This window comes from Talpa europaea (genome assembly GCF_964194135.1).
Source record: "Talpa europaea genome assembly, chromosome: 8".
NCBI lineage: Eukaryota > Metazoa > Chordata > Mammalia > Eulipotyphla > Talpidae > Talpa > Talpa europaea.
Genome location: NC_140075.1, coordinates 83,608,962 through 83,749,519, shown reverse-complemented (window position 1 = coordinate 83,749,519; position 140,558 = coordinate 83,608,962). Strand labels below are relative to the sequence as shown.

At 38.8% G+C, this 140,558-nt stretch overlaps 1 protein-coding gene across 7 annotated transcripts; it reads left to right on the top strand.

Annotated features, from left to right (window-relative positions):
• Nucleotides 1-54,185: 54,185 nt before the first annotated feature.
• FERMT2 (FERM domain containing kindlin 2) lies at nt 54,186-131,075 on the top strand (the record flags this gene model as incomplete). Of its 7 annotated transcripts, XM_084239934.1 has the most annotated exons (16): nt 54,186-54,342; nt 93,359-93,592; nt 106,453-106,587; nt 111,365-111,397; nt 111,723-111,948; nt 112,058-112,160; nt 113,581-113,688; nt 117,469-117,603; nt 118,268-118,317; nt 119,466-119,590; nt 125,943-126,049; nt 126,159-126,380; nt 128,763-128,783; nt 129,350-129,474; nt 129,752-129,893; nt 130,902-131,075. In XM_084239934.1, 16 exons carry the CDS (start codon nt 54,186-54,188, stop codon nt 131,073-131,075), a joined length of 2,097 nt encoding a protein of 698 aa, XP_084096060.1. The 7 variants fall into 7 exon arrangements, with proteins under 7 accessions (XP_084096060.1, XP_084096063.1, XP_084096062.1 ...); XM_084239937.1 differs by lacking the exon at nt 111,365-111,397; XM_084239936.1 differs by lacking the exons at nt 111,365-111,397; nt 128,763-128,783 and adding an exon at nt 128,238-128,261.
• Nucleotides 131,076-140,558: the final 9,483 nt, after the last annotated feature.

Here is a 140,558-nt window from a genome sequence, read left to right as displayed (position 1 = left end):
AAGGTGAACAGCAGGGCCTCCCCGGTGGCGCAGCGGTTGAGCGCTGGGTTGCGAAGCTGCCCGCAGCCTCTGCTGCGCCGGTTCGATCCGCGGCTGCTCCCCGGCCACCGGAGGAGGGTCCCACATGGTGCGCAGACCTCTCCTGCCGCCCGCTGCTCCCCTCAGCAGTGTACTTCGGTCCTTCTGCCTGCTCTGCTCCCCGCTCTGGCTCTGGTGAATTCTCTCACCCTCCCGCGCTTCTGACTGTACCCAGTGCATGTATAAACAAAAAACAAACAAACAAATATAATAAATAAATAAACATGCCTCTAAAAAAAAAAAAAAAATCTAAAAAAAAAAAAAAAAAAAAAAAGAAAGGTGAACAGCAGCATATTAGTTCAAACCAAAGCCTCAGTGAAAGACTGCACAATGACAGAGTGATGGGGTCTCTAAGGACGAATATTATTAACAGTAGTGGAATTCTAAAGCTGGAACAGGTGTACAGATCATTTTCCAAAGCAAGTTCTGCAGAAGTTAACAAATTATCATCTCAAAAAATGTTTGGGAAGTGCTAAATTTAAGATTTCTTTATAGCCAACTTTGGGAGCCTTTGATATACTAAATGCAGTGTGAATCTCGCTAGTGCAATGGGAGGTGGGGGAGTGGGGGTTCTTCCCACAAATTAGCCAAACTTGTTTTTTTAATAGTATATTAGAAAAAATGCTGATTATGTTTAATTCCTTTATTTATTCCTTTATACGGGCCATCCCTTCATGTGATTCTTTCACTTTACAAGTGACTACCTTTACCCTATAAGGCTCACTTGACCAGCTAGTAACAGAATTAGAATATAGTATTCTGATTCCTAACTCTATTTTATACCTGACCCTAATAGAAAGAGAACTCCTAAAAGACAGAAACTGCCTCTCATTTTACTTTATCGCATGTGTGTGCTCCTCCTCCCCAGCTCACCCGTCATCCTATGTAACCTGACACCCTGCATGATGCAAGCACTTGACAGGGGCCTCTGGGCTTGAATCCCTAGTTGTCTCCCCTGTTCCTAGGCCCTTTTGAAAGAGAGTTCCACCAGGTCTGGACCAACTTCCTGTCATGTCTCAGATTCAAAATACCCAGGGAAAAAAAAAGCAGAAGAAAAATTAAGAGAAACAAAATAACCCTGTAAGCATCTTATTACTTTTACATTTTGGTGACATGGAAACTTGGTAGGGAAACAAATTCCCCAGTGTTAAATAATGTTTAATGTTCCTTTCATTCCATAGCGTTGACATGTTGGCCTTTCATAAATTCTTAACAAGTAGGTAACTTTGGAAACGGTTCTAACAAGTTAAATAGTGATTTGAAATTGAAGTTTTTGGACAATTGAAGGTCTTTGCTGCTGGTGTGTGTCTGCCCAAAATAGTCTCTGGGCAGATAGTTAACTTGAACTTTTCCTTTGCCTTTGTGTTTGAATAGGAGTGGGAGCATGCTTAGTATTGTCTGTTACCTTATGGTTTTTCATTTATGCATGGCAGGGTACAACCTGTTTCCTCCCCACCCTACAGTTGCCAGGATATGTTAGGGAATAATTCTTTATGAAGATTGTAACTGGTCTTCTGTTGGAGTAAGATAGAAAAACAAGTATATTAATACGTCACCATTAAGCTTCCTCCTGGAAGACACTAAATATCGATGAGGGTCATTTATTTCCTTTGACTCTACTATGCACTAACATCTCTCCTTGACTCTGATAATATTTCATTGTGTGAAAAGTATAGCCATTTTCTGATTTGACTATCATGATTAATCCCAACTCTGCCAGAGTCTGGCAGTTTTTTGCCTCTTGCTCATAGGTACATTTCTATCTTTCAGCTTCTATGACTTACGTTTGCCATAACATTACAAAGTACTGTCAGTGACCAGTCTTAGAAGCAGCCTTTTCCCTTTGTTATACATCCTTTTCAATAGTCAAGGCAAATTGCTTTTCTCAGAACCTCCCATTTACTGAAGCGTTATTCTTGGTTGGTTGGGTGGGTGGTTGGTTGGGTGGGTTTCTGCAGTAATCAGCTTGGATGGCAAGAAAAAAATAATTACAACTTTCACATTAACATTATCCAGTTTTTATTCTCTGTTGGAATTGGTGCATGCATACTTAATAACTTTAAGAACTGAGAGGTAAATATAGTTTTCTATAGCTAAATTGTTTCTCTAGCCGAATTGACCCCTTATCTCATTTATCAGGAGGAAATAATTATGCCCTACATAAACTTCAAAGTAGGCTATTCTAAGCATTCTTGGGAACATAATCCTCCTGATCCTATGCAGTTTATGGTGATTTTCCCAAAAGTTTATGAAGAGTAAAAGACATTAAAATCTACCTATGTATGAGCTATAGCAACCACACCACTTCCTGTTAGGGTTGGTGGCCACAATGGCACACTGTCAGAGGATAAAGGACACATATAGGAAAAGATTGATACATTCTGATTTTGTAGAGATCTATCTACTTCTCAGTCCAAAAGTGTTCCAAAGATCTTAACTCTCAAACTTTCAGGCTAATTTGAATTTGTGATAACATAGAAAACTTTAAGAACCCATGTAGATTGAAACCAACTACTACTACGTTTCTACTTCTCATCCTCCCACCCTTTGGTTGGTGCCAGAGTGACTGGTTTTAGATGTAAGTGGTAAGAATCCAGAAATTTCACTGTTAAAAAAAAGTAATTTCCTGACGTGTTACTGGCCGTAGGTTGGGAAATAAATGGCGATGGTATAGAAACTACATATAGAATTGAGGCAGGACAGTATGGGGAGAAAGAAAAGGCAAATAGGGAAGGAAAGAGACTTGCTGCATGGTCATGCTGGCCTGGTGGCTTAGACATTCCAGAGAAGTTAGCCCAGAGGCTGTGTTTCTAAGAAAGGGAAAGTAGGGTCACCTAGGTTTGATCATAAAATTCCTAGTGACACAGCATGATATGAGTATGGAGTCATCTGTGGTCAAACCCCACCCCTTTCTCCTGTGACGTGAAAGTACGTCCATCTGCTAGGGGAGAGAAGAATGTATATATATATATGTGAGCAGGGCTGAGCCAACCCTGCCCTACTTTTCCCAGTTACACTTTCCTTTTATTAAGCTATTTTGGGATGAGTTTTTGAGTTCAAATTAATAGTCATTTGACCAAATACAACCTCCACATTACTAATGGAAATTTTGTCTTTAAGGCAAGATCTGGCAAAGCTTATCTTTAGTCCTCCTGTTGAAATTAATTACTGTTTGTGAGTACCCCATGATAGCCCATTCAGGCTGCTATAAGCAGAAATACCATACACTAGGTGATTTATAACCAGTTCCAACCATTCAAGAGACTGGGAATTCCAGGGTCTTGGCCACAGTAGATTCAGTATGTGATGAGAACCAGCTTCCTCATCAACTACCGCTTCTCACTATAACCTCACATGGCAAAAGGGACAAGGGACCCCTCTAGGGTCTTTTCTATAAAGGCACCAATCTCTTCATGAGAACTCCAGCCTCATGACCTCACTTCCCAAGGGCCCCACCACCAAACACTATCACATAGGGAATTATGTCTCAACATAGTTGGGGGAGACACTCAACCCATAGGACCTTCCATTAACAATGTGTACCTCAGTAATTACACCAGTTTCACCATGTCTGAATCTAGGGGTTGGATGACATGTCTCTCAACACTCGTTTGCAAGCTCTCTGAAGGTAGGAAGCATGTCTTGCCATTGGGCCACAGGCACCAGATCATAGATGCTTAAGTCATTGAATTATATCTAGACTAGTACTATGTACCAGGTTCTATTCTAAGTGTTAGGAATAAGCATGAATTGAAAATATGTAAAAATCTTTTGTTGTAGTTTAATATTCTAGTAGGAAAATTATGTGGCCAAATTTCATGAAAATTGTGAAGACAACATGAGAATGGGTCTCAGAAAAAGGGACCTTAAACTTTTTACAACCAAAAAAAAAACCAAATTGAGATCTTAGGATGCAGCAGAAAAGTGGGATGTATCAGGACTAAGGTAAATGTATCAGTTGGGGGTATGACCTTAAATATAACAACACGCTCTCCAGTGGTGTGCCCCATGGTATCTCAGATGCAGTTTCCCCCTCACAGAGACCTCATAGTATCTCCTTTCAGATGCTGTTCCCTAAACATAACTGTATGTTCACCTCTCTACCTTTGCACTTGCTGTCTCCTCACCCTAGATTATGTTATATTTTTTCCCATTTATTGAACTTTATTTTGAAGTCAGCAATCACTGCCTTGGTGAAATGGGGTGGGGGAGCCAGTGATTTCCCCCTGCCTTCTGCTGCAGATTATTTTGTCTCCATACCAGATGTTCATTTGTGATTCACTCTCTGCAAGTGAAGCAATGGAAGGGAGGAGAGCAAAGAAAAAAAATGGGACTCATGGGATATGATAGTTGGTCAATTTGTTTTGTGGGACACACTAACATTTTGTGTTTTTTTCTAAAGAAGGGACAGTTCCAAATCTCAAGTAAATAGCTAATTTTGGTATTGCAACTGTTTTGAAGGTTAAGAATCACAGTTTACACACACACACACACACACACACACACACACATATATATATACATCATTAAATATATGTATACACAAAGTATAGCCATGTTCTGATGCTTAGACTGTCATGATTAATCCCAACTCTGCCAGTTAATGCATCCCAAGGTAAGTCCCTACATAAAACTTTTGTCTGTGATGGTTGGCTGACCCTGTTGTACCAAAGACGACTTCAGATACCACAGCACAGTGAGGGAAGGGCTAGCCTGGAAGAGAAAGTGTTTCCACAGGTGGTGACAGTGGTAAGTTGCTTAGGCAGTGAAAACAACTAGGGTGTCTGGTGGAGACTGAGTGAGTCTGGCTCATCATACTAATGCCAATTTGCAGACAGAACACGCAAACATTAAATCCTGTAAATTTTTCTCAACTAGATTTGTGATTGTAAAGATTTGCTCCCACCACCCATTTCAAAGGAATATCTGCTTATTTTCTCCTCTCTCTACTGTAAAAAGAATTAAGGACATGCACACATACATACATAAATACACACACACACACAGTGTATAAGCTTACTAGTTTGTCAAGTTTATTAAAAATGTTCAATCATGTGACTTTCATTAAAATCATTATTTACCTATTTGCTAGCTACCCCACACTGTTCTAGATGCTTTAAATGTATTTCCTCATTTCATATTCAAAATACTCCTGGGAGGTAGGTACTTTTGTTAGACCTTACTTCTAAACAAGGAAACAAAGACACAGAAAAGTATGGATAATCAGTCCCAGGTCCCACAGCAACGAGGTGATGGTGGAGTCCGTTGTGTGTGCTTAGACCAGCGCCCCACTGCCTCTTCCAGTGTGTCGTGTGGGGATGCATTCTCCATGGGTCACAGGACCAGGCTCCACATAAATCTATATTTAGTGGCCTGAGACTTATAACTCAGAATTAGTCTGTGGCCTTGGTTGCTGGTAAAAATAACCACAGTGCTTGCAAGTGGATACAAGTGAGCATTTCATGAGGAAGAATAAACCAACATGATCACATCCTGCTATGCCTCCATCAGGGCTGTGAGCTGAAAGGCTAATGTTTTGATAAATGAGTTGCCCAGTAAGTATATTCTTACCTGTATTTCTTTCAGTGTATATAGCAGCTAAATATTCTTACCCACGAATAAAATAATCATGGGAGTGGTCAATACACATTCCCTTGGTTTGAAAGGAACTGAAAATATCCTATATTATAATATCCTATATTATAATCTGTCATAATCCTGTTTTAATAACCCATTAAATTTAATGATTTAATAATCCATTAAAGCCACAGTTTTAATGATAAGTTTTTTGCCCAGAATTCAGAATTGAAGTCATTCAACAATTCTTAATTATATGTTAAACGAAAGAGAGAGAGTGTTTCACTAGGGTTCTTGACTGTATAGAGGTCCCTAAAGAGTGTATAAATCTTAAATTTAAAAATTGCCATCAAAAGGAGCTGGAATCCCCTTTAGTATTTAGATTTAGTAAATATTTTTTTTTTACATTTCTCTAAGAGACTTGTAAGACTCAGATTTCCAGGGCCTCCCCGGTGGCGCAGCGGTTGAGCTCTGGGTTGCAGGCTGCCCGCGGCCTCTGGAGCGCCGGTTCGATCCCCGGTTGCTCCCCAGCCACCGGAGGAGGGTTCCACATGGCGCGCAGACCTCCTGCCGCCCGCTGCTCCCCTCGGCAGTGTACTTTGTCGGTCTGCCTGTTCTGCTCCCCACTCTGGCTCTGGTGAATTCTCTCGCCCTCCCGCGCTTCTGACTGTACCCAGTGCTTGTATAAATAGATAAATCTTAAAAAAAAAAAAAAAGACTCAGATTTCCACTTATCTGAGGTTTGTTGAGCCCTATAACCACAAAATTTAACAATATTTAAGGCAAGACTCAGAAGTACTGTGACATTTGTAGAAAGTATTCCTCATGATATTCTTGAGACAAATAATATAAGAAAAATCAAATTTATTTTGTGTCATTTTCCCAGACTTAAAAAAAATGCTGTCCTAACTTTATATCATATGCTTAATTTATTGTAACAGGTTTCTTTTGTTACCCATTTTGCCTTAACTTTCATTAATTTCTTGCTTATAAATAAATCCCTAATATTTGTAGTCTACTGTGTTGCCATTTATAGTAGAAATAAAAGCCAAATGTCATATAAAAACTTCCACCTTCATCATTCTCTATTCAGAGAATCTAATTTATGATTTTGGCAACACTGCTCAGCAAACCAGTGAGATCATTGAATTAACAGCTATCCTATTCACAGCTCATCTTTATCTTTTACTAACTAGATTGTATAACCCGGTCTTTGCCCTGATAATTAAATATTTCATCACCCATGTGCCTTCAACTTCATTGCTTAAAACTTGCCCCACATTTTGCTTTTAGCCTTTGTCCTACTTTTTGGTATGTCACTAAAACAGGCTAAGCATTCAATAAACTATGCTATTCAGATTCTTGCATAACATTCTAGTTGAGAACACAGTAGCCTTTTTGTTGCAAGCTAAAGAATGTTCTCATTTATGAGGTGGCAGAAACCTCAGACATCACCTAGGTGTGTATACTGTACTACATTTTAAAAATTATTCTGCATAAATCAGCTCTTAATTACACATGGCATTGAAAAAGAAAAGTGTTGATGAAAACAAAATGATGGAAAATAGTAATTATTTTGGAAATGTAATCCAAAAATACACTCAGAAGTATGTCAACACATTCTTCTGTCCTAAGTAATTAAATAACTAATACAGGCGCGCGCTTAGCGCCCCAGTGTTAACTAGGGTTATGGTAGGAAGTGCACAGGTTTCTGTAGATACTCAACTGTTTAAATCAAATCTTGGCTGACCTTTAGTGAGTGCCCATTTGTCAAAGGCAGGCTTAAAGATAGCTTTTTTAATCTATTAGATATTTATTTAAAGACTTGAAGATTATCCAGCTGGAACTCCAGTGTGCCCAGGTATGAAATCCAATATCCACAAGTGAACATTCTCTTTCAAGACCTTTGCCATCCATAATCAATTCACAAACTGCCCTTCCCATTTGCACCCTTGGGCCAGGCTTCCTGAGCACCAGTTAAGAACTTATTTTCAATATGTTTAAACTTATTTGCAGTATGTCTAAAATTTTTAGTATAAAAACCCAGGGGCAGATAAATGCCATTGATCCCAATGTGACATTCAAAAAGTCACCGATCTGAGCACCATATTCAGCAAATTCCTAGGCATGACCAAACTTGCTGCAAAACCAAAAAGGGAAAATCTGGGAACTAGGCCAAGATCCAGGGTTTCATTGTACAGCATTCAAGCCAACTCTGGTTTCAAAATACTTTTCAGATTGTTACTCCATGATTGGAATGTATTCCACATTGCTTGGCCACAGATCATCATGAAGAAATACACTGCGGAATTGTGCTTGCATGTTGCTAGCTTTTTACAATAGGACTTTTTAATCCTTGGTAGGAAAATTTGTGTCGTTTTTGAATTTTTGTAAAATCTTCTAGTGAAAATACCATACAGTAGACATAAAGTTGATTAGAACTTTCCATTAAGTATAATCTTGAGCTAATCCCTTATCTTCTATCTTCCCTGCCTGTTTCTAAGGATGCTATGAAGAACTAATAAGGAGATATTTTATTTAAGGCATTGTTGTTATAAGCACAAGGAAGACATGACTCAAAAGATTTGGCTAAGAATGATAAGCATTCAATGATAAACTTTTATAGGTGAGTATTCCTAAATAACCTTTTCATGTGATGCAATGGCAATAAAAATGCAAAAGGACTTTTTCAAAGCCAAACCATTTTTCAAGTTCATACAGAAACAAACAAAAATAGTCAGGAAAGTTCTTCGGGAAATAGAAGAAGGGTAATTAGACTTACTCTAGAATAAAACACACTGTAAAGTTACTGTGATCAAAACACCTTAGTTATACTCTTTAAGGAGATAAGAAAGACCAATTGAATGAATTAATAAGTCCAGAAGTATATCAAATAGATAAATTTAGTGTATGATAAAGATGACATTTCAAATCACTTAGAGGGAAGAATCCAAATTAAAGGTGTGTGATAACACTTTTCGACTATGTGACTGACAAAGTTCAAAAGCTTAACAATATGCTAGGAAACAGGTACTCTCAAATGGAAACAGGTATTACTGATAGAAATATACACAGGTACAACATATTTGGAGGGCAATTGGATAAAATCTATGAAAACTGAATCTGCACTTTCCCTTTAAGTCAGCAATTCTGCTTCTACAAATTTACTCATTAAATAGTCTCACACATGCAAAATGACCCACATATAAAGTATTTACTGCAGAATTGTTGGTGGCAGCAAAAGATTAGAAGCAATATAAACATCCATTGATTGGCATTGGTTAAAGTGAATGATGGTACCTCCATAAAGAAGAATGATATGCAACTTAAAGTAAAGATAAGAGTTCTGTATGAAAAAATATGGAGCATTACCAAGGCCTATGGATAAATAAGAACCAAAATGCAGACCTCTGTGTATAGTGTAGTGTGTGTAGAATGCATGGTATGGGACGAGGGGATTGTGTAAAAATTTCTCCTCTGAAGGAGAAATAAGAAACTAGTCCTAGTGGTTTCCTCTACAAAAGAGGTGACTGAGGGACAGCTGTGAGAGGAAGAATCACCTTTTGCTAATAGTCTTTTGAATTTTTAATTGTACACATGAATTGCCTATCTTAAAGTGTGTTTTTGTTTTTTTGGTTTTTTTTTAATAGTTGCACAGTATGAGGAACTTGAGCAGAGAGTTAACTATCTTGCCCTGATTTATCAAGTGGCAGAGACAAGTTTTATTTTATTTTATTTTATTTTATTTTATTTTTTTATTTTTTATTTTTTTAATAGAGGCATGCTTTATTTATTTGTTTGCTGGTTTGTTTGCTTGTTTTGTTTATACATGCACTGGGTACAGTCAGAAGTGCGGGAGGGAGGGTGAGAGAATTCACCAGAGCCAGAGTGGGGAGCAGAGCAGGCAGAAGGACCGAAGTACACTGCTGAGGGGAGCAGCGGGCGGCAGGAGAGGTCTGCGCGCCATGTGGGACCCTCCTCCGGTGGCCGGGGAGCAGCCGGGGATTGAACCGGCGCCGCAGAGGCCGCGCGCAGTTTCGCAACCCAGCGCTCAACCGCTGCGCCACCGGGGAGGCCCTTATTTTATTTTATTATTTTGTTTTGTTTTGTTTTGTTTTGTTTTGTTTGTTTGTTTTAAAGAATATTTTTTATAGAGGCATGTTTTTATTTATTTGTTTGTTTGTTTGTTTTGTTTATGCATGCACTGGGTACAGTCAGAAGCGCAGGAGGGTGAGAGAATTCACCAGAGCCAGAGCGGGGAGCAGAGCAGGCAGAAGGACCGAAGTACACTGCTGAGGGGAGCAGCGGGTGGCAGGAGAGGTCTGCACGCCATGCGGGACCCTCCTCCGGTGGCCGGGATGCAGCCGGGGATCGAACCAGCGCCGCAGAGACTGCGGGCAGCTTCACAACCCAGCGCTCAACCGCTGCACCACCAGAGAGGCCCAAGTGTGTTATTTTTTAAGACAACAGGAATAAAATAATATGAGGAAGATCTGATAAGTTTATGCAACACTAAATACCATGGAATATAAATGTTCTTTATTTTCAGAGTATTGAGCAATATAAATATGACTACAGGCAGACATTGGGAAACTGTAGAGTGTTGGAAACAAAGGAAAAAAGTGTCTTACCAAGACAGAGACTAATACAGGATCAAAATCTTTAAAAGTAGCAGGATTTAACTGTCCCAGCAGTCAGAAAGAACTTGAGCTACTAAAGTGTTCATCCAGACATGATACTAAGTCAAACCAATAACCTGAATAACTTAAAACCATAACACTTGTCCATGAGCCCTACCACTGAGAAGTCCAAAGATTTTAGGAACTAGTACTTAAATATATTCAACAGGATTTAAATAAAGCACTCTCACAGGACCTAGAAACTCCATAATGAATTTGTTGTTGTGTTTTACCTTTGAAATACTTCTCTTTTTTGTAATTTTATTGAGATATGGTTGACTTACAGCGCTGTGTACATTTTAGGTGTGCAGCACAAAGATTTGACTTGCATGTACTATGAAATGATTACCATAAATTTAGTTAACCACTATCATCTTATATAGAGACTGAAAAATAAAAAGAAGAAATAAAAGAAATACGTTTTTCTTTATAAAAACTCTTAGAATCTTTCAGCACTTTCAAATAGAGGACAAAGCAGTGTTAGCTATAGTCATGTTCTACTTTACATCCTCAGTGCTTATTTATCTTATAATTGGAAGTTTATATACCTTTTGACTACATTCCAATTCCTTCCAACTCTGATAACCCCAAATCTGATCTTTTTTTCTCATTTTGTTTTGTATTTTAGCTTCCACATGTAAGTGAAGTCATGCAGCATTCATCTTTTTCTGTCTTGGTTCAATTAGCATAGTGCTCTCAAGGTCCAATTGTTGGTTGTAAATGACAGGATTTCTTTCTTTTGTCAGGCTAAATAATATTCCTCTGTGTGTGTGTGTGTGTGTGTGTGTGTGTGGTCCTCAGAAAAGTCATGACACATTTTTGCATAAACAACAGAGAAAACATGTCATGACTTTTCCAACAACCCAATCACTATATCTCCACTTATCCATCAATGGACATGTTTCCATGTTTTGGTTATTGAAAATAATGCTGCCATGAATGTGAGGATCAAGCTATCTCTTCAACATAGTGTTTTTGTTTTCTTTGGATGCATTCCCAGAAATGGGATAGCTGGATCAAATAGTAGTTCGATTTTTAATTTTTTGAGGACCCTCCATTCTGTTCTTCTTAGTGTCTGTCCCAATATACAGTCCTACCAACCACAGGATCGCCTTTCCTCCACATCCTCACCAGCTCTTGTTATCTTCTGTCTTTCTGATGACAGCCACTCTAACAGGAGTGACATCTCATTGTGAGTTTGATTTGCATTTCCCTAATGATTAGTGATGTTGAGCACATTTTCATGGACATGCTGGCCAGTCATACATCTCTTTTAGGAAAATGTCTATTCAGATACTTTGCCCAATTTTTTCTTGATTATTTTTATTTAGAAAAAGTCTACCTTATTAGAATATATGAAATATTAAAACCAAAATAAGACTTCATAGCAAAAGAAATATCATTAATCATATAGTGTATATTAAAAATTCTATTTGACATTGAATCCAAGAGCACAGCCCCACCACCACCACACCCTCCGCCCCCTGCTGCTCTACACTGGCACCAGCTCACCATGGTTGATCTCGCCATGAGTGATGGCACAGCCACTCTCACTCTGCTCCACAAGGTCCAGAATGTGCAAGGTCTACTTCATGGTCATCGATGCCCCCAGGCCATCTTTCCTTCCTTCATGGGAGCCTTTGCTCATTTTTAAATTAGATTATGTATTTTTACTATTTAGTTGTATGAGCTCTTCATGTATTTTGGATATTAACCCCTTCTCGGATATATGATTTACAGATACTTTTTATCAGTCCATAAGTTGTCTGTTCATTTTGTGATCATACATTTTTCTGTACAAAAGCTTTTTAATTTAATATAATCCCACTTTTTTTGTTCGTTTCATTGCCAAGAACCGTGTCAAGGAACATTTTCCCTATGTTTTCTTCTAGGTTGCTGTCCTTACATTTAAGTCTTTGATCCATTTCAAGTTAATTTTTTGAGAGGTATAAGGGTCTAGTTTTATAACTTTGCATAAGAATTGCCAGGTTTCCCAGAATCATTTACTGAAAAGTGTTTCCTTCATTGAAAAGACATTGAGGGCCTCAATGTGGCACAGCGGTTGGGTGCTGGGTTGCGAAGCTGCCCACAGCCTCTGCAGCGCCAGCTCCATCCTGGCCGCTGGGCGAGGGTCCCACGTGGCACGCAGACCTCTCCTGCCACCCGCTGCTCCCCTCAGGAGTGCACTTCATCAGTCTGCCTGTTCTGTTCCCCGCTCTGGCTCTGGTGAATTCTCTCACCCTCCTGCGCTTCTGACTGTACCCAGTGCTTGTATAAATGAATAATAAATAACTCTTAAAAAAAAAAAAGGAAAAGACATTGAAATTGACTCTCATATCAAGTATTAGTTTACCACATATGCAATGCTTTATTTCTGGACTCTCAATTTGTTCCATTGACACAGGTCTATGTGTCTGCTTTTATTCCAGTACCATCCTATCTTGAGTAATTTAACTTTATAAAATTAAAATTAACTTTTAATTTTATAAAATTAAAATTAACTTTTAATTTTATAAAATTAAAATTAACTTATAATGTTATAACATTATAAAATTTTATAACATTATAAAATTAAAAATGAACCAGGAAGTGGGGTACCTCCATGTTAATCTTCTTTGTCAGGATTGCTTTGGTTATTCAGGATCCTTTGTGTCCCATATAAATTTTGGGATTGGTTTTTCTATTTCTATTTTTAAAAATAGCCTTGGAATCCTGATAGGGATTCCATTGAATTTATGGCTTTGAGTAGTATGGGCATCTTAACAACATTACTTCTACTCAATGAACACAAGATACTCTTCCCATTTATTTGGCTCTTCTTTTATTTCTTAAATCAAAGTCATATAGGTTTCTTTTTTTAAATATATATTTTTTATAGTTTTCAGTGTAGATATCTTTTACTTCCTTGCTTATGCTTATTCCTAAGTATTACAAGCTGAAATAATCACGAGTGTGAAGCAAATTCAAAGTTTAGTAAAAGAGAACTTTATTGAAGAGGTTATTCAGAGCCAAACTGAGGACTGTGGCCCAGCGGATCTATATCAGATTTTCTGAGTGACTGGTCTCAGTTTTTGGCCTTAGTTATATAGGTAAGTTGTATGCACAGGAAGAATACATAAGTGTTTTTTTTTTTCCTAACAAAGGAAAGAGGACATCTAGTTAATTTCTAACATTTTTAGTTAACTAACTAGTTAACTAAAGGAGATTGGTTTCTAACAGATTTAGTTCATTGATAAAAGAGAATCACTGTTCATAACTTCAAAGCAATCCTTTGATCTTACAGAGTTGATTTACTGAGCATTGTCTGTGCTCAGGGAGTTGTAAGGACCAGAGATTATTTGAATCTTTTATTCTAAAATTACTCCTCTTGATATAAGGGTGGAGTCATGCTTCTTCTAGCAATTTATAAACATGACGGGGGCAGGCTCAGACCGTGGATTCTCCAGAAGTTTCCATTGCTTTTCACCAAAGGGTTCTTAACAGCAAGACAAATCCATTGTCTTATCGACTCCTACAGGCTCTGAGGTGTCCCTGCCAAGAAGGAGAAGACCTTTTCCATATGTAGAATTTTATTTTTGGCTCTCAGTGTTTTCTAGTTTTTGGTGCTGTTATAATTGAGATTTTTTTTTTCCTTTTTCAGATAATTCATTGTTAGTGTATAGAAATGCCACTGATTTTTGTATGCTAATTTTGTCTTGCAACTTTACTCAATATTTTTATCAGAGCTAACATTTTTTTGTGGAATTTTAGGATTTTTCTATATCTAAATTCATGTCATCTACAAATAGAGACAATTCTTCCTTAAAGTTCAGATTCCATTTATTTCTTTTTCTGAAATATTTCTTGTTTCTTTTATGTAGTGAAAAATGTTAGGCAAAGGGGAAAATCTACCCCTAGTGGCTGTGAAATCTGGTTCTTCCAATGATGAAGAAGCAGCGCATATGTAAGATTACAACTGATTATAGCCACTTCTGCCTTCTAAAGACAATACAGTAACTCCTACCAGGGAAATATCTTCTCCAGTATTTACATGGCAAAGAAAAATTTTTGTCAGTAATTTCCTTTGGAGCTCAAGGTCCACATCCCTTAGATGATCCATTGTTTTACAAAGCATACTAATAAATTTTGGGATATGCAAACATAGGCCTAGAAAAGATCAAAACAGTTCTGTGTATGAAGAGAAATAAGTTGATAAGCAGAGAACCCTAAAACCTAAGTTTAAGGCAGGAAGAAAAAAGGATGTCAAAGGGAAAGGAAAACCAAGCCACCTAATTCAATAGTTTGCTCCATACACAAATGCCTTCTGTGAATAATTTAAGAAGGACTGAAAGGGCAAGAGCTAACATTCCTCATCTGGGACAAAGCAATGCAGAGCAGCAACAGCTCATGGTGAAGCAGAACAGTTGATAGCTGAAATTAATTCTCCAAATCCTGAGGAATATGCATAAATTACCCAAATTTCCTTGAGGTGAGCCACAAGTGGACAAGTGAATGTTCTTTGAATTTCAAAGGAGAAGGTAACCCTGTGACATGTGGACTATAGGTCATTCCACTCAGGACCTGCAGATTGTGAAATAGCCATTGCATTTGTATTTCAACAGCAGTTAGCAGGCACAAAGGGAGTGTTTGGAATTCTCCACTCCTTCCTCTAAGAGTAAACTTTCAGAGCTTTAAACTAACCTAGTCTTCAATTCTTGGTCAGGAAATCAGATTTCCTAAGACCTCTAATTTCTCTGCGATTTGTAAAAATACATGTTTACTCCAAAGAACTTCTTAAATTCACTTTCCAAAAAAAAAAGAAAAATCCCATGCATGTACTCATAAAAATCTTTCCGCATTATGTTCTAATCCTTTCATGAATTAGTTTACATTTAAGTCTGTTGGTCTAACTCAACTATATTTTGGCATTAGAATGAAGTTGGTTTTTTTCCCCACAAGGTCACTCTTCCTTTTAAATTTTATATATATTTTTATATCATTCTTCATTTTTGTAAAATGTATGCTTTCTCATCTCAGTTATAGTCCCCATTTAATTCCCACCACCAATTCACCTGTGTACCATCACCATAGTCCTTTGTGCTCTTTCCACCCCTGTTTTGATCCTACTCCCCTCTCTCCCCACTGTAGAATGTCACTGGTTTATAGGTGCCTGTTGATTCTGATGTTTACTTTATTATAATTACTTTTTCCCCCAGATCACTTATTTAGATCCTCTACATTCCTCCTAAAAGTGTAACCATCTGGTATTTTTCTTTTTTTTTTTTTTCTGGTTTATTTCACTGATCATGATCCCTTCCAACTCCATCCATGTTGCTGCAAATGGCATGAGTTGATCTTTTTTGATTGCTGAGTAATATTCCATTGTGTATATGTACCACATCTTGATTGAGTCATCTATTTTTGGGCATTTGGATGGTTTCCATAGCTTACCTATTGTGAATAGTGCTGTAATAAACATAGGAATGTTTCCTTTTGGGTAAGTATATATTTACCTGTCTTATGGTTTACTTTGCAATTGTTAATTCATTTTTCCTGAGCACAGCAATAGAAATTTAAAATGCCAGTTTTAACTGGTTTCCTTTAAAATGGCATTTCTCTGTTCCCTTAATTCCCAATAAATTATTATATAATGATTCAGCTATTATATGAAGATCAAGTAAGAATCTCCCTGCTAAAATAGTTGTTTTATCTATTAATTTATTTTCTAAATACCTAGCAAATATTTCCTGTTTGTGTGGGTCAGTTAGTTCCATTCCTTTTAGTTCAATTCAACCATCATTAACCAGATGCTTGCACTGTCCTAGGTGCTGGAGAGAAGAAAAAAACATGCCAGGCCTCTTCTCCACAGCTGCTCACCCCTATCCCAAGGACATCACAGCCTGTTCTACTGGTACATACTGCTCTTCTAGCCTCAATCAGACTTTGCATAAATATGTGTCACAAGACACGATAGAGAGAAGGAGGGATGGCTCAGTCCCAGATCATTTGCCTTAAGTAAAAAAACCATAAACAAAAGTTAAACTGGTTAATATGCATGCTTAAGAGTCAGAAGGATTCCTACAGTGCTGTTACTTGTAGCAACCCTCATGAGCTTGAATGAAGCTCTTGTTTGACTCTCTAAATCCTGCCATTATTGAATCCCCAGATTCTATTTCCCAGAGAGAAGCCTTAGTTCTGAGTGCTTTGCCAAGAACTAAAAATGGGGAGGCTTCAATTTCCCCACAATTCTCACTGCCAGTGAATCCTGGGAGTGGTAAAACCCTTTTACAGACAAGCTAGTAAATGAGTTGAATTACTTTCAGAGATTTTGATTTCTTACAAATGCAAAATATCTTCAATTATTTCAGTTCTACATTCCCTGTAGAAGTTGGAAGAAATGTGCAAATAACATATGCATGCATAATACGATTTTTTCTTTCTTGTAATTGTGTTAATTCAAAATACCCATACATTATCTTACAGGATTCTCTGATGATGGAAATTGTCTTAGACTTATTATGAATTTGCAAGGAAAAAATAGGTCTTTGGGCTTATAACTCATTTGAACACATTGAAACCAGAAGGAAAAGTAATAATATAGAATACCTTTGGGATATTTCACTAAAGTTAGTTCTTGTATTTCTCCTAGGATGGAATAGGTAAGTCATCTAGAGTCTCTGGAACTGTTAGTTTCTGAACACTGTTCGGAGAAGAGGGTAGCGGTACCCCACAAATAAGAGCCCCAAGAGAAAAGTGTTTACTAAGTCTGCTTGGAGCCCAGGAAGTGGTCCCTACAGACTCATGCTAATAATAGAAGTTAGTGTCCCTGAAAATCACATTTCTCAATCTACTTCCATTTGGAAAGTCTCAGTTCTTACTTTCTCTCACTTTTGTGATATCCACACAGAACACAGGACTTGTGTGTATGTATGTCAGGGGGTTAATTTTTTAGGCCATTTAGTATCTGTCTTTCTATCATTACCTTTTCATGAAATTAGCTCAGTGGTAATTAACAGAATAGTAGACTATCACTCCTAAGTCTTTTCTAAGTCAAATTTCCCTGACTCCTCATATAAAGACTCAGTGCTTTCCAAGTCATTCTCCCACTAGACATATTTAAATTTGTCCCTGTCTGCCTTAAAACATGTTGAACAGGAAGATATATTCTAGTCGTAGCTAGCAAGAGATGGAGAATGAAGCCATAAGCCTCTGACCTTCCTTGCCCTCTCTACTCCCCTCCCCCCTTCTAATACAACTCATCAGCACTGATCACACATCCTATTGCACTAAGATAAGATCCCTCCATCTTTTTCACACACATTGCTACGTATCCAGTTCTTCTCAGTTGATGTTTGGATTCTGAACTCAGATATATTGTACTTGTCAAGGATCTTTTTTTTTTTTTTAAGATTTATTTAATTATACAAGCACTGGGTACAGTCAGAAGCGCAGGAGGGTGAGAGAATTCACCAGAGCCAGATCAGGGAGCAGAGCAGGCAGAATGACAAAGTACACCACTGAGGGGAGCAGCGGGAGGCAGAGAGGTCTGAGCACCCTGTGGGACCCTCGTTCAGTGGCTGGGGATCGAAGCAGCGCTGCAGAGGCTGCAGGCAGCTTCACAACCCAGCGCTCAACTGCTGCGCCACCAGGGAGGCCCAAGGATCTTAATTATAAATAACAGAAGCCAACTATACAGTTCCTTAAGTAAAAATGAAATGTATTATATGGGTATCTGGTAGCACCAAAAATCAAAGAAAGGTGGGAATGGCTCAGATAGAACCAGTTGTGCCACTCAACAACAGAGCACTCACCACCACAAGGCTGGCACTGCCATATGGGTCAAGCACCATCCTTGTGCTGTCACTGGACATGCACCTCACCCTTCCAGGCTCTCCTTCCTGTAGAGTCACCCTGAAGCATCCCTAATAGACCTAGTCTTGTCATCAGCCCCTCAGGATGTAAAGTCCCAAGTGGCAGCATTTGATTGACTGTGCTTGGATCTGGTCCTTGTTCAGGCTCCTAGGGGGAGAACTGCCCTTTTGGTCTCCGTTGTGGAGGACAGGGTAGCTTCCTGTAGGGTAAGGTAAAAGTATCAGGCTTTTCTGCCCTCCCACCATTAGGATAGATGACGGATCTGTGGTCCTGAATGCATGCCTGATGGCGGGCACCTGGAGTAGGGTGTGGGCATATGTAGATGGGATTCATCTGGGCTAAGACTGGGCTTATAAGGGCGGTATCACGGAGATGCCAGCAGGAACAGAGAAGCCGAGAGAGAGACAGAGCCATGAGAAGAGCAGAGCGAACGTGAGAGAAGGCCGGAGAGCCCAGGGTGAAGACTTGCTGGGGGCTGGGAGGCCTGCCAGCCTCCCGGCCCCCCAGCGCCCCTGCCTGCCAAGTACCTGGTAATCCCAATAAAAGCCACTGAGGGCTCTGGAACTCTGACTCCTCCCTTACCCCCGTCTGCTGGGATCATAGAAAACCTGCTCAGTGTCCCTCCTGCCCTTAGACTTCCCTAATATTGTTTTAGGATTCCTCCCAAATACGCCCCAAAAAGCTTTAGGATTCTGAACAACCCACTTTGTAAATAGCTACAATCTATAAATTTTCATCTTGTTAATCTGGGTTCATCCCTTGAGAACAGTATTTTTCAAGTCATGAGTCAAGCCATCCAGTTAGTTTTCATTCCGAGGTTTCTGCTGCTACACACCCTCTAAATGAGTCTTTGTCTTTCTCTAGCCTCAGTCAAAAGATAGGATAAGATAGGGTCTGATGGATGCACTGTGATCAGGTTTCCCTGATCACATTAATCTTTGAGAAATGATTGTTCAGCCAGCTATGGTTCTCCTAGTTACCTAATCACCCAGTAGACACAACTCCACCCTCCCACACAAATAACAGATATTAGGAGGGGTTTTATCAGATGCCTTGCAAAAATTGAGATATATCAGGTCTCCACCTGTATTCTTATCTATTAATCTATTTAACCTTTCAATTAGCTAAGCGGTAGCCACCAAAACCATGGACATAATAAGGTCAGACAAGAAGGATTTAAAACTTTTTTTCTATTCTTTATATCCCAAAGGTAATAGGACTTAAGATAAATGATTGAACTTTGGGAGATAAATATTAACTTTGTAGTATTTTTAATTATGTTTTTCTTTTTATTTTTTACTCAATAGATCAACTATAATTAAAGATGAAATTGATTTTCCTCTCATCTTAGAAGAAGACTGTTTAAGGGAAATCTTCCTTATCACATCAAAGTAGTAAGTTCTGTGACAGTTTTCTTTCATATGACTTAAAGTTTTTCTTGCCATTTTTCTGTAAGTTTGAATTCATTAATATGATATTTATCTTTAGCATTAAAAAAATAGAGGCTATTAGAGACATCCAGGTATCAAGATACCCCAATGCCTAATGAAATGAACACCTAGCTTTTTTAAGTAGTAAAACAAATATTTGCCTGTGATATCAATTATCAAACAAAGAAAAGGGACTTCATGAAATACCGTGAATTTCAATAACTAATTATTAAGTAAGGCTCTTGAGCCATATCTATTACTAATTATAAATCCCAGCTAATCCTGATTGTCAAATAATCTGAAACAAAAATTTCCTCCCCCATCCCCACCCCATGAAAAGCTTACAGCCTCCAACTGAGTGAAATAAAACTGGTACAGGATATTAACAAGATTTCGGAATAGCAGAGCAAAATATTCTAAGACTACATATTACCCAGTTCATGTCTATCTCCTCCACTGTCTGCCATCACCTCAGGTCACAGAAAAGCATGAAGACACAAAATTTCTAATCTTTAAACTATAGCAAAGAGAAGAAAACAAACTAGAATAAACTGGTTTCATACATTTTAGAGGGGAAAAAAGTCCTGGTTCAAAGCAAATAGAAAGTTGAAAATACAGAATCAAAAAAATTATAAAGCAATTTTACAAATATACCTTTTTTTAAACATTTCAAAGAAAAGGGCATAGCATGATAAATAAAGGGTTCAACTTAGACTAACCCAAGAAACAAAGGGATTGCCTATAAGTGCTTTATACTACAAAATAATTTAAGATCATGAATTAAATAAAACAAGCACTAAAATACCCTATGTTAAAAAAAAAGAAGAAGAAAGCAGAATTAACTGAAAGAAAATAAGGGCAAGATACCCTAACTACAAAACTAGTTAATAAGGAATGTTACAAGTTTGTCAATATAAAATAATATAAATTTTGGGGAGAGGAGATATGAAAATGGAAGTATGTGTGAGAATGTTATTATCCTCATCTTTTATAGAAGGGGATCAATTAATGCATTGAAATGTGATTCAAAAACACATAATGACCTTCAAAATCTGTCTTCATCTTAAAGAGATCTCCTAGCAGCCAATATGTCTCATAAAAAGGAAAAATTTGTTGGAAATCTAGCAGTTCTTTCCATTACATTTTTATTTGTTTTCTGTTAAATCCATGTTGTTTTCTTCTATGAAGTACAAGTAAAACTAAATTGAATATTATAATTTATTTGCTAGTAAAAGATCCTTAACAGATGATAATACTATGTCTATCAGGTTAGGACAATATGGGTGAATGCTAAATACTGTTGACCCTCTGAAGAAAAATAATACAGTTATTTCATTGGATTCATATCTACTAAGCCAATAGTTTTATGCTTTGCATAATATATATACCAAAAGTCATCACACTGATTACTTAAAATGAGTATCTTTTATTTTATGTAAATTTACCTTGATAAAGTTTATTTAAAAGAATATTTTAAATGATGCGCCATTGGAGTCTGCAAGAGGAGCAGGGAAGAAATAAAGGTGGAGATGAGTAAGCAAGGCTTTGTCCTCCCCCACCTCCCACTTGGGCAGTTTCATGGTTAGTTCTTTTGCATAAAAACTTCAACATGGGGTTCCATGGTTTTAAGAAAGAAAGAATCCCAAAGAAGGTACATGAAAAACCAACAGTAGGAAATGATGCTCTTGTTTCTAGTCATTAGGGAAATGCAATTAAGGCCACAAAAAAGATGTCACCTGACACATATTAGGATGGCAAGCTTCAAAGAGACCAAGAGGTAACAAATGTTGGAGAAGATGTGGGGAAAAGGGAGCCACTGTGAACTGTTAGGGAATGTAATTGGTACAGCCAATTACTGTATGGAGGATCCTCAGATTAAAAAAGAAAAAGAACTGCCACATGATCCAACAATTCTACTTCTGGGCACATATCCAAAGGAAATGAAAAACTGTGTCCAAGAGGTAGCCCCACCCTGTGTTCATAGCAGCGTTGTTTACAAAGGCTGGACATAGAAACAACCCATATGTCCACCGATGAATGAAGAAAGAAATTGTGGTGTTTGTACCTACGGTGGAATATTATTCAGTCATATAAAAGGGAATCCTACCATTTGTGACACCCTGAATGGAACTTGAAGGCATTATGTTAAGTGAAATAAGTCAGACAGAAAGAAAATATCCTCTCACTTATATGTAGAATATAGAAAAAATCATGGAAAAAGATCATACTTGTGATTATCAGAGGTGAAGTTGAGGAGGAAGAGGACTAGAGGAAGATGGTCAAAAGGTACAAATTTCCAGTGTAAGATAAATAAGTGCCGGGGATGTGATATACAATATGATAACTGTACCTAACGCTGCTGTATGATACATGGAAAAGGTGTTAGGAAAGTAGATCCTAAGAGTTCTCGTCACATGGAGAAATTTTTTGCTTTGTTATTTTCTTCTCTTTTTTTGTATCTCTATGAGAAGATTAGCTGAAGATATTAGCTGAAACTATTATACTAATAGTTTCACAATATATAAAAATCAATCCATCATGCTTTATATCTTAAACTTATACAGTGAGGATAATCAATTATTTCACAATAAAACTCAAACAAAAAATTTAGTCTGAAAGGAAAAAACAGTACTGTTTTAAAAGTAGATGTCAGTTGACCTGACTGTAAACTTAAATTGTATACAGCTGCAGTGGTGGGAAGGCAGGATAAGCTAATAAAAGATCCTTCCAGTGAATGAAAGGTAAGCTAATATTTGAAACAAACAACATTTCTGGATGAGACACACACTTCTGCTTTCCAGAGCAGCTTCAACCCAGTCCCTCCCAGACAGATGGAGGTGGTGTCCAGATGGTGTGTGGTGCTTCTGGATGTGTGAATGGGCCTCACTGGGACTTGGACAAGCCCCTAACTTGGCCTCCACAGCACCCCCCAACCCTGCTCAAGTTACCAAGCAGGCCCAGGCCTGGTAGCGGCTGGCTCGGTCCACACAAAACCTCTTCAGTTTTCCTAACAGTTTTCCTCTCATCCTGAAAATATTTTGGCAGCTGTGGGGCCTCTTTGTCTTCAATTTGCCTAGTGCTTTGAGCCACAGGGGAGTCCCAAAACCCGGCAGAACATCCAGGAATGCAAAGCATTTGCTATGAGTCACAGCTGCAGAGATGCCAGAAAGGGCTGTTCAGACATAGAGAGGGAAGGAGGGAGGGGGTCAGTCAAGGCAGCTGCAGAGCTTGAGTCACAGGCTGGACTCAGGGAAGAGGAGCAGCAGCCTGGCTGGAATGGGGCAAGGAAATAATGAGGAAAAGACTCTTTCTCTGAAGCTCCTCCACCTGCTTTGCATGGCACCGTCAGCTCTCCCTAAACATTTCACAGGGAAAACAACCTTCAAATGTAGTGGATAGCAAGTTGGTTTTTGGGAAATGATTCATGACCGTCCTCTAACCAATAATCATAAAGGGCTGTGTCCTCTAGGCTTTGCAATACACTATTTTAAGATACATGTTAAAAAATGCAGTGGATGGTCTCTTAATTTATGCCAACAGAGAGGGCATTCACCAACTCTTTCTCTCTGCCAGAAAGTACAGCTTCCTTTTAAGTCCTGGAGAGAGCATTTGGGTGTTAAAATATTACCTCTTTTTAATTTTTATTAAAAATAACTACAACTAGATGATACATTCAGGGAATTCATCCAAAATATTTTTAAAACAACATCTGCCCTCCCCAGCCACCTCACTCTCCAACCTGAAAGCAAGCACTGTTAACTTTATCCTTGTGTAATTTTCCAGAAGAGTTCTTTGCATGGACAAGCATGTCTGATATATGTAAATTTTTGCACTAATAGTATACATTACACAACATCCTATTCTTTGTTTAGAACAGCCTTGGAAACTTACCTATCAGTGCAAACAGAGCACTACTGCTTATTTGTTCATTTTAACCAGGTATTTAAACAGTAACTTATAAATCCACAGGCTGGTTATTTCCCATCCTTCCCAACTGCAAACTGTGATTCAGTGAATACCTTTGAACAGATATCACAGGCAGATAATTTCTACTGCTAGAAATACTATGTGATATTTTGACAGTTATTTTGTAAAATTGCCCTCCATATAAATTACTAATTAATACTCACATGCATGAAAGTATCTGTTTCCCCTATTCCTTAGTACAGGATTATCCAACTATTTTTAAACTTGCAAATTGAGAGGTTAGAAGATGGTATCTCATTGTAATTTTAATTTGGTTTCTTCTTAATTCAAGTGAAGTTGAGTATCTTTACCTGGGTTTAAGAGCCACTGGTATTTTCTGTTCTGTAAACTCTGTTCTCTGATAATTCTCTTTCGAATTGTTTGTTTTGATTCATTGAATACTATTAAGAATAATAGCCTTTTGTCAGTGTATAGATAGGAAATTTTTTTTTTAAGATAGGAAATTTTTTTCTGGTTTGTTTTTTCTTCCCTCCATACTCATGATGGTTATTTCATACAGAACTCTTCAATTTTATGCTGTTGAGTTAATTTTTGCAGCCTGGCATCTGGAAAGTTTGGTAATTTAGATAGTATTTCCCCTGAAATTAGGAAAATTTCCCCATATATTCTACTCTAAGACTTATTATTTTGTTTAGCATTTAAATCTGTGATCCAGGGCCTCCCCTGGTGGTGCAGCGGTTGAGCGCTGGGCTGCGAGGCTGCCCGCAGCCTCTGCAGCACTGGTTTGTTCCCCAGCCGGCCGCGAGGGTCCCACAAAAAAAAAAATCTGTGACCCAGCTGGAATTTATTGTAGTGTGGGATGAGCAGGGCTCCATCTTTCTCCAGATGGCTATCCAGTTGTTCCAGTGTCCTTTATTGAATAATCTAATCCTCACCTATTGAGCTGCAATGCTACCTTAATCCAAAATTGTTTCCATATATAATTGTATAGTAGCTAGTTATTGCTACATAACAAGTCACCACAAATTTAGTGAATTAAAACCTCACAGTTTTTTGTGGGTCAGGAATCTAGTCACAGGCTAGTTGGGTCCTCTGCTCCAGGACCTTCACAATACTGCAATCCCAGTGTCAGCCAGGCTGGTCCTACCTGAGTCTCAGCTAGAGATGGATTTGCTTCCATGTTCATGTGACTGTTGTAAGTCAGTTTACTGTAGGTTGTCAGATTGATGGTCTTAGCTCTCTGACCTCCATGTCTGTCTCCGATAAAGAATTGGTGAGGGCTGCCTGAGTCTCTAGGAGTGAGTTTGCCCATTGCGCTGTAGACCACTCTGAACAGTTCCTGAGCTAGCCCAGATGAAATTATCTGAATGAGTGACTGGAGGCCCAGCACTGGGCTGGACCTGCAGCAGTGAGCAGAATGGGCAACCTCAACAATGTCAAGGGAATCTTGTTTCATCTCATGGTTTGTTGATGTTTGCATCTTAAGGATCCTTTCCCCCACACATAGGTCACAGTGATCTTTATCATTTTTTCTATAGGCTTCATGACAGTTTTGAAAAGAGGTCTTAACCCAATTGGAACCAACATTTGTCTATGCAATTTGTGGAAATTCAGTTTTTTTTTTCTCAATATAATGAGCCGATTAGTACATAGAGTAAATAGTCCATCCTTTCCCACACTAATATGTGGGACCAGCTTCTGATCTAAATTCTGTTCTGTCTCTGAGTCATCTGTTATTTTGTCTCAATTGTCCATTTTGTCTATTCTTGAACCAGTACCATGGTGTTTGAATTATCATGGCTTAGTAGTAGGTCTTAAATAGCTCCTGTTTGCCTTTCTTTTTCAAAATAAAAACTTGTTTTTCCAAATAAATTTTATAATAAGTTTTCAGTGTTTCTCAAAAAACAAATTAATAATGAGAATAAAGCTGTCAGAAGTTGACAGAATTTTGACAGAAGTTGGATTTAGTTTATAGATTTGGAGAGAATCTGCATTTACATAATATTAAGGGTTTCTATTCATGAGCATGAAATACCTTTCCATTTATTCAAATCTAGTTTTCTGTCCTCTATTAGAGTTTAAAGTTTTTCCATATGGAGCACTCATGTATTGTTTATTTCTGTATGTTTTAATAGCTTGTTTTGCTACTACAAAATTTGTCTTATTTTTCTATTATATTATTTCTAGATGTATATTGTTAGTATAAAGAAATGATATTGATTTTTTTCTCCTATTACTTATTCATATCTTACTGAGAACAGGTTCTATAGATTCTTCCCTGGGAAGAGATTTTTCATAGGGAGAAAAGGAAAAAGGAAAAGATCATGAAGTTATAGGCATTCCAAGAAGTCAAAAGCACAGCTAGATGGGTCTTCTGCTCCAGGGTCTTTGGCAATGCTGCAATCCAAGTGTCAGCCAGGGCTGGGGCCATCCGAGGCTCAGCTAGGGAGGATTTGCTTCCATGTTCTCAAGAGAGTTGCTGGGTGCTTTAGAAACCAAATTTATTGCTTCATCTTTTTCCCTGTATTATTGTAGAATTATCCTACTCTAGCCCACAGGCCAGCCTCCTCAGAAAGCTGCCATCCTGTAACTAGTTACACCATCAGAATATCTCTACACCAATTAGTAGTTAGCAGAAGGGGATGGAAGAAGGGTAGGTAAACCAGGCCAGAGGGGATAATTGTATAGTGAAGGATAGAACTGAATTTTTACAGTTGAACTTAATGTAATATATAATACACATGTTGGTTTTCAACGATGCACATTTGAAAGTTCTATGTTATAGTGCAATGATCCTTCAAAAAAAAATCCTAATAAAAAAGATCTGAAGTCCAGTCACCTCTCAGCACCAACACCACTGTCTTCCTAACCCAAGCTCTCTTCTGTTATCATGGCCACCAACTTCTCTCCCACAGTCAACACTGCTCCATGGACGGCAGTCTGTCCTATCAAGTCCAACCTTTGATCATGTTCCTCCTCACTCATGCCTCTTCCATCCTTACCTCATGCTGAATAGAAGCAGAGTATCCTTGGTCAGAAGACCCTACAAATAGCACCCCCCCATTTGCTCTCTGAGCTCCTCACATTCCAAACTCTGGTGTTACCAGCAGAATGGTATTATTGTGGGGAGGCAGGATCTGGAAGTTTTTGGTCAAAGGGTAGATATTTTCATGTATGAAGATGAACAAGTCCTACAGATCCAATCCATAGAATGGTTAACAAGATTGTGCTATGTACTTCAAAGCTGAAGAGGATACATCTTATGTTAAATGTTCTTTTCATGAAAGTAACAGGGGAAAGGTGACAGTTACCTTTATGACATTGTTTATGGCAATGGATACATAGGTATGTATTTACATTCAAACTTATTAGGATGTATACATTAAAGATACACAGATTTTGTATGTCAATCATACCTCATTAAAAAAAACAAGGGAAAATACAACAGTTATATTACTCACAATCATTTGGCAAATTGTGAGATTTTGGTGCTTCATTTATTGCTACTACTGAATCTGTTTGCAAATCAAGTTTATTTTCCTCCACTTATTTAATTTCTTTGTTATAACTTTGGATTCTTAGGGTATGTTTGTACTTTTCTTAATATGGTTGAATAAAAATGAGAGTATGCTGGAATCACTGTTAAAGATACATTTTCTTTTGGAAAAAAAAAGACAGTGACCTCAAAACACTGTTTTTGGTATTTTTACAAATAGTAAGGTGAAATAGGCTTAAGTGTAAATTTAAAATTTAAGCACATTAAATATTTGATCTGTTGATAAGTATTTTTGGAGACTCAAAATTAAACTACACTCATTAATATTCATTTATTCTTTCTATCATTCAACTGTATTGCCTGCCTGGATCTTGTAATATGGTAGAAGCTAAGGATAAAGCAAGAAGGCAGGCAATGTGCTCTCAGCTGGTGACAGAATTGTTACTGAGTGTGTGGGATTCACTGTGATGGGCACAGTAATAGCCCACAGCAGCCCACATATAAGGCGTGAATAGCCATATTGGGGACCACTGGGGAGCTTCAAGAGGACAGCTTAGACAGTCTTAAAGATGATTAATTTTGATAATGGATTCAAGAAATACTTTATAGCAATACTGTAATTGCAGTACCAGTCATCTAAACAGAATCATTATTCCGCTAACTTTATCAAATTCTGCGATTTTTGGCAGTGTCTATTCTTCATCTACTTTTAACGGCTTCAAAGACCTGACCGGACTCATTCTCAAATTCTGTGGGAAGATGATGATCACTGAACAAAAGGTAAATATTGGAAGCAGTGAGAGGTTTCCCTGTAAGGAAAGTAGAATAAGAAGCTGTAAATTTGAAATTGACAATCTTGGTTAACTCACATAGTGGTTTGGTTCATGCACTGCACTTACTTTGCAATTTTCACTGTTGAGAGCTGGACGTAGACTTCATAAAAGCATTTAGAGTCATTAAGAATTTTATTAAGAATTTAACTCTATTAAGAAATTAATCTATTACTTAGTACACACTCAATTCACTCCTATCCTGCAGTGGGGCTCTTTCCCAGATACCTACACCCAAACAGCACCTGTCTTGACCCAGGCACAGACCTCTGTTCCCAGTCTGAAGTAGGCGTTCCTCCACCCTCTGTCACATCACTCCTATTTATGTCACCCCGCATTACCACCCTCCCCTGGATCCTGGATTGTGATCTTCTTAAGGATTAGAATTGACTATTATCCCCATTAGAAAGTACTTAATGAATGTTTGTTGAATGCCTAAGTCTCCAATGATTTTAAGCTTTTATTAAAAACTGGATGTGCACTGAAATTCCTGTAGGGGACTTCAATAAAGTTGGGATGAGAATAAGGGAATGCTTCTCTTTTCCATTTACTTCTCTTTAAGAACTGAAGACTCAGTACTTCCCTGGTAGCACAAGGGGTTAAGTCTCAGCATGATGAAGCTATTGGCAGCCATTGCAGCACAAGTTTGATCCCCGACCAGGGAGCTAACCCACATGGCACAGCAGACCTCTCCGGTCTCACCCGATGTTCCCCTCAGCAGTGTATTTCAGTAGATTCCCCTGTTCTGCGCCTCACTCTGCCTCTGGTGAATCCTCTCACCCCCTGCCCCACACCTCTGGCCTACACCCCAGCTCCTATATTGCATAAATAAATAAAACTTTAAAAAAACCTGAAGACTCAGAGGAAGAGCCTAGTCCTCTTTCACACTCTTTGCACTTCCCTTCTCCCCCATGGAATGAAGAGATAATCCATTACCCTGCCTTTACTATGTACAACTCACCACAAATTCCCAATGAATAGGATCTGAATTAAGTTTTGCTGTTACACATATTTAAAATGTCATGTTCTAAATAGGTAATACATTCTCATGGGCCAATACTCATTAGTGTATCTCATGGGTCTAAAAATTTATATAGTGAAATGTCTCCCCCACCTCAGGCCATGTCTCCATTACCCAATTCCTACTTTCCATATGTAAACACTCTTCTTAATTTCTTATGTATACTTAGTTTCAGAGTCGTTTAATGCATTTACCAGCAAATCACAAATATAAATATCACTCATATTTCTCTCTTCTCTACCAAAGCATGACATACTCTTTTAGAACTCAGCTTTTTTTTTTAAACTTTTCTAAACTTTTTTTTTTTTAAGATTTATTTATTTATTTATACAAGCACTAGGTACAGTCAGAAGCACGGGAGGGTGAGAATTCACCAGAGCCAGAGTGGGGAGTAGAGCAGGCAGAAGGACCGAAGTACACTGCTGAGGGGAGCAGCGGGCGGCAGGAGAGGTCTGCGCGCCATGTGGGACCCTCCTCCAGTGGCCGGGGAGCAGCTGGGGATCGAACCAGTGCTGCAGAGGCTGCAGGCAGCTTCGCAACCCAGCACTCAACCGCTGCGCCACCGGGTAGGCCCAGAACTCAGCTTTTTTTAATTTAACATTTTGGGTAACTTTCCTTACTTGTTCCTCACTTGCTTCCTAGTTCTTTTGTACAGCTACATAGTATTCCAATATGTAGATATGTCACAATTGATTTAATCAAATCTTTAGTGATAGACATTTGATTTGCTTCCAATCTTCTTTGCAAATAATCCCTTTAATGATGCACATTTAGTTTTGATACAATGCTATATGACTCAATGCTTAATTCTTTAAACATTTTGACTTACAATTTATTTCAAAAAGCTTCCCTTTTAATCTGGGAGCTAACTGATACATGACATTTGCTAAAGGATAAATTAAGGTTAGACTCTAGATCAATGACTTGAAAAAGTTACTTAATTTTATGAGTTCATTTCTGGGCATTTATCCATAAGAATGTTGGATGATATAGCAGAGTATGAGTTCATTTTAGGGAGCAGACAGTGCATGTGTAAACTTTGCAGTTTTTTCCAAGGTCATTTGGATGAAGCAGCATTCTGGGGCTCCCCTTGGGAAAAAGCTCGATCATTTTCGTAATTTTGATGATCAGTAATACTTTAATATTATTTTGGATCCTGATGCATTGTATTCAGCAGAGGCTTACAAAAAGGAGAAGGCCTCAGCATGTCAATCTACAATTAGATCACCATTAGTCTTTGGGGGAAGACATTATGCATCAATGTCAAGACCCTGCTCATTCCAGAGTCCAACAGTACAGAACAGACTTGTGTGGGATTCTGTGTGTTTATCCTGTACATACCTGCCCCTGTAGAGACTAGTGTTCTATTTGACCAAAGGGAAATTCCATCCATTCCCCCATCCATGCGGTTGGTTGGCAGGGTAGCCTAGTGAGGAGAGCCCTCTGGCATGACATGGGCTGCAGGGTTGGAAAGGACCAAGTGAATACTACTAGAACTTAGTAAAGGTTTATTAGGGCATGTGCAGTGGGGAGGTGGGATGCAGTGAAGGTCTTATAAAGCTGCCAGCCTAAACATTGATTTGGTTTAAGATCAAACCCAAAAGATGCATTTCCCTTCAGGGAGGTTGAAGCTCCAAGCCCTCTAGATCAACTGAGGGCACTCAGTGAGGCCATGCTACCTTCAGTCAAATCTTGCTTGGGTTTAGAAACCTAGACTCATTTAATGCAGGAAGATACTCTAATCTCCTTCATTTCTTTACATGTTGAATTTTATATTTTCCAGTTTGAAGATCTTTTTCTGATTTAGGAGAATAAAATAAAAGACAAACATGGAGGTAGAATTAGAGGTGTAAATTAGAAGAAACTATCAGTTTCAAGTTGTTTATGAGCAGCTTTCACAAATCTTTATTTTCAACTTTATCCTTCCTAACCCTTTTTGAGTTTCTGGTAATGGTATCATATCCATTTTATCAATTTCTGGAGCATCTCCAATGAACTCCATCTCTTCCCATTTCAACAGTCATCAGGTTAGAAAGCCTAAATTGGATGAACTTCTCTATTACATATGTGATAATTACCAGGCAATAAATTTAAATTAATTGCAGTTCCCATATATGTTTATTTCCTGCCACAATCTTTCAGTGAGTACTTACCTGTGGCAGGCCAGTTCCAGCAACTTGGTTATACGTTCATAAGCAAAATCAGTAAAGCTGTGTTTTAACCATTTGTACACTGAAAGATGAGGTGGTAGATGACTGATTTTTGTATGCCCAGTAGTTGGATATGGGTCAGTTTAATGAATATATTTCCAGTGATTTTTAAGTTCACAACCCTGTGCTTGGCATATGGTCCTGAGAGAACGGTAAGCCTTCTGTTAACTCTTTTCTCTTTTATCTTTTATTCTTTCTCCTCCTTCAATTTTCCTAGACATCTCCTTGAACTTCCCCCCCCTCCACACACACACACTTGTCTTTGTAAACCTCCTGACTGAAACCTCATACAATTAAGTACTTAATTAAAATTTTGTATTGTGACAGTATTTGTATGCTTCAGTTATCCATGGCTATGTAACAACCACCCCCAAATTTAGTAGCTTCAAACAACAGTCATTTTATTTGCTGATGAGCCTGAGGACCAGCTAGGTGGTCCTTCTGCTCCATGTGACACTGACTGGGCTTACTTATGAGATTGCACTCAGTTGTGAGTTTAGCTGAGTGGGAATGCCCGAGGTGTCTTCAGCCCTCTCTCACTTGGTCTTTCCCAGGGTGGTGGGACTTCCTATAGGGCAGCTGGCTCATAAGGTGGAGGATCAACCTTGGAAACAGAGCATAATTTCTGTCACATTTTGTTGGTCAAAACAGGTCACAGAAACAGCACAGATTTAAGCGAAAAGGAAATACCTCCACCTCTTTTTGGGAGAGAGGCAAGGTTACAGTGCAAAATGGCATGTGCGGTGGGAGATATTGCAGCCATCTTTGGAAACATGAGCTATGACGCTGTATAGATATATTTTATGTTGGTATAAGCCCTTATAAGTCCCAGGTATGGGCAGGAGTAGTAAATCTGGTATTAGTTTGTTTTCTCCCTGTTTGTCTGCCTAGCTGGTAAAGGCTGTTTTTGAATTATACTCCCTGGTATCAGTATTTTCAGTTCCAAGACACAAGAAGCAATTCTGTCTAACTGAAGCAAAAAAGGGGTTTTCATTGGCTTGTCAATTAGTTTACAGAAGAAAGGAAGATTAGAGCACTAGGACCTCAGGAAGCCTGGGCAGGAAGACATATCTAAGGTGACACCACAAGGACACGCAGGACAGGGCTCTGCCGCTGGTATTACACACGCTGGACTGTGGACCCTACTGTCACAGGCTCTTAGCACCACTGAGCCCAGTCTGAGGCCTTGAGTCTTTCCCTTATAGCTCCAAGTCCTGAGTAGGAGCAACCAATTTCTCAAGTCTACTTGCTCTCTCTTAAACCAAGAAGTGGAAGAGGCTCGCTTCCACAAAGGTTGGGGCTGAGGGTATTCTAGCCCCCTACCTAGATTTACATGACAGAGTATTCCCCCCCCCCAATACAAAGAGCTACCTAGTACTGGACATCCAGTAGTCATTGATGAGAATGCTTAGTTATCTTGACCCGACCCCTGCTACTTACTCCAATGTAGCCTCATTGCAAAACATCAAACATGTTTCTGTCTCAGGGCCCTTGTACATGTTATTTTCACATCAGAAATGCTCTTCTCCAAATATCTGGATGACTCACACATTCACCTAACTCAAATCTTTAGACAAAATATAAGGTCTTCCAATAGCCATTCCATCTAAAATTATAACCCCTCAATCCACACTTTCTTTCCCCTTCCCTGATGCTCTTTTTTTCTTAACTCTTAATATTATCTAACTTACCATACATACATTTTCTCTTTCTCTAAAACATAAGCTCCATGGGACAAGGATTTTAGACTGTTTTATTCAGTGTTGTGTCCTCATTGTGTCTACAACAGTGTCTGGAAAATAGTAACTGTTTAGTAATATCTTGCATAAATGAATTTAAAGCCAGTGTCTATATGATTCCTTTATGATCACATTTGTTATATGGCTGACAGTGATTCTTCTTAGAGTATAATCCTCCTAGCAACGTAATTGCCTAGAATGTTTTTCTTGTTTTAAATTGTTATGCAATACAAAATGAAAATATTTGATGGGTAAAAATTGTTTAATTTATCATTCACTTTCCTTCAACCTGACTTACCCTTCTGCCTAGAAGGAAATTAGATGAGTCAGACAAGTATCATTTATCACAAAATTGTACCTTATGCTTCGTTCTCCGCTCAGCACTTCTAAATTGATATTTAGCTGATTTATTGCACTATTTTTCAGGGTATTGCTGCAAGCTTAATCATTTTCAAGATCATCCCTTTCATCCTTCATTCAGAAAGACATGAAATTGGACTTTTTCCAGTTTTTAGGAATGTATTAGTCTTCAGGAGCTGTGACAAGCAGAGTAGCAAGCACCAGTGCGCTAATTCATGATGTACCGTAGGAAGCAAAACAGCTGGCCCTGTAGATTTGAATAATATCCAAGGTAAGTCAAAAACGTTTACTGAGTATCTACTGAGTGCAAAGCCAGTTCTTCCCTTTCTGTGGTTTGATGTCTGCTTTCTCATTTGTTGTTGTGACACATCAGAGTTGGGCATCAAACCCTTGACATTTACACAGCTGGGCAAACAGGAGGCATAAGGGAGAAGATCCAGGGCTTTGGGAAGCTCTTCATGACATTTCCTATTTGTGTTCCTGGCAGTGGCCCTGTGTATGACAATATATTTCCTTTTACATAAAAACTGGTGAAGATGATCTCTCATTCACTCATTCACAGAACTCGCACTTACTGGGCCTCTTCTGTGGACCAAGAATTGTGATGATAACAGTGAGCAAAACAAAATTCCAGTTCTCAGGAAGCTTCTGACTAATTGCATTGATAGCTGGAGCTAAAGCCTTGGGGGCAAAAGTAAGCAAAAGGCAGGGAGGAGGCTTTTACCCAATTCTTACTCATATTCCTAGCAGATGTCCTGTGGACATGTTGGGGAAAGGTAAGTAGATGTCATTCCACCTGCCTGCTCCCTCCAGGTGCCTTCTCCCCACTGATGATGCCTACATTTAGTAATCAGCTCTTGGTAATGGGACAAACTGGATTGGCAGGCACTGAAGGGATGTAATTGTTATAGCATTTGGAGCAACATAGCCTCTAAAATCCAAAATTTTAAATGCAAAGCAGAATATTTGCAAACCATTTTCTCTCCCCATTCCCTTCCTGTTGGAGGAGACCATCAGGTTTCTGGAGCTTTGGAACTTGTTCAGTTTCCATCTATTATTTGCCCCTAGGAAGCCCTTCCTAAGAGCCTCAGGAGTTCATTTCTTCCCTAAGTAGAGGAAGCAATGCTAAGTAAACCCCAGGATATTTTAATAGGGGTGGTATTTTCTGAGCAGTGAGCACACAGAAGGTGAGGCAGGGTGAATGAAACTTAAAGCATAGGTGAATGAAACTTAAAGCGTTCTCTGAGAACCTGGATAAAAAGGGATAAAAATGGGGATGAATGATGCCCACTGATCTTCAGTTTCAGTGCAACCAACATTCTCTTTGGACACTCTCTCTCTTTGGCTGCACAGTCACTGCTTTCCTCCCACCTTTGCACTGCTTCTTCTTCATCTGGTTTGTGGGTTGCTCCTCCTGCATCTAACCACTGCTTGTTGGCTCAGTCCTGAACACCCTTTCTTCGTCTATCTACAATTTGTCCCTAAGTGATCTCACCATATGTTTGTCTTCAACTACTGCATATAATTTTAATTTAATTACTACCTAAATTCACTGCTTATATTGCTATACTCATCTGTATACCTATGTATGTGGAGATAGAGGTGGGAAGGAGAGGGAAGGGAGTCATTTTAATTACTTTAATTCCTATATTCAGAGTTTAAAAAAGAGGAGGGAAGAAGGGTGAGGGATCCAACTCATGCTGCAGCGGCTGCCAATAGCTTCATAGTGCTGAGACTTAACTCCTTGTGCTACCAGGGAGGCCCCATAATACATATACATATATATTCTTTTTTTAAAAGATTTATTTATTTATTTATTTATACAAGCACTGGGTACAGTCAGAAGCGCGGGAGGGTGAGAGAATTCACCAGAGCCAGAGCGGGGAGCAGAGCAGGCAGAAGGACCGAAGTACACTGCTGAGGGGAGCAGCGGGCGGCAGGAGAGGTCTGCGCGCCATGTGGGACCCTCCTCAGGTGGCCGGGGAGCAGCTGGGGATCGAACCGGCGCTGCAGGGGCTGCGGGCAGCTTGGCAACCCAGCGCTCAACCGCTGCACCACCGGGGAGGCCCCATAATACATATTTTTAATGTAAGTTCATAAATGCAGTTTCAGTACAGCTCTCTTCTTTGACCCCAGGTCTCCATAACAAATGCCTCTGAACATCTTCACTTTGATTTTTTGAATCACTGCAGACTCAACATCAAAACTGAACTCATGTTCTCTCTCTCAAATGCTGATTTTGGATTTTTTGTTTTGTTTTGCTTTTGTTCATACACTGAGTGTGCTTCTTATCCACTCAGCTATGCAAATTGAAAACCCAAGAGTTATTTTGACATTTCCACCCATCTATCATCAAGTTTTGACAAGTTTGCCTCCTAAATAGCAATCAAATCTGCCCTCTTCTACCCCCATCACCTCAATCCTTGAAGCAATTATAAATCCTCTAGCTTTGACTCCTGTTGGTCCACCCACGTCCATTTTGGTTTCCTGCAATCCATTTTCCACAAAGCAGCTAAAGGGATCATTCAAGATGCCAAGTTTTCTGTGGCATCTCTGTTGCTCTTAGGACTCTGCAGCCTGCCTGCCTGTATCAGCCTTCATTTGTTCTATATGCCCCTCATTCTCTCGGTCCATCTGCCCAACCCTCTTTCAAGCTCCCTTACCGGCATACCCACCCTGCCATGAGATTTCTGTCCTTTAACTGGGAAATCTCTACCTCATCTCCTTGACGCATCTCTGATTCCTGCTTCAGACCTTGACTGCCTCTTCCCCAGTACTTACCACAAAAGTCTTTAGGTGTCGTTGGGGTTTGAAGGGTGGGGGGACTCATAAGTAATGTTTCTCTTTTCCCTGCCTGTGTTTAGAACCTATTGAGGGATAAGATATGGATATCAGCTGGACAAATCCTCATAGCCTCCTGCGGGGTAGATAAGAAGCAACGTGCGTCTAGCAGTCAAAAGTGTTTGGGTACATGGCTGAGTGAATGAATGAATAAACAATGAGTAGGCAACTACTAAGTGTCAAGCACAGTGCTAAGTTTCAGGAATACAAAGAAAAACAAGCATCTCTAACATCTGTATGCCTTTTTCTTAGTGTTTTCTCTGTATTTTATTGTATTGAAGATATTGATATTTATATACTTATATATTAACCTATTTAATTTAATATGCTATCATTAGATTATGTTTATTATATTGTTTTATGATTGTATGACATAATAGTAAATATTTTTAAATTGATATTAACATTTATAATATATTTAATCCCTATAGCACCTCTCTGAGATAGAAACTAATATTTTCCCATCTTCATCTTTCTGCTCCCCAGAAACAGGGCTCGCTGATAGATATGAGGGTGAGTTTTGGGGTGGGCATTAAGCATGTCTGCCTCAGCCTTTCTTTCTTCTGCCTCTGCCTCCCCACAAAGATGTATTTCCTTTTGTTCTGCCTTGTTTAGGAAGTTGAGCAAGCCTACAGTTTTGTGGACTTTACTCTTTTTCTTTGTGATTTTTTTAATTCCCAAAAGATAAATAAAAATTTCAGATAATGCTTACATTAAATAAGTATCATTGGGCATTACTGAGCATGATTCTGCAAGGTTCCCCATTAATTAAACAATCAACTCTGTCCTTCTTCAGATCTTTGGTAAACAGCATTCTCCTAGTTTTGATAATTATTTTTTGAAAATGATAGAGTGAATTTTCTTAAGGTTCAAAGAAAATAGCAAACATGATCAAATAATAGATAATAAATTATTGCAATGAAAATTTAAATTAATTAGCTTGCATAAGAAAAGATAAACAAATTATCTGGTTACTATTTTTATTTTCAACTAAATGAAGTGTTTCAATAAGTAGGATGGTCCCTATATCTACAATAAAAAATTAAATTTAGCAGATGAGTTTTTAGCTTTAGAGTTTTTTTTTATTCGTGGTAATGTTGGTTTACAATACTGTGTATGTTTTAGGAGTAAGGTTTATTCCTCTACACATGAATGTTGCCATATCATACCCACCATCAAAGTACCAGTAATGCTCCTCCAGAGTCTATTGGACTCTCTCTGCCCTTTCTCTCCTAGTTTGGTAACCTCAGTTCTGTATTCCACAGGTTTGTTTTGATTTGCTTTTGCTTAGCTCCTTTATGTTCCATATATGACTGAAATTATCCAGTTTTTGTATTTCTACTTTTGAGTTATTTCACTTAACATAATCCCCACCAGTTCTAATCATATTGTAAATGCAAAAATCGATCTTTTTCCTAGCCAAGTAGTATGCCATTATGTATCTATACTTCATCTTCTTTATCCATTGGGCACTTAGGTTGTTTCCATAGCTTGGTTATTGTAAATAGTGATACAATGAACACAAGAATACATACATGTTTTTGAGTTAGTATTTTATATTCTTCAGCCATGTATCTCTGAGTGGAATGTTGGATCAAATGGTAGATCTATTTTTAATATTTTGAGAACCTCCCCCATACTGTTTCCCATAGGTAATGGAGGTTTACATTCCCAACAAGAGTGTATGAGGATAACTTTTCTCCATACCTCCACCAACATTGTTTCTGATCTTTTTCATATAGGATATTCTCACAAATGTGAAGTGGTATTTCATTGTGGTTTTTCTTTACACTTCCCTGATAATAAGGAATGATGAGCATTTTTTCATCCACCTATTGGCCATCTGTATGTCTTCTTTGGAGAAGTGTGTATTCATATCTTCTGCCTATTTTTGGATTGGATTTTTTTGTTATTGTTGAAGTTGTATGAGTCTTTTGTTGATTATGGATAGTAATTCCTTGTCAGATGTATGAGGTACCAATCAGTATCTCCCATTCAGTAGGATGTCATCTTATTTTGCGGTGTCATGTTCTTTCACTGTGCAGAAACATTTTAGTTTGATGTAGTCTCATTTTTTTTTTCTGCTTTTGTTTCCCTTTCTATTGGAATGGAGTCCCCAAAGACATCTCTGAAATCAATGTTGCTGAGGATTTTGCCAATGTTTTCTTCTGTATTTTGGTGTTTTGTTTCATAAAAGTCCATTTTACAGAAGTCCTTTTAATATTTCTAGAGGATATGAATTTCCTCTACTGTTTTTTTTTGTCTCTAAAGCTTTGTATTGCTCCTTCAAGTCTAGAGATTTTAATTTTTAAAACTAGAAAATTACAATGGATACAACAAAACCCATATTCCTACCACCTAGAATGAGCAATTATTGTGTTCCTCTATTGATGATTTATCTTTTCCCTTATTTAGTGCTTTAAATTCTATTTAAATTTAAATACAAACACACATGTAAATTATTCTCTCACTTTTTTTTCCACAAAGGCAGCTCATGGTATACACTATTCTGTTGTTATCTTGCTTTTTCTAGTAATATCTTAGTGACTATTGAAACAGAAGTTTGGTTTTTTTTTTTTTTTTTTAGATTTATTTATTTATTTATATAAGCACTGGGTACAGTCAGAAGCACGGGAGGGTGAGAGAATTCACCAGAGCCAGAGCGGGGAGCAGAGCAGGCAGAAGGACCGAAGTATGCTACTGAGGGGAGCAGCGGGCGCGGCAGGAGAGGTTTGCGCGCCATGTGGGACCCTCGCTGGCGGCCGGGGACCGAACTGACGCTGCAGAGGCTGCGGGCAGCTTCTTAGCCCAGCGCTCAACCGCTGCACCACCAGGCGAGGCCCGAAACAGAAGAGTTTTAACTCTAACCTGAAAAACTGTATTTTAGCTGTCATGATGACAAAATTCTGGACTTAGTCCCTAAAGCTGGTAATATTAGTTTCAGTTCTTTGAAGTCACTTCTAGCACCAAATGTTTGGGGTTCCTGGGGGGCAGAGTGAAATGAAGATTAGAGTGCATGCATTTTATTAGGGAGTTCTCCTAGAATTAACACCTATGGAAGATAATGGAAGTTGGAAGGGGTCGGGGAGAGGAGAAGCAGAATTGAGCAAAGAGAAAGTCTGGATAGCAACGCAATCTCAATAACAGCCTCATGACCCCTTGGCTGGTGAAGCTGGAATGGCCTTTCCAAATTTTCCTGAGTCAGGAAGGAGTTTAGGCTCTTATACTTCTGCTTCAATCAGTCACTGAATGCACATGGCCCAGGTTAGCATGTGACCCTGGGCTATCTGTTCAGCCAAGGACAATTTCCAGAGAAAACTAATAGCTAAGGGCTCCCTTCCAGTGGCTCTCCAAAAATATGGGGGAGTAAGTTCTTTATCCCAGAAGGGAGATCTGAGCAAAGTATAATATCCACCAAAAATGTCCTGTTTTTAGGAGTATATTTAGGAGTGAAAGTATTTAGGAGTGAAATTTCATGATATTTATATATAGTTAACTTTCAGTGGTTCAGGTAAATATGTTTGTGATCATGTGAGAAAGGGAAAGATAAAAAGCAAATTTTCAAAATGCTAACAAGTAGTGAATCTAAATAAAGAATATAGGGGCATTCATAGTATTGTTCTTATCATTTTCCTATGGTGCTCGTGACATCATGAAAAGTTGTATATAGAGCCCAAGTATTAGATCTAGATGCCAGGACTTTTAAAGATATATTTTGTAACTCAGTGTAATATGATTGATTGGGGTATATGAAAAGCGTTGTGAGTCCCCACTCAGGTCTTCTTCCAACTTGTCAGACCTCATTCTGGGCAGGAAAAATTATCCATTAGTCCAAACATAGCTTCAGTCAAGATAGTGGGGGGATTTAAGAAGACATGTTCTCTGCACATCATTATAAAGAGAAAGTATCCAAAACTTACACATAAAACAGAAACTACTTTTGACCATTCGATTTTCTGCTAAGAGCACTAACAAGATGTACTATTGATTAGAGTCTAGTCTAGACTCTTGAAAAGTTGCTTTGTGGAAAATTGATAGTGACTTTTTCCTACTGTGTAAGATAACTTCAAAGATTATGCTTTTATGGCCCTGTAGGACATTTGCAAGTGTTTTTTTTTTTAGATTTATTTTATTTATTTATGCATATAAGAGTTGGGGTGTAGGCCAGAGGGGCAGTGGGTAAAGGGGTGCAAAAAAATATCCAAGAAGCCAATAAAATCAGCTGACAATGAGTACTTGAAAAGGAAATATTTTACAATGATATAAGGCAAATAGCAACATTTGCGTGAATTTTATGTAAGAGATAGTCAGTGGGCAGCTGTAACACTTGTAGGGCTGTGCTGTTCTTCACATCAATCATCTACTCTGACTGAAGGGCAGGGGCTTCATGTTGACTGTCCAGTGCCCCTGCCATGCTACTTAAATATTTTGAATATCACCCATGAATTAGTAAATCACATAAGATAATTTTTTTTCACTATTTAGAATCACTGCATATTAGGGTTCAGAGGTGTTACTTCACTTAAAAATATGAATTTATAGGAAATGCCTATAATTGTCAAATTGATAGAGACAGTAAAATAGTAGTTAACAGGGGCTGGGCTGGGGAAGTAGGTTAAGTGAATATAGTGTTGTTGGGATGGTGAAAAGCTCTGAGACTGATGGTGGCAGCGGTGACACAGCAGCATGAGTGTGCTCAATGCTAAGGCTGTGCAACTGTGCACTTAAATATAGTTAATATGGTAAATTTTATATTGTGAATATTTTACCCCAATGTCACTATAAATAATAGTAAAAAAAAGAGACTACATGTAGAAAATAAATTCATTTAGCTAATAAAAGGATAAAAGAAAGGTTTTCAGAAAAGCAACAAAAAAAAATGTGAGAGCTATTACTTTCTTTGAAGAGACTAAAGAAATAGCTTATCTACTGGGGAATGCTTGGTATACTAATACCATGTTTGAACATTTTAACTTTTGATGGAGAGAAAATACTTAATCTCCAAGAGAACAAGATGAAATTTTAAATTTTGAGTTGATTACTGGAAACACTCCTTGTCTGGGAGATAAATATTAAATTATAAAATGTCACCTCATGGAAATTGTGAAAGTCATCTCCAAAATATTAAAAATTAAATCAGATAAAACATTAGACAGGCCTAATGTAGGAAATGATCCTGTTCTGGTTTTGGAAGACAGACTGGAAGAACTTATTGGGGCTTTTCTATTATTTATTTTATAGATTCTGCCAAGAAACAAAACCTACATGCTCATTTTCAGGCATAAGGTCTGATATTGCTGTTCAGAGTTCCTGAAAAAATAAATGTTTTATTAGAGGTTGGAGTAAGGGTTTGGGTCCTATTTTGAGTGTTAAACTAGAAACCCGGGAATCCCTATATCATACACTGCCAAGCCACATTCATACTCAGTTGACTCAACCACATGCAAAACTATCTGCAAATCATATACAGCATTAGGAGCCAATGTCACCACACACACAAAAATAATAATAAATGCAAAGCAAAGTTCTACTTCAGAAACAACTGAGTCAGCCCTGCATTCTCCCACCAAGATGGGGCATCTCTGGCTCTATTGGAGAATGCCACTTCTGCTTATGGTCTAGGTGAGATCGCAGTTCTTTTCCCCAAATAGGAGGGACTTGAGTCTCTGGAAACCACACAGAATAAAAGAGAGGAAGGTGCTGAACCTGCTCCAGGTATGTTATACCTATCATAAAGCTAAAATCAAAAATCCATACAGTATATAGGTGTTAGCTTTAATCTTGCCTGTTATCAAAATTGGCCCAACTAGTAATATGGATTCTAAGCAACAAAATTTATAGTTCCTCTCTGGGGGTATGCAGCCTCTTCCCCATTTTCTCACACACAAAAATAAATTATGAGGGCTGATAAATGCCAGAAATGCAAAAATGTATTTTTTTATATATATTCATAGGTTTACCTCCTTTAGAAGTGTGAAGACCTATGGAAGCCTGCAATTAAAAACCTTTATAGGTGTTCAGGGTAGATGTCAAGGAATACTGTGGCTAGAAAATAAAAGTCTAGGGTCCTCCCTGGTGGCCTCGGAGGTTAAGTCTCAGTGCTATCACCACTGTGGCCTGAGTTCGATCCCTGGCCAGGGAGCTACCCACATGGCACAGCAGACTCTTCTGTCTCACCTGATGTTCCCCTCAGCAGTGTATTTCAGTCAGTCCACCTGCCCTGCTCCCCACTGTCTCTGTTAAGCATCTCACCCCCTGCACCTCTGGCCTACACCCCAGTTCTTCTACGCAAAAATAAATCAAATCTTAAAAAAAAAAAGTCTAACACAAACAAAGCCTTCTGTAGTTAGAACAGGAAGGCAAATATTTTGTTTGGAAAGGAAATACTTTAAAAGATGCACTCAGGGGCCTCCCCGGTGGTGCAGCGGTTGAGCGCTGGGTTGCGAGGCTGCCCGCAGCCTCTGCGGCGCCGGTTGGATCCCTGGCCACCGGGTGAGGGTCCCACATGGCGCGCAGACCTCTCCTGTCGCCCGCTGCTCCCCTCAGCAGTGTACTTCGGTCCTTCTGCCTGCTCTGCTCCCCGCTCTGGCTCTGGTGAATTCTCTCACCCTCCCGTGCTTCTGACTGTACCCAGTGCTTGTATAAATAAATAAATAAATCTTTAAAAAAAAAAGATGCATTCAGACAAAATTAAGGGAGAGTAGTTTTCTTAAATGGAGAGGGCCATTGTCCTAAACATGAAATGAAAAAATTGAACTTTATGAAAGGTAAGAGAAGATTAAAAGGATTGTAAAAGAAAAATATGTTGAAATACAGACTATCTCAGATAGGCCTCGAAAAGTTATGGATGAAAGGCTGCCACGCATTCATTGCCATTCATTCATCACACATTCATTGGATTTCTCTTTTTTGTGCCAAGCACTGCTGGGTGTTGACGATAAAATAAGGGAGGCATAGACACTCTTCCTACAAGTTGGGGGTGGTGTGCATTAACCAACAAGTCACAGGAATAGCTATAAACTGTGAAAAGTGCTGCAATGCAAAAAAGGATGAGAAAAGAACACGTAACTGAGTGAACCAATCTAGTGTGGGGTGAGGGAGGCTTTCTTTACTTGGGGTGTTTTCATTGTTTATCTTACTCTGAGTTTCCCCCAAACAAACCGTAAGACAAGGATTTGGCACAAGTGAGTTATTTAAGAGTTGATTCATGAAAGCTTTGTGCAGTGAGTCATGGGAAGGAAGAAAACTAATAAAAACATTAATGAGCAAATAACCCCTGTGAGTTGAGGGCTCGCTTACATTAGGGATTCTCAGAGAGACTTTATGAATATCCCCCTAAGGGGTAAGAAGCTGAGACATTTATCTACCAACATCCATTCCTCTTTGGTTATGTGTTAAATTCTTAGCACTTGCAACCTCCTCCTCAGGCAGAGGGACATAGGACACTAATATGGACTCTATACATAGAGGATCTGGTAAAACAGATGGCAGGACTCCACCCAGGGTTTCTGACTGAGTGGGTCCAGGGTGGGGTAGGAGAATGCATTTCTAACAAATTCCCAGGTGAGGCTGCTGGGTTCAGGGACTACCCTTTCAGAACTCTAGACCAGCTATGGGGCAGAGCAGGAACAGTACCTGCCACATACTAACAACTGGACTTGGTGGTAGATTAAGAGGAAAGATGTAAAGAATGTATCAAGGGTGACTTGTAAGTGACTGGCCTGTGTTCCACACCTGAAAGTAAGGATAAAACAAGGGTAGCATCGACACTCTTCCTTCAAGTTGGGAGTGGTGTACATTAACCAACAAGTCACAAGTCACAGAAATATCTATAAACTATGAAAAGTGGGTTCAGGTGTGCATGTTTTTTTTTTAAAGATTTATTTATTTATTTATTTATTTATTTATACAAGCACTAGGTACAGTCAGAAGCACGGGAGGGTGAGAGAATTCACCAGAGCCAGAGCAGGGAGCAGAGCAGGCAGAAGGACCGAAGTACACTGCTGAGGGGAGCAGCGGGTGGCAGGAGAGGTCTGAGCGCCATGTGGGACCCTCCTCCAGTGGCCGGGGAGCAGCTGGGGATAGAACCGGCGCTGCAGAGGCCGCAGGCAGCTCTGCAACCCAGCGCTCAACCTTTGCGCCACCGGGGAGGCCCTCAGGTGTGCATGTTGAGCTTGCGGTTCATGTGGGACATCCAAGCATTGACCTGGAATAAGCAATTAGGTGTACGACATTGGAGCTCAGAGAACATTCAGCTAGAGAGAGAATGCTTATGGAGACGAAAAGAGGTCACAGACAGGGCCCCACACCTCCATGCTCAATTTAGAGACTGGCTAGAGGAGAAGGAGCCAGCAAAGGACACTAAAAAAAGAGGGTAGAGAAGTAGGAGAAAAACCAAGATGGCAATTTCCAGATTCCAAGAGGAGCAAGCACTTAGAAAGTAAGCAGACAAGGGCCTCCCTGTTGGCGCAAGGGGTTAAGACACAACCTATAAAGCCATCTGCAAGCACGAGTTTGATTCCTGGCCCGCCAGGGAGCAGCCCACATGGCGCAGCAGACCTCTCCTGACTTGCCCGCTGCTCCCTTCAGCAGTGTATTTCAGTCAGTCTGCCTGTTCTGTTCCCCACTCTGTCTCTGGTGAATCCTCTCACCCCCACACCTCTGGTCTGTACCCCAGTTCTTGTATGCATAAATAAATCTTTTTTTTTTTTTAAAAGAAAAAACTCAGACAAGCATCTAGTGCTGCTGAATAAGAAAAGAATGAGATAGACAGCATTTGTTTGGAGACAGGGAGGGCACTGGTGATATAGTAACAACAGTCTCAGTGGAGTGGTGGAGACAGACCAATTTGGGGGTGTTAAAAATAATGTCGAGTTAAGGAAGAAGAGATGTTATAAATGGTTCCTCTTTAGAGTAGTTTTATGTTCAAGGGAACCCTTGCTATAAATGGGTGGTGGAGGATGCATATGATCAAAGACCTTTTTCTTTCTACCATGGAGATAGTAGAGTCTTTGTTTAGTGATGGCAATGACCTGGTAGCAAGGGGAGAGTTAGAAGAAACAGGACAATGTTTCTGATGTGGGGATAAGGTGGATGCCTTCAAGAGTGAGTCCTAAAGAGAAAATGGGATTCAAAAATGAAGATTTTTTCTTTTAATAGGTGCAGGGACACCTTTACCATTTGCTTACCACGTTCTTAATGAATTATTGAATTTAGCTCAAGGGAAAGAAAGATTTGCAGTGACACCTCCCAGGCACCAGATGGTGATATTCAGCTACAGTCAATTTTCTGTCACCTGAGAGCACCTTCTTAGGAGCAGTAAATAAAAAGCACTTGTGTGCTTAGAAACTGGACTGAGTTGGCCCCAGAGCAATGGGATTGTAAGTGACTTTCTGGTTTGGCTCTTTAAGTGGAACTGCAACTCCTGGCTTGAAAAGAATAGACGGTTTATGCAATTGCGCACAAAGCACAAAGGAAGGGAATCATTTCTCGGAATAGGGGTTCAGAGGCATTGATTTACCTGCCACCAAAACCTGGGAGGAATCAGTCTGATAATAAATAACACTGAGTGTTCATTAACAAGGAAACGCTGATCAAGTGGAGTTTCTGCTGTGTTGTAGGAATTAACTGCATGAAGGCAGCTGTGGGGATCGGCCTCTTGGCCCAGGGCCTTCCATTGACTTACAAGTGGTGGCCATAACTTTTTGCAGGCCAGCTGACCCCAGCAGCACCTCTGGGCCATCACTACTGGCTCTCCCTAATGGGCCTCTGAATCTGCACTCGTTGTACTGAAATAATCTCTCAATCACATCCTTCCTTCCTCACATCCCGGCCCCCAGCTGACCTCCTGGGAGTGCCTCCATCTGAGCAGCACAATACGTAGTGGGCCCCACCCTCTCCTTGACTAATATTAACATTATTTACTTAACTATGTTCATGGGTTGATTTACTATATCCTGCTCACTATTGGGAGGATAGAGTCTCCCAATAATCCAATCCTATCCTTGCAAACTAGTATGAAATAGGTAGTTCCCATTTCCCTTTGCATTTCTGGAATGATCCCAGAAAATCCCTTAGGGATCTTGGTTTTAATTTTAAACAACTATTTCCCTCTTGTATTTTCCATAGCCTTCAGACATATTAAGGTCTCCTTTGTAAAGGAGTAAAAAAACATCTTTACTCCTGCTGTAACTCCAAGTTACCATCTTATTTCATCCTTTCTTTTTGAGGATAAACTTCCCTTTTTCTTCTTTAACCCTTTGAAAGGTGTCTTCCGTCAGCTACCAATATTGTCCTCCGCAAGGCAAACAGTGACCTTTGCCTGTCCTCGCCTCCTTCAATTACTTCTGTTCCCTTGGGCTTTGCTGCATCATTTGATACTGCTGACCACACTTCCCTTCTGGAACGGCTTGCTTGCTTGCTTTTCTTTCTCTTTTACCTGATCCTGAACTAACCTGATCCTTTTCACACCTCTGATCTTTTTTCTTTTGTTGCCTCAAATGACTCTTCTGCTTTTGGGGAGAAGAGGCTTCTGTCACATTTGGGGGTTGAGTATTCCATGAGGCTCGCCTTTATGTGAACAATTTCTCTTTGTGATCTGATCTTCTGACAAGATTGCCAAGCTTATTTTTCTAATTGCCCTCTAAATGTTTCTACTGGGATAAATAGCTTTCACCCTAAGTTTAGTATTTCTTTTTAAGAACACCTTATCTTTTCCTTAATTCTGAAACCAGCTCCTCCCAACTTTGTTTCCTAGTTCACTAAGTCTACTGTTTTTCACCAGTCTCCTGAAAGTAAAACTTTGAAGCATTTAGGATTTTCCTTTTTCAAAACTAGATTATAATCCCAGTTCTTCCATATAATAGCTGTGTCGTATGGGACACATTATATTACCAGATAATCAATCTAGCCATCAGTTAACTCATGTTAAAAAGGGATAATAAAAATTCAGGGTTGTTGTAAGAAATATTTAAAGAGCCCTGCACAGCACTTAGAACATCAAAAATTCAAATTTTTGACAATTTTTTTTTTGAAATTTCTTCCCACACACCCCTGTTACTTGCCTTACTAGCCAAAGACTTTTTCTTACATCTAAATTATAACCAGCTTTCAAGCCAATCTTCTTGATTTAAGTAACTAGTGCTTTCAACTCATCATGCATACTTTTACCCAATTAACCACTTTTGAATATAGCTTTCATGATTTAGACACCATGCCCAGCTCTCTAATGGTTCCACGTTTTCTATCTCGTTGTCCAAACTGCTATCCCTAACCTGGCCTCTCTCCACACTCATTCTCCTCGGCACTCCTTTCCTCCCTGGCTGGTGAGCACGCCAGGCTCACTTCTGCCTCATGATTTCCAGTCCTGACTCTGCACCTACAGATCTGCTTAAATTTAGCTTCTTCATAAATGTTCTATGACTTGATGAATGATCTTTTATTTTTTATTTTTTTAAGATTTATTTATTTATTTATACAAGCACTGGGTACAGTCAGGAGCCCGGGAGGGTGAGAGAATTCACCAGAGCCAGAGCGGGGAGTAGAATAGGCAGAAGGACCGAAGTACACTGCTGAGGGGAGCAGTGGGCACAGCAGGAGAGGTCTGCCTACTGCTTAGCAGCCCAGCGCTCAACCGCTGTGCCACCAGGGGAGGCCCATTGATGAATGATCTTTTAGAGGCTAGGTTATCACAGTCCTTAAGGTGGACTCTGTACTTCACAATTTAATCTCTGGGCTAGGTTTTTCTCCCTCTTGTTGTTGTTGTTGTTTTTTAATGAGTCATTAAAAATTACTTGAACAGGGCCTCCCTGGTGGCTAAGGGGCTAAGTCTCAGTGCTATCAAGCTATCACCAGGGACTGCAGCAGGAGTTCGATCCCCGGCCAGGGAGCTGACCCACATGGCGCAGCAGACCTCTCCTGTCTTGCTCACTGCTCCCCTCAGCAGTATATTTAAGTACATCTGCCTGTTCTGCTCCCCACACTGTCTCTGGTGAATCCTCTCACCCCCCTCCCTCACACCTCTGGCCTATATCCCAGTTCTTATATGCATAAATAAATAAAACAAATCTTAAAAAAAAATTACTTGTACAGAAATATCGATAATAGTCAAAACATGGTGTTAGAAGGGGAAATTGTACCCTTGCCCCTCTTGGTTCTTCAGTTTCATATGTATGGAGGTCTTGGGAATATGGGACTGGCAAAATGACCAAAGGAGTCAGTTTATATACCTTTTAGGCAAAGAAACGGAAAGTTTACAAAGAATTGACAAGATAAAAAAGACTTTAGACTTGAGTAATAATTGGGTGGAACTAAGCAGTTTATTTATATGGCCTTCTCATTCCTGTATTCCTTACCTCTGGCTGTAAGGATGTCTCTGTCTGCTGGTAAAGGGATTAGAGAGGCTCAGAATGCCCTCTTCTACCTGCTATTTCTCAGGCTACTTTAATTCAAAATAATGAATGTGTCACTTTGGCATATTTTGGAGTAACCTGCTCCAAGACCCAACAATGGATACAACACAAGTGTCTTTCAAGTGATAAAAGAATTAACAAAATGTGCATTTTTTATTGTTTCCCATCATTTAGCTATTATTAATATTTATATACAACTATTTTTGTGGACATATGTGTTGAAAAACCCAGAAAATAGAATTGCTGGGCTATGTGGTAACTGTGTATTTAACATTCTGATGAACTGCCAAATTTTTGCAGCTGTGATCATTTGCATTTCTACCAGAAATGTATTGTGGTTGTTATTTCACCAAATCCTTGCAAATACTTATTGTCATTTTTTATTACAGTCATTCTAATGAGTGTGAAGTGTTATCGCATTGTGATTTCTTTTCCCTGATGTCTAATGATGTCAAGCATCTTATTATGTGCTTATTGACCATTTGTATATCTTTTTTAGAAAACTATTCACATCATTTGCCCATTTTCTCTTGGGTTATTTGTCTCTTTGCTATGAGGTATAATAGCACTTTATATATCCTAGGTAAAACTCTTAAGAGATATATGATTTGCAAATATTTCTCCCATTTTGTGGGTTTTATTCACATTATGATGCTGTCATTTGAAATATAAGCATTTTTTACTGTCAATAAAATCCAATTTAGTTTTTCTTGTCACTTTTGCTTTGATGTCTTTTCTAAGAAGACATTGCCTGATGCAAGTTCAGATGTTTTCTAAGAATTTTATATTTTTTAATCTTACATTTAGGTCTTGATTCATTTTGAGTTAAATTTTATATGGTGTAAGGTAGGGGTCTAAATTAATTCTTTTTGCATGTATCTTTTCTGATGTTTTATATATATGCCGCCTTATAGTGCCAGGAGGGCACAGAGCTGGTTCTCTATGATCCGAGCAGATGGGTGAAGGAGGAGTCCAGGAGCCCTCGGTGGCTTTCAGGCTTTATTGAGATTTTACCAGGTACACCACAGGCAGGGGTACTGGGGGCAGGGGGACACGGAGGTGGGCAGGCCTCCTAGCCCCTGGCGAGTCTTCACTCTTCCTGGGCTCTCCTGCTTTCTCTCGTGGTCTCATTCTCTCTCTTTGGCTGGTTCTGTTCCGCTCTTCTGTTTGTTCTCCTTCTGGTGGTTCCTTTCCTCTGGCGTCCAGTGACGCCACCCTATGAGCCCAGTCTCAGCCCAGGTTATGCATACCCACACCCTACTCCACAAGACTGCCATCAGGCATGCATTTAATCTAATGGTGGGAGGGCAGAAAAACCTGACACTTTTTATTTACCCTACACTCCTGCATTAGATCAACATTGCCTCAAAATTCTTGCCACCTGTTATATGTCTACATCTCAGTCTTAGTTCACTGCACTGTGCTAAGTATACAATTAAGTACCTTGTTTACGTGAGTGTATGTGTGAAGTTTTGTGAGGGGCAGAACATTTCCTAAGATGACATGATGTTCAAACTTATATCAAAAGAAAAAAAATTAGAGTATCATTCAGCATGGTTTTCTTCAAAAAAATTTCCATAATCTAGAGCAGTAAATGCAGCGTTTTTCCACTTGAAATAGAGATCTCATTGTTACCGCAGAGGCCTGGGTGAAAACAGTTACATTCCTAGCAAATCTTTCTTGTTTCTGAGGTTTCCTGCCTTTTCTTGCTGTTTATAGTGATTGCCCACTTTTATCAAAAAGTAGCACCTGCAACATCCCTTCCCATTTTTAGTTCACACCCTACGCCCCTTAATTTCTATCTCCTGAGTAGCTTTACCAGTACGTTCTATTTTTTGACAACCCCCAAGACAAAGAGAGAATTCTGCTCACCTGGTATTTGACAGGAGTTATTCATGACATTTCATCCTGCTGGCCTCATATGGTATTTTAAAGTCTCCCCCTTCCAGCCACACTTACACATTCACACTTTTATTATTACACAAACCTTTCATTATTTTCTCCTACTCCCAATCTCTCTTTCAAACCCAGTGACAATATTTTGTATTAATTCTTTTATAAATATAAAAGCAGTGTAGTTGGCTCAGAGAAAAAGCTGAAGTCAACCAGAGTATTATCAAGCCTGAGGGCTGCATTTGACGGCAGATCTGTGAGGTATCATTTGGTCTAAATCTAAGTCCAGTACTTGGTACCTTATTTGGATATTGCTGCTTTCAATGCTCAAGCTGTTCTTCCAAACATTGGCGTTCTCGGCTACTTTTCAGCATGATGTAAGCACCACAAGTATTGCATTGTCTTAGAGGTTTTAGTGGAGGATTTTCAGATAAGATTCCACATTTGAATATATGGGAAGAGAGTAGGTAGAAACAAATATTTAAGAAATGGAGTTGAAGGACTCACTTAATAAACTAGAAAAACATCCAGTTTAAGAGACTTCAGTCTGACTCCTTTTTAATCTTCAAAGCAAGCAACAGCTTGAAATACTCCGAAAGAGGGCTTGTACCCATCCTAATCCAATTATTTCTTCAATGGGTCACACTGCCTTCCTGAGCTCAAATATAAACAGCTGATTTTCTAAAGCTAGCTGTCTCTAATAAAGTAATAATTAAGTTATTTCAAATGTTATATGGAGCTGTTACTTGTGATATTAAATTTTCTCTTCTTTTTTCTGTAAAGGTAGGGAACATTCAAAAAGTGGGCAGTAGTAGGCAGTGTGGTGAAGTTCAAAAAGCAACTAATTGGAAAGCAACTAATTGGAAAGTGAGCAAAGAGCTATCAGTAGGGGCCTCCCTGGTGGCACAAGGTGTTAAGACGCAACCTATGAAGGTATAGCCAGGGCAGCAGGAGTTTGATCCCGGGCCAGAGAGCTACCCACATTACACAGCAGACCTCTCCCATCTCACCTGCAGCTCCCCTCAGAGTGTACTTCAGTCCTTCTGCCTGCTCTGCTCCCAGTTCTGACTCTGGTGAATTCTGTCACCCTCCCGCGCTTCTGACTGTACCCAGTGCTTGTATATATAAATAAATATTAAAAAAAATAAAATATACATTATCTTAATGCATCTTTACACACTGCTATAAATTTTTTTGGAACAAGGTGTAGAAATAAACACAAAATTTAAAAGTGAGGACTTACTCAAGAACGAGATTTCTGTATGGGGCAGAACTACTATTTCCTAAACATTTGTGTTGATTTGGTATTAACTTGTTTTCCATTTTCTCCAGATTACTTGTAAATTTTTGGACAACGCAAGCCAATATGAAGTCTCTGCTCTCAAAGAACTCACGTTTCACTTAGAGATACTGAAAACACCACAAAAGGAAACCTTGAAAATCCTGCCCAGAGCCCAGTGGAGGTGATTTAACCCTGTACCTATTCCTGGGAATGTAACAGCACGGACAGAGAAACTTAGATAGTAGATGCACTTGAAGTGGTAACCGAACAATCCTGAATGCAAAGCATTGTATTGCATAGAAAATAAAGAATAGGAAAAAAAAAAAAAAAACCACGATTTTAGTGCCTTTCCTTCCAGTCTTTTTTCTGTGTATATTTAAAAATAAATAAGCTTGAGATTTTACAGCTGCGTGTAGTTTTTTTAACCACAATTTTTAAAAAAATGCTTTTTTATTAAAAACATTTTCTACATACTTTCAACATCATAATTTACATAGATCTTCCCTCCTCTGAACTTTTTGGAACCTCCAGGAGTAGAAATAATTGGAGAGTAGAGACTAGAGATGTGAGGCATCAATTTCTCCATGATGAGTGGCTGAAAATACTGCAGTGGTTTTCCCTATTTTGTGTGCCAAACCTCTGGGATCTAACTAAAATGCGTTCCTTTCTTTTCACTTCTTTATGGATTCCACCCCTTTTTATTGTGTTGTTGAGCACAGGGTTATCTGCCTGGTGGATTCCTCTTCCAAGTGCTGGTGAGACAGTTCAAGAAGACTTGGAGACTAAAAACTGGGATCTTTCATGGGGCCTGGCATCTTATCCGAGTCTTCCTCACGAAAAAGTTTTGATCCGCGCAGTTGCCAGCGAGGCGGCTTCCCCGGCCCGCAGTCTCTGAGCAGTGAGCACCCCTCTAAGGCGTGGACAGTAGATGGGGAAATGGAAGCAAAAGTGAGACGGTGGAGGACCGGTCTCCATCCCTGTCAAGAGCCACAGGTTAAAGTCCTTTTGTTCCTCCCTGTATCCTTTGGGCAACGTTCCAGAGCTATTAAAATTTTCTTAAGGTGTGGCTCGGCTGGGGTGGAGGATGTATATCCATCTAAAAGCCTTCGTAGACTGTAACTTCTAAGCTGCGTATAAAAACAATACAAATACGCACCAACAGCTGGAGTTGCTGGAGAAAAAAGCTGGAGTGAAAGTCATCCCACTGGTTTTTTCCCCCTCAAACTAGAGCAGAGCAGCAGCTGACCGGCTTCTGGCCGGCGCTCGCGAACGGGCTAAGCCCGCTTGCAAACTCTCGGGAGCCCAGCAGGAGCTGCTCATTGTGCCGGACATCGCTGGCCAAGCAATTTTGGTGGTTCTCCTCCCTCCGACTTTTCTCGTCCTTCTGCGGGCTGTTCATGGAGCCGGCTTGGGCATCTACTTTCTAAAGTTTTTCGGTCCCACAGCCCTGTCTCTCCAGCTCCCGGGCGCCGCGCTCCTCACCGCCCCGAGACCCCTGGACGCGCGCCAGGCCCGGGGAGGGGGCGGGGGGGGGTTTGTTCCCTGCGCGACGACCTCGCCCTGGGAAGTTCCTGAGGCGCTTCTCGGGGACGAGCCCCCTCCTCCGGCCGCGAGCGCCGACACCGCCGGCGCGGGCCTCGCCAAGCCGCACTCCCGGGCGCGCCGGGGAGCCGCCCCACAGCCCACCCGCTCCCGGCGGGAGGCCGCCCGCGCTCCCCTCGCTCCCCCTCCTCAGGGCCGCGGCCGAGAGCCCGGATGTTGGATTCAGTCCTGCTCCGGGTCCTTCATTTCCATAAAAGGGCAGCGGTTCGGCGGGGCCGAGATTGTGTCTCCGCGGGCGCCCCCCGCCTTCCCCGCACGGCTCCCGCCCCGGCCGCGCGCGCGCCCCGCCCCCGGCCCCGGAGTCCGCGCGGCCCCCCGAGCCGAGCGCAGCCGCGGGGTACGGTGGGGGAGGGGGCGAGGCCGGCCAGACCCGCTCCGGGGCGGCTCGGCGGGCGGAGGAGGCGGGAGCAGGCGCACCCAGCCCCGCCGGGCCCGGGCGGGGGGCGGGGAGAGGGGTGGAGCGCCGGGAGAAAGGCGAGGGGCCGAGCCGCGGGACTCCATTAGTCGCTCCGGCCGGGAGGCAGCGCTTCGCGGGTGAGGAGGGGACGCGGGCGCGGCGCCCCCAGCCTGTGCCCGCGCGAGCTCCGGGCCGGGTGCGCAGGGAGCGCGCGGCGAGGGGCCGGGCCCCGCCTGGGGCGCGCGGGGGAGCGCGGCGGGGAGAGGAATGCGGAGCCGCGGGCGGCGTCTCCCGGGGCCGGGGCGCGGCCGCCGGCCGGCAGGTGAAGCCCGCCGAGTCCGCTAGGCTGGGGCCGCTAGGCTGGGACGGCCGGGAAGGGGCGCGGGGGGCTGTCCCGCCCGCCGGCGCGCCCCGCCGCCGCCGCTCCCCCAAGTTGGTGCGGAAACCCTCGGGTCTCCCACCTTCCCCCCGCGGCCGACTCTGCGGATTCGGTGGGATTCGCCTGCCTTTGGGGGAGTGACGCTAACGAGAGCCATTTCCTCCGTGCGCGCAGGAAGGAGCCATGGCTCTGGACGGGATAAGGATGCCAGATGGCTGCTATGCGGACGGGACGTGGGAACTGAGCGTTCATGTGACGGACCTGAACCGCGATGTCACCTTAAGGGTGACGGGCGAGGTGCACATTGGAGGGGTGATGCTCAAGTTGGTGGAAAAACTCGGTGAGTAGCATCCGCGCCGCGTCCCAGGGACGACCTCCCGGGCTTGGAGAGGGGGAGGCGGAGGGAGGGCGCGGGGGAGAGGCTTACGCGCGGGGGGAGGGGTGGGCTTGGAAAATCTTTGGCGTCTCGCAAATAGTCTACTCTAAAAAGATGATTAAGATCTTTCAGTATTTAAGGAAACAGAACCCCCTTCCCCCCTTTGCATCTGGTTTTGTCCACTTTGCAAGTTCGCGTGGCAATTGCAAGCGCCCAAGGAGAGACTTAATTGCGTAGTTACTCGGGAAAACTCCCTGGCTCTTTACGTTTGGAGACTTCCCAGTAAAAGACACGAGAAAAAAGGCGAGCGTGAATGTTCGGAGGAGATCATAGGGCTTGTGATCATTAATTCAGTGCGTCTGGACTTTGGTAATGTTTAATGTTTAGTATTGAGGATGATGCAAAATCTGTTTAAGAATAAGCTGTACTGGAAACTGCATGCAGCTTGTGCCAGTGTGGAGGTTCTGCAGCCCGTCTACGTGTGGCGTGTATTAAAATGTTCCAGGCATCCACTCTTAAAGGGGTGGATGGTGTTTCGTTCTAGTGTGGGCTTTAAGAGTTCAATTTTATATTATTAATTACGTAGCATTAAAAAATGTTTGTGTTAAAACGCAGGCGTTGCTAAACCAATTCGAGACTGACAGTATTTGGTACAAATGCATAGTGGAATGACTTAAAACGGACTCAGTTTTCAGCATTAGGGGATCCAGCAATAGGAAGTGTAAGAAAGTTCTGCAGCACACGTTTTATTTTTGATGAATGAAACTATAGTCAGCGGAAAGAAGCAACGAAAATGCTCTAGTAGATGATTTTCTAAGCAGAGACATGCTGGGAGTAATAATGTCTGTCAGCTTTCTTGTGCCTTTTATGTGTAATACAGTCCTGGTGTGATACGTGTGGCATTGACTTCTCAGGTTTTTTTCGTTTTTTTTTCGGGTTTGTGTGTGTGTTTTAAACACAGCGATTCTTCAAGCTACTGGAGCTATTTGGGATAAGTAGAAAAGTGGTTATTAGGAAATGTGTTTGTAACCAAGGGGAATGTTGTGTACCGACCACATAAACTTAGTGAAATAATGCTGTGATGCAATTTGCAGAATTCATTTAGGTGAACCTTCTTTGTATCCCTGCTTTGGTCCTTGCTGAAGAACCAAAAAGTATCCCTCTTCTTACACCTGTGCAGTCTGTGGCTCTTAGGGAGAAGCGCTCACGCCCCCTTTGAAAATGCTGTTTTGTTTGTCTAATTAATTGTTTTGACTAAACTGGATTGGACTAAATCAACCCCTGCAAAATATTTGTGAACTTTTTTTTAACCAGCACTAGAGTGGGATTATTTAAGGAAGAAAGTGTCAGATATAGTTGTTTGTTTCCATTGTCTTCAGAGGAAACAAGCACTTGCTTCAGAGATTTCTTTATGATAAATGGACCTTATTAATATGCTGGTTTCAGTAAGACAATTCTTTTTGTAAAGTTGATTTTGAAGGTGACTGAGAGAACTTGTAGTTCTTGAAAATCAGGTTTTATGTAATGAATAAATAATGACTTCTATATTTATATTGTGTCCGTTAGATCTATTTATTATTGAATCTCAGGATTAAGTAGAAACAGAATAAACTATTTGCTAACACAACTGATATTAACTATAAGTGACCATAACCTTAAATTTTACCCATACTCATTAATGTTGATGCATTTTTCATTTTTTATGTAGTGAAAAGAAGTTCAAGGAAACCTTGTGTTTTTCTTGAACTGAACCAGTAGTGATCCTCTTGTAATTTGATTTCCAGAGAGAATGTTCTTTCAGCATAATTCCAACTTTTCTATTTGGTGCAAGTAGAGCTAAGTGATTTTTTTGAACCTGGTTTTAGGATTAGATGATTTGAATGGTAAGCTATTTTGTTACCTGTTAGTAAGTAGAGGAGAAATTCAGAAGAGTGACATTTAACCAGGTTAGTCAAATTAGAAAAGAACTTGGAATGGCTTGCCCTCTGAAGCTCTAAGTTGTGTCACTGGAGGGACTAAAGGGATGGTTACTTGTCTGTAGTAGTAAGGTGGCGCTCATGGAATGGTCTTGTGTCTTAGGTCATTGCAGAGCAGGGATGGACCGTTAGCAGAGCCAGGCGACTGTGGCATTGGAACATTTATAGAGTACCTTAGAACAGAAGATACTGAGCATTCCTCTACATCTTCAGACTCCTAATGCCTGTCTTATACCCTTATTCTCATTGGAGTGTTTACAGATACCAAAAGCTTTATATGTTTTAGGTTTGTCATCTTATGTAATCAGTGATAGCAATTGTTTCCCTGTAATTGACAAATCCTATGACTCCTTCCTTCTCAGTTGTAGTAGAACTTTGTGTTATGAGTACACACATGCGGAATTTTCTGGGAAATTTAATAGCTTTCAGTAGATTCTCAGAGATGTCAGTGATCAAAAAGAAGTTATGATACAACTCTGTGTTTTGACCCTGAGGGTAAGCCTTACTGTGAAGGTAGTGTTCATCCCAGACTTAGGTTCTTGAACTAAGCAAGCTAAAAACATGTATCCTTAGTAATTTGTCTGCATCATCTTTGTATTTAGTTAGAATTTAATTTAAAAAATCCTACATTTCAGTTAAGATCATTAAACCATAATTCTTATATAAGTCAAAGATCTGAAAAATCCCTTTTAAACCTTAGAATAAAACACACACTTATCAGTATGTATAATTAAGCAGTGTGTTTTGGGAATTATATTCTGATGACTTTTGCTTCTATGATTTAGTCTAGACTTATACTAGACACCTAACTTCAGCGTTGATCCCCTCAATGTTTATACCTTACCCCAAAAATGAAGGCTCTTATTTTTACCTTTCTATTTAAAATTTTTAAAGCTTTAAATAGAATATTAAAAATTTTTTGCAAGTTTTCTTAATTGTAAAACTTGTATAGTGTTTATTATTTTAAAGAGGTGTTAAAATGTAAAATATTAGGAATAGGGATTACAAAACAAGATACCAGAGAATATAATTGTGATATAGCTGTATGAATTTTGTAAGGAAGAAGCCAATTTTGTGGGATTTCCTGACATTCCTCTGGAGATCATTGGGAGGTATTAAAAGTCTTATTCAGTAGTATTTAAAGTTTAGTCATGGTTGAGTATTCTTAACACCAAAGAGATGCTTTATCTCACTGAATTTTAGCATCACTTTGTAAAAATTGTCTTCTTAAAATGTACAATTACATATTTACCTTTATGAAATTTCATAATTAGAGAGTGAGGAATTTATTTTAACATGGAACACAATGGAGTCTTCAGTCAACAGCCATATGAACTTGGTGGGAAGAACAGACTATGTTTTTTTATAAGTTCATTCTAGCTCTGATTCAATGAGTAGAAAGGAGGTAGAAGTTGGGTTATATCAGGTTAAATAATCCAGAGAAAAATACACAAGTTAGGTGACTCAGGTATAGCTACAAAAAATATATATATGGAGTTGAATTAGAAAATTTGGGGATTATATTTCTGAATGTAACCTTTAGAAAGAAGTCATCTTTGCTATGTAGTGTCATATTTTACCACAATAATAAAAGAACACATTTATATTGAAATTGTTAAGATCATAGTAATTTGTGAAATTAGCACATGTGACGACAAAAAAACTAGATCTTAGCTACAATTACCCTTAAAAATCCCTTGAAGTGATCAAGAAGTATGTCATAGTTTCATTCCATCTCTCAAAAGTACAAAATAAAAAGCTTTTTTTCAGAAACTCAAAATATTGTTTTTTACTTGAGCACCAGAGGAAGTTGACTTACGTTAAGGGCTTTGTTCTACAGGAATGCTTTAAATACTGGGATCAGAGCTTTGCAAGATGCACACAGGGAGAGAGGCATGTAACTGGACAGCTCCCCTCTAGTCCTCCTACCTACTGCTCCTTGGGAAAGGCGTGCTTCCTTAGTGGGATGGTGTCTGTGCTGTTGAAAACCTCATTTTTTTTCCCCCCTAAGAGAGCTTAGGGTTGAATTCATAGAAATAAAATGTCTACATGAGGCACCCTCACTGTATTCATAGTGAAATACATTAAGATTATAAGAATTTTTTAAAAATCTTTTGGAGTGGGGTGGAAAAAACACTTAATGGTGATTTGCAATCATACATATTAAGGGGAATTGAAATTGTAGTTAGATACATGCAATCTGACAGCAAGTTTGTTCTGTGTAGAATACTGTTAGTGATTCGTAGTAACTGGATGTTGAATACTGTTAGCAAATTTTAAGGTTTTTAAAAATGGAGGTCAGTATGTAAATTTACTAAAATTCTCATAGCACCATATTATGAGGAATTGGAGTCAATTGTGTGTTGTTTGCTGCCATGGGATATAAAATATAAGATGTTTTATGTCTTTTTTTTTTTTTAAAGATTTTATTTTTGTGTAGAAGAACTGGGATTCAGGTCAGGGGTGCAGGGAGTGAAAAGGTGAGAGGATTCACCAGAGACAGAATGGGGAGCAGAACAAGCGGATTTAGTAAAATACACTGCTAAGTGGAGCCACAAATGAGACAGGAGAGAGGTCTGTGGCACCACATGTGGGTTACCTTCCTGCCTAGGGATTGAACTCAAGCCCTAGCAGTGAAAGGGCTGAGACAACCCCTATGCCACCAGGGAGGCCCTCTTACTAATGATCTTGTTTGAAATGTCTAATAGCTGTTGAAGAAAATGTAAAGAAAAAGTTGCCTTTTCACCCTTTTGAAATTTCAAATTTATGAGTTTGAAAATTATATAGTGTTCGTTGTTATTTGGCTAACCAGTTAGCATTTTGCTAGTTTCTCGCTACACACAAACATACTTTTTCTTGAACCATTTGAATAAGTTGGAGACATAAATCTTCATCTCCAAATATTTAAATTATGTATCAAATAAGAGCAAAGATTTTCTCTTGTTACAGTTATCAAATTCAGGAAATTTAATATTGATTTAATACTATAAGGCATCCATATTCAAGTTTGCCAGTTGTCCTAGGTAACCTTTGATTTTTTTCCTCCAGGGTTTTATTCTAGCATTTAGTTTTCACTAAATTGACCTCTTTAAAATACAGAATGGTTGTCAAGTTTGGAATCAAAGAAGTACGTCATACACAGTTTGTTAATATTATATTAAAATACATATAAAGTAATAGTACTTGCTTCCAGACTTTATAGCTACCCTGTTGAATAGTTCTTAGCTTTTATCTTTCAGCACCTTGTGCCTTTTTAAAATAACATTCTATCAGTGAGAATTTCATTTCAAAATATTGTTTTTATGTTCTTTTTCATATACTTTATCTTTAAAGTTTATTTTTCGTTTTAGCTATTAGATAGGGTATCATTAATATTTTCAGATATCATGGAGGGTGGATTTCCCTTAATACTGATGTCTTAAAACTATAGTAGCTACTAATGGATATACAGTAGTAAAAAACAATGTATCAGCCCTGCCACATCTTAGTTTGTATGATCTTTGGACAGCTAAGCAAACCTTCTGAATGACATCTATAAAATGGAAATTAAATAAAAAACTTTCTGGTAAGTTTTGGTGAGAATTAAAATTTTGATATAAGATGTGCAAAAAATGTGTTCTATAAACTACAAGTGCTGATTTCTGAGAATTCAGAATATAAAAGGAGGCTAAAATCTATTTTAGGTTATTTAATTTTAATATATTCCAGTTTTAGTAGTAGGGAATTGTACCCAGAAGGCACTTAGTTTGGGGCTGCCTTGTGTTCTAACCTTTCAAATGGCATGAAAAATAGTTATCATTCCACTCTGCCTCCCACTTCCAAACACACACCTGCCTCTGTAATGTAGCAAAGAGCTATTTACTGTTTTCATGAGATTTCTGAAATGGAGTGGACCAATAAGTGGATGATGGTATTCAAGAGATTTGAAAAATTTATAACTATGAAGACTTCAGTAGTAAATTAATTCTTTTTTTTTTTTTTATAGAGGCATGTTTTTCTTTTATTTATTTGTTTGCTTGTTTGTTTTGTTTATACATGCACTGGGTACAGTCAGAAAGCGCGGGAGGGTGAGAGAATTCACCAGAGCCAGAGTGGGGAGCAGAGCAGGCAGAAGGACCGAAGTACACTGCTGAGGGGAGCAGCGGGTGGCAGGAGAGGTCTGCGCGCCATGTGGGACCCTCCTCCGATGGCTGGGGAGCAGCCGGGGATTGAACCGGCGCTGCAGAGGCCGCGGGCAGCTTCGCAACCCAGCGCTCTACCGCTGCGCCACCGGGGAGGCCCAGTATATTAATTCTTAATACACTTTATAAGAACAATGTTTTTTATTCAGTTATAACAAAGGAATGATATAAAATTGTTTCTTGACACATAAAAAACTTTGGACCCATTTGGAAACTAATGAAAGTGATTTCAGAAAAAAGCCAATTTATGCAGTATTTTTATTTAAATAATTATTTTACTGAGAAAAAAATTATTATTTTTTTTAAAGATTTTTGTTTTTTTTTATTTATTTATTTATACAAGCACTGGGTACAGTCAGAAGCGCGGGAGGGTGAGAGAATTCACCAGAGCCAGAGTGGGGAGCAGAGCAGGCAGAAGGACCAAAGTACACTGCTGAGGGGAGCAGCGGGCGGCAGGAGAGGTCTGTGCGCCATGTGGGACCCTCCTCCCGTGACCGGGGAGCAGCCGGGGATGGAACCTGCGCTGCAGAGGCTGCGGGTAGCTTTGCAACCCAGCACTCAACCGCTGCGCCACCGGGGAGGCCCCTGAGAAAAAAATTATTAATGCTAATACTATGTCACCTCACAAAATAGTATATATGCCCAGTGTGAGGTAAACATGTCCTAAAAGAATATTTTAAAATACTTATTTTTTAAAGAGATACATTCTACACTTGGATTTGTGATTACAATCTCTCTCCATTATAATTAATCTGTAATAAATTACTTGCGTAATTATTGATATATATATCATACATATATGTGGGCTGAGTACAGTGTATTTTATTGATGGTGTATGACAAGGTGTAGGGCTCCCTAAACCTTTCTCCATTTGCAGGGGCCTGAGGTGGAGCTGTGACACATCAGGAGATTCTCAGTATGTTGGATGAATGAGGGAAGGACTCAGCAGCTGAGAGTATCTCTCTTCCTCTGGTGCTCTCACTGGGGCTGGTGGTCCAGGGGGCTCTTAACTTATTTGGAGGCCATGTGGACATGGTCTTGAGTCCTTCCAAGATGCCAGAGTTGTTTTGGATGACCTTTGCTGGGAGTGGGGCAAAGCTGTTGGTGCAGGAGACATTGCTGACAATCTTGAGGAAGCTGTCATACTTCTTATGTCATACTTCAAAGTTTGGGCATCAGTGGAAGTTGCATAGATGATGACCTTTTTGGCCCATCCTTCAGGTGAGTCATAGTGCTTTCCAAGGTAGTGGGAAAACCAGTGGACGCCACAACAAAGCACCAGCATCATCTCATTTGTTGTTGGGAGGATCTTGGTCTTGGAAAATGGAGATGGACTTTCCATTTATGACAGATTTTCCATTCTCAGCCTTAACTGTGCCACTGAACTTTGCCATGGGAGAATCATAATAGAACATATAGATCATGTAGTTGAGGTCAATGAAAGGGTCATTGATGGCAACATTATCCACTTGGTGAGAGTTAAAAGCAGCCCTGCTGATAAGGTGCCCAATCCAGCCAGATCTGATCATGGCTGGCACTGCATGAGAACTTTTCAACCACTCCATCAGGTTTTCTTGTGTCGCTTTGTAGTTAACCCTTCAACCTCAGCTTCTGAAAACCACTGATAGTTTGACTTTTTTAAAATATGGATCTATATGGTAAATGGAACTATGTAGTACATAAGTTTGAGTTTGATTTCTTCCCCTTAACATACTTTATTAAAAAAAAAATTTAGCATAATTTTAGATTTATTGTGGGGTTATCAGTAGTATTTTGTAATTGCTGAGTGGTAGTCTATTATATGGCTCTGTACCACAGTTTATCCATTCACCAGTTAAAGGGCTTTTTTGTTTTCAGTTTCGGGTAGATTATGAATGGGGCTTCCATAAACATTTGCTTGAACATATATTTTCATTTCTTTTGTATACTTCCTAGCAGTAAAAATGCTGGGTAGTAATCTGGGTATATGTTTCAATTTATAATATGTTACCAAACATTTCCATATATAATTTTGCAAGCCTACAGCATTGTATGAGAACTGAAAAAAAAATTACATGAAGGTTCTAGATATTTAACATCCTACCCCATCACTTAGTATTGCCTTTTTTTGTTTGTTTAATTTTAGCCAGTCTAGTAAGTATGTGGTGGTATGTTATTATTATGATTTTTTTTTGAAAATTTATTTATATATTCAAGAACTGGGCTATAGGCCCAGAGGTGCACTGGGGGTGAGAGGATAAACCAGAGACAGAGCGGGGAACAGAACAGGCAGACTGATGAAAACACACTGCTGAGGGGGGCAGTGGGTGAGACAGGAGGGGTCTGCTGCGCCATGTGTGTAGCTCCCTGGCCAGCGGGGGTGCGGGGATCGAACCCGTGCTGCAGAGGCTGCAGATAGCTTCACAGTGCTGTCCTCAAACTTGTGCCACGAGGGGGGCCCTGTCATTATGATTTTAACTCACATTTTTCTCATGATGTTGGGAAGCTTCTCATATGCTTACATGCCATTTGTATATCTTTCTAGTGAAGTTTGTCTTCAGATCTTGTGCCTGGTATTTTTTTATTGTTTTACTACAAGTTTTAAGAGTTATTTATATGCCTTAGATAAGTGTCCTTTACCAGATACGTTTTTGCATTATTTTCTCAGTCTGTGGCTTGTCTTTTATTTTCTCAACACAGTGTCTTTCAAAGAGCAAGTTCTCAACTTTTTTTTAAGATTTATTTTTATTTACTTACACATACAAGAACTGGGGTGTATGACTGAGCTGCGGGGGGATGAGAGGATTCACCAGAGATGGAGTGGGGAGCAGAACAGGCGGATCTACTGAAATAACACTGCTGAGGGGAGCAGTGGGCCAGATAGAAGTCTGCTGTGCCATATGGGTCATCTCCCTGGCCTAGGATCAAGCTCATGTTGCAGTAGCTGGTGATAGCTTGATAGCAATAAGACTTTAACCCTTGGGCCACCAGGGAGGCCCCACAAGTTCTCAGTTTTAATGACGTCCATTTTATTTTTTTCTTTTTCTGAACATATGTCCTAAGTTCTATAGCTTCTATTTTATATATTAAAGGAAGGATAAATGAGGTATAGTAGTATGTGTCAGGAAATAATGTGTGTCATATCAATTTAAGATAATGTGACTACAATTTTATTTTGGTAGAATCTAAGATGCAAAATAATGATCCAATAAAAACAAATTTTTATCAGTATAAAAAGCTTTGGTTTTTTAGACAAAAATGGACCAATAGTGAAGTAAATCATACGTTTCAAGGAAAGAAGTAAATCTAAGTTCCATTCCTTGTAATAAGTGTGATTTCTTTTTTTTTAAAACAGGGCTGTCAATATTCAGAATCTGTTTATTTACCTGTACAGTATAAATAAACACAGGCTAAAACTTCATTTAAATTTGTTCCCTTCTCTTTGTGATGTATTAGAGGTCTTTGAAAATTTCACATATGGTAGCTTTCTAAAGTAGAAAATACCATTCTAAAACAATACTGTTGTAGATAAAAGGGTCATTATCCAAATTCTGGTGTTACAGTGACTCATGTAGATATTTGTGGTAAAATGTTCTGAAAATTATATCTTAAAATATTTTCTCTTGATTGTAATAGTTCTGCTTCTGAGTTAGTGTATATGAGAAAAGATAAGCAGTATATGATTAAAATGTGAGGCTTGTGTTTTGACTTCCTTTCATGTTTTAGTTTATCTGCTACCTAGTTGTATAAAGAAAAGGCAGCTTTAGTGCATCCTTGGGTGTTCAAGGTTAGGGAGCTGATAACTCTAGTCAGAGAAGGGGACATCTGCTTTAGAATTTATAGTGAATCTTTTTAACTACCTTATTTTTATCCTCTCCCATAACTAAAAAATACATCAGCTATTTTTAAAATCAATTATAATTTCAAAGCATCAGTGTTATGATGACTTTGATATCTTTTTCTTAATGGAATACTTAGGGTTATGAATAAAACACCAGAAAAGTGCCAGCATTATTGATTGTAGAGGAAAATGTCTCTTGGATATGCGCCCCCCAGCTTAATGTTCCTTAATGTAGTTCCTGGTTTGGATTTAAGAATTTTGTAACCTTTGAAATTAAAAATAACTTGGGAAAAAACCCCAAATAATTGTGGTATCAGTTTTAAAAGTTTTGTGTAGGCTGTTGGTGATCTGTGGCTGTGTAGAACACTGTGTTGTGGGGTTCAGGCCGAGGAGGAAGGGCAGCCTGCCATGTCGCACCCCCAGCTTCTCCACTTTCTGGGTGTACAGCCTGAGCTGTGTGACCTAGGTGTCTGTGCCTCTGGTTCCTTGTCTGTAAAGTGGGGTAGCTTAAAGTAATATCTTTATTACTGCATTAATACAAGGATTAGATTAATACATGTGAAGTATTTGGAGTAGACTTTATAAAATGTAGTTATACAGTCCAGACTATTTTAATGGTATGCAAATTTTCCCCTTTATTTTACTGAGCTGGAGCTTTTTACAGAAGATTGGGAATGTGTCTCTTAACTGTAAGCCAAATAATACTTATTCTATACTATGTTAGGAATGTTTTAGAAGCAGCAGATTTTATGCTACAGTTTATAGGTACAGATAAGCCATGCAAAAGTGGAGAATATTTCTAATAAATTTAATATTCTGGTTTAGGCATGTGCTTTCTTTCAAAGATGAACTTTGTTAGTGTTTAAAAACGTAGTCTACACAGTTTGTTCAATCAATGGGGAAACTGGACTGCTACATGGAAAAGAATGATGCTAGAGTATGACTTCACACCATGCAAAAAAAAGAAATGAAAATGGATAATAGAATTCAACATAAGACATGAAACCATAAAGTATAAAGAAGAAAATATAGGCAGAACACTGTGTGGCATTCATCTCAGTAATATCTTTAAAGACACATCCCCAGGCCTCCCCGGTGGTGCAGCGGTTGAGCGCTGAGCTGCAAGGCTGCCCACAGCCTCTGCAGCACCGCTTTGATCCCTGGCCACTGGCGAGGGTCCCACATGGGGCGCAGATCTCTCCTGCCGCCCGCTGCTCCCCTCAGCAGTGTGCTTCGTCAGTCTGCCTGCTCTGTTCTCCCCTCTGGCTCTGGTGAATTCTCTAGCCCTCCCGTGCTTCTGACTGTACCCAGTGCTTGTGTGAATAAATAAATAAATCTTTAAAAAAAAAAACAAAAAACAAAACCTACAACTCACTTTCTTAAAAAAAAAAAAAAGACACATCCCCAAAGCAAAGAAAGTGAAGGAAAAGATAAAATAAAATAGCTGGGATTTTATCAAACTAAAAAGCTTCTGTACAGCAAAAGAGACACGAACCAAAACAAAGAGACACCCTACTGACTGGGAGAAAATTTTTGCACACAATACAACTGATTAATACATGTGAAGTATTTGGAGTAGACTTTATAAAATGTAGTTATACAGTCCAGACTATTTTAATGGTATGCAAATTTTCCCCTTTATTTTACTGAGCTGGAGCTTTTTACAGAAGATTGGGAATGTGTCTCTTAACTGTAAGCCAAATAATACTTATTCTATACTATGTTAGGAATGTTTTAGAAGCAGCAGATTTTATGCTACAGTTTATAGGTACAGATAATTACTGATAAGGGACTGATCACAAAGATCTACAAAAGAGCTCACATGACTCAACAAAAACAAAGTAAACAGTCCAGTTAAAAAATGAGCAGAAGGGCTAAAAGGACACTTTGCCAAAGAGGAAATGCAAATGGCCAACAGGTATATGAAAAATGCTCAACATCACTTATAATCAGGGAAATGCAAATCAAAACCACAATGAGATACCACCTTACACCAGTGAGAATGGCACATATTAAAAAAACTATCAACAACAAATGTTGGCGAGGATGTGGAGAAAAAGGAACTCACCTGCACTGCTGGTGGGAGTGCAAACTGGTCCAACCACTCTGGAAAGCTGTGTGGAGAGTCCTCAAACTACTAAAAAAATGGAGATACCACATGACCCAGCAATTTCATTCCTAGGAATCTACCCAGAGGACACAAAAACATTAATTCAAAATGATATCTGCACTCCTATGTTTATTGCAGCACTATTCACAATAGGGAAGATATGGAAACACAACACAAGTGCCCAAAAATAGATGACTGGATCAAGAAGATGTATATATACACAATGGAATACTATTCAGCAATCAAAAAAAGATAAACTCATGACATTCGCAGCAATGTGGATGGAATTAGAAGGGATTATGCTCAGTGAAATAAGCCAGAAGGCAAAAGAAAAATATTGGATGGTCTCACTTATAGGAGGACTATAGGGGAGCCAAATAAGAGAACAGGGGGAGAAAACAATAATAAATTTAAAAAAAATTAGCAGTCAGCTATAAATCAGAGTCATTCTGCAGGGGAGAGGGAGGGAGAGGATCAAAACAAGGGAGGGATGAGCACAGGGACTATGGTGATAGTTCTTGGGTGAATTGGTGGGAATTTTATAGGTACTACACCTGAGAGGAGAAAGCATACAAGCATACATTGTACAAAAATGAACAATGATGTAAAAAAATATACATATATATAGATATAAAATAAAAACTTCTACAACACGGCCATTTAATAGTTAGATACAACCATGACACATCTTTTTAACCTCTCGATTTTTTAAATCTCATCTAAACTCATATTGTTTTGATTTGTATTGTATTGATTTGATGTAAGACTTAAGTACAGTGTTAGCAGGAATAACAGTAATTTTCAAGTAATTACTAAATTATTAAGAACGCAATGAGGGCCTCCTGGTGGCACTATGAAGCAGTCTGCAGCTATTGCAGCATGAGTTCGATCCCCAAGCAGGGAGGTGACCCACGTGGCACAGCAGACCTCGCTCTCTCTCACCTGCTGCTCCCCTTAGCAGTGTATTTCAGTAGATCTGCCTGTTCTGTTCCCCACTCTGTGGTGCATCCTTTCACCCCCTGCACCTCTGGCCTATACCCCAGCACTTGTATGTATAAAATAAATGAATCTTTTTAAAAAATGAACTCAAATGTTTTTCCTCAGTTATCCTTCAAGTACTATGTAAACCTAAAACATAAATTTAAATTGTAGATTAATCTAATTAATTTTCTTAGTATTAACCAGAAACCCTTCTTTTGCTTTTGTAAGTTTTGTGTAAATGTTTGGAGTTCTCTGAGTGTTTCCTGAATCCAGACTGCTGGGGTTTGAATACTGGCTTCATTAGCAGTAAGCTTTGTGACCTTGTGCCAAGTTATTTACATTACTGTGACTTAGTTTCCTTATAAGCAAAATGGGTGTAATAATAGACTTGTGAAGATTAAATGAACACGTATCTGTAAAAGGCTTAGAACAGTTCTTGGCACAAAGTATTAGTTACAATAATTGTTATTTTCTTAAGGATCTAATGGACCTATGGGCTATCTCACTGTTAAGTATTTTAACAGAGGAATTTGAGGAATAAATGCCTTGCAGAACTTAAATAAGGAAAAAGGGATTTGAGATCATGATGTACATGAGTGAGTCACATAGTGATCTGTGGACTGAAGAGTTCAAATTGCATGAAGTACAAACTGCTTCTAGCTCTTTAGCCCACAGACCACTATGTAATTCACAGATGTACATGATGATCAGATTTCAGTCTGTCCCTGATTGCTCATTGTGTATCTGTTCACAGTTCATGCATGGACAGCGAGATGTGTGTAGTTGTCTCTCACTGATAAACTCCTTAGGTGTTTTGCAAACACAGATGATTGGAAAATGAGAATTGGCCAACAAAGATAAATTATGTGCAGCAGAGAAACAAAGTGAAAATACTGATAATAAAATTTGAGTAAGATATAAGTGGACCTTATGTTATAAGAAATAACTCATCATGGGGATATGGATGCTGTCACTGGTTGAGAGACTAGTTAAAAGAATTCAGTGAAGGCAAATTTATTGACAAAATGAGTAAAGTGGTGTGACAATGACTCAAAGTGACACCAGGGGAAAAAAACACTACTACTACTTATTAAAGGAACTATTGGCATTTCATGACAAAATATAAAAGATAAAGGGTTGGAAGTTGATCCAAGCGTAGAAAGTTGTACAACAATCTGCCAAGGCATAACCAAGCACTGCTTAAACTACTGTTGGTAAGTTTTTACCAAAAAAGGTAATACTTTGCACCTCAGTGCTTTTTTTTTTTTTTTTTTTTTTTTAAGATTTACCCATTCATGCATGCAAGAGCTGGGGTACAGGCCAGAGGCTTGGAGGGTGAGAGGGTTCACCAGAGAAACAGAACAGGCAGATTGACCGAAGTACACTGCTGAGGGGAGCAGCGGATGAGTCAGGAGAAGTCTGCTGTGCCATGTGGGTTGCTCCCTGGCCGGCCGGGGATCGAACCCATGCTGCAGTGGCTGCAGACAGCCTCATAGGCTGCGCCTTAATCCCTTGCGCCACCAGGGAACCCCCCCTCTCCCCCACAGTGTTTCTACTGTTCTACATTACAGTGCACTAAATAGCAGTTGTTTCTTCATTTCCCAATATACACTTAAATCTGACAGTAGTTTTTAATATTTCTTTCATCATGTAATAGCTATAACTTTCCACATTAATTATTAAGCCGTCTTTACACATTACCTGTATATTAAAAATGTTTATTGCTTTAATTCTGTGTGCCAAGCTCTGGGCTATGCCTTTGAGATACAGATGAATACAATATGAATAAGAAGCTAGTTATTATATAAATTACAAAGAAGTGTGATATATTATTGAGAGTGCTAAGATGTACCCAACTACTTTGACAGGAGGGTGAGAGAAAACTGAAGCCTAGGGATAGTAGTATTTGAGCAGATTCTTGTGTAGGATTTTATAGCCTTACAAGGGGGAAGGAGTAGGTGTTCCATAAACTAGGCAATGGACTGCATCTGGGGGTCGCTAAGAGCAATGTGGGGCACTGAACTTTTAAGATGTGTATAACCTATTACTAGGAGGTTAGAAGACACTTCTGCAATGGAGAGGAAAGTTTTTAAGTAGAGAAATTGTCAAATTGCATTTTAAAAGATAAATAGTTTTGTAGAAAAAGGAATATCGTGGAGGATTATTGGGGCACTGGTGGTGGACAGGTATGAAAACATGTGTTTGTAGAGGCTTAAACCCATGCCCCCCAAAGTAGATGCAACAATGGTAAACCAGCTTTACCTCAGTATATATAATATGAAAAAATGGGATTATCATCATTCAAGCAAGAGATGTTGAGGACATGCAGAAGGCAATGTAAAAGGGAGAGGAAGGGATAAATTAACAACTTGAGAAGTAGGTTCTGTAGTGCTTGAATAGAAGGAAAAATAAGGGGGATGAAAAAGTAAAATAGGACTTGGAGAGCTATACCTACTTTAAGAAATTTAAAAGTTAGGGCCTCTCTGGTGGTGCAGGCAGTTGAGTGTAGCACTATAAAGCTGTCCGCAGCCTCTGCAGTGCCAGTTCGATCCCCACTGGCCTCTGAGCAACCCACGTGGCACGGCAGACCTTTCTTGTCTCACCTGCCGCTCCGCTCAGTGGTGTGTTTCAATCTGCCTGCCTGTTCTGTTCCCCGCTCTGTCTCTGGTGGATCCTCTCACCCTCCTGCACATCTGGCCTGTACCCCGGTTCTTGTATAAATCTTTAAAAAAATTGTCAGATTCAAAATTATTTTTAAAAAAATTTAAAAGTTAGCTTAGGGGCCTCCCCGGTGGCACAGCGGTTGAGCGCTGGGTTGCGAAGCTGCCCGCAGCTTCTGCAGCACCCGTTCGATCCCCGGCCACTGGGTGAGGGTCCCACATGTCGCACAGACCTCTCCTGCCGCGCCCGCTGCTCCCCTCAGCAGTGTACTTCGTCACTGCCTGCTCTACTCTCAGCTCTGGCTCTGGTGAATTCTCTCACCCTCCCACGCCTCTGACTGTACCCGGTGCTCGTATAAATAAAAAAAATAAATAAATAAAAGTTGGCTTAATATAATTAACTATTTGTACGATTCTGGTACAGTCTTCCCTTTATTTGTTGAATGGGGCCCGGGAGAGTGGGAAATATTGAATTATAAAATATATGAGTGCTTCACTGCCAGTGTTGTTTTTATCTTATTGATTTAGCACGGTATATGTCAGCTCCATTGGAGTTGAGGCTCTTCAAAAGCAGTCTGTTTCTTATTTTCATAGCTGTGGAAAATCAGGACTATACTTGCTAGTACACTAATCATATTACAGAAAATTTGATTATGCCCTAGATAATAGTGACGTGTAGAATGCACTGCTGAGAATTCTGTTGGGGCTGTCAATATAAAGGGTGGTTCTCCTAGGTTCCTCCCCCTAGAGTAAGATTAAAAAAAGATTAATTAGGAATTTTTGGTCTCTTTCTCGAACAATCTTAAGGAACAGAGGAATGACTTGAAAGGAATTTTAATTTTTAGATAATACAGTGTCCATTTTATAATGTAAATGTAATTTCTGATGGAAGGGTAGTTTCATTAAACATTTTTCTGTGTCACATTTTTGTGACTGATCTGTGTTTTTCACTCGTTTTAAGCTCAGTTTAATTTTACGTTCTTCACATAGTTAAATAACTGTTAATCATATTGAGTTTTATTGTCTGTGGTTGCTGTTAGTCAGTTAAAGGCATTAAGAATGTTCTTCCACATTTGGTGTTTTGGGAGTGAGCTGATTAGAGACTGATTTTAGCCATGTCCTCCTGCGCTTTGAAATGCATTTTCCAAGGGCCAGTCTTTAACTTTCTGGTATATTACCTTGTCTCTCTTATGATACACATTGAACTGATTAGCATTTTGCTGATGAGCTGGTAAGTGTATGGTGGGGAATGGAGTCCATTATGTAGACAAATTGACATTCTAATTATATGGATAATACTGGAACAGAGAAGTGTAATGGTTTGAATGACTGTTTCACCAGTGCTCTGTGAGACCCTAATGGAATAGCAGTCTCTTGTAACAAGATTTCTCCGTACACGAGATGCATGTTTATATATCTTGGGCAGAGCTGGGGGGAACATAAATTTAATCTGTGAACTCTTTTTTTCATGCTGCCCATCTCTGTGCAGTTGACATATCAGTTAGATATCTGTGAGAACTAGATGCTAATCTCAACTGTGCCACTGAGGAACTGTGGGGTCTCAAGTGGTCACTTAACTTCACTGGACCTGGTTTCCTTATCTGTGGGAAGAATTTAGATTTGGTTGATTTCTAAGAACCTTTTCAATTTCCAGTTAACATGAGTCTGATAGCATCCCTATGGTACTAAACGGGGAAAGACAAACTAAACACATTATAGTAAGAGCTAGTGGTGTTAAAGTTACAGAGAGTTTGCTTAAACTCTCACCAGAATTTTACTCTCAGTTGCAGTCCTTTGCGTTCATTATTAAAATCTATCCCACAATCATCCTCTTAGCAGTGTAGGCCTATACTTCGAGGTAGGTAAGACAGGTGCGGGGTTAAGAAGGGGAAGGATGGCAGCTTGTCCCCATGAAGCCTATGTCACTTCTCCTTGCTCTTTGGTCTCCTCTAACAAGATTTGGTGTTTCTACTTTACTTACTGTAAATAAATCTCCTTATAGATGTCCAGTCTGTCTTCTTTCTCACACCTAAATACCAGTCCATTTATTATAGGAAATATGCAGGGTAATAATCAGGATTTGCTGTGAAATGTAAATGAACCTTAACATCAGTCCTTTGTCTTCAGATTCAGCTTGTCCAAACATGCTTCTTGTCTGAATAACTTTATCTTAATGTTTAGGAGAGTGTTATTTAAGAGTACTTCTGAAATCACACTGGTCTGGTTTCATATCCTAACCTCTTTTTAGTCTACCTTTATGGCCTTTGACCAAGTCATTTGGTTTTCTCAAGTCTAAAGGAGGGATTAAAATAGTAATCATTGTTTAGCATTTTTGTGACAATTAAATGAGAATATGTTAAGTGTTACTGGGATATACTAAATGTTCAGTAAACAAATATTAGATGATAATGTCATCCATTTATTACCAAAGCTAGTTTTCCTCTTCACCATCCAACTGCAAGATCTGTGATTCTAACCTATATCTCCCTCACATTCATTTTCTCCTTTTAAGCTCCTGCCTTAGGTCAGGTCCTGCGTCTAGAATATTATGGTAAATTTCATTCTGCCTGGCTCTTTTTTCTTTCTGACTCTTTCTCCATAATCCCATCATACTTACATTCGCAAAGCAACCTAAGTGAGAGCCAGTTACTCTTAGCACATGTTGGGAACTCCCACATTTCTAAATAGCAGAATGTCACACTCTCCTCAGACTCCAGCTAATCTTTCACATTTAAAATAGGTTGCTCCAACACAGTGTCCCAATGCATATGACAAATTAGAAAACAGACAGTAGGGAGTAGAAGAACCACACGCAACCTAACAACTCCTCAGGAAAAAAGCACACCACAAAAAGAAAACCATCCCCCAGATTGCAACAACAGTAACTTGGAAGAACTTCTGAGCCTTCCAGAAAGAGAAATTAAAATTGCCGTGATTAAAAAAATGACAGAACTCATAAAGGAAAACAATGATCAGAAGAAGGAAATTGAGTCCCTAAAGAGGGAAGCAAAAGAAACGCAGGAGATCAAAGAATTAATGGAGGAACTAAAGAACTCTGGGAAAAGCATTGAAAGCAGAATAGAGGAAATGGAAGAATGAATAAGTACTCTTGAAGACACAGAAATAAAAAGAACCAAAACAGAAAAGGAAAGAGAAGTACGAAGGAAAAAGAACGAAGAAAGACTTCGGGAACTATCTGACTCCATGAGGAAAGGAAATATAAGAGTTATAGAAATTCCAGAAGGAGAGGAGAGAGATGTAGGAACAGAGAAAATATTCCAGGAGATAATTGAAGAGAACTTCCCAAATGCGAAGAAGGAGCTGAAAATTGATATACAAGAAGCAAGAAGAACACCAAACTTCCACGACGAAAGGAAAAATACAGCAAGACACATAATAGTAAAGCTCCCAAGAATCCAGGACAAGTAAAATATAATGAAGCTGACAAGAGGGAAGAAACAGATAACATTCAAAGGAAAACCAATCAGGCTGACATCAGACTTCTCTGAAGAAACACTACGGGCAAGGAGAGAGTGGAGGGACATAGTCAACAGACTCCAAGAAAACAGATGCCAACCAAGAATACTCTATCCCGCAAAGCTCTCCTTCCTCTATGAAGAAAGAATAAGGACCTTCCCAGACAAACAGAAACTCTGGAATTTCATTACGACTAAACCCCCACTCCAAAAAATACTATAAGGAATCCTAAAGCCAGAACCTCAGAGGGATGAATAACAACGAAAGAAGGCCAAAAAAAAAAAGTTATTAAAAGAATAAATAAAATCAAAGGAAAGACAAACACAATGGCAAATACAAATGCTAACATATCAATATTAACTCTAAATGTAAATGGACTAAACTCTTCAATAAAAAGACACAGAGTCGCAGCCTGGATTAAGAAACAAAACCCAACCTTTTGCTGTCTCCAGGAAACACATTTAGCTACAAAAGATAAAAATAGGCTCAAAGTTAAAGGATGGAAAACAATCCTACAAGCAAATGGACCAAAAAAGAAAGCAGGAACAGCTATACTTATATCAGATAAAACAGACTTCAAACTCAAAAAAATAAAAAGAGACCCCAATGGTCACTACATTATGATCAAGGGGACAATAGTTCAAGAAGAAATAACACTCATTAACATATACTCACCAAACGAAGGAGCACCAAAATATATCAGACAACTGTTGTCCTCTCTGAAAACAGACATCAGAGAAAACACATACGTAGTGGGAGACTTCAACACACCACTATCAACAATGGATAGATCAACAAGACAAAAAATAAGTAAAGAAACTAAAGCTCTAAATAAGGACCTAGAGCATTTGGGCTTAACAGACATCTATAGAACACTAAACCCCCCAAAAAAACGGAGTACACATTTATCTCAAGCGCACACAGATCATTCTCCAGGATCGATCACATACTGGGGCACAAGACAAACATCAACAGATACACCAAGATTGAAATCATATCAACCATCTTTTCTGACCATGAAGGCATCAAGCTAGAAATAAACCATAAAAAGAAGGCAAGGAACTTTCCTACCTCATGGAGATTAAAAACCACACTACTGGAAGACCACTGGACTAATGAGATCAAAGAAGAAATTAAAAAATTCTTTGAATTGAATGACAAGGAGGACACCAATATCCTAAATGTATGGGATGCAGCAAAAGCAGTAATAAGAGGAAAATATATAGCAATAGAAGCTCACATCAAGAAACAAGAAAGAACGCAAAGAAACAACCTAATCTCGAAGCTCAAAGATCTAGAAAAAGAACAACAAAAAAACCCCAAAACCAGTAGAAGAAAAGAAATAATAAAAACCAAAGCAGAAATAAATGAAATTGAAACTAAAAAAACAATCCAAAAGATCAATGAAACCAAGAGCCGGTTCTTTGAAAAAATCAATAAAATAGACAAACCCCTAGCCAGGCTCACAAAGGAAAAAAGGGAGAAAGCACAAATAAACAGGATCATCAATGAAAGAGGAGAAATCACAACGGACACAGCAGAAATCAAAAGAATAATCAGTAACTACTATGAACAGTTATATGGAAACAAGTTCAACAATCTAGAGGAGATGGACAAATTCCTACAACTCTACAATCACCCAAAGCTAGATCAAGAAGAAATAGAACACCTAAACAGACCAATTACAATTAGCGAAATTGAAATGGTAATCAAAAACCTCCCCAAAAACAAAAGCCCAGGACCTGATGGATTTACAAATGAATTCTACCAAACATTCAGAGACGAATTAGTGCCTATCCTTCACAAACTCTTCCAAAAAATTGAGAAGGAAGGGACAATACCAAACACGTTCTATGAAGCCAACATTACACTAATACCAAAACCGAACAAGGACAACACAAAAAAGGAAAACTACAGGCCAATCTCCCTAATGAACACTGATGCAAAAATCCTCAATAAAATTTTAGCTATCAGAATCCAACAATGTATCCATAAGATAATTCACCACGACCAAATAGGATTCATTCCAGGGACACAAGGATGGTTTAACATCCGAAAATCAATCAACGTTATCCAACACATCAACAAAAAGAAATGTAAAAACCATATGATAATATCAATAGATGCTGAGAAAGCTTTCGACCAAGTGCAACACGCATTCATGATAAAAGCCCTTGAAATTCTTGGGATACAAGGAACATACCTCAACATCATAAAGGCCATCTATGACAAGCCAAGAGCCAGTATCATCCTCAATGGTGAAAAGCTGAAAGCATTTCCATTAAGATCTGGAACAAGACAAGGATGTCCACTCTCACCACTGCTTTTCAATATAATACTGGAAGTCCTAGCCAGAGCAATAAGACAAGAGAAAGACATCCAAGGAATCCAAATAGGAAAAGAAGAAGTCAAACTATCACTATTTGCAGATGATATGATAATATACATAGAGAACCCCAAAAACTCCACAGAAAAACTAATTCAACTCATCAATCAGTTCAGTAAAGTGGCAGGATACAAAATCAACACGCAAAAGTCAGTAACCTTCCTATACACAAACAATAAATCTGAAAAAGAAGAAATAAAAAAAAAAACCCATCCCTTTTATTATCGAAACAAAAAAAATCAAATATTTGGGAATAAATCTAACAAAAGAGGCAAAGGACCTATACAAAGAAAACTATAAAACACTGTTAAAAGAGGGCCTCCCCGGTGGCGCAGCAGTTGAGCGCTGGGTTGCGAAGCTGCCCACAGCCTCTGCAGTGCCGATTCGATCCCCGGCTGCTCCCCGGCCACTGGAAGAGGGTCCCACATGGCGCGCGGACCTCTCCTGCCGCCCGCTGCTCCCCTCAGCAGTGTACTTCGGTCCTTCTGCCTGCTCTGCTCCCCGCTCTAGCTCTGGTGAATTCTCTCACCCTCCCGCGCTTCTGACTGTACCCGGTGCTTGTATAAAAAAAAAAAAAAAAATTCTTTAAAAAAAAAAAAGAAATAGAAGAAGACACAAAGAAATGGAAAGACATCCCCTGCTCATGGATTGGAAGAATAAACATTATTAAAATGGCCATCCTACCAAAAGCAATATACAGATTCAATGCTATTCCAATCAAAATTTCAATGTCATTCTTCAAAGAAATAGAACAATTATTGATGAAATTCATATGGAATCACAAAAAACCCCAAATAGCCAAAGCTCTCCTGAAAAAAAAAAAAAGGGAATGGAGGCATCACACTCCCAGACTTCAAACTATACTACAAAGCCATAATCATCAAAACTGCATGGTATTGGAACAAGAACAGACATACAGACCATTGGAATCGAATAGAAAATCCAGAAATAAACCCACAGATTTATGGTCAACTAATCTTTGACAAAGGAGCAAAGACTATGCATTGGAGCAAAGAAAGTTTGTTCAATAAATGGTGCTGGAAAACTGGGTTGCTACATGCAAAAGAATGAAGCTTGACCACTACCTCACACGATACACAAAAATCAACTCAAAATGGATTAAGAACTAGACATAAGACCTGAAACCATAAAATATATAGAAAGAAATATAGGCAAAACACTACGTGATTTGCACATCAAAGACATCTTTACAGACACATCACCCAAAGCAGTGATAATGAAGGCAAAGATAAACAGCTGGGACTACATCAAATTAAAGAGCTTCTGCACAGCAAAAGAGACAATAACAAAAACAAAGAGAAACCCCACCAACTGGGAGAACATTTTTGCACCCAGCACTAATGATAAAGGACTGATCACAAAAATCTGCAAAGAGCTGATGAGACTCAGCAACAACAAAGAAAATAATCCAGTCAAAAAATGGGCAGAAGAGCTAAAAAGAAACTTCTCTGAAGAGGAAATGCAAATGGCCAACAGGCATATGAAAAAATGTTCAACATCACTTGCAAGCAGGGAAATGCAAATCAAAACTACCATGAGATACCATCTTACACCAGTGAGAATGGCACATATTAAAAAAACTAGCAACAACAAATGTTGGCGAGGGTGTGGAGAAAAAGGAACTCTTCTGCACTGTTGGTGGGAGTGCAAACTGGTCCAACCACTATGGAGATCTGTGTGGAGATTTCTGGACCTACTAAACATAGAGCTTCCATATGATCCAGCAATTCCACTCCTAGGTATTTACCCAAAGGACACAGAAACATCAATTGCAAAGAACACCTGCACCCCTATGTTTGTAGCAGCACTGTTTACAATAGCTAAGCTTTGGAAACAGCCCAAATGCCCAAAAATAGATGACTGGATCAAGAAGATGTGGTACATATATACCATGGAATATTACTCAGCATTCAAAAAAGATAAACACATGCAATTTGCAGCAACATGGATGGCGCTGGAAGGGATCATGCTCAGTGAAATAAGCCAGAAAGAAAAAGTAAAATACCGGATGGTCTCACTCATAGCAGGAATCTAGAAAACTTAAATAAGGGACCAGGAAAATGAATAACTATAAGAAAGTGAAAATCAAAATCAACAAAAAACTATGAACCAGAGACACTTTTGGGGGGGTGAGGGGCGGGAGGGGAGGGATTGGGGTCAGAATGGGGGGGGTTGCAATTGTATGGGGAATATAAAAATAAAATTTATTATTTAAAAAAAAAAAATTGGTTGCTCCTGGGGCCTCCCCAGTGGCGCAGCAGTTGAGAGCTGGGTTGCGAAGCTGCCCGCGGCCTCTGCAGCGCCAGTTCGATCCCCAGCTGCTCCCCGGCCACCGGAGGAGGGTCCCACATGGCGCGCAGACCTCTCCTGCCACCCGCTGCTCCCCTCAGCAGTGTACTTTGGTCCTTCTGCCTGTTCTGCTCCCCGCTCTGGCTTTGGTGAATTATTTCATGCTCCCGCACTTCTGACTGTACCCCAGTGCTTGTATAAATAAATTAAATAAATAAATAAATAAAAAATTTTAAAAATCTTTAAAAAAAATAAAATTGGTTGCTCCTGTGGCATTATGTTCTTATATGTTTTTACCTCATTGTGTGTCTCAGTTGGACTTTTAGTTCTAGGATGGGAATTCTTACTAATTTTATATTATCATGACCAGGTGTAGTGCTTGGCACATGGTGTTTGTTATTTCATTTCTTGATTACTACTTGAAGAGCCACACTCTTCATTTTGCTTCCTCTTTCCTTTTCTTGACTGTCTGAGTAATTAAAGAGACAAGAACAAAATGGCACATCCTGAAAGCCAGGGAGGAGGATTCTCAGCATCCTCAAGTCTGAAATTAAAAGGAGTTTGCGAGGAGAGAGATCCAAAAGGGTGAGAATAAGGAGTTTTTTTTAAACATTTATTTTTATACAAGAGCTGGAGTTCAGGCCAGAGGCGCGGGAGGGTAGGAGGACTCACCAGAGACAGAGCGGGGAAGAGAAAAGGCAGACTGAAATGCACTGCTGCGGGGAGCAGTGGGCGAGACAGGAGAGGTCTGCCACACCATAGGGGAATCTCCCTGGCTGGCCGGGAATCGAACCCGCGCTGCAGAGGCTGCGGACAGCTTCACAGTGCTGCGCTCAACCTGCTGCACCACCGGGGAGGCCCCCAGAAACGAGTTTTTAAGAACAAAAGATTATGTGATTTAATAGTGAAGTTAATAATTAATGTCCTTTACATATTCAGTGGCTATTATGATAGTATTATAGAGATAATGTTCAAAATGTAATTCTAAGCATTGATTTTACTGGCAAACCTTATTTTTTACATGTTATTGGCAATAGCATCTCAGAAACATTAGGAGAATTATATATTGTTTCAGGAGTTGGAGGGGAAAGCAGAAACTAAAATCCTACTCTTGTCAGTAGCTTAGAGAGGAAAGAAACCTTGGTTTTTGGTTTGATACAACAGCTTGTATCTGGGAAAGAGAAAGGCAAGTAACTCCTGGAGTTGGTGGAAAGATGACTGGGAAGTAGCCAAGTGCCAAGCTTTAGCAGGATGTTGGTGCCTCCCTCACATCAGCAACCTTCCCTTCCCTCCTCTCCAGCCTACACTCTGCTGGTGTCACAGTAGCAGCTTTCCTTACATTTCATGTTGAAGCATTGATCGTGTATTCCACAAGAAGCCTGCTGATACGATCAGTGTGCTGTACTCCTAATCATACACTTTGGGCTCTTTTAGTTGGATAACAGCCTAATTTGGAAACTGTTGTTTATGTTGTGTCTGGTGAATCTGAATTCTAAGGCTTATAAATGAACTTTAAAGACAGTTATTTTGCATTAACAGGGATTGTCCTGAGCAAAGGAGTTCATCCTTTTTAGATGCGAGAAAGAAAAGGAAGTCACTTTGTCTGATTACCCACATCTAGGGGAATCCGTTGCACTTTTTCTTACTATAGAGCATGCTTGACTGCTGAACTTGAGGAAGATAAAATGGATTTTTTAAACATACAACTCAGTTAATTTTGTATATTTTTCTTCTTGATTTGATAATCATTTCCTTTTTAGATTAATGTTTTCTTAGAGTAATGGAGGATCTTAAAACTTTTCAGTATGAAGATTCATTTATCAACTGTTTTATACCAGGTGCTAGAAACACAGTAGTGATCAAGTAAACATAGTCCTTGCCTTTTCAGAGTTTGAGGTCTAGTGGGGAAGAAAGACACCTCCCTTTCCCATGAAAAGCAATGAAAACAAATTTTGGAAAATGGTGCCTCAATGTACTGCAGTAGAGTTGTGAGGGACATAGGACATTGGAGTGCTCATCTTAGGGCGGCTAAGAGGCTTCTTTGAGAACACAGATTTTAAACTAAAATTCAGAAGATAAAAGGAAATTAGACATTCAAAGAGTGGAATAGCATGTCCAAAACGGAGGCATGAGAGTTTTACTTCATAGACTGTTGTTGGAATAAGGAGGAGGCAGGTGTGGCTAAAGCAGCCGAAGAGTAGCACAGGATGAATTCAGAATAGACATGCCATATTATGTGGGACTTTGTAAACTAGAACGAGGCATTTGGATTTTATTCGAAGTGTCGGGGGGAGCTGGTAAAGGATTGTTAGCAGGGGAATGACATGAAAGTTCTGAATAGAGCACTTTGGCTGTTGCATGCTAAGCAGTGAATGTTATCAAGGAGATGAGGATGCTGCTCCAGTAGTCAGCAGAAGAAATGGTGACCTGAAATGGGGGAGCAGTGGAAGTTACTGGGATGGGAGTGGAAGGTTTTCATGTGGGAAGTAGGGTAAAGAGAAAAATCCATTATTTCTAGCTAAAATAACTGGGCTTATGGTTAGTGCTATTTAGTAATGAGAGGAGAAAATTGGGTCACATTTTGGATATACAAGCATATTTCATTTTGTTGCTTTAATACATTTCACAAATAGTGTGTTTTTTATAAATTGTCAGTTTGTTGCAACTGTTTGTTGCACCAAATCCATTGGTGCCATTTTCCCATAGCATGTTACTGTTTTTGTGTCTCTGTCACATTTTGGTAATTCTTGCAGTATCACACTTTTTCGTCATTATATCTGTTATGGTGGTTTGTGGTCAGTGATGAATGTTACTACTGCGTTTTTGCTGTAATTGTGTGTAATGGGGTGCCACAAATCACCTATGTCAGATGATGAACTTAATGAATAAATGTGTGTGTTCTCACTAATCCACTGACAGTGAGTCCCCATATTTTTCCCTCTCGTTGGATCTCCCTGTTCTCTGAGACACAATGATATTGAAATTAGGCCATTTTTTTATCATCTTATAGTGACTTCTAAGTGTACAAGGGAAAGGAAGAATGGCATACTTCTTACTTTAACTCAGCAGCTGGAAATGATTACACTTAGTGAGGAAGCCATGTCAAAAGCTGACATAGACCAAAAAGATAGGCCTTGGCATCAAACAGCTACATTGTGAATGCAAAGGAAATACTCTTGAAGGAAATGTTTAAAAGTGACTTCAGTGAAGACAAGGATGATAAAGTGAAATAGCTTTATGGTTAGGGAGAAAGTTGATAGGGAGAAAGTTGAATGGTCTGGGGAAAAGATGAAACCAGCTACAACATTTCTGTACCAATGCCTAATCCAGGGCAAGGCCCTAACTCTCCTGGTCTATAGAAGGCAGAGGGTTGAGAAAGCTGCAAAAGAAAAGTTTGGTGCTCACAGAGGTTGGTTCATAAGGCTTAAGAACAAAGTTGTCCCATAACATAAAAGTGCAAGACGAAGCAACAACTGCTGATGTAGTAGCTGCGCAGGTCCTCCCGAAGATCTAGCTGAGACCACTGATGGAGGTGGCCAGACACCAAGAACAGATGTCCAGTGTAGATGAAAAGCTTTATAAAGAAAGATGCCCTAAAAAAAAAAAGAAAGAAAAGAAAAGAAAAAAAGATGCCCTCTAGGACCTTCATGCTTAGAGAGAATTCAATGCCTGGTTGCAGAGGACAGGCTGGCTCCCTTTTCAGGGACCAGCGCAGCTAGTGAGCTGAAGTTGAAGCCAGTGCTCACTTAACATTCTGAAAATCCTAGGACTCTTAAGAATGATGCTACCAGTACTCTGCCTGTGCTCTACAAATGGAACCGCAAACCCTGGATGACAGCACATATGTTTGCAACATGGTTTACTTGAAAATTTGAAGGCTACTCTAGAGACATACTGCCCAGAAAAAAACGATTCCTTTCAAGTTATCACCGTTCATTGAAAGTGCACCTGGTCACCCAAGAACCCTGATGGAGTCTTACCGGGATATGGATGTTGCTTTTGTGCTTGCTGACATAACATCCTTTGACTGTCAAGTCTTAATTATTTAAGAAATACATTTGGCGCAAGGGGTTAAGATGCAACCTAGGAAGCTATCTGCAGCCACTGTAGCACCAGTTCGATCCCTGGCCAGGGAGCTGCCCATATGGCGCAGCAGACCTCTCCTGACTTGCCCGCTGCTCCCCTCCGCAGTGTATTTTAGACAGTCGCCTGTTCTGTTCCCCACTCTATCTCTGAGGAATCCTCTTACCTCCCCCCCCCCCACACCTCTGGCCTGTACCCCAGCCCTTGTATGCATAAATGAATAAATCTTAAAAATATATATGTATATATTTCATTAGGCTCCAACTGTCACAGACAGTGATTCCTCTGTTGGGTCTAGGCAGAGTCCATTGAGAACCTTCTAGAAGTAAAAAATAAGTTTAGGGCCTCCCCGGTGGCACAGCGGTTAAGCACTGGGTTGCGAAGCTGCCTGCAGCCTCTGCAGCGCTGGTTCGATCCCCGGCTGCTCCCTGGCCACCGGAGGAGGGTCCCACATGGCGCGCAGACCTCTCCTGCCGCCCGCTGCTCCCCTCAGCCGTGTACTTCGGTCCTTCTGCCTGCTCTGCTCCCCGCTCTGGCTCTGGTGAATTCTCTCACCCTACCGTGCTTCTGACTGTACCCAGTGCTTGTATAAATAAATAAATAAATAAATAAATCTTTAAAAAAAAAAATAAGTTTAAAAAAGACAACAGAAAAAAGAACAAAAATCAAAAAAGAAACCAAAACAAAGTATAAAAAGAGAAACTTCTAGAATTAATTCACCATTCTAGATGCCATTGAGAGCATTTGTGTTTTATTGAAGAAGTTCAGAAATCAACATGAACAGGAGTTTGAAAATGCTGAGTGGAGAAAGCCACTGCAGATGTAGCAAGAAAACTAGAATTAGAAGTAGAGTGTGAAGAGATGACTGGGTTGCTCCAATCTTGTGATCACACTTTCGAGGAGGAGGAGAGCAAAGAAAGTGGCTTCTTGAGATTGAGCCTACTCTTGGTGAGGATGGTATGAACACAGCTGAAACGACATCAAAGGATTGGGAATATTACCTAAACTTAATGCATAAAGCAGTGGCAGAGTTGAGAGTATTGACTCCAATTTTGAAAGCAGTTTTGTTATGGGTAAAATGCTGTCTAATAGCCTCCTGTGCTATAGAGAAGTCTTTTATGGAAGGAAAGGTCACTCGATGTGGCAGATTCCATTGTTGTCTTATTTTAAGATATTTCTACAGCCACCTCAACCTTGAGCAACTAACATCCTGATCAGTCAGCAGCTATCATCATCAAGGCAGGAACCCCCACCAGCAAATCATTATGACTCACTGAAGACTCAGATGGCACTTTTAATCAGCACAGTATTTTTAAGGAATATTCTTTTTTTTTTTTAAGATTTTTTTTTTTTTATACAAGAGCTGGGGTACAGGCCAGAATCACAGGAGGGTGAGAGGATTCAACAGGGACAGAGTGGGGAGCAGAACAGGCAGACGACCGAAATACTGCTGAGGGGAGCAGTGGGCGAGACAGGAGAGGTCTACCCGCCACGTGGGATTCTCCCTGGCCGGCCGGAATTGAACTGGCACTGGACCCTGCACCACAGTGTGGCGCTCAACCCCCTGTGCTACTGGGGAGGCCCTGGAATGTACTTTTTAAAAAAGATTTATTTATTTATGCAAACACTTAGGTACAGGGCAGAGGTGTGAGGATGAGAGGATTCACCAGAGACAGAGTGGGGAGCAGAACAGGCAGACTGACTGAAATACACTGCTGAGGGGAGCAGTGGGCAAGACAGGAGAGGTCTGCTGCGCCATGTGGGTTAGTTCCCTGGCCGGGGATTGACCTTGAACTCATGCTGGAGTGGCTGGCGATAGCTTGATAGGGCTGAGAATTAACCCCTGTGCCACCAGGAAGGCCCAAGGAATATACTTTTTTAAGGACATGCTATTACTCACTTATTAGATGTCAATATATTATAAACATAGCTTTTATATGCGGTGGAAACCAAAAAACTCATGTGACATGTTTTATTGTGATAGTCACTTTATTTAGTGATTTGGAACTGAACCTGCAATACCTCTTTGGTATACTGAGCTGCATGCAGATGCCATAGATACAGGTGGAGATGTGTGATTGGCAGTAGATGTGAGTCTATGCTCCAAGCGGAAGTTTTGGCTAGCGTTATAAATTAGGAAGGTAGGTTATTGATGCCTTTGATGGCCCTGGGAATGGATGAGCTACCAAGAAGCCATGTTAAAAAGAAGTATACGGTTATAGAAGGTGGCAAGGGCCGCAAGCACTGGTAGGGGTATGTGTTTCAGACAGACTTCTTTCATCGTAACACTGACCCTGATGGTTACAAAGGTAAGGTAAGGAGGTTTGTAGAGTTGGTTAGCATGTAAGTAAAAGATTACCAATCTAGGGTCTTCCCGGTGGCGCAGCGGTTGAGCACTGGGTTGCGAAGCTGCCCGCGGCCTCTGCAGCGCTGGTTCGATCCCTGGCTGCTCCCTGGCCACCAGAGGAGGGTTCCACATGGGGCGCAGACCTCTCCTGCCGCCCGCTGCTCCCCTCAGCAGTGTACTTCGGTCCTGCCTGCTCTGCTCCCCACTCTGGCTCTGGTGAATTCTCTCACCATCCCACGCTTCTGACTGTACCCAGTGCTTGTATTTAAAAAAAAAAAACCTTAAAAAAAAAATCTTAAAAATAAAAAAAAAATAAAAGATTACCACTCTTTTGTTTTCAAATGGAATTCATGTTGTCTACAGAGGAGGAGGAGGATGATACTGGTGAGTTTGTGGAGGGTTGAGAAGTTTGAGATGCATTGGTGGGCAGAGAAACACAGTGGATTGCCTGGTGATATCTAGTACCTTTTTGACCATGATTTGATAGTTCACTTTGCATAGTTGTGAAGTGAAAAAGGGGAAAATGCACTAAATTTGGTCAGTGGGTGTTTAGATGGAATAGGTAAACGGTGTAAAGTGTTTCAGAGGCTAGGAGGACACTAACCTATGATGTTGTCTGATCTGGTCAGTTTGAATGACTTGCAGCAGTGTTACAAAGACCTGCTTCATCGCTTTGTTGACTAGCACACCAGGATGGAAGTCTTCTTTGCTGTCAGTAAAGACAGGTTAAACTCTTGACTATGGTAATGATTATACCACCTCATACCAGGTTCAGGGGGTTGCTAAAAGAAAAGAAAACCACAGAAAGTTAATATTAGCAAAATACAAAGTTAATCTATTTACCAAAAATAAGGCATGTGTTCAGAAAACTTGTGCACTTACAATTTAAAGTCAAAAAATGCCTTGCCATAAATTATCAAATGTAATATAAATTTTGGTTTATTGAAGTTATGCACATGCTAGGCAAATGTTACATTTCCTTCCTGAATGAAGATATTTCTTAATATGGAGCTAGAAATCTGAGCTACTTAAAAGTAACATCTTGGCTACTGTTCTTTTAAAACTCTTACTGCTGAGTTAGTCAGCAGTAACTGAGTTAGTCACTTATTTTTAAAATATGGATACTTAAGAAAAAAGTTATTTGGCTAACTTTAGTATTTTCTTAACTTTGTAAGCATTTAAACATTTTTTAAAATGGAACCAAGTAATTGTATTTTAGAAATCCATTCCAAAACAAGTAATTATTGCAGTCTTATTAGGAAAAGATTGTTGGCTTTTATTGATAGTGTATCATCTTTGCTCTGCTCCTAATTTCTAAAGTGTAAGCTGGCATAAAGAGTAGCATAAATTTTTCACTGGGGCAGAAAGCTATTTGTTTTTCTCTTGTGACTTATGGAGTGGTGAATGCTGTAATACTAAAGACTTTTGGTAGAATAAGCAACATTTGCATACTTTGTCCCCAAGGTTAAAACACTAAGCCTTCTATTCCTTAGAATACACAAGGTATCTTTGTAGAATAAATATACAATCACTTCTTGAATTTGAGGAGCATTCAGTTAGTCAAGGAAGAAAATTTTTATTGACTCAGATAATGTTTTAGCCATTTGCAATTTTAATCATGAATTTGAGTGCCTGTCAGATACTATTATTTTTATGTGCAGCAGAGCACAGTGTGATTGGATCTATTAAATAAGGGAGGAATGCAGGAATAATTCTTTCCAGAATCCCGGCAAGATGTTTTGAAAAACTGACATATGTTACCAAAATTTATTATGGAAGTAAGACCTTTGATGGGGCTATTAAACCATAATCTTAGGTAGTTCTTAATTTCAAATAATGATATTCCTTTTTTTTTTTCCCACCTAAGGAAGGAGAATAAACAGTGACTTCATAATAGTACATTTCCCCCTTAGTTTTTCTTTCTGAGAAACTATGGTATGGTATGTTGCTTCTGAAACTCTAGAAACAAAAATTTTAAGTCACAGTATATGAAATCAAAGGAGGTTACACTGTATCTGGAACTAACTGAAAATCATAAAGGAAAAATTGACTTTTGGGCCTCCCTGGTGGCAAGCGCCGAATTGTGAAGCTGTCCGCAGCCTCTGCAGTGCCGGTTCGATCCTGGCCGGCCGGCAAGAGTCCCACATAGCGCGGCAGACCTCTCCTGTCTCACCCACTGCTCCCCTCAGCAGTGTATTTCGTCAGTCTGTCTGTTCTGTTCCCCGCTCTGTTTCCGGTGAATCCTCTCACCCTCCCGTGCATCTGGCCTGTACCCTGGTTATTGTATAAACATAAATAAATCTTTAAAAAAAATTGACTTTGAATATTTTGTTAAGCATGGTCTCCACCCTGAATTGGTGATGTGAGCCTTGCTGACTCCTACCATGGAAAGTGCCAGGCTGCTGGTTAGCTTTGTGGGTGGGGGTGTGGTGGGGAGGGAGAGGTGAAGGGAGAGACATTCAGTTGTCTAATGCTATATTTGAACACCCAAAGCTGCTTTCATTCTGAAAATAGCAGATGTGTTTATTTAGAACATGGTCCCAGGCCCAGATTTTGATATGGAGGAGTTAATCCAAAGCTTTAGAATATGCAAATGCAGGAAACTTCAGTAACTATTTATAAACCCTAGAACTCCCCTACCCCATACAAACCAACCATTCTTTTACTAATCAATAGCATTTTCTTTTGCTAGTTATTTATTCATAATTGTTTACAGATGTCTTTTCCCTCTAAAGTCAGTCTGCTTTTCAGCAAGTGGAACACAAAGATGTGTGTTGATAGCTGAAATCTACTGTTGTACAATGTTTATACAAGTTACAATTGCACAGTGTGACCTGTTATAACACTCTGCTGTAGACATGCTCTGCTGTGATATACTTGACACTTTTAGTACTTTCAAAATCTCCTCCATTGAGATAGACTGACACACACACACACACACACACATTTGTTTGGTTAAATATTAAATTGCTGTTGGCGCTTATGGTTTCCTAAGTGAATCATAAATTGGCATTCTCATTTTTCTCAGGATTTTGATCAGTATATAAAATGTTTTGCTATTTCTAAATAGAATTGGTATAGGGCCTACCTGGTGGCACAGCGGGTTGAGCACCACGCTGTGAAGCTGTCCACAACCTCTGCAGTGTGGGTTCGGTTCCCGACCTGCCGGGAAGAAACCCGCATGGCTTGGCAGACCTCTCCTGTCTCACCCGCTGCTCCCTTTAGCAGTGTTCTTCAGTCAGTCTGTCTGTTCTGCTCCCTGCTCTTTCTCTGGTGAATTCTCTCACCCTCCCGCGCTCCTCTGACCTGTACCCCAGTTCTTGTATAAATAAATAAATCTTAAAAAAAAAAATAAATAGAATTGGTATAGTCTTACATTCCCGGAGCGGAAGTACTCTTCTTTTCAAAAATAAGATGCATAGTATAATACACAGCAGTACCAAAGCAGAATTTTCTGGAAGGTGGGAAAACATTGTCTTGTATCTTTAAGAGAGCCCATTCTAGTGTCAGAAGGTTTTGGTGTGACACACTGATGCTGCTGAAGGGGAACCAAATTAAAGAATGAGAGTTCTAAATAAGTTTTTAAGTTTTACAGGATCATCCCAGTCACTGTTTAAATGATTCCATAGTGGGTTTCCTCTCTTTAAAACAAACTAAAAATACTCCTTAGGCTTGGTGTCCTTTTGCTGTCCATCTCCCTTCCAGTATTCCGCCACCCACTGTAACAATGTTCAGGAAAAGTTGTATATATCCCTTATTTCTACTTCCTCACTGCCCAACCATTGTAGATGAAACTTTCATTTTCACCCCCACATTAACCTCTTGGATGATTGCTCACTTAACACTTGTGTCTGTATACCCTTACCCCTGCAATTCTTCAAAATTTTCAGTGATAATTTTTAATCAAATCACTCCCCTGCTTAAAATCAATTTCCAGACTCCCTCCCAGAGTGTTCTGGGCTGGGTCCAGCATCGTGTATTTGAAAAGTTGCTCAGCTAATTCTCATGCTGAACAAGCTCTAGTGGATTCTCTCATCCACATAATAAAATCTATAAAGCTTTGTGACTTAACAAGGCTCCTACATAATTCTCTGACTGTATCCTACTAATTTCCTCACCTCCTCTATTCTAGTCATATTAGCCTTCTTTAAATATGCCAGGACTTTGTTCTGCTCATCACCGATCTCTAGCTCTGTAATATTGCCACCTTACACATTGTACATGTTTAATAGAAACTTGTTGAATAATATTTTATAGATACCATTCTAATTCTATGTAATGATTACCCTATAATTAACACTGATGAAATTAGTGTTTTGAGCCTTCAAGAATGCTAAAAAAAATTCTTTATTTGTCTCTTGGTGTGTGCAGTATTGTCACTTCTGATCTTTTCTGTACCTTGTTTCTGCTTTTGTTTTATTCAATAATTCTTTTTTGCTGTTTTCTATGGGTGAAAAAGACTGGTCTTACCAGTTGCCTGCCAGTTAAGAGATTTTCTTTCTTTTTGTGGTAAACAAACTACTCATTGGGTGTAGAGTACATAATCTTTGGATGGCTCATATGCTCTTCCTCTCTGTGTTTGTTCTTGGTGGATGTTGAAGGACTGTCATTTGGTGTGGAAAACCAAGGTGGATTGATGGGAAGATCAAATGTTAAAGAGAGTGCGGTCAGAGTTTGAAGGCTAATTGTGGGAAAGGTGAAATTTTGTTATATCTGCATCATACAAAGTTTTTCTGTAAAAGTTCAGGTAGTAAATTTTTGGACTTTGTAAGTAATAAATAAGATCTCTGTCACAATTATGACTGTAATGTAGAAGAACTCTGTGTGAACAGATCAGTGTGATTATGTTCCATGAAGCTATGGAACCCGAATGTAGAATTTTATATAAAAATTCTATAAAATATTGGCATGTCAGAAAAGTCATGCTTCATGACTTTTCCAACAACCCAGTAGTATTCTTTTTGACTTTTTAAACACACCCCAAGCATTTAAAAGTTATAAAAAACCATTTTTTGTTGTTGAGCCATACAAAACTGGCAGAAAGCAGTTTTTTGCCCTTGGGAGACTGTTTAGTTTGCTAATTCCTAGTTCACAGTAATGGCATCCTTGGGCATTTTTGACTGGAGAAGTCTATAGTCCTTTTAACACCCCGTTTGCAGAAACTGTCTTTAAACTTCTGTTGGTGATGACACACTGCCTTTTTATCAAGTTTACCTGTGATTTTTATTTCAAAGAGCTACTGACCAGGTTGATGCCTCTGTGTAAGCACCTTTTGCTGGGCTACATTGAAACTGCCCATTATTGTCTTTGCTTTTTGTCCTGACACTACTATAAAACAGCTGGTTTTCATCTGTTTTAATAAGTATTTCTTTCAAGCTTGTAACCTGCAGTTGAGGCTCCTACCCCGGGGCACTTCGCTGGCACCTGTCAAGGACAGATCCCAGACCTGCTTGGCAGTTTCTTTCCTTGAGCACAGGAATCTTGTTTTGAACAAGTGCAGAGTGGCCAAACCCAGGCCTGGCAGCCAGGAAGTGCTGGGAATTTACTGGCCCTGGGAGCAGCCCTCAACCAAGGAAGTAGATAGGTACCACTGCTTTCGCTTTCCTTAGTGGGAAAATTCTAAAGCATGTTCTTCGTGATTTCTCAGAGGTCTGAAGTAGAACTAAGCTCCAGTTAATGAATACTTCATAGATTTTTTTCTCTGTCCATCTCATTTACCTAATCCCCTTTAAGTATGCGTCCTGGAATATGCAAGCTCATACACCAACGTTCTTATCTCAAGATTACCTTTTGGGGAAACCCAGTGATTTAAGTCCGTGTTTACTGACATTGTCATTATCATCACCATCGTTGTCATCATCATGAAATAGCTTTTCCTCCCCATCCCTTCCCTAGGATGTAGCTTCATTAATGGTTGACACTGGCACCAGAGTGTAGCAGAAATGAATGGATTGAAGCATCGGAAAGAAAGTATTCTATGTCTGCCTTCTGTTAATTCAGGTCAGCTCAGCTTGACTATTTGGTTACTAATTCTTTGCAAATTATTTTTTTTCCTGCCCTGGTTTCTCTAATCCTGAAGAAAAAAGTGAGTCCTTCCTCTATAACATGTGACTATCTACCTCATAGTATATGAAAAGGTACCAATCTTGGTTGCCTTAGTTGCCAGATTAGATTTACTGTTTCTAAAAGTTTGTCAACAAATTCTATGCTGGAAAATAATTTAAGATGCAAGATACTTTATACATTTTGTCACAATTAACTGAGTAGTTGTAAAGTAGCTGTTATGTGTATTTCCGCAGCTGAACATTAAATAACATAATTGGTCCTTCCCAAAACAAATATTGACACATCAAAATGGGAATATAATCTCAAGTAATTATAATTCTCCCACTCCAGTACTTAAAATTTTTTTCAACTTGTAATGTTTCTTATATAATGACAAGTTCAGTGATACCAAGTAAATTTTACCATTGTAGAAGGTGTTTCTGGGTATATAATTGTTATGGAAATTTTATTTTTTACTACCTGAGGCTTTTAGGTAGACAAGTTGTGTTAAGAAAATGTTCCATATTACTATTACATAGTTGAATAACCTACGCTTGACCTGGATGGGTCCACTTATAAGAAGATTTTTTCAATAAAAACAGCGTACAGTAGTCATAGGTTCTTGCATTAGAGGATTCAGCCAGATGTAGGTATAAGAGACTTGAACATCCATGGGTTGTGGTATGGGGCAGGAGTGTCCTGAAACCAATTGAAGGAATGACTTGTAGTTAAGTTTTTGGGGAATCAAATGTTATTCTTGGTCTCCTCAAGGGTCAGTGCCCCTGACCCCCTGTGTGTTGCTCAAGGGCCAGTTGTGTTTTTAAACATCTCTTTTGTTTTTTAAATTAAGGTAGTATCTAGGGAGGAATTTATTAAAAACATTTTCTTTTCTTTTTAAAAATTTTTTATTGCAATAATGTTTTACAAACACTTTATGACTTAATGGTATAGGTAGGTTCACACCTCTTCACATGGATGCTGTCTACACCATACCAGCCACCAAAGCATCTTTAGTAGTCCATTGGGTCCACTTCCCTCTACTTAGAGTTGACCAACTCTTTTTAAAAGTATTAAACATGAGCTCTCTATCAGGATCATGGTAATAGTTTTTTGTTTTTATTTACAAGAGTTTTATTTTCCAATTTTCTTTCCCTGGAAGGCTTTTGGGTAATTTTTCTTTTATTGAAATATTTCCCTCTCTAGGTTCTTTTTTTTTTTTTTAAGATTTATTTATTTATACAAGAACTGAGGTACAGTCAGAGGCACAGGAGAGTGAGAGAATTCACCAGAGACAGAGCGGGGAGCATAACAGGGAGGCGGACTGAAGACACTGCTGAGGGGAACAGCCCTCGAGGCAGGAGAGGTCTGCCACACCATGTGGGAATCTTCCTGGCTGGCCAGGAATCGAACCAGTGGTGCAGAGGCTGTGGACAGCTTCACAGAGCGGCGCTCAACCTGCTGCGCCACCGGGGAGGCCCTCTAGGTTCTTATTTAACATGCAAATTGATCCAAATTAATTTTATTGCTGCTTTAAAAATTAACTGAAGTTGAATTTTATTTTGTAAATTTATTATGATCTATTCTGTGGGTAGCCAAATCTTACATAAATTACTTTTTAAAAATTTGCTTCAATTTTGTTACAGTAGGTTGCTAAATAGTTTAACAGATATCACTGTTTTCTGTTATATTTGTAACAAAATGTATTGGGAAAAGGACATTGGACAGTGTGACTTTTTAAGTTACAGTTATTAGAATATATTTTGGATAGTGTATGTAGGTAGGTTGTAGTTTTCCTATTTTTTCCTCTTATAGAATATATTTCTTTTCCATGCTCCTTCTCTTAACCTGGAATATTGGTTTTTGTTCCCTTTGGTTTTCCATGTGAATTTTTTACCACTTATCCACATCAGCACACATCAGCAGTCTCACCCTTTACTGAGAACATTAAGACTGGGCTCAAAACCCACCAGCTCCTCTTTATTAATAATCCTTTTTATTCTAGTCCTCCAGTTCTCTTTGTTTTCTGAAAGGAGGCAGAGTGCGCCCACTCTCTGTCATCTGTGTCCCATATTGCACCAGACTTAAGCATTATTTTTTTTTTTAAAGATGTATTTATTTATACAAGCACTGGGTACAGTCAGAAGCACGGGAGGGTGAGAGAATTCACCAGAGCCAGAGCGGGGAGCAGAGCAGGCAGAAGGGCCGAAGTACACTGCTGAGGGGAGCAGCGGGCGGCAGGAGAGGTCTGCGTGCCATGTGGGACCCTCCTCAGGTGGCCGGGGAGCAGCAGGGGATCGAACCGGCGCTGCAGAGGCTGCGGGCAGCTTCGCAACCCAGCGCTCAACCGCTGCACCACTGGGGAGGCCCAGACTTAAGCATTATTAACTAGCCCTGTGTGTTCTGCCTCAGCTACTTTGTATACTGACTTTGCAGAGTGTTTTTTTTGTTGCTGTTGTTATTATTTCTTTGGTACTTATCACATAATAGGCATTTAGTACTTAATTATGTTAAGTACCCAGTTATTTAACTGTTATTTAAGTACCCTTTTATTTCTCTTTAGGTAATCTGGAATTTTTAAGTGTTTCGTTACTTTTTTTTTAATAGATGTGAAAAAAGATTGGTCTGACCATGCTCTCTGGTGGGAAAAGAAGAGAACTTGGCTTCTTAAGACACACTGGACCTTGGATAAGTACGGCATACAGGCGGATGCTAAACTTCAGTTCACCCCTCAGCATAAGCTGCTCCGCCTGCAGCTTCCCAACATGAAGTACGTGAAGGTGAAGGTGAATTTCTCTGATAGAGTTTTCAAAGCCGTTACGGACATCTGTAAGACTTTTAGTAAGTATGAGATCACCATTCTTCGTGAAAATATGACATACATATGTGATTGATGACTTTAGCTAATCTCAAAGAACAGGAATTAGATTTTGCTGTCTGTTTTTATGTGTATGTGAAATTTTTACTTATTGAAAATTTTTACATTAATTTTAAGATAAATGTTGGGTTTACGATAAATGTTGGAACAAAAGGAATCTGATAGAAATTCTTTCCTTACCAGAAGCATAGCAGATATTTGTTATATAATACTTTGTCCTGATGACGTTAATTTTATGGGAAGAAGGAGGAGGGAAGAGGCATTATTTTCAGAAGGCTATAGCTTTTGCAGTGTTTTCCTTTTGTAAGTCACTATTGGATTTTAGTGATTCAGGCGGATTGTGTCATTTCCTTCAATGAAGACCTGACACAGCTCCTAAGGAAATGACTGAGTGTTATCTTCCTTAACCAGCCAACAATTTGAGCACCCTTGTAGTAATTCTATTTATGCTTTCTGAAATGAGATGTGGATTACTTTTGGCTGACCCAGTTATGTCATATGACAGGAAGTATTCAGCCATCAGAGAAAATGTGAACTCTTGTCAGTACCATTACTATGTAACTCTTACTGTGCCATAGATTTGGGGGACGTACAGGTAGATTTAATCTAATTTTGATCTTATGACTCTGGAATTATATTTTGTCTACTAAATGGAATTAAGAAAATTGAAATACAGAAAGGTGAGGAATTGTTTAACAATTACTTAATTCCTGCTATCGAAATTAGTAGCTGATACTTTATCATTTGTTGAATGTTTTTTTAAATCAAAACAATATTCTCCTAATTTCTCTTCACAAAGCATATACTGTCATAAGTTCAGTTTGTATCCTTATAACACTTTTAAAAATACATAAACGCATAACACACAGGTATGCATCCATATCACACATCCATATCATATATGGATGCATATCTCTGTGTGTGTATGTATACACATACACACACAGAGAAATATGTGTTGTTGCCATTGTATGTGCTGTTTTTTTACTGAGTTTTATATATGTGTGCAGGAACTTTTCTTGAGTGGTTACGTAGAAGTCTTATATAGAGCTGTTGTGTTTTAAGTATACAGATAATTTAGAGTATTATCAAATTGCTCTCCCAAGTGTTAAGCCAGTTTACATTCCTAGCAGTAAATTAACACACATTACCCCAAATTGTCACTAAACCAGAATATTGTCAGCTTTTAGTATTTACTTCTTTGCATGAAAAAATATAGTACTCGTTTTTAGTTTATGAAGTTGTTTTTTATCTTTATTGACCATTTGCGTTTCTTATTTTGATCACCTCTTTATATCATTTACCTTAAAAAGGTTTTACTTTTTTAGAGTAGTTTTTAGATTCATGGCTAAATTTAGCAGAAAGAGTCCCCACTTACTGTGTCCCCGCACTAGTATAGCTTCTCCACTGTTGACTCAGCACATCTGGTGCAGTCAGTATGCATAGTTTACACATCGTTGCCATCCAGAGTCCCTTGTTTACAGGGGGGTTTGTTAACTCTTGATGTTGTTCAGTCCATGTTGCTGGACATGATGATGACATATATCATCACTATAATATGCAGGCTGTGCTCACCCTGTTCAACCTCTCTACCTGCTCCACCTCCACCCCTGGCACCATAGTTTTGCCTTCTCCAGAATTTCGTACAATTGGCATCATGCAATATAGCCTTTAGCAAAACTTTGAGGACAATGTTGAAAAGTAGGGTGAGACAGGACATCCCTGCCTTACTCCTGATCAAAATAGGAACGCTTTAAGTTTCTCACTGCTAAGTATGTTGTTAGCTGAAGTTTTTGTAAGTATTTTTTATTGCATTGTGGAGTGATCCCTGTCTATTATAGTTCACTGAATTTTTATCTTAAGTGTTGGATTTTGTTATGCTTTTTTTTTGCATCTATTGTGATCTTGTGATTTTTCTTTAATATTTTGATATGTCGGATTATATTGTTTTTAGGATGATGAATCACCCTTTGCATACTTGGCGTAAATCCCACATGGCCATGGTTTATGAATTTTGTATACATTGTTGGATTTGACTTGTTAACTTTTTTTTTTGAAGATTTTTGTTTTTATGTTCATGAGAGGTACTGGTCTGTAGTGTTCTTGTAATGTCGTTCATGGGTTTTGGTATTAAATAATGCTGACCCTGTAGATTGAATTAGCAGATGTTCTCTCTGAATTTTCTGACACTGATTTTAGAGATTAGTATAGTTTATTTCTTAAATGTTTGGTACATGGGAAACAAACTCCTTGATATGTGTCTTTGCAATAAGTTTTTAGATATAACACCTAAAGCACAAGCAAAAAAAAACCAAGTAGAACTACATCAAGTTTAACAACTTCTGCACAGAAAATCAGTGATCAACTAAATAAAAAACTATGGAATGGGGGGAAAATATGTGCAAATCTTATAGGGGTTAATATCCAATTATTTAAAAACCTCATATAACTCAGTAGCAAAAAAACCTGAGTAATACAATTTTTTAAATGGGCAAAGGATTTGAGTAGACATTTTTCTAAAGAAAACATGCAGGTGATACATGAAAAAGATGCTCAATATCACTGATAATTAGAGAAATGCAAATTGGAAGCATTACTTCACACTGATTAGAATGACTTGTCAAAAAGACAAGAAAGAAGTAAGGGTTCTCAAGTTTGTGGGGGAAATAAGGGAACCGTGTGTACTGCTGGTGGTAAAGTAAATTGATACAGCCACTATGGACAATAATATGAAGGTTCCTGAAAAAATTTAAAAGAGAACACCATGTAATCCAGAAGTTCTACTTGTAGGTATATAAACAAAATAAATGAAAACACTTTGTCAAAGAGATATTTGCATCCCGTGTTCATATCAGCATAATCTACAGTAGCTAAGACATAGAAACACCCTAAGTGGCCACTGATAAATGAATGTATAAAAAAGTTGTGTTATATATACTCCATATCTATAATGGAATCTTATTCATTCATAAAAGGGAAATCCTACCATTTGTGAAAACATGGGTACATCTGAAGGGTATTATTTTAGGTGAAATCGGGAAAAGATAGAATGTGTGATCTCACAAATAATGTGGGATATAAAGAAACCAAAAACAACCAAATTCGTAGAAAAGAAGATCACATTTGTGGTTTACAGGGGTGAGGACTGGTTAGTGGGGGAATTGGACAAAGATAGTTAAAAAGTATGAGCTTCCAATTATAAGATAAATTAAATACTGGGGCTATATTATACTGTGTGATGACTGTAGTTGTGAATAATACATTTAAAGTTGAAAGAATAGATCCTAATATTCCTTATCAAAAGGAAAAAAAACCTAAAAAGAAAACTTATAAGATGATAAATGTTAACTGAACTTGAAATAATCATGTTACAAAATATCTAAGTCAAGTCATTAAGCTCTACACTTAAACAGTGCTTTAAGTTATATCCCAGTAAAGCTAGGGTAAAAAAAAAAAAAATGGTAGAATGCACCAGTGAGCCCATTAGGCCCTGGCACTTTCTGTTTTAGGAGGTTATTAATTATTGGTTCATTTTCTTTAATATCTATAGATCTATTCAGATTTTCGATTTCTTGGGTGAGTTTTGGCAGGTTGGTTTCCAATTCTTTCATTTAGTAAAATGTATCTTGGTTTCCTTTGTAATTTAACTCTTTAAGAAAATGCTTCTATGTAATGACTAAAAGTTTTAGTTACATTTGTCTTTCCTCTTGAAAGAGACACTATTGGCAGAGTATGCTCCGTTCTGTTAGGTAAAATGTGTTCTGGCATGCAGGCCTTACAAATTATGAAGTGGAAATGAGCTCCTCTCAAAGTTTAATTGACAAATTAGCTATTTTAAAAGAATATACTAGTTTGTAGTCAGAGCTTGCTGCTATTCCATATAATAATAGGGCTTGTAATTTGAGTCCTTTTATTAGTGACATTATTTATATTATAATTCATGCACTTTTTTCTTTGTTCTATCCTTGTGAAAAATCATCTCTTATTTGGTAGTGATAGAGAAGCACACATAACGGCAGTGGAACTGAATTTAGAATAACTGAAACTAAGTTGTGTTTTACAATTTTTTTTTTAAATTATAAAAGTAATTTTAGTTAGGTAAGTTAATTTGTACATATGGATGATTTTCACACAGTTTCTTTTAGGAGTAACAATAAACACTACTTGTTCTGTACAGATGAAGATGAAAAGGATATGGAGAATCTTACTAAAACCTCTACTACAGTTTCTTGTTCTGGCTATTCTAGTGGATATAGGGTAGTACCTCTTTATTATTCCATTTATTGTGGCTATTAAATTTTAATTTTCAGTGTTTTTACATTTTTATCTGGATGTCTGTTAAACCCAGGTATTCATGAACTCACTTAAGATTTGTAGACTTTTTTATATGAGTTAAATTTCAACAAGATAGTAATAAAAAAAATGGAAAGGCTTCCACCATTGCTGATATCCAAGATCTTTATCTTAATCTCAGGTATTTCTTTATAACATCCTGTTCATCTCTCACAGATGTCATTTTCTTGTTTTTCTGAGACTTGTCATTGAGCTTTTATGTTTTCTTTTTCTGTTCTCTGCATTCTCTGTCCCAAGTTTTTCTTTTCACTTGTTCTGTTTTGTGTTAGAAAGTGTTACTTTTCCATTGTTGCCTTAAATCAATGCAATTTTATCAGACTAAACACAAATTCATTATTAAAATTTTTTTAGTTGAAGTAACATTTCACAACAACAATAATTGGATAAGATTCAAGTGTGTGTCATTAAAAACCAACATATATACTGCATTAAATTCACCACTAAAAGTTCAGTTCTATCGTTTACTTTAGAATTGTTCTCTTTACCTGATTTACCAGTTTCTCTTCCCCTTCTTCCCTCTGGTAACCACTTTGTTCTTACTGTCTAAAAATTTATTTTTGTTTTATTTGGTTCATTTGTTTCTTTATGTACCATATATGAGTGAAATCTTATGGTATCTCCAAGTGGTGTACTTTACCAAGCATTATATACTCTCCAGTTACATCTATGTTTTTATAAATGACCAGATTTTGTCTTTTGAGGAATCTCCATTCTGCTTTCCATATTTTTATTTTTTATTTATTTTTTAATATATTTGTAAAGTGAAACCATTTGGCAGAATACTTTTTTTTAAAAAATATTTTATTTATTTATACAAGCACTGGGTACAGTCAGAAGCACGGGAGGGTGAGAGAATTCACCAGAGCCAGAGCGGGGAGCAGAGCAGGCAGAAGGACCGAAGTACACTGCTGAGGGGAGCAGCGGGCGGCAGGAGAGGTCTGCGCGACAAGTGGGACCCTCCTCTGAAAGCTGGGGAGCAGCTGGATATTGAACAGGCGCTGCAGAGGCTGCGGGCAGCTTCGCAACCCAGCGCTCAACTGCTGCGCCACCGGGGAGGCCCTGCTTTCCATATTTTTAAACTGAAACTTGATTATCTTATCTGAGAACCCTTCTCTGCTTCTGTTTGCATACTTTCCAAGTGATATATAGCATTTTTGTACTTTATCTTCCACTAGATTTGTCTTTTACTTGATAAATTATATTGTCTTTGGACATTAAATTTCATCGCCATGTAATGTGTCATTTTATAAGTAGAATCCTGGATCAATGGTTTGTATAGTGACTATTAACAAATAAATAGTGACAAATAATTATTGAACTATAAAATTTAGCATCAATGTAAGATAGCATTGTATTTTGATTTGCCCATTTTTAAATTTTTGTATATTAAAGACCTCTGGGTATATTTTATTTTGGTATAAACCTTGTGTTTTTACCAATGCTTTCACCAGACCCACTCTTGGACTTGTAATTCTGACTTCCAGATTCACTAATTGAAGTCCTTGATAGAGTAAATAAATTCTTTGTCAATGAAATAATTACTATATTAAGGGGTTAGGTTTACCTTTTTTGTTAACTGTTGTAATGATAGGAAAACTACTTATTCACAAAAGCTGAAAGCATTTCCATTAAGATCTGGAACAAGACAAGGATGTCCATTCTCACCACTGCTTTTCAATATAATACTGGAAGGCCTAGTCAGAGCAATAAGACAAGAGAAAGACATACAAGGAATCCAAATAGGAAAAGAAGAAGTCAAACTATCACTATTTGCAGATGATATAATATACATAGAGAACCCCAAAAACTCCGCAGAAAAACTAATTCAACTAATCCATCAGTTTAGTAAAGTGGCAGGATACAAAATCAACATGCAAAAGTCAGTAGCCTTCCTATACACAAACAATAAATCTGAAGAAGTAGAAATGAAAAAAACCATCCCTTTTATTATCAAAACAAAAAAAATCAAATACTTGGGAATAAATCTAACAAAAGAGGTAAAGGACCTATACAAAGAAAACTATAAAACACTATTAAAAGAAATAGAAGAAGACACAAAGAAATGGAAAGACATCCCCTGCTCATGGATTGGAAGAATAAACATTATTAAAATAGCCATCCTACCAAAAGCAATATACAGATTCAATGCTATTCCAATCAAAATCTCAATGGCATTCTTCAAAGAAATAGAACAATTATTGATGAAATTCATATGGAATCACAAAAAACCCCAAATAGCCAAAGGTCTCCTGAAAAAAAAAAAAGGGAGAGAATGGAGGCATTGCACTCCCAGACTTCAAACTATACTACAAAGCCATAATCATCAAAACTGCATGGTTTTGGAACAAGAACAGACACACAGACCAATGGAATCAAATAGAAAATCCAGAAATAAACCCACAGATTTATGGTCAACTAATCTTTGACAAAGGAGAAAAGAATATACATTGGAGCAAAGAAAGTTTGTTTAATAAATGGTGCTGGGAAAACTGGGTCGCTACATGAAAAGAATGAAGCTTGACTACTATCTAACACCATGCACAAAAACCAACTCAAAATGGATTAAAGAACTAGACATAAGACCTGAAACCATAAAATACATAGAAGGAAATATAGGCAAAACACTACATGATATGTACATCAAAAACATCTTTACAGACACATCACCCAAAGCAGTGATAGTGAAGGCAATGATCAACAGCTGGGACTACATCAAATTAAAGAGCTTCTGCACAGCAAAAGAGACAATAACAAAAACAAAGAGAAACCCCACCGACTGGGAGAACATTTTTGCACATAACACTAATGATAAAGGCCTGATCACAAAAATCTACAAAGAGCTGATGAGACTCAACAAAAACAAAGAAAATAATCTAGTCAAAAAATGGGCAGAAGTGGGCCTCCTGGTGGCGCAGCGGTTGAGCGCTGGGTTGCGAAGCTGCCCGCGGCCTCTGTGGCCCCGGTTCGATCCCCGGCTGCTCCCCGGCCACCGGAGGAGGGTCCCACATGGCGCGCAGACCTCTCCTGCCGCCCGCTGCTCCCCTCAGCAGTGTACTTCGGTCCTTCTGCCTGCTCTGCTCCCCGCTCTGGCTCTGGTGAATTCTCTCACCCTCCCACGCTTCTGACTGTACCCAGTGCATGTATAAACAAAAAACAAACAAATAAATAAAACATGCCTCTATAAAAAAAAAAAATGGGCAGAAGAGCTAAAAAGAAACTTCTCTGAAGAGGAAATGCAAATGGCCAACAGGCATATGAAAAAATGTTCAACATCACTTGTAATCAGGGAAATGTAAATCAAAACTACAATGAGATACCATCTTACACCAGTGAGAATGGCACATATTAAAAAAACTAGCAACAACAAATGTTGGCGAGGGTGTGGAGAAAAAGGAACTCTCCTGCACTACTGGTGGGAGTGCAAACTGGTCCAACCACTATGGAGAGCTGTGTGGAGATTTCTTGACCTACTAAACATAGAGCTTCCATATGATCCAGCAATTCCACTCCTAGGTGTTTACCCAAAGGACACAGAAACATCAATTCCAAAGAGCACCTGCACCCCTATGTTTATAGCAGCACTATTTACAATAGCTAAGCTTTGGAAACAACTGCCCAAAAATAGATGACTGGATCAAGAAGATGTGGTATATAAACACCATGGAATATTACTCAGCATTCAAAAAAAAATAAACACATGCAATTTGCAGCAACGTGGATGGCGCTAGAAGGGATCATGCTCAGCGAAATAAGCCAGAAAGAAAAAGAAAAATACCGGATGGTCTCACTCATAGCAGGAATCTAGAAAACTTAAATAAGGGACCAGGAAAAAGAATAACTATAAGAAAGAAAATATCAAAATCAACAAACAACTATGAACCAGAGACACTCTATGGGGGGTGGGGGGCGGGAAAAGGAGGGCTTGGGGTCAAAATAAGGGGGTTGTAATTGTATGGGGAATATAAAAAATAAAATTTAAATAAAATGTGGGGGAAAAAAACTACTTATTCACAGACTTCATGTGCAGCCAGTGGCCACTCAGTTCCAGTGTAGACCCTTCTCTTATTAGAGAAAGAAGTCCCCCCCCTTCCCTAAGCTGCCTAGTTCGCAAGCAGAATTTGGAATCGGGATTAAACTATAGAGCTTTTTAAAAATGAGATATAATCGACATATAACATCATATTAGTTTCACTTTCACTTCGTAATGATTTAGTATTAAGTGAAATCATCACTACAATAAGTCTAGTTTATGTCCATCACGACAGCTTTTGTAAAACAAGCTACTGGGAGCTCTGAGCCACTACAAGTATCTGGGGGTATAGCCCAAGCAATTTCTAACTTCATAAGCAATTCTCAGGGGTACATAAAGTTAAGAAATGCTTCATCTGTTTATGACTGACCAAAAAGCTAGTTAACAGAATCCATTCTTCTAGTACCATTAATAGCTAGATTGTGAGATGGACAGGAAACAGACTAGGAACAAACATCTTAAAGGATGAATCATGTAGTGCAGTGATTCTCAGAAAGAAGGGACATACCATAAACGCTTTCAAATTACTTTGAGTCTTATTTTCCCCTCGCCCACTAAACTTGACTATGATGAATGCGAAAAGTATGTAGTATCTCTCCGGCATGGTTCATTTTATGTCCTTCTCCAATTTTACATATTTCACCATGTACCAGTACATGATTTACTTCAGGGGAATGACTGGGTTGAGAGAGAGATCATGCCCCACCATCATGCCCCCACTTGATTCTGAAGCAGTGTAGACAGCTGATTATTCAGAGACTTGGAATTTTCAGTGCCTCTTTTTCTCTCCCAACATGGCAGTGATAGCATTTAAAGTGGAGGGTTAGAACTGAAAGTACTAGGTCTCTTAGCATATGTTAAATCTTATTTCTTTTAAAAGTAGCCTAGGAAATAATTCATTTCCATTGGATAATTATGACCCTAAAAGATATACTTGAAATAGCTTCTGATTTTTTTGAATCTGCACTAATCATAACAAATGACACTAATCATAACAATGATTAGTGCAGATTAGTGCACTGACAATTAGTGCTGGAATGCATCAGACCCAAAAATTCCATCTGAGGCTAAGTAGGTTAATTTCTTTATATCTTGGTATGATATAAGAATAAAGAAAACCTTTGGTTTTTGATTGTGTAAATTTAAAGAATATGCTGTATTAACTATGAAAAGAAATCATGTATTCCTGGCAACTGAAAAGAAAATGACAATTTAAGGAGCAGGCATTTATTGTTAAAATGATTTCTCTCCTGTTGAGTACTTAAGAATGAAGTTATATTCACTTACTCTCCAGTAACATATCTGTAGTTTTATTTTCTGGTAGTTTCATTTTCATAGTTCAGTAAAACATTCCCTCAAAAATAATCTGTAAAATGCAGAGCAAAAACAAAAACCTAATGTGTACCAGTGTGCTTCTAATAGTAAAATCCAAATAACCAACAAGAAACAAACATAAAACTGTTCAAGTTTTTAAAGGATTTACTTGGACTTCTTTTTGAAACATGAGGCATGGTATATGAAGCAAAAATTGTAAAATAACAAAATCTAATGTGGTTTGCAGTGATTGCTATCATGTTTGTTTTTACATGCAAATTAGCTTTGATTTCAGGAAATTTAATAGAAAAAAATGAGCAAAGGAAGGAAATATATATAAATAGATAAAACCCATTTGGGAAATGTACAACATCACTATTTATCAAAGAAATGTAAGTTAAAGCTAAACATATGGTTTTTCAAATAAAGCTTTAAAAAATAGTATCTTGTTCGACTCACTCTTGCATTAAAACTATTTATAACCTTTGATCCAGTAATTCCACTCCAGTGAATTCATAAAGAGATAAAATTGGAAAAAAGTCATTCCTTTTTTCAAGAATAGGTTTCAAATGACTTGATTATTTATACTTTTTTGTAATTTCCAAAAATTTTACCATGACTGTACAAGAAAAGTATTAATCTCTAATGTACATGTTATGTGGCAGGCTCCGTTTTAACCATATTAATCATTTAATTTCACAATAATCCCTTTAGATACTATTACTCTCATTTTATAAATGCAGAAACTCGGCCATTGACAGCTTGTGTAACTTTTGCCCAGTCAGACAACTACTAAATGGTGGAGCTGATACTTGAATCTAGGTAGTTTGGCTTCTGCTTCAAATTGTGCTTCATCGACTGGGCAGTGGTGTGGTCCACTAAAAACTTCCTGAATTTCTGACAATAGAGTGAATTTGGTGGATATTTGAGCTCCTAAAAGTAAAAGCTCCCATATGCAAAACTCTGATCTGTAGAAATTCTAGTTATGCAGTGAATTTTACTGTCTCATCCTCTGCTCATACCCTGACATATGCTTAGTGTTACCAGTCTGACACAGACCTAGTGCTTCTCCTTTATGTTGCTTTTTCCTCCTGTTTTCTTTTTTCTTGGGTCTCCCTCTCTTTATACTCTTCAAATAGACTTTATTTTGGTATAATTGAAATGCAATAACTGTACTGATTTAAAGCATGCAATTTGATGAGTTTTGACAGATGTTTACATGTGTGAAAATACTACGATCAGGATATAGAACATTACATGAACCCTTAAATTTTAGCCAGACAAAATTTCATCTGCTACGTAACTATGAATTTGTTGTCATTTTCTGAATGGAATCAATCAGTATATATACTATTTTCTGGTTGACTTCACCCATTTTTATTGTATTGACTTTGAGATACATTCATGTTGTTTTATTGATGAGCTATGTCCCATAGTATGAATGGTATTCCACTGATAAGAAAATATTTTCTTTATCCGTTTGGGTTATTTCCAATTTTGGCTTTTATGAATAAAACTATTACAAATATGCTTTTCATTTTCTTCAGTAAATAGCTGGAAGTGAATGTCTGAGTTGTATATGTTTAACTTTTTAAGAAACTGCCAAGCTATTTTTAAAAAGTGTTCCATTTCACATTCCCACCAGCTGGGTATGAGAGTTCCAGTTCCTTTTCCACATCCTGGCCTACACTGGGAATTATCCGCCTGCTATTCTTGGCCACTCTGATGGGTGTGCAGTGCTATCTTCTGGTTTTAATTTGCATTTGCCTGACTGGTAGCGCTGAGCAGCTCCCTCCATGTACTTCTCAGCCATTCTTAGGTATTCTCTGAAGTGTTTATCCAAGTCTTTAGCCCACTGGTCTCTGGTCTGCTTATTATTGAATAGTGTGTATTCTTTATCTATTTTAGATACGAGTCCTTTGTCATACATTTTACAAATTTTATCCCAGTATACATCTTGCCTTTTTGTTTTCTTAACAGTATCAAAGAGCTGGTGGGTTTTTTTTTTTTTTTGGGGGGGGGTGTCTGTTTTTAATAAAAGGGTAATTTTTTGTGTGGGGTATATGTATTCTAAGAAATCTTGTTCTACTTGTATTTTCTTTTTGGTCTATGATGCACTTAGGAGTAACTTTTGCATATGTGTTAGTAAGGGCTAATTTTTTTTTTAAAATATATACATGAATCTCTTGTTGTTCAGCACTGTTTGTTGAAAAGATTTCCCTTTCCCCTCGAATTGCCATGGCACTTTTGTCCTGAATAACTGACCACCTATATCTGCATTTGTTGCTATGCCCTCTCTTCTGTTATTTTCATCTATATATGCCTTATTTTAATTGTGGCAATAATTGTGTCATCTTGATGTACATGTAGCTTTATGGTGTCTTGAAATCAGGTAGTGCGAGTCCTTTAATTCTCCTTTTCAGAAATTACTTTGACTATTCTAGGACTGTTCCCATTTCATTATAAATTTTCTAATTGTCAACTTTACAGAAGAGCAACCTGGAATTTTAACTAGGACTCCATTGCATCTTTATCTCATTTTGGGGAGACTTGATGGACATGGCACATAATATATATAAGTGGAATTGTAGTTGGGGCATTGTTCCTTCTTCTTGTTACATCCATTTAACCATTTTGCCTCTTATCACATTCTTCACATGGCAATGAATAGGGTAAACAGAAAAAGTTATACCCATTCTGTATAAGGCAGGAAGTTGAATCAATTCAAATTTTGAGATTTGGTAATAATATGAAAGTATTTTCATACATTTTTGTCATGTGTCATGTGTAACTAATGATATAAAATGAATAAGGGCTGCCATGTAATATAAAGGATATTGTGATTCTAGATAAGAAAAAAAAGAAAATACATAAAGGCATTCCAACATTTTCTATACCTGAGTAGGTGGTTAGCTTTCCACTTTGAGGTCACTACATTTATTATATAGTTATGAATTCAAAATGCTGTGGTAGATTGGAAGTGTCATACTTGAGTCTTAATAGCTGGCAAAACACAAACAGAAAGTAATTACAAATTCTTATCTTGAAATGGATGAACAGATTTATAATGTATAGTGTTTAAATTTCATATTGTGTAGTAAAATACTGGTGTATCTTATCTTACAGATATCAGACACCCCGAAGAACTTTCTCTCTTGAAAAAACCCAGAGATCCAACAAAGAAAAAAAAGAAAAAGCTAGATGACCAGTCTGAAGATGAGGCACTTGAATTAGAGGGACCTCTTATCACTCCTGGATCAGGTGAGCATTTCACTGAGAAGGGCTTAATATGAGAAAGAGACTGTACGCTGTGACTTTTGTTAATAGATAAATGGACTTTGTAGGTCAGGAGAGTAGTCAAGTGAAAAAAAAAATAACAACGCAGCGTCTTTCCCTCAGTCGTGAAATCACCATGAGAGTCCATTAGTGCACTCCATCCTGTTACACGTTCACAGGTGCACTGATGAACAGGAACGCTGGTTCTCTGCTCAGGAAGACTCAGAAAGGGACAGTACTTTGACAGGACTCAGTTTTTTCTAGGAATTGGATAGATTTTTTTTTTAGCATTTAGTTCCTTTTTCTATATTTTGTGAAAAACATCATTTAGTTGAGAAATTATTACTTCTGTCATATCACTTGAAACCTCTGCTAAGCTTTTCCTACTTTTTTCCTTAAAGGTTTTGTTCCTTTAGAAACTTCGTCAGATTTCCTCCCATCATCTCTCCAACCTGATTGAGATATCCTTCTATCATAAGATGTCAGACTTTTCTATTTGGTATTAGACTGTATTCCTACCTAATAATTAGGAGCTTCTACATAAAGGGACTGCTGCCTTTTTTTTTTTTTTTTTTTTTTTACTAGAGCCTAACAAAGCATATGGAATTCAGGAACATAAGCAATGTCTTTTGGGTGGGAAGATGACTAATTAAAAAAATGGTGTAATTTGCAAATATTTTCTCTTACTCAGTAAGATGTCTTTTCATTTTTTTTGAAAGCAGGGTCTTTTTTTTTTTTTGAGATTTATTTGTGTATACAAGAGCTGGGGTACAGGCCAAGGTCTGGGAGGTAAGAGGAGTCACCAGAGACAGAGTGGGGAACAGAACAGGCAGACTGAAGAAATACACTGCTGAGGGGAGCAGTGGGCAAGACAAGAGAGGTCTGCTTTGCCATGTGGGTTGCTCCCTGGCGGGCTGGGGATCAAACTTGTGCTGCAGAGGCTTTGGATTGCTTCATAGTGCGATGCTTAACCTCTTGCGCCACCAGGGAGGCCCAAGATGTCTTTTCATTTTGTTGATAGTTTTTAAACTGTGCAGAAGCTTTTTAGTTTCACATATTCCTGTTTGTTTAAATTTGCTTTTGTTTCGTTTTCCATTAGTCAAATACCCAAATATGTAGGTTTTAGTTGTCTATACCCAAGCAACTTAACTAAAAGAGAAATATCTGAGAAATTCCCACAAATTGATGCAAAATGCTCAGAAAGTAGAGTGATGTCATACGTGGAGGACTTATGTATGATATGTGAAGTTCAGTAAATATCATACATGATTTCAAACTATATTATATAGTAATCAGAACAATATGGTATTGAAAAATGATGTAAAAATATATAAAATAAAATTTAAAAAAAACAGGGAAAAAAACAATATGGTATTGTCATGAAAACACAGATTAATGGAACAGGTGATAGCCTAGAGAAATAATATGCATAGATCATTTAATTTATGGCAAAGGGGACAAGAATGTACAACCTGGAAAGTACAGTATATTTAATAAATGGTCCTGGGAAAACTCTATAGCCATAGGCAAAAAAAAAAACTGGGGCCTCCCCAGTGGCGCAGTGGTTGAGCGCTGGGTTGCGAAGCTGCCTGCGGCCTCTGCAGCCCTGGTTCCATCCCTGGCTGCTCCCCGGCCACCCAGAGGAGGGTCCCACGTGGCACGCAGACCTCTCCTTCTGCCTGCTGCTCCCCTCAGCAGTGTACTTCGGTCCTTCTGCCTGCTCTGCTCCCCGCTCTGGCTCTGGTGAATTCTCTCTCCCTCCCGCGCTTCTGACTGTACCCAGTGCTTGTATAAACAAACAAACAAAAAAAAAAGAAAGAAACTGGACCACTCTTATACTATAAACAAAAATTAGCTCAAAATGAATTAAAGACTTGAATGTAAGACCTGGAACTATAAGAATTCTAGATGCAAACAGGTTTTCATCTATGGTGTGTGATTTTTTTTTTTTTTTTTTTTGAGCTGATTCCAAAAGCAAAGACAAAAAATATTTAAACAAGTGGTACTAAACTAAAATACTTCTGCACGGCAAAGGAGGCTATCAACAAAATGAAAAGGCAACTTTAAGGAATGGTAGAAAACATTTGAAAATCACATATCTAATAAAGAGTTACTATCTAAAATATATAAAGACTTCATATAACTAAATAAAAAATATTCTTCTAAGAAATGGGCAAAGGTTCTGAACAGACATTTTCTCAGAGAATACAAATGGCCAACAGATACATGAAAAGATGTTCAATATCATTAATCACCAGTGAGATGCGCTCCACATTTGTTAGAATGTTTTAAAAAAAAAATAAGGAATAATGCTGGCAAGATTGTGGGAAAAGGCAAGTCTTGTGCACTGCTGGTAGCAATGTGAATTGGTATAGCCACTATGGAAAATGGAATGGAGGTTCCTCAAAAAATTAAGAAATGCCATATGATTCAACTGTTGCACTTCTGATTATTTATCTGAATATATAATGCTAACTTGAAAAGATAAATGCACTCCCATGTTCATAGCAGCATTATTTACAGTTGCCAAGGTGCAGTGACCATTTTTATCACAGCATGATAAAAATGTTGTGGTGTGCAGTCACATGTTGCTTAACCACAGGGAAACATTCTGAGAAATGCATCATTAGGGATTTCTTACTTTGTGCAAACATCATAGAGTATACTCACAGACCTGAATGGAGTAGCCTCTACACACCTAGGCTGTAGCATTTATATTGGGACTGCTTTTGTAAATGCAGTCCTTCGTTGAGTGAAATGTCATTAAGTGTCATCAGCCACAAAAAGAAGGAAATCTGGCTTTTTGGAACAATATGGAGGGATTTATGCTAAGTGAAGTAAGTCAAAGATAAATACTCTATGATCTTCCTTATGTGCAAATCTTTAAAAAAAAAAAAGAAATCACTAAGCTGCTAGGTACAGAGTTGGGTAAGGCAGCATGAGTTAAGAGAGTCAAAGTAGGGCCTCCCCGGTGGCGCAGCGGTTGAGCGCTGGGTTGCGAAGCTGCCCGCAGCCTCTGCAGCGCCGGTTCGTTCCCCGGCTGCTCCCCAGCCACCGGAGGAGGGTCCCACATGGCGCGCAGACCTCTCCTGCCGCCCGCTGCTCCCCTCAGCAGTGTACTTCGGTCCTTCTGCCTGCTCTGCTCCCCGCTCTGGCTCTGGTGAATTCTCTCACCCTCCCGCGCTTCTGACTGTACCCAGTGCATGTGTAAACAGAACAAACAAATAAATAAATAAACATGCCTCTATTAAAAAAAAAAGAGAGTCAAAGTACAGCCCTGGTTATGAAAAAAAAAAAAAACAAAAGTCATGGGAATGTAACACTTATGCAGCATGGTATGACTGGTTATTAATACTGTAAGAGTAAGTATATAAGAAAGAATTTATTATCAAGTTATGAAGCTGTTTCTACTGTGTGAAAATAGAGCAATAGTCTCAGGAGCTGTTGGGGTTTTAACTGTCCATAGTAGGTGGCCTGAAACTGTAGTGCCCATTGAACTTCTCTCCTTACACGTTACCTTTCCATGCTGCTGGGCAAAATCATGTTGTTACTAAATATGCTACTTTGTCTTACCCTGTACTAGTTTTCTGCTTCAAATGTTTTAAATTGAGCCGCCAGAAGTACCAAGTAGTTAGGACTGTCATTGAACTGAGACTTAAAAGGAATTTAAAATGCACACACCCTATGATCCAAGGAGGCTGCTAAATACAAACATGTTTCTTGAAAGCATTCTTTGCAGTAGCAGCGGTGACATCAGTAACAAAACTAAAGAAATAAATGTACACCAGTTGGAAATGACTTAAATTATGGTACACGGAAGTAGTGTATATAGCTGCTGTCAGATTCCTGATTTATAGCTTTGTATTGTACAAGTCATTTAACCTCTTTGCCTCAGTTTGCTTCTCTAAAATGAGAGTGAGCAAGGGTATTGGGAACAGTAAATGAGTTTTTACTATAAAGCCTAACAAAACAAATGGAAGACTGCATAGATAGTAATGTTTTTCCACACTTACATGTATTCTTTCAACAGCAGAGTAATTATGTGGGGTGTCTAAGTAAGCCTTTCACCAATACCCTGTAGTTTAAGTTTCTAGGTAAGAAAAGCAGCAATTCTTCTATCCTCCATTAACAATGTAATAGCCATTTAGAACTTGGGAAAAAGAAGCCTTTAACATTAAGATTTAACCTAATCACCTTAATTTTTATTTAGCTGATAGTTATGTCACTAGTTGACTGATCTCATTTTTTAATATACATAGCCCTTTAATAATAAGGATCAGAAGATAAAGACAGTATGTCCGCCTTCAGGGGTTTTGATGATAAAATGTATCTTTCTTAACCTCTCCTTAGGCCAAAATTTTATCTATGCCTTTGCATTTTAATCCTTCATTTGTAAATCTGTTAGAACTGATTTTGGTATTCCTGAGAAAATATTAACATAAAGTTGTTTTCAATATGTGTGGATTTTTTCAGTTACATTGAATCGCCTTAAAACAGGGTATGAATTTCAAAGGGTGATAAATGTCATTAGACAATTTAGTGCATACCTTCATTCTTTTGAATTGGTCAAAAATATCTTGCATTATAATTTCTAGGGTTCTTTACTCTTAAATCGATGTGGAATATTTACTTTGGTTTATAATTCATAATTAGGGGGGAATATCTGTATTTCTTCCTCCCACTTCCTTTTCATTCTTTTATTTCTGTCTTCTGTTGTTCACTTTCCTTTCCTTTCTGAACTCCTCTCTTTCCTCTCCTATAGGCACTGATGTTCTTTACATTGGCCCTCTGAAAGGTGAGCCTTACCACAATTAAAAACAAAAAGTGTTGGTCTGTCTGCTTCAACTATATCCTTAATTTCTAATTCTCTTGAACTGATTTTCACACACCCCCCCGAGTTTCCTACTTATATTCTTTCGCCTTGCTATTACGTGTTCTAATATTTCACAAGTAGTGTTAATGTCATGTATTTTCAAGACAAGGTCAAGTAATGTACTAAGTTTTTCTTCCAGATTGAAGCTTATATTTCACAGTGTGCTTTATATCATAATAGCTTGTATTATTGGAAATTAATATTCTGTACCACATACTTACTTCCTGTTTTCTTTGTTATTTATTAGGAAGTATATATTCAAGCCCAGGACTTTATAGTAAAACAATGACCCCCACGTATGATGCTCACGATGGAAGCCCCTTGTCACCGACTTCTGCTTGGTTCGGTGACAGTGCTTTGTCAGAAGGCAATCCTGGTATACTTGCTGTCAGTCAGCCAATCACATCACCAGAAATCTTGGCAAAAATGTTCAAGCCTCAAGCTCTTCTGGACAAAGCAAAAATCAATCAAGGGTATGTTTTAAAATGAAGACACAATGGAAGAATGTCTCTATCCAACCAGAGATAGAAATGTTATTTAATCTGTCTTGTTTTGCTCCACTGCTCTTGTTAATATGTCCAGGTGGCTTGATTCCTCAAGATCTCTGATGGAACAGGATGTGAAAGAAAATGAGGCCTTGCTGCTCCGATTCAAGTATTACAGCTTTTTTGATTTGAATCCAAAGGTACCTAGGGTTTAGAGGGGTTGCTTTTTTTCCTTTTTGTTTTATTCATTTGGATGTTTGTTTTTTGATTGTTGGCTGGGAATCATTTATATAGAGCAAGTGTTGAATACTATTAAAAATCCAAAGCTTTAGACAAAGAGACCTGTAATTTAACTAAGTCTGTTGTTTTAGTAGGTTGGAAATATAGCTAAACATTTTTCTGGTTTTTGTTAAGATAACTAAATATTTTGTTGATTTGTACTTTAAAGTTACAATATTTCGTACTGTATAATTAGCAAAAGTTAGATTGGGTGTTTTGATTTACACTTTTCAACTGTACTTCATGCCAAGGAAGTGTTTTCGAAAGATCTTTTTAATTTCAGATTTCAAAAGGTACTGCTTCAAAAAAATTGTTTTAAGACTAATTCTTCTAGTCACTAGTAAAAAACATATTAACAGTCTTTGGCTATCAAATGATTGGCATCATCTGAGCTACTGAAGTATTTTGCATTTCTGATAAGATTTAAATTCATTATAAAAACCTGGAATATTTGCCCAGAAAACACATGGCACGGGCATTTGGATCTTTTGCTTCCCTATCGTCCTTGAAAGAGAGAAAAACACGTCTTAACTTTCGTCTCATTCAAGTCTAAATTTTAGTCTAGATTTTAATGTATGTAGTTATTATCTGTTGAGATAATTATAATAGTAAAATGTGTATAATAGAAATATAAAAATTTGAATTCCTTTTCAGGCCATATCATACCTAATTTTAGTAACATCAAAGCTGCTTTGGGTAACATAACTTTGTAGGGGTAGTGAGGTGCTATGTATTTTGTCAGTATTCTAAGATGGTGTTGCTGGGACATTACTGCTGATTTTTTAGTAAATAACTGAATGGATAATTCATATACCCTCTGTTTTGGATTCTTAATTACATTTCCAGGGACCTCACTCACTCTCTCTGGGTGTGCATTTCCACTGTGAGCAAGATGTTCCTTCAAATACTTAATTTACACTGATTGACATTAGTACCACAAGTTGCAAAAAAAAAAATACTGAAAAACAGTCAAGTATGCCTTAATGTCTTCCAGTTATTTAGTCCTTTTGTTAAGGACTATAACATATTTGTGTGTATGTGTATCTACATTATATAATATATAGCATATATATATCGTATATATTATTTACATTATGTGTTACATAAAATATTATATATATAGAAAATGGTTATTTTCCTGGAAAAATATCATATGGAACCTATTTTTGATATGCTCTTGGCATGTTTTGATGTTATTTTAAATGGAAAGTTAAATGTGGGTATAGATAGGTATATCTAACCCTATAGGTATCTTTCTTCTTATTTGATGTGAATAAAAATCGCAGAAAAAGATTATATATTTTCAAGCATTTTAATTAACAAAATGTCTCTTACCTGCAGTATGATGCAATCAGAATCAATCAGCTGTATGAGCAGGCCAAATGGGCTATTCTCCTAGAAGAAATTGAATGTACTGAAGAAGAAATGATGATGTTTGCAGCCTTGCAGGTAATGGAGAGTATTGGTAACTGGGACTTTTGGGAGGAAAGTTTGGGGGATTATTTTTAAACAGTAAAGTGGTAAAGTGACTCCAGTATCATTTTGATACATTCACTTTATGCCATGTAGAAAGTAAAGACATTTAAGAAGGCATTTTTTCTACCTTAACTAAGAGTTTAATGGTAAATTTTCTGTATTCTATAGGAGAAGAATTACCCTTTCATCCCCAGATGTATGTTAGCTTACACCTGCCCAGTTTTTCCTGGGAAATCTATATTAAACATAAATAACTGGGGATGATAACATTTGTAAACTGGTCTGTAGCAGAAATACCCTTTTAAGATGATAAAATTTTAAGAGACTAGTGAAATTCAACAAATTTTTAGAATACTGATTTTTTAAAAAGATTTATGTATGCATACAAGAACTGGGGTACATGCCAGAGGTGTGGGGGGATGAGGGGATTCACCAGAGACAGAGTGGGGAACAGAACAGGCAGATTGACTGAAATATGCTGCTGAGGAGAGCAGCGGGTGAGTCAGGAGAGATCTGCTGCGCATGTGGGCAGCAACCTGGCCAGGGATCGAACTCATGCTGCGGATAGCTTCATAGGTTGAGTCTTAACCCCTTGCGCCACCAGGGAAGCTCTAGAATACTAATTTTTAAGATGTTAGGTAGCTGATGTTTTTTCTTAGATTAAATCAAGTGTTTTTCCCTATGTGGTTCTTACACAGAAGGAAAATATAACTTCGTAATTATAGTGGGCTTATTAAAATTTTGTCTGCTTTATTATTACCACCCACTCTGGTAAAGTAGCTTTAGGGTGGCACCTACACATCAGCTTTCTTAGAGACACTGAGGTCTGATGACCACTAAGATTAGTCTTTCTTACATTTCAGATAGTTAAGTGAGGTTTTATTAGTGTTCTCCAGATATGGTGCTATTCTCGTTTCACCTCAAGTCCTCATAAAGTTGATGTTTTTTAAATAACAAAAGTACAAGAAACAAAGTTGACATTTTGTTATGAAAAGCTTTCACTATAAAAATTTCGTTTTCCTCAGAACATAAATAATCGTCCAAATTCTTTTAAGCACCCAGAGAAGTTTTACATTAGTACTCAAAAGTACTTTAGAGAAGGAAGAACAGCTAATTTCTTAGTTTGCATGATGAAAGAAGGGAATTGAAACAAAGTTCAGACAAGGAAAATCATTGATGACAGATGAGTTAATACATTTTCTACAGACTTGCTTAATCAACTAGTAAGAATCTTTTATTATGTTTCTAGATGATTCACACTATTTGAAGAAATTCTTGAATTCATCCTGGAAGCAGTTATTTTTTAAAAATCCCTTACTTGGTTATGACTTTGTATCTTTCTCACTTAGAATGGAGCTAATACTTTTCTAGTGAAGGTTTTGCCAACAATGGAATAAGGCATGTAAAAAGCATATATGGAAAAGCCACAGATATCATTGGATAGTAACATTTTTTTTTAAAATCCAATAAATACAGTACTTGGCAAAAAATCGGTGCTCAGAAAGTATTTTTTTAGTAAGTGTATACACAGTTGTACCTTCACAGAAATGGGATTGTTCTGCAGCTTGCTCCTGTCCTCAGGCATCGTACAGCAGATACTCTATAGTGCAGAAGAAACACTTTAGAAACTAGATTTAATTAGAGCATTTTGTTGTTGTTTTTTTTTTTAAACTTGCTTCCTTCTTGAGGGACCTATTTTTTTTTATTATTTATTTATACAAGCACTGGGTACAGTCAGAAGCGCGGGAGGGTGAGAGAATTCACCAGAGCCAGAGTGGGGAGCAGAGCAGGCAGAAGGACCGAAGTACACTGCTGAGGGGAGCAGCGGGCGGCAGGAGAGGTCTGCGCACCATGTGGGACCCTCCTCCGGTGGCCGGGGAGCAGCCGGGGATCGAACCGGCGCCGCAGAGGCTGCGGGCAGTTTTGCAAACCAGTGCTCAACCGCTGCGCCACCGGGGAGGCCCAATGAGAGCATTTTGGTCTACACATCATTTGTAGAAGCCTTCCCAGAGCCTAACCCAAGGGCTCCAGGGAGCCATTCCTTATCAGAAATGGGGAACTTTGAAAGTTTGGCAGAGATGCTTAGTATTTTTTTATTGCATAGTCTTTACTTGGGGATTCTGGTTCCTTGAGTAAAATATATCTACAATAGTAAAGAGAGACAAAATAATTGAAAGAAACTGTGGATAAAAAAGATAATAAGTTATGGATAACAAGTGAAGTAGATGAGTATGTAACAGCACTGTTTTTAAAACATTTAGATCCAAATATGTACTCTGACATTTAACAGATAGCTCGTGCTTGGTATGTTATGACCAAGCCTATTCATAGGTAGGGTTTCTTAAGTATCACCTAAAAGGCACTTAATAAAATTGCACATTCCAGGGTAAACCTAAAAACCTTCTTAATCAGCTATCCACATGATTCTCAGTATACTTTGACATTCGAGGCCACTGCCTTGAAGCCCTCAGCCCACTTTCCATTATTTGTGAGCAGAGAAGTTTCTACCAGTATAAAGATCTCATTTCAGCACAAATCAAAGAACAGCTGGAGACTATATACCTTAGGACTATTCATGCCTAATTCATGAACTCTTTGATAATGGACCTGTGAATAGAGGTGGTGTATTCAATGAGTGAATATTTTAGAAATTTGAAGTGCTGTTTCATTTGAAGTGCTGTTTCTGTATGGTTTAGCCTCAAGGTGTAATATTTGCTCTAAGCCACTTAACTGTATTTAAAATTATGACTCATTACTTTATACCCAAAGATTTTTCTATCTACATAGGGGTACGTATTTATATTACATGCATGTAGGTATATTGGAGTGTCTGTGTGTGTATATTCACACACAAGTGTAATCCTAGTCATTCTTAAATAACTAAAAATAAACAATAATAAACATCTAAATAAACATCTAAATAAATAATAATAAACATCTAAATAAATAAATAATAAATAATAAACATCTAAATAAATAAACATCTAAATAAACATCTCTATTGTTGTCAACACAGAATTGAGTGTAAGTGGATCTTTAGTTTTCACTGTAACAGTGATAACGAATTTCTTCCTTCTGGGCAGTTTTAGTAATACAAGGTAATAAATGTTAATCCATTTCTACAAAAGACATTTATATTTTGTTCAGTCACTCAGTATGCACTGGTGTAAGATCCAGTTATAGACACAGGGAATAATGCATCAAAAATAACTGCTCATGTGGAGCTTAATGGTCAGTGTCTTAACTTTTAATTCTTACAGCTTCCCAACCTATGAGCTCATCCACAGACCCTACTTTCAAATAATTTTTTTTTAAAGATTTATTTATTCATGCATACAAGAACTGGGGTACAGGCCAGATGCGCAGGAGGGTGAGTGGATTCACCAGAGACAGAGTGGGGAACAGAACAGGCAGACCGACTGAAATACACTGCTGAGGGGAGCAGTGGGCGAGATAGGAAAGGTCTGCCTCACCATATGGGATTCTCGCTGGCTGGGCCGGCCGGGAATCGAACCCGCGCTGCAGAGGCTGTGGACAGCTTCACCGTGCTGCGCTCAACCACCTGTGCCGCCAGGTGGTTATTACTTTCGCATAATTATTTACCAGCATGTTTAGGACATTGATTTTAGGTCCTTTATTTCTATTATCTTTTCAAATTAAGTAATGAAAAAGCATTCAATATAGATGCAGATAGTCTCGTTTCAAAATTTTATAGTTAGAACAGTCATTTAAGTAAACTGTTTTTGGTTTCAGTATCATATCAATAAACTATCAATTATGACATCAGAGAATCATTTGAACAACAGTGACAAAGAAGTTGATGAAGTTGATGCTGCCCTTTCAGATTTGGAGATTACTTTGGAAGGGGGTAAAACATCAACAATTTTGGTAGGTGAATCTTTTTATCAACTAATTTAGATTGAATTGATACTTGCCTTTTTGTGGATTTGGGTTCTCCTGAAGTATTCGGGGGATATAGATAAATATTTAATGCTTTAGAGAATTCAAGTATAATTTTTTCCAGAGAAAAAATTTAAATTAACATAGTTTCTAGTGCTAGCCAAGATAGTAAAGCTCTTCTACCCCTACTCTGCACATTCTCTTACTAGTAATGGAAGGAAAAGCCATTTCTATAGACAGTAGAATCTATTTAATCATCTTCAAATTTGAACTGTCACTAAAAGTGGAGAAAAATAGATCTCAGGAAAAAATGGTAATGTTAAATTTGGTTTTAAAGCTTAGGAATTAGTTATTATAGAAGAAAGACCTCAGGGATGTTATGACTTACAAAATTTTCATCTGTAGCTACAATATTAGCTTTATTAGAATCTACAGTATATTTTGTGAGTTGTAGAAGTTGTACTTTTGGCCAAATTTTATATTACCTTTCTATGCCATTTAAAAACGCCTTTATACTATAGGATCATATACTATGATTGTGTGTTTAAAATCTGCTTTTAAATTTTGTTTATGAAATAATCTAGTTCTTGATATCGGTGGCAAAGTTTCAATTTTCAAGAAAAATAAAAACGTGATTTAATTCTTACCCTAGGGTGACATCACTTCCATCCCTGAACTTGCTGACTATATTAAAGTTTTCAAGTAAGTACAAAAAAAGGGAGGGATTCCAAATATTAATGGATAAGTGTCAGTTTCAGCATTATGATAATTGAACTTAAGTTTCACTGGCAAATGCATCTGTTTACAAGTCAGATGAATATCAAATTATGAGGGAAAATAAACATCTCTCACAGTGCTCATTAATGTGTTTTATCTGATAAACTTAAGGGAGGAAAAAAAAGGTTGTGTAACCTAGATTGCATCATGTAGATTCTGAAATATACAGTGTGTCTTGGTATAAAGCCTCAGGGAGAAGGCAGTACAGAATGAACTGTTACTGCCAATGATCATTTCCTTGTGTGGGACTCATACGCTATTGAGTTCTATTCATTCATTCATGGAACATTTTATAATAAAGTTCCAGTGTGCATTATGTAGACTTTTAAACAATCTAGTCAGATTCACAGAATCATGAGAGCTAGGAGTTAAGGCCAAGAGGGGAAAAAGGAAAGGTGATGTGGAATATGATACTACAGCCATTATGGGGTAGCGACACAGAATTACTGTAGGTAAGCATATAGAGCTCAGCATGTGTAACCACTCTGAGATAAGGGCATGATTCAGATGCTGCTGCTGACCCCCCGCTTGCCCCTTGACACATCTCTCTCTTCTGTATTACCTTTCCTTACCCATTCTCCCTCATGACTGCTCTGTCTTCTTCACGTTTACATTGGAGTGGCAAGGTTAAGTCACCATTGAAATGCATCCCTGAGAGAGACGAGCACCTCCCTCCCTCGAGTCATGCCAGGTAAACTTGCATGTTCAGAGAGGCGCTAAAGACAAGATAATTATGAGACATAGGGACCTTCAGGTTATTCACATTCATTTCACTTTGCCATGCGCCCTGCTAGTGACAGAGGTAACTGCAGCTGACAGAAATACTGGAGTGTTGAACCCGACTGCCTTTCCCCTCTATCCACTCACTACTTTTAGATCTTTCTCAGTAGACTGAAAAGGAAGGGGCAAATCCAGTAACAGCAACATGAGTAGAACATACTGGCTGAAAGGTACTAAAGTCAGCATTTGTAAAACTCGGCCTCAGGCTTTTAACATCGTGAAACTTTGCTGCTAAAACATAGCACTGATAGTTACTCAAGTGGTTTCTTCCCTAAATTCTATTTGACATACAGGCCAAAAAAGCTGACTCTAAAAGGTTACAAGCAGTATTGGTGCACTTTTAAAGATACATCTATTTCTTGCTATAAGAGCAAAGAAGAATCCAGTGGCACACCTGCTCATCAGATGAACCTAAGAGGTAAGGAAATCCTTAGAACTACCCACTGTTGGGGAAGGGGAGCGGAGAGGTTTTCAGCAGTTTTGCTCCTTTTTTATGTAGACATAGGAGTTTGCACACAAGTTTTATGTGTGAAGATTCCTCCTATGTTTTAAATGTGTGTGTGTGTATATATATATTTTCTTAGTTCTTACCAGTTTTGAGTATTCAATTTCACATGAATATTTTGTTGTAATAACCTCTTTGCGCATTCCTTACTTGAAGTGTGTGATTTTGCTCTTCTCACTTGGTAAGTAAATTTATGGTATCTCTCTCCTGATCTTCTGCATTAATTAGGACATTTGAGTTTTCATTACTGTACAGGAGCTGCCTGTCTGTTTCAGATTCTGCTTTGTTCTTATCTACGCTGTACTTCTCTTCCCACTCTTTGCCGGTTTCTCTCTTCCTTGTCACCATCCTACTCATCTTCTTGACCTTCACTGATGATAAGCTGGCCCCCCTCAGTGTCCCCAGTCTTAGTTTTCCAGCTTACCAACAGGGTAGTTGGTACTTGCAGCGTTTGGTCAAATTCCACCCCTTCCCCAACATCTTTTTCCCTAAACATTTTTGTCTTCTTTATCACTCTGCTTTGGGGCAGCCTCAGGGTACACTACTTACTGCTCTTAGGCTTCTCCTACCTGATGACCTGAACCTCATTGTTTCCTCATCTCGAATCCAAAGCTGTCTTAGAACCAGGGTATTTGAACACACATGGCTGGACACATTTGCTCTCCGTTTTGGTGTCCGTGGTAGGCTTGCTTCCTGTCCTGTATTAGCCTGGCTGAGGACTCTGAGCTATTGGCTTTGTTCTCTTTTTTCTTCTTGGGTTTATGGAGCTACAGCTACATTTCCTATTTTGGTGATTTCTTCTATTCCTTCTTCAGACTACCCCTTCATCACTTTCATCTGATTGATGCACTGGTCAGGTGGTAAAAGAATTTCCTCTCCAGGTTGGTCTGATTCTTCTGCAGCTGGAGGATGTGCTGCTGCCTTTTGCTGTGATTTAACTTTAACTGCTTTAACTTTAACTGACCTTAGATTGTGGATGTGCCTCTTAACAGTGTCCAAACTTGTTATTTGTGACACTGTTCACAAAACCTCCTGGCTCACTTCCAGTTTGCCAGGGATTTCCTGGACTGCACTAGGAAGCTGCAGCCCTGAGAACGCTCTTACACAGTTCTCCCAGGGTTCTTGCCACCCGGCATGCGTGGTGGGAGATGCAGTAGGTTGGGGCCTTGCCACTCCAGAGGCTCCTTTTACTGTGCCTTCCCTTACAGTAGAGGCTAGAAAACAAAAATTCATTTTCTAGACTCATTTCCAATGAGATTTAGATTCTAATCAGATGTATTTCATATAAGATTTGAATTTCTAACTGAGTTAAGGGATAGAGAGCAGAATTGAGAAAGGCATGAAGTACTTCTGGACTCTGAGCTAGCTGCAAGTGGAGGTGGCCTGGTGTCCCAGCTTCCTGGGTGTAGCAAATGTTACACCTCCCTTGGCAGGCTGGTTCTGAAGGTAGCATTCAGGGAGTTATTTATCTTTTTTAAAGATGTATTTTTCCATATAGAAATGGGGGGGGGGGTGAGAGGATTCACCAGAGACAGCGTGGGGAACATAACAGGTAGGCTGAAATACACTGCTGAGGGGAGCAGCGGGCGAGACAGGAGAGGTCTGCTTCACCGTGTGGGTTTCTCCCTGGCTGGGCGGGGATCAGACTGGTGCTGCAGAGGCTTTGGATTGCTTCATAGTGCGGTGCTTAATCCCTTGCGCCACCAGCGAGGCCCCAGGGAGTTATTTCTATCTGTCCGTCTCTGTTGGGTTATGTTTTACATGTATATTTATTGTTATTAGTAAAGGAGTATGCCTTTGTAACTAAAAATAATCATATTTGGGCAAAAGAATCAAAGATGAAGGCCTCTGACTCAAAAATCATTCCCAAAATAATTTCACATATCACTTAAAATACAGAGGTTCTTTTGATGGACCTGTATTCTTAATTTTTCTTATTAAATTGTATTTCAGCAAAATCCAAATCTACCCTATCTCTCGTCTAACAGTAGACATCTGAACTGTTGCTTTATAGACAAATTGTAAAAAAGGGAAAACATCTGTTTTATGCAGAGGATTGTTATGCCCATCTGTTTGATTTCTATAGTTTTCATGTAAGTTTTAATAATGACTTAGGGAAAAAGGCACTGAGCCTGAGTTTAATTTGGGAGCGGGGGGATTCTACCATTATCCGTAGACTCTGATAAAGCTTTCCTGCTTCTCTCTTAAGCTGCCCAGATAACCAACTTTTAATTTAGATACTAGATCTGTATTCTGCTCCTTTTCCTCTCTTTTCCATTTACATCCTTAACCTTCCTCTTATATAACTGAAAAATCTTGTCCTGGTGTGGAGAACAGCTTAGGTGTTCTCATCCCACCCTTTGCAAAGGAGTAAACCTTCCCAGCATATCGTACTGATAAACGTAACACTGACCAAAGAATTAAATTTTGTAAGCCCCATGCTTTTGGAAGATAACCCTTGGTTTTTCCCTTTGACATATACACATGTGGACTAGATGCTCTTTAAGACCCTTAGAGAGCTAAAACACAAAGTTCTAAAAAGAAAAAAAAAATCAGTCTAGCAGATACTAAAAGCATGGGCATGAAGAAATTATAGCCTCATCCCTCAAGATGTTTAGATTATGGGGTGATAAACAGTTGCAATTTAGACAATTTACTTTTTAAAATACTATTTATTAACAGTCAAAAAAGCAAGGGAAAGGTGCTTTACCAGTCTTCAGTGATGGCAGAGAGAATTAAGAGGCTCCATGGTGAAAATAACATCAGAATTGAGATCTGAAAGAGAAAAATAGAAATCTTCATGGAAGGAGGAGAGTTGGTGAGAGTGTCTCTCAGGCAGAGACTGATTTGCAAAAATGTTGGAGAAAATGATCAGCAACCACAGGGGAGTAAGAGGAGGACAGTGTGGGGGTTGTGCTGCTACAACTTAGTGTTTAAGGGGGCAAGACGAATACAGCTGTTGCATCTTACTCCTGTCAACAGATAAGAACAGAAGAGAATGGCAGGAATTAGAGGATTAAAATTTTAAGGAGTTTATTTTTTTAAACTGGTAGCAGTGGTGCACCACTGAAAGATGATTTTTTAAAAGAATTATTTATGCATACAAGAACTGGGGTACAGGCCAGAGGTGTGGGGGGTGAGAGGATTCACCAGAGATAGAGTGGGAAACAAAACAGGCAGATTGACTGAAATACACTGCTGAGGGGAACAGTGGGCAAGACAGGAGAGGTCTGCTGCACCATGTGGGCACATCCCTGGCCGGGGAATCAAACTCATGCTGCAGAGGCTGCAGAGAGCTTCATAGGTTGCGTCTTAACCCCTTGCACCACCAGGGTGGCCCCCACTTAAAGATTATTAATGTGAAAACAAAAGATCCATTTTTATACTAGAGGAGTCATGTTAGAGCAGTAATAGTGATCCAAACTACGTGTAAGTATGGATGGAGAAGAGGGTGGGAATACAGTAGATACTGAGGCAGTTCAATCAAAAGACTGGGTATTGGTTTGGGAGAGCCTAAAGGGAAGGGACTTGTTTCTGGCTTATGCAGTTGGGTGGATAAAGGGATACTGATAATGGAATATGGAAGAACTGGGTTTGGGGAAAATATGCTTGATTTTGGATATTTATTTTTTTAAAGATTTATTTTTATTGATTTATGCATACAAGAACTGGGATATAGGCCAGAGGTGCAGGGAGTGTGAGCGGATGCACCAGAGACACAGTGGGGAGCAGAACAGGCAAATCTACTGAAATACACTGCTAAAGGGAACAGTGGATGAGAATGAGAGGTCGGCTGTGCCATGTGGATTAGCTCTTTGGCTGGGGATTGAACTCATGTTGCAGTAGCTGGTGATAGCTTGATAGTACTGAGATTTAAACCGCTTGCGCCACCAGAGATACCCAGTTTTAGATATTTTGAAATTGAGGTGTCTGTGGCATAGCTACTTGGAGATTACCTATAGTCCATTGGATCATAGGAAAGCTTTCTGTTACAGATACTAATCTGGTAACAGCATTAGTACAAACTATATAATAAGAGAATGCTAAGGATAGGATATGCATTTTAAGAGACAAGCAGATTAAAGGAAACGGATCTTGCAAAGGAAACAATAAAAATATGTGTAGGAAGATCATGGAAATGAATTATGATGGAAGCTAAGGTAAAAGTTGTTTAAAAAAGACAACAGCAGCAGAGGCTACAAAAAGGTAAGCATTTAGCCACATGGAGATGGTTAATGGGCATCTGCACCCCTATGTTTATAGCAGCACTATTTACAATAGCTAAGCTTTGGAAACAACCCAAATGCCCAAAAATAGATGACTGGATCAAGAAGATGTGGTACATATACACCATGGAATATTACTCAGCATTCAAAAAAGATAAACACATGCAATTTGCAGCAACATGGATGGAGCTGGATGGGATTATGCTCAGCGAAATAAGCCAGAAAGAAAAAGAAAAATACTGGATGGTCTCACTCATAGCAGGAATCTAGAAAACTTAAATAAGGGACCAGGAAAATGAATAACTAAGAAAGTGAAAGTCAAGGTCAACGAAAAACTATGAACCAGAGACACTCTATGGGGGGTGGGGGGCGGGAGGGGAGAGATTGGAGTCAAAATAAGGGGGTTGCAATTGTATGGGGAATATAAAAATAAAATTTATTTAAAAAAAAACCCAAATTGAGCAGATTTCAGCATTTTGAGTGTGGGAGCCAAAGTACACTCATTGGGAAGAAACAAAGCTTTTTTTTTGTGTGTGGGACCCTTGCCGGCTGCTGGGGAATCGAACTGGAGCTGCAGAGGCTGCAGGCAGCCTCACAACCCAGCGCTCAACCGCTGCGCCACCAGGGGGGGCCCAGAACAAAGAGCTTTTTAATGAACCTTACCTATAACAGGAGTAGAAAACAGATCGAGGTATAAAGTGGAGGAGAGAGACATTTTGTGGTTTAAGAGGGCAGATACTCAGGGAACCTTGTTACATGCTGATGGAAATGTCATGGTAGAAAGGCATCTCTGTGGTGGAGCTAGGTGGAAAACGCATTCCATGTGGATAGAGAGCCATGAGCTGTAGGACAGCTGCCTCTTCTGCCAGGTGAGCATGAGGGCAGTAGCTTTATCTGGTATGGTGGCAGGAAGCTGGGAACTTCACTTCTGATAGCTTTCATGAGAGGTGAGGTTTTCCATGAGAGTGAGTGGCCATAGGAGATCTGAAGATTTGAAATAAACAAGGTTGAGAATGTCTATAAATGAAGAATTGCTAAGTGTCAAGGACCCTGTTGAGGTTGGGATCCCTGGGTTTCTAGTGGAACCGGTCTGCTCCGTTGGTGACTTTTTTTCCTTCCCTCTTAAAGTGCTCAGCAGCCCAAACACAGCGCGCAGTAGCGCAGTATAACTGGTTGAGTGAGGATTTAGGTTTTGCTGAGTGTGTATAATGAAAAGACCTTGAGTCTAGGGAGTTGGAGATAACATCTGGTGAATGGGGTCTAGTCTGGACTGGGGAGAAGGAAGAGGTGAAAACAAGTTGCTGATTTTGAGAAAATTGAGGGGTTACAGGGATAGGCTCTCAAAGAGTTTGAACAGAATTAGGATTGAAGAGTGATCAAAATGCGCTATTGCATTTAACATTTCAGAGGAATAGTAATTGAGTCACAACAAAGTGTCCAGCATGTTGCTATGGAAGCAGGTAGCTGAGGTCACATCAAGCCAATTATTGTCTGAGATGTGACTCAGTAAGTACCTCTATGCCAGCCCTAGCACCTGTGTTGTACTCACTTTATGTCTCCCTTTTTAGTTTTCTTGGTATTTTACCTTGAAAAGAGGCTTAGTTATCATGGCACTGTGTACTTTTAAATCCACTTGAATGATGAATTCAATTAAATGAATTTTGCCTTGTGTATCTTCAAACATCTCTTTGTTTTAACTTGGAAGATTAAATACATTTCCACATAGTTTCTAATGTCTTTATAGAAGGAGCTAAAAAGAATGCAAATTCATGACATAAAAATTGCTTCTAGGCGGGGAAGAGTTCCTTTACTTATGGGAATGGGGGAAAAGATGACAGTATTAACATTTGTTCTTTCTAAAGAGAATGTATGTTTGCTCCACCTCAGAATTACTGGGCATAAAGAAAATTATTTCTTGATTTATATAGATTATATAGCAGGAAAAGTCATAAAGTGATGGCTGCCTGTATTGGCATGGGATTTCTTAAAAGTAAATCTGACCATTTTAACAGTTTGCGTTTTTTATTTTTTTGTAACAGGATGTGAAGTTACTCCAGATGTAAACATTTCAGGCCAAAAATTTAACATTAAACTGCTGATTCCAGTTGCTGAGGGCATGAATGAGATCTGGCTTCGTTGTGACAATGTAAGTTTTCCAATTAAAAGTAAATGTCAGTTGACCAGTCATCTTGATATTTTATACTCAAAAGGCTCACATGTGATATATTTCATACCTCAGTATTTCTTTTCATCAGGAAAAACAGTATGCGCACTGGATGGCAGCCTGCAGACTAGCCTCCAAAGGCAAGACCATGGCGGACAGTTCTTACAATTTAGAAGTTCAGAATATTCTTTCCTTTCTGAAGATGCAGCATTTAAACCCAGATCCTCAGTTAATACCAGAGCAGATCACAACTGATATAAATCCTGAATGTTTGGTATCTCCGCGATATCTAAAAAAATACAAGAACAAGCAGGTACTTGATTCATTTTACTTTTATCTGCTGTTTTCTGTTGGTTTGTTTTATAATTTTGTATGTATACTTTAGTTTCAATTTCCCATAAGGCAGTTAGAATATAAAACAGGAATAAACAGCTGTTACTTTCAGTTGGTCTTTTTTAAAAAATTATTTCTATAGGACAGATGAGGTAGAATATTAATTGTAAACAATCTGAGTAGGTCACTTTAATAGTGTGTTCTTTCAGCGACCTGAATATATGAAGTATGTCCCCCAAATACTTTCTGTTCCTTAATTCATGTAGTCATAGTCCTTAAATAACCAAGTAAATGTGATATAACACACAACCAGCATCTCCCAACAAAATCTGTAATGCCTCTTACTGTGGAATAGACTTTTCCAGCTTTGGAAATAAATTTTTTAAGAGTAGTTTACATTTTAACAGTGTCTTTCCTTAACAACCAAAACATAATCAAGATTTGTGTAATGTGACAAAGTTTAATAAATTTCCATTGACATTCACCTCTTTTTGTTCACTCTGCTTAGAATTCTTTTCTGGAAATTAAAACCATAAAAGGATTGCTGTTTAAGAAAATTGTTCTTCAGTACGACATAAACGGTTCTTTGCAGGGGAATTTCTCTTGAGTTAGACCCCCAGTATTCTCTACACCAAGTATCATGCCATAAAAGGAAAAGGCTTGTTAAGGATGGGGGGGGCGGGAGAGACTGAAGATCTTTAAAATAAACATTTCATTTGATCTAGTTTCATTTTTATCTTCGTTAAAGAGTACTTTTAAACATATTAAAGCTCCAGGAAAGTACCCACAACACTTCTTCTTAACCTTAAATATGTTTATCATGTGGGTCTAAAATCACTTAGCTAGAAATGTTCAGAAGTTTTAATGGTCAAATGTTTAAGTTTCAGAGGTCGTGTAAGCTACATGGAAATTGTTTATCCCCTGGTCTCATGCTGTGGGAGGAGTAAGGAATGGAGGAAATGTTGCTTTGGGAACTTTGTGGAATGTAGATTGTAAGTTAAAAAGGGAAAGTGAATCAAGCACTAATTTCATTTAAGAATTACTTGTAAATCAACTTGTTTCTTAAAGTAGATTTATTTGCCTTCAAAGGCAATGAGTAATTTTAAATCTTAGCAATTTATCATTCCACTATCAGGTATTGGAGGGGGAAAAAACACCTTAAAAGTACAATGGTAAAGGCTATGAAATGTTGGCTTAGCTAAAGATAAGTATTGGGTTATTTCTTCAGAAGCCTTTAGAATGAGAGTTCCAACTTTAAAATTTTTCTGTCCCTGAGTTTTCTCCTGGAATGTCAAATGAAAATTCTCTAGAGGACAAAGACAATGTTTGTCTTTAACTGGCAGGATGTGCGTGGGCCACAGCTAAGGATCCTTCTGGTCTTGTCTTCCATGCTGGTATCTCATCAAATGTACATTCTTCTTTGATTCTTCATTCTCTAACTAGTCTTACAGGTTGTTCCTAGAAGGTAGGGACCATGTATTGCCCCAACACTTTGAAAATGCTGACAGACAAAAGTTTAGCTGCTATGGTGTGTCAGGCGCTGTGCTAACCACTGGACATAATGCTCAGTATTTGTTAAACTCTAGAATCCAGTGGCATTCAGGAGCTGGTTAGGAAGATGTGTAGACAAGTGGTTTTCATTTTGGTCCACCAGTATAGCCTTCGTTTTACTAATATTGCTATGGCTGTGTTTAAATGAAATGACTTGCAAATTGGATTTTACATTTTAAAGAATTTTCTACATTTTATCCATGTGATTCTAAATTGAAATGAGCTATTATTTTTATAGTCAATATTGCTAGTGTAGTGTATGGCATCTCTCTATTTTCCTTTCCAGGAAAAAGGATGCAAAAAACAGATGGTAATTGCTTTTCTTGTGTAAATAATGAAAACAAAGTATGGTCACTGCACTTTATACCTTCAACTTATTGCTGAAAAGCAGTGCATGGATCATATCTGACTAAATCTGAGAAGACATTAAAAGCTGTTGAATATTTTATTTTATTACTAAAATAATCAGCTCTACCTTAACCTCTAAGAATGGGGATAAAAGGGTATTTGTTCTTTTTATTTTATTCCTATAAATTTCTATCTTTAATTTTAGTAACATTTAATCTATAGAGCCATGTGAAGTGTTTCTTAGTATTCTAAATTGAAAGTGATCACTGCTTCCTCGTTTTCATTTTCATGCTTGCATTTACTTTGCTTGGTTTCCACCTAAAGTAATTTTTTGCATGGTTTTTGGCTGGAATTTTGGTTTGCAGGTTGCCGCAACTTTTCTTTGCTTCATTGCCATTTTTTCTGATCGCCTTTTTTTTTTTCTTTCTGCTTCCCTTTTCTTTCCTCGCATTGCCATCTACAGCCAGGCTATATAAGAGATTTGGTAAGTTCTCCACATTTACAGAAAAAAAGAAAAATATTTTAAATCCTAGCTACAGTTTCCCTTCATGGATTAATTTCCTTCCACTCCTTATAGGAGTAGTCATCCCAAAATGAGTATAATTTAAATTAAAAATGAACTTTTCTAGTACTGTCTTTAGAAAAATTTCAAAATCATTGTGATTTCAAGTGCTTGAAAGCTGACATATATTCCTGCTAGATTAGGAATCTCTGATATTCCAGGTATTTATTCTGATCATCATATAGCTTGAGTTAAATTTAAAACTCATCATGTATATGAGTATTAGAACATACCAGCTTATATATAATAGCGGTATCACGTGTGTGCTTAGAATGTCTCTAGGGCAGTTAAATACTCGCATAGTAATTTTTGTTTCTTGAAATATGAAAACTGAAAGAAGAAATATAGTTTTCCCCAATGTAACTTCATCTACTTTCTAATTCCACTTCTTACATGATTTTGGGGTACAAAATTTTAAATCTTTTTGTATTGATTTTGCCATGCATGAATAATATCTAATGGTGACGGTGATGTTTAATCATGTTTAGATATCAGCAAGAATTCTGGAGGCCCATCAGAATGTAGCTCAGATGAGTCTAATCGAAGCCAAGATGCGATTTATTCAAGCTTGGCAGTCATTGCCAGAATTCGGCATCACACACTTTATTGCAAGGTAAAAACCCTTATGTTTAAACCTTTATTTTTTTCACTTAATGTACTTCATATGTAATTAAAACTTAAACATTTAAAGCTACTCTCTGACACCCATCTAACCTATTGTAGAGTGAAATTTAAAGAATGTTGGGATGTATTTTCTGTATTTTTAACTTTCACATTAAAAATTCGATGACTACATTTCTATTTTTACCCATACAAGAATAGTACCTTAACTCTTAAAAAATACTATTCTTATGAGTAAACAGTTTATATTTTTAAATTTAATGTTATAGGTTCCAAGGGGGCAAAAAAGAAGAACTTATTGGAATTGCATACAACAGACTGATTAGGATGGATGCCAGCACAGGGGATGCAATTAAAACGTGGCGTTTCAGTAACATGAAACAGTGGAATGTAAATTGGGAAATAAAAATGGTAAGCTCTGACAGTGTTACTTGAATCCATATGTAGTCCTGCTAAAAAACAGCAAATTAAGAATAAAAAGGTTAAATTCTAAGGATTATTTTTGTACCGTTACCTCTTAAAGTATATAGAATGTGGCTGTTACTCATTTCCCTGTTTGGTAACTATTCCAGTTATGAAAATTCTGAGAATATACTGCTCTCTTTAGAATATCCCCTGACTTCTTTAAGGTTGCCTTTGTCCAGTGGGGTAGGCCCTTTCAATCACAGTGGCAGCAGCTGATTCTGGAATGCCTGCTCTGTGGCAGGCATGATGCTGGAGTCTTCACGCTTGTATCGTATCTCTAACACCGCAGCCTGGTGAGGTGGATTACCCCTCCTTTACAAAAGAGGATTCTAAAAGTTAGAGGTTTCAGGACCACACATTTAATAACAGAATCAGGATTCAAACTCAGATGCCTGGGCTCTAAAACCTGGCACATGGACTACAGATCATGCTGCTCGTAATTTGAAGTATGTGATTAACATTTAAAGTAAGCACAATTTTTTGCTAATGTCATTTGCTTTAGAATCATTGAGCTTGTTGTATCAGTTCCTGTCACTTCATAGGATCTCCTGTTACTGAAATATTCAAACATGATACCTAAAGGTTAAGTATCTAAAACAAATATTAAATTAAACACAGGAAGTAGGTTTTCTCCCAGGACTTGCAGAAACATTCTCATTAATTGAATCACCAGAGACCATTTGGGAACTTAATGACCTAAACCCCTTGCATTCAGTCTTCCTTTTCAGAACATGAAAACCTTTCAAAAATGAGTAGGAGAAGTTCGCAGATGTTTTATTCTCTTGGAATTGGAGGCATTATTAGTTTAAGATTAAAGAAAGGGATATTTGAGAAACAACAAGTACTTTGATAAGACGGACCATAAATAGCAGAGTAGCTCTACTTGGACCCCCCCCCCCACCACCACCTGAAGTTTTCCAGGAACTGACCAATAGTTCTTTGTCTTTCTTCCAGGTCACCGTAGAGTTTGCAGATGAAGTACGATTGTCCTTCATTTGTACTGAAGTAGATTGCAAAGTGGTTCATGAATTCATTGGGGGCTACATATTTCTTTCAACACGTGCAAAAGACCAAAACGAGAGTTTAGATGAAGAGATGTTCTACAAACTCACTAGTGGTTGGGTGTGAGTACAAATACTGTGTAATGAAACTCCACGGCCATAACAATATTTAACTTTAAAAGCTGTTTGTTTGTTATATGCTGCTTAATAAAGTAAGCTTGAAATTTATCATTTTACCATGAAAACTTTTTCGCCTTACCAGACCAGTTAATATGTGCACTAACAAGCACGACTTTTAATCTGCTATCATGATACAATATATGGACCTGAAGATGGCACACATTCCTTAAGGGCCATGAATTGAAAACTGAAATAGTGGGCAAGTCAGAAATAAAAACATACTGATTTAAGTTAGCCGAACTCTACAAAATTCAAGCCATCTACTTTAAAGCTATCCAGGGCTTAAACTATATGAAGTGTATTTGTCATGTTTAATGCATGTGTTTTAATGTATGTTTAATTTGAACTGTTTAAAAAATACCCTACTTCTGATAGCCATTTGATCCCCACCCCGTCCTCACCCATACATAAATCAGGCCTGCAAAAAATGCCTGGTATTTAATGTCATTATTTGACCTTGAAGGAAAATGCTGTTAGTCCGTTACGCTTGGTTTGTTTTGTCCTTGAGTAAGCATGTATGTATATTGTCTTTCGTTTTTATTTTTACACCATACTGTATTACAACACTTAGTATTCACCAGCATATTCACTGTCTGCCTAAAATATGCAACTTTTGCATTACAATATGAAGTAAAAGGTCTATGAAGTATATGCATTTTGTGTAACTAATGTACAAACACAAATTTTATAAAATTGTACAGTTTTTTAAAAAACTACTCACAACTAGCAAGTGGCTTAGATGTAGCATCTTTGCATTAATTAAATGCTTTTAAAAATATAACTAATGTGCAGTTTTAATATCTGCTAAATTAAGAATGACTTCATCATAGTCATGACTTGCCACAATGTCCTTAACTCTGATGCCTGGACTGGCCATGTTCTAGTCTGTTGCGCTGTTACAATCTGCATTGGTGCTAGTCAGAAAATTCTTAGCTCACACAGCCCAAAAGGGTGCCAGGGAAGGGTGGATTACCAGTATTGTCCAATGCTCCATGGTTTAAAGTCTGTATAAATGCATTTTATTTTAAATAAAAACAAAATCTTTTATTTAATGTTTCTTTTTGTACTACTTCTTTTTACTGTTTACATAGCTTTAACTTTGTACAAATGAACTTTGCTTTCTGGAAATGTTTTGCCTTCAGTTTGTACTGTGGGAGCAACTTGCTAGCATTGCAGAGTGTCACCAGATAGAAATATTTCATCTGTAAGATACATGCTTCCACTTGAGAACCCCTCATTTTGCCTAACACGGATCTCCCTCTACTTAGGACGGAGTTAGTTCCTATAAATACATCGAAAGTTGCAAATATCAGAAGATGAAAATGTATTTAATATACCTAATTTGCTCATAGCTTAGCTGGCCTTCAACGAGATCAGAATATTTGTGTTGGGATAAAATCACCTAACACAAAGCCTGTTTTATAATAAAGTGAGCATTGCATTTCATTTATTGATACTGAAAATGAAAACCGTATTGTTTGTTCCCTTGTGATCGGGCTATCTGGAAGCTGCAGATCTTTGTCACCGCCCACAAGACAGTATCGAACCACACATCACCAGCCCGGGAAAAGATCAAAATTCACAATAAGGTTTACTGGTGTGTACTGCTTTCAAACTAGTGAGTCAGTGACCATCTATAAATAAAATTGAACTGGATATTTAAATGTTAGAAATGTAGTTCTAAACATAAATACGATGAACAGACATTGAGGTGGGCAGAATTTGTTTTAAACAACAAAATGACTTGATTCAACACAAAACAAAATACACACATCAATTTATCCCCCGATGCTACTGTTTTATCATTGGACTCAGAACTTTAGTTCTGCATTTTCCCTCCTTTACCTCTCGCATTTAATCAGACTAAGTCTTACTATTTGCTTTTCCCTCACGCAGCCTTGTCTACTCTTCTCATTGCCATCACTGTCAACTGAATTCAGGTTCTGTCTTGTGCCTGCCATAGTGCAGCAGCTCAGAAAACTGCTCATACCACACTCTGCATGGCTTTCCTTTGTACTCCCAGGGCAGGTGATAATAGTAGACTTTGCTCCAGAACTTAAGAGCTTCCTGCTAAAAATTTTTTTTGATAGTTCCCTTTCCTCGTGGTAAGTACGTGTCAACCAACTTGTATAGTCACTTGCTATAGTCACATACAGTCTTTGACATATTTGAGGCCTTTGTAGTCCCATTGCTTCCACACAAATGAGAACAGCCTCTTAGGATTTCCCTGCCTCAGGTTTGCCCCACTCTCTTGTCCCCCAGTTTGCCTCCTAGTGACTTTGAGATGAATTCAGCCCCAGCATCAGTGGCTGTTTCAGCTTTAGTGACTCACTGTTGCCCACAGCCTAAAACCAACGCCCCAGTCAACACTCAACAGCCTTCTATGGTCTGTTTTCCAGCTCACATTTTCATCCTTATCTCCCAACAGCCTTAACATTCCTGTCAAACTGGGCAGCTCACATTCTCCAGACACACTTTGCATTCTCCTGTCTCCATGTCGCTCCCCAAGCCCACAATGTCTTCATCCCTGAACCTTCTTCCAACCTCTACCTGTTCACATCTCTCCTTTGCAGTATTTTTAGAAATATTAGAGTGTCAGCTTGCATTCCTAAGCACTTCATGGTAGCTGAAGATTTTCTCTTTGAACTGTCATTGATTTTGGTCCTCTTTGGAAGTGAAAAGCAATCACCCTATGGATTGATCATATCCCATTGCCCCTAAAAATAATTTCTCCCTTAAGGACTGAGGCAGAGCCTCATGTTTTCTACCTGGGAAATCTGTGTTCCTATGTAACACATTTATTGAATGTAATAATGGTTTATTTTGGAAATGAAAGAATTATAACTCAGAATTTTTTCAGCATCAGCATAATCTAGTATGGAGGAAATGGACATGTTTTTTGCATACTAACTATGCATTAAGCACGCTAAGAGCTTTCAAATACGTTCTCCCTTCTAAAGATTCAAACAGTCCCATTTTCTTTCATAAATGAAACTCAGAGGCACACTGACCTGTTTAAAGTCACACTGCTGTAATTAGTGACAAGGCACACTCCTAGCAGTAGTAGAAACAAAATAACCCTCCATGAATCCTGAGGAACCTTCTTGGTAGTGGTCTGTCTATAGAAACAACATAGGTCTGTGAAAAGAACACGTGGCAGGGCCTCCAGACATTTCAAGTCCCTGTAATTCAGTTTCCTGTGGACACTGATGGCACTGGGGACTGCCCAACAGCCAAGCTCCCTTCCAGCTTTACTCTTAGGCTAGCAGGTTAGAGACCTGCTGGAAACCCCTGATGTAGTTAATGAGTAATCCTAACTTAGTACAAATTGCATTCTACACAACCTTGAACTTCAAGTCAGGGACAGAAAGGCAGGAGCTCTTTCAGCTTTACAGAGGCAAAACTGACAAATTGTAAGATTTGAATGTGCATCATGGTGATTTGATACACACATGAAAGCATTCCCACCATTTAGTTAAATAACATGCCCATCCCCCTAGGGAAGAGGTTATGGGAAAACTGTCATGTGCACTTCTCCACTCTTAACACAGGCCAGAAAGCGACAGGCAGACGGTGCTTTAGCCATTGTGTAGACCATAGTTGTTTTTGGTTTCATGTTAAATGTCTCCAGAGGCTCTTAGTGATCAACTAGCAATGAACCTATGTTCATGCCTTACTCTTACTTGGAAAAATACCACAAATAGTTAAATCTTGAAAGGAGCCAGTATGGTACCTACAATGAAGATCGTCATTTACCAGTAAGATGTTAGGGTGCCTGTTTTTTTTTTCACTCCAAACATTTTCTGATGCTCTGGAACGCATCCCTAGCTCATGCCTTTCATAGCTATTCCTATGCCCCTCCAGTTTAGTGTGACACGGACTGCTGCTGTCTTTAATTTTTTATAACAGTAAAATCATAGCTGCATTGGTAATTCTGAAAATAAGAGAGGACTTTCTAACATTCATCCCTTGGGGACTTAGTATTACCATTAATGCTGCCTGACAGCCTCCCCCAAATGCAGAGCCCTGCATAGCTGCCATCAATGCTCTGCTTTATTATAAAAATGTGGACACTGACTCCTCGAAACACTTGCATAGCTTTGTCATCACATAGCTGCACATTTGAGAAGAAGGGAGTGATGAGTTGCTTGCCACATGGGTGCAAGCATCACATAGTAGACACAGTGCAATAATAAATTGATCCAATTCTCACTTGGCTGATAAAATTCCAGTTATCTCTCCACAGTAATATCCAGGAAGAAGTTGTTTACCAAAGAGTTCTGTGCTCTTCAACAAATTAATTCTTTATCTGTTTGAACTGCTTTGGTTTGGCAGCTCAAAAATGGGGGAGGTGATAGAGACAGTGACAGGAAATAGAGAATTTTCAATCTGGGTAAGAGGAGTGAAATTCTCAAGTGGATTACAGAGTCCCCAGAACAGGAAACAGTAGGAAAAAAAAAAAAAAAAGCCTTATCTGGTGACCTTATTTCCCACTGTGCTGATTCTTTTTCTCTGTTTTCATTTAATAAACAATACAAAGTTTCCCAGGCTGACTGTGTACATTAAAATTCTTTATCCCCTTAGTAAACAGTCATCAGCATACACAACCCTAGTTGAGTTTCCCTTTTGATACTTGTGCATGGGTCTGTGTATTACTAAAAATTACAAGCACTTAAAATAATTTGGGGCCATTATTTCATGAGATCTAATTATAGTCTCATGTGGCTTCTCTGGTCAGCCATTAATGCTGTACTAATGCTCAGGGAAGTGATCCAAGTTCAATGTTAATTAAATTTGTGATAAAAACAGCACAACCAAACAGGTTTAACATATCTGTATTACTATGGCTTGTTAATAGTGCACAATAACACATTTTTATGTCATAAATTCTTTGTGAACCTTATTTTTATCACCAAGTTTTTATCACTGAGCAAAAACATTTACTTTTGGATTTATAGAGCAAAATATCTAGTTTTTTCTACCTTCCTCACCTATTATAAATTCAATTAGCTCTTACAAGGAACATCGCGTAAATAGCATTTCTCCTATTACAGGACAGCAAAGGGCCAACAATAGTCAAAACACTTTTAAACAACAACAAGCAAGAGGACTAGCCTTTCCAGACAGTCAGAAGTTGTATAAAACTACATGGTCAGGGGCCTCCCTGGTGGTGCAGCAGGTTGAGCACCGTGCTGTGAAGCTGTCCGCAGCCTCTGCAGCGCGGGTTTGATTCCCGGCCAGCCAGGGAGATGCCCACATGGCATGATAGACCTCTCCTGTCTCGCCCGCTGCTCCCCTCAGCAGTGTATTTCGTCAGTCTGCTTGTTCAGTTCCCCACTCTGTCTCTGGTGAATCCTCTCACCCTCCCGCACATCTGGCCTGTACCCCGCTTCTTGTATAAAATAAATAAATCTTCAAAAAACAAAGCAAAACAAAAAAAACCCTACATGGTCATTGCAGGATTATTTATAATTGCCCAACTACATCAACAACCTAAGTGCCCAAAATCAGATGCGTAGATCAAGAAAATGTGCTTCATATATACAATACTATACCGCCCAGTGATCAAAAAAGAAACTCAGGCCATTTTGAGGCAACATGGTGGAGCTGGAAGGGATTATACTAAGTGAAATAAATTGGAAGGAGAAAGACAAATACTGGATGATTTCACTAATATGTGGAATACAGGGAAACCGAACAAAGGGTGAGATAAAGCCAAACGAAAAACTAAACTCTGAAAACTGACTATGGAACTGAAGCATCGGAGAGGGAGGAGGGAGAACAAAGCGGGAAGGGAGAACAACAGACTACGGTTGTGGACTGCGGGTGCTCTGGTGGGAGGTGTGCTATGGTGACAACACCTGAGGGGGGATTCCATAACTCCAAAGTGCAAACAATGATGTAAACCAATGTTACCTCAAAAAAGTTAAAAACAGATTGAAAACAGAAAAGTGTAGTGTTGACATGAGGGTAAATAAAATAGCCAGATTCAGACTCCAGAAACAGACATGCCACACATGGAAATATTTCTGAAATATTTGCAGACTGGCATGATACAAGTCTCCCAATGAGTGGTGCTTGCGGTTATCCTTATGACACAAGGGCATCTGGGCCGCTGCCTCATCCATGTGTAGTAGCAGTAGCAGCGGTCCAAGTCAACCAAATGAATTAAAGACTTAAATGTCAAATCCGAAACAAATTGTAAAAATGACATCAGTGTTTACATGGTGTTGAGGGAAAACTTTAAGACACAAAAGGTGCCAACCAGTTGGACTAAAATGAGAAATACAAAGTGTAAAAAGGCAAATCAAGTTGGGAGATGGTATGTGCAACACATGGTTGACAGAATTAGCATCTAGATTATAAGTACTAACACATGCTCACTGACCAAGCCACAAGAAGAATAGACAAAACCCGGAACTGGGTATATGATGGAAGAGGAAACCTAAAATGGTCAATAAAATCTATGAAAATTGTTAAACTTCACTGGCATTCTGGAAGATGGAGTAAACACATTTTCAATACAAACCTTCAGACCTACCTTAGTAAAAAATTTCAAAATGTGCCAATTCAAGTGTTGCACGGGATGTGGAATCACTGACTGATTGATGGGACTACAAATTAGAACAGAGCACTTCAGAAACACTTTGACATCATCTGGTAAAACACATATCCTGTGACCCGGCAACCCCACTCTAGGGATGTACATACCCTAGAGAAACTGCTGTACGTGCATTCCCAGAGACACTCAAAAGAACATATATAACAGAACTACTCAGAATGGCAACAAAACAGAACAAACAGATGTCCATCACAGTAGAATGGACGGAAATGCAAAGTTGTGTAAAATGGAAGCAAAATAGCAGTTTCAACACACATAACATGGATGACTCTCAACCTAGTGTGGAACCAAAGCTCAGCTGTGGAATACACAGTATGATTAAAGTGTGCAAGATCAAAGTGTGCACAGCTGTCACACTTAAAAAAAAAGTACAAGTAGCACATATTTTCTGTTTTGTTGAACAGAAACTTCATATTTAAAAGACTGTCCAGTGTGATCCTAAAAGATACAGTAGCCGAATGGAAGTAGAGTCTGGCTGGCGGCAGCTCCCATTCCACTCTTGATGGACCCTCCTGTTTCTGGACAAGATCAGCACATGTGTCTGGCCCTTGTGAATGATTAATTGGCAGACTGTTTGACTGCTCTGGTTTAAGAATGGAGTTAATGAGCCCAGGGTCAGGGGTTCAGCCCCTTGGGATCCAGCTGACTTGGCATTGTTGCACGCTCACAGGCTGTGCCATTATTCTGGAAATGTGGAGGGCTAGTCACAATAGCAACTGGACAACGAGAAGAACAGATCGATCAGCTCAATGAAGAAATCAACTCTAAGCTCAAAGATCTGCTCAGCATATAAATCACAGCACTGTTACTCATAAGACATCAACCCAAGTCTTGTTAAACCATCCCCGTGACAGCAGAGGAGTCAAGGAACTTAGACACATTCTCTTGCTGCCTGGATAAGAACAAAGGTGCCTGTATGTTAGTTCAACTCTGCTGTTGATGCTTGACTTTGTGAGCTAGGAATTCTGAATATGGTGCTGATTATCAAGAACTTAGGCTACACGGAGCTGAAAGTGCTTTCTAAATGTGAACATGAAGTCAAGAAGGTCGGGAAGGTAGATAAACACCACAGCTGCACAGTAGGACCATCTTGAAAATGCCTAGATTCTATTTTAAAAATGTCCTTGGTTCACGTAGAAAGCACCCAAAGTAAGGAATGATCACAGGTAGGGAAAACTGCTAGGCGCTTTTAAAAAATACTGATTAGTAACACTAGCTCAGGGCAGTTTCAGTGAGAAAGACAAAGATACATGGTATCAGCAACTAAATGAGACCTCTGTAAGGTTTTCCTACAAGAAGGCATTTTGAAAAGCCATCATTTGTATCTGGGTGGGGCGGTGACAACACCAGCTGGCCTGTACAAGAGATGGGGAAAAGGAAGCAAACGCTTCAGAACCAGCTTCAGCAGGGAATACACTTCCTAAACAATAGCAAAGAACAGGTAGCAGTGTTGAGGTGATCTTTGTCACTGAGGCTTGACTTCTATTCCTAAACCCTGAAGAAATAATTCTGCACACAGTCTATGTGTCTTCATGGAAGATTTGGAAATGCTTTTATTTCAGCTATCACCAAAAGTGGTCCAACTATTTTATTCTAAATGTTTCTTTCTTGACTGGGTTTTAGTCTCATTTTACTGCTCCACGTACTTGCCATCTGGCAGCAGTTTTGAAACTTCCTTTTGCTTTCTCATAAATTTTGTTGAAAGCAACCACATAATGAAGAGTAAATGCCTTCTACTTATTCTTAGCAGGAAGCCGGAAGTAAGTTCCTTGCAGCGATCGCTGGTCCAGACCTCGCTGTACTATAGACGGAGGCCTATGCTGTGAACTCGACTCCTTTCGCATGCCCAGAATTCCTCCTGTGAAGAGCATTAGAGAGGGAACTGGACAGATGTTTTCTTTAATCCTCACTGGTTAAGACAAATCTGTGGAATGCAGAAATTCCAGAGGTTGTTTTTTTGTTTTTAAGGTAAACAAATTAACAGTGTTTCCTCTAATCCCAAGAATTGCTTGAGATCCAGTTATGTTGATCTCTAACCGAAAGTGATTTCTAAACCTATGAGATTTTATTGTAAACCTTGCCTTCAATTTGTATTCTGAGAAGCTACACTGCGGAGCTGTGTACCGTAAGTCTAGATTTTGCAATCTGTAAACAACTATTTTTAAAGGGGAGGATATTCTGTAACTAATTGTTTGGTACCTAATTGAGTTTTGTCTCTTAGGAGGTCCAGGTCATCTATTCTGTCCATTGGATCTGAGTTCAGGTGCCTCAGTGATGCAAATCAGGCTACAGATGGATTGTTCTCTGAGAAAGTGAAGAAACTTTTCTTGGAGAGCTGAGAACCAAAGTAGGCGACAGAGACTAAAGATGGAGAAGTAGAAAGCAAGGAAGTAGCCTCTTTTTATAAAACTAATATTTTGAGTGTTCAGAAGGAAGAGAATACTACAGTAAGTTCAAGCCCAAAGATGAAAAGACTCTTCTCACTGTGAGACATTTGATACATGCCACATGGCTGTTTATGACTAACTGCCAAGGAGAGATGGAGGTGATAAGTGCTCACGAGTCAGATCGCTGCAGGCCAGGGCAGTCTGGCCAGTCGCCCGACTGAGGGGACAGGACCTTGAAGCATGTGGAAAGGAGCCCAAGGAACAGGGATGGAGGGACAGGGACAGAGGCAAGATTCCAGGTCAGTGAGAAAATCTCAGTCCTGACATGAAGAAATGGTTAAGTATCTGATAAATATATTATGAAAACCTAAAAGGATTTAAAAAAAAAACTTATAAAATACAGGTATATCTCATTTGGTCA